The sequence below is a fragment of the Psittacula echo genome, assembly GCF_963264785.1.
Source record: "Psittacula echo genome assembly, chromosome: 13".
Classification (NCBI taxonomy): Eukaryota; Metazoa; Chordata; class Aves; order Psittaciformes; family Psittacidae; genus Psittacula; species Psittacula echo.
The window spans coordinates 14,000,977-14,140,849 of NC_137749.1; the positions used below are offsets into that span (position 1 = coordinate 14,000,977).

Here is a 139,873-nt window from a genome sequence, read left to right on the forward strand (position 1 = left end):
CCCAGGTGCTCCCAAAATAACAGTTTCTCTAATGCTGTCACTGTGTTTTCCTTGCAGAGAGAAAATCCTGGGAAGAGTCTGTGACAGCAGCAGCAGAGGGACCTCGATGATCTTTGACTGTCACCTCATGTACGAGATGTAGTGCCCTTGTTAGACTTCCAAACACTCAGCTCACACGTCGGCAGCTTCAAAGACCTCTCAACTCACTGGAGCCATGGCAACAGAGGATCCAGATGTGTTCCCATCTCAGGATATGAAGCAAAGCACCAAGCCCTTGGTGAAGGGCATGGCATCTCCAAAGAAGGCAAAGATCACATTCAATGCCATGAAGATGTTAGACCCTCGTCAGCTGAAACCTGACAGCATGGAGACAGAAAGAATCATGAATGTTTTGGATGAGACAGCTGCCAAGCTGGAGATGAGCAGTTTGATCCCACGTGTGATTGACTCTCTCGATAGGTTCGCTGCTATGCTGGGTCCGGAGATCACAAAGAACCTGCTGGAGCTGCAAAAGCTTTACATGGAAATGGAGTGCCTGCTTGCCAGCTCTGGGGAAGAGACCACCACGAGAGCTGAGGAACAACAGGATCGTCTCTGCTTTCTAGAGCAGCGTCTGAAATGTTCCATTAGAAATGTGCTGAGACTCTTCCTGGCCAACCCTTCACTTGCTCAGACTCTGAAACCCAAAGCCAGGGTGGCAGACTCACCAGCTGAAGTGTTTGTCAGAGCCTTCGGGGTGTTCAGGAATTTCATGCTGGAGAGACTCCTGACTAGTCCTGCGGAAGAGAAAGGAAAGATCCAGTTTGTGGCAGACATCTCCCTCCAGATTAAGGAGCACACTGAAGCAATCACAGCCCTGCAGGCAAAGCTGGCAGCAGCAATTCAGACTCGAGATGATGAGGTATGATATTGGAGGAGTATGTTTTCCAACACAGTGTAACTGAAGCCAAACTTGGTAAGCTAAAACCTCATCCCTTGCTTGCAATTCCTAAAAGAAGAAGTTCCAGAAGTGATTTCTAACCCAGATCCTAAATAGAAAATATACTATTTTCATGGAAAATATAATGAAAAATGTTTATTGCATGTTGGATTACTTTAAAACTGGAATGTGGCATGTTTGGAACCTGCTCTCACCATCCAACTTTGAGTGACACAAGTCAGTGTGTTTCAAAGGACAGGCACAAATTGCTGTGGTGGTGTTTGTAGCTGCCAGCACCAGCCTCCCTTCACTGCTGCTGAAAGGAGGAAAAGTCATTCCAGGGAGAGATTGCTCTAATTAAAATCCATCTTTAATGTCTGCTCTATCTTCATTCTGCTTAACCCCCCATTGCTGTGAGCTCCAGTGTGGTGACACCAGCTGCCTCAGAGCGCTGGCGGTTCATGTGTGGTTAGAGGAGCCCTTCGTTTGTTGAGGGCAGGCAGCTGAGGCACAGAGAAGTGAATGGGCATTTCCCCGGCTCCTGCTGCGAGCCCTGTGGCACAGCCAAGCCTGAGCTCCTGACAAGCACCGCTTTGTTTCCTACGTGTGCTTTTCTCTCTCCTTCCTGCCAGAGGGGACAGAGGGGAAGGTTTTGTCATGTGCTCGCTGCACTGAATGGTGCTAATGGAGGCCAGGACCTGTTTTCCCCATTCCCTCTGCTCTTTGGGGATCTGTGGATCCAGACATTTGAGATCTTGTTGTGCAGCTTGGCAGCTTGGCCAGGGCATCATGAATAAATGTGTTCCACTGCTCCCAGCTCAGGATTTCTCTTGCACAGCACACTGAGCTGTGTCCCCCAGGCACTCACTCTGTGCTAACCCAAAGCTCGAGGGAGCCACGGGGCTCACTCCACTGGCTCTGATTTTGGCTGTTCCTCGGACAACAGTGCTGGTGGGTCTCACTATGGTTTGATCATTCTCTGCCTTTATTAACAGGACCCCAGATGAGCAGAAGGGGGAGGTTTTCAGAGCACCTCATGTAAACCTACCTCTGTTCCCTCAGCCAGCAGTGGCAGATACCTCTTGCTACCACATCAGCAGGGTGGTTCCTTAGATCTCCTGCACCTTCACAAGGGTTCCATACTCCTCCTGCCAGCCTTATACCTCACCAGCATTCCTCAATGGTATTTCTTTCCCTTGTTTCTGGGTCTAGATTAGCAAGAAGGACAATATGATCGAAGACCTCAAAACCAGAATTCAAGACCTGGCCAAAGACTCCAAGATCAGCTTGCAGAGGATCAAGGAGGAAGGAGAAAACCAGCAGAAGGTGGAGCTGCAAGCCTCCCAGAGCAAGTGTGCTGGGCTGCAGCAGGACGTTGAGCAGCTGCAGAGACAACTCACTGCACTTGTGGTGGAGCACCGAGCATCTGAGCTGGCGCTCAGGAAGGTACTTGGGAGGGGGGCTCTAGAACAGGAGATGGAGAACTTGGAGTGTTGCTGTCAGATCTGGCTGCTGTAAGCAGTGGCTCAGCTCCTGCTGGCTGCTGGCAGGATGCACATGCTCTTTGTCAGAGCTTACCTGCTCTATCCTCACGCTCTGCTGGTTCTGGTGGCAAGCAACCCTGCAGTGACAGCAGGGGAGCAGCTCCCTCACCTCCTCCTGCTGCTGCCTCAGCTCTGAAAACACCTTCATACAGCATGGAGTGAGCCTGGGCTCAGGGCAGGGTGCAGAGCAGCAGGGCTAGAGGTGAAAGAAACGAGGGTTTGGTGCAGGGTAAGCAGGACAGACATAATATTGGCTTTAATAAAGCCATCTTCAGAGGTGATGTAGTGTTCAAGGTTGAGCACAGCTGATTCTGAGAGCTGAACAGCTCCTGAGCTGCCTGGCTCTTGGCTGAAGACACAAGCCAAGGATGGGGTTGAGTCGAATGAGGGGGAAATGTAATTTATCCCAGTGCCGAGCAGATGCAGGAGGAGGAAACAGGAGTAGTGGGCAGGACATGCTGGTGACACAGAGAATCCAGAGCTGGAAAAGGGGCGTTATTCCCCCTCAGTTTGCTCCTAGTGAGTATTTACTCCAAACAAGTGCAGGGTAGCACTTATATGCAACGGAATTCTCTTTCACTCTTGCTTTGAACCATGCAGGGTGGCAGTGGGGCTGGGTGCTGACAAAGTACAATCCCCAAAGCTCCGCATTTTCACCTCCTTTAGTAGAGTGGTTTTACCAGGCAGCTGCTTCCAAGGCTGCTGGGCACCACAGTGTTTGTTGGGGAGTTGCTCGGCTCATTCCAATGCTCGTGCAGGCACATTTCCTGACCCCAGAAGGCTCTTTTCCCCCTCCTTAGAACATCCTCTAGCCCAAGACTGCACTTGTGGTTTAAATAGCTGAGGTGTGACCTCATGATGGCCTGGGAGCCTGTGAGACACCCTGGGTCATTGCCATATGGGAAGCACTTGTGCTGGGCTCTAGCTGACCTTTCCAATGATGGTTCCGTGGAGCACAGGGGTAAACTGGTGTATCTGGTAACTGCAGTACAGCCTCCAGTGTTTCACAGCGAGAATTACCTCTTCGTTTTAAAAAGCACCATTTTCTGAGTTCTTTCTGTCTCACTTCCATGTTTAGCAGTTCTCTATTGCTCTGATTTGAGGGTGGTTGCCTCAGTTTGTCGATGACTTGCCACATTCCATCAGGCATGTTCATCCCCTGCTGCAGAATGCACCTTGCAGATGTGTTTCAATCCCTGGCTCCACGCTGTAAACCAAATAAGGCCCTTTTGGCCTCAGGGAATATCCCATGAGAATCCTAAACGAGGGCGCACAGTGTGTGTGTTAGCTGGAGGAAGCTTGCCACAAGGAGGAGGTGTATACGCTCCCATGTGGTGGTGCTGGGGCTCAAAGCTACCCTGTTCTCTAGCGCAGGCTACTTTTTCCCAGGGTTCAGGCCCCTGCAAGGAACTTGTCTTTTGTTTCAGAGGAAGTGCAGATTGGAGATGGAAATTTGGAACTGGGTCCAGAAATACGACACAGACATGGCAGAAAAACAGGTATCTGCTTTCGGTGCTGTGCTCTCCCAGGAGGTGACGCCTTCAGGTGGATTCCTGTCCACATGGACACGTGGCTTTTACACGGGTGGCTGTGGAAGTGAGGGGCAGTTCTCCATCCAGAAGCAGCACGGGCTTTACGTTTGTCCTGCCTGTGTGTTCAGGAGGTCTCTGCTGCTTTGACTTTCAGTTACACCCGCTGCTAAATCCCACTGTATTTGGAGCCAAAAGGTTGCCCACGTTCTGTCACACACATCCACCTGCTGCCAGGGGATAGTCTGGCTTCAACCCTCAGTCCTGCCTAGTGTCCAAATCACACTCCTGGTTCTGCTGGCACCCCAGAGAGATGTGCTGAGACACCGAACAGGCTCCGTAGCACTGGTCCCAGCTGAACCACAGCAGGCTAAGGGGCACCCCGGCACCCCCGACCTCAGCTCTGAGAAGGCCCTGCTTGTTTTCCTGTTCTCACCCTCCTTATGGAGATGGAGAAAAGCTGCTGGATTCCTGACAAAGCCAAATGTGGGGAGGGGCCTAAAAGCTGGCTGCTAACCGCAGGAGATGGTCCCTCTTGTCAGGGGTTTAACAATGTGGTTGTTTGCTGCTGGGCGGCACCATGTCACAGCATGTTAGAGGCAGAACTCACTAAGGCACCACGCATCCACTCTGCTGGTTCCCCTGATCTTCCACCTCCCTGTGGCTTCCTCAAGACCATTAGGAAAGGCATAAACTGCAGCTGAGCTTGGGAGGGCAGCGCTGCCATGGAAACTGCCTTTCCCAGGCTGCCATGGCCTGGCTTTTCACGTGCTCTCAGCAGCAAACAGCAGATGAGCTGCTCATTTAAACACCACCTCAGCAGAGCTGGTGGCTCAGGCTCAGCCTTACCCACAGTGATACATGGCTCTGCAGAGAGCATCTGCAGGAGGGGCTCTGGCCTGCTCAGGTCCCAGCTGAGGGTGGGTGCAACACAGGGAGAATGATGAGAGTGCCGTGAGGACCTGGTGTCCCAGGAGATTCCCTGGGTACTGGGCACCTTTTTGTGTCCCTTTGGAAGGACTCAGCTCCGCTCCCACACGTGGCTCTGCTTGTGTTTGGGATGGGTTTAGGAACCCTTACCTAGGGATGTACAGGGAGGAGCTGCTGAAGGCTCTCACAATTGCGGTACCTGGTATGTGCTCTCTTGCTAGGCTGAGTATGAGGAGATTGATGCTGCCTATGCCGAGGAGAAGGCCCAGCTGTCCCTGCTGACAGAGAAACACGCTCTGCTTCTCCAGGAGTACACCCAGATCGAGGAGGAACGCAAGATGCTCCAGGAGAAGGAGGAGGAGGCTTTGAAGGAGCTGAACACCAAGAACCGTGCTGCTGCCCGCATCCAGGCCCTCTGGAAAGGCTACTTGGTCCGGTGCCTCTACAAGCCAAAAGGGAAGAAGGGCAAGGGCAAGAAGGGCAAGAAATAAAGCACAAAATCTGTTCTCCTTCCTCCTGGCAAAGCTGCTGACTCTGCTGGGACTGAGCACCTCCAGGCAAAGCAATAGGTTTGAGAGAGCAGGTGCATTGAGGGCTCTAGGGCTGGGGCTGCCCCTCATAGCTTGAGCGTATTGGAGCAGTGGCATGAAGACAGGTCTGGCTTTGCTGCCTCTGCAGGGAGCAGGATGTCTCCTGATGGAGTGACTGGGCCAGGAGGGCAGGTTCCTGCTTTGTCGCCTTCGCTTCAGTCTCTCATTCCTTGTGTTCTTACTGAAGGTGGCAATGAAGCTGTTCTTGGGGGCAGGATGAGACCCTTCCCCTGGCAGGGTTTCTGCTGTGTGGCTTTGAGAGGCCGTGCCCCTTTGTGCAGGAGGAAGCTGCAGGACGTGGCTCAGCGGTGCAGAAGTGCCACAAGTGCTGACTGGGCAGTTTGCAGCTGCGGGCAGCCCAAGGGGGGACGTGGCACAGCCCAGCTCGTGTCCTGCTCCCTGCCCAAGTCTGCCCCGCGGCCGGGCAGCAGACGGTGCCTGTTGGGTGCAGATCCCTGCTCTGCAGCGGGGGATGCCTCAAGCACGCTGCAGCCTGTGCCTTCCGCAGGGCACGGCTCAAGTGCTTTCCTCCCTTCCTCTCCCACCTCTGCAGCACCTTCACCGTGCAGAGCTCTGCACTCCTCTGCTCTCCAGGGCTGAGCCGGGCAGGGTGCATGCAGAGCTGTGCCCTGTGCGTGTCCTTCCCTCGGGAAGCTGGGCTCCCCGGCCTTACCCCACAGGCACCTCACTATTTAAGCAGGCTGGCTCCGGGCGTTTCTTCCCTCCTGATTCCATGGCCCTTCCTTGCAGCCTCTCTGCCCAGGACAGGGCAGTGCCACTGGAGCTGCCAGGCCCTGCTCCTTGCCTGCCCCTCTGCCTCTGCTCTGCCTGCAGCAGAAGGGCTGAGGTGCTTTTTACCACCCAATGCAAACTGAAGCCTCAAGGAGCTTTACCAGGGGGTTTCAATGTGGTATTAGAGAGCGGTGCTGGAGCAATGGCACAACCAGGGCAGGCTGTGGAGCACCATCCGGGGCCGTGGGTCTCCCCGTCCCACTGCCCGGGCGCGCTTCATGAAATGGCGGCGGGGCCTTTCCCCGCCCCGCCGCCAGGGGGCGCCCGCGCCGCCTCGCCTCACGCCCCCCCCCCGCTCGCGGCGCGTCACGTGCCGGCGGCACCGCCCCCTGGCGGAGCGCGGCGGGTCTATGGGGAAGGCGGCCGCGCTGTGCGGCAGCGGCACCCGCGGGCTGGTCTCGCTGCTCAGCGCTGTGCCCTGCCTGGCCCGCCGGGACCTGCCGGCCATGAGCGCCGAGCCGGGCGGCCGCGGCACAGCGGCGGGGGCCGGGCCGCCCGCCGCGCCGGGCTCCGACACCTACAAGGGCTGGCTCTTCAAGTGGACCAACTACCTGAAGGGCTACCAGCGCCGCTGGTTCGTGCTCAGCAACGGGCTGCTCAGCTACTACAGGTACCGCGGGCCGGAGCGGGGCCTGGCGCGGCGGGCGCGGTGTCCTCCGGGCGTCCCGGCGGCCGCGGGTTGCGCCTGTGCGGGGTGAACCCCTTGGGTGTGCGGGTGCGGGTCGCGCCTTTGCTGTGATCGAATCCTTTCGGCTCGGGTTGCTCGTTCCGCGCCCCCGGCATGGGCCGCCCCGCTCAGCCCCGTCCCTCCGCCTCCCGCTGCTGCAGCGGCTGCGGCACCCCCCCCGCGGCCGGAGACACCGGCGCCAGCACAGGCACCCCCGGCGCTGCTCTCCTGGGGCTGGTCCGTGTTTGTCACCTGCTGCCGCCGCGGTGCCTGCCGCCGGCGCTGCCCCATCCCCACGGGCTCTGTGTGACCGTGTCCCGTGGGAAGGGGCCGTGGCGCTGGGGTTGGGGCCAGGAGGGAGGTTCCAGCGCTTCGTGGTGACTCCCAAGTCCTGCCCCGCTGCTGCAGGGGATGGGTTGGGGACAGGCTGCGGGGCGGTGGTGCCACAGGGACCGGGGGCTGTGGGGGTTGATCCAGAGCGGTGTTGTCGTAGTGCTTTTCCTTGTCTGTCTGCGCTCAGTCGGCCAAACGTAAACGTGTTGGTGTTGGAGGGGTTTGGGGGTGTTACCGTGTTGGCAGGATCCCGTTTATTCGTGTCACTTGGAACACAAGTGCTCTGTCACCTTCGATGCTGTGGAGTGTGTGATGGCTCTGTTCCAGGGCATGGGTGTTAATGGTGGCTAAAGCTTTATAAAATAATGCACCTTTAAAGGACCAAGCCCCCTGAGCAGGTTCAGCTCTGTAGAGGCTGCACAGAAGCTGTTTGTCCTCCAGGCACAGAGTTAATCTTCTGGTCCCCTCTGTGCTCCAGCCTGAAGCAGATCCTGGAGCTTGTTGTCAAGTGTTAATGTAAACCCCTGCAGCTCTAAAGGGACATCTGGGACCGGTGTCCTGTGCTCAGGCTGTGGTGGGCAGCAGCTCAGGAGGTCAGTGGTGTGTGTTTCTCTACTTGAAGTTGTTTAAATCCCACCCCCAAGCTCCAGCCAAACAAGAATGCCCTGTAATGCACCTGAGAATGTGGTTCCCTCGCAGCAGTTTGGCTAATTCCCTTCTAATCCCTTCTGGTATGCTGCTGCTCTTGAACTAGCCCAGGTCTGCACCAGCCGCCACTGTCTTGGGAGGGTTGGGGAAGTTCTAATGCTCTGCTTGAACCCGTGTCAGAGTATTGTTCTGTGCTGCTGCCAAGTCAGCCAGGAGCAAACAAGTGGCTTTCTTCACCAATTATTTTAGATCGGAACGACCGGGTTTATTTTAAGGCCATTTGATCTGTTTTAGGCTGAAACAACAAACACAAACACCCAAGGAAATGATTGTGAGCACCATGGGAAGGGGTTGGAGCTGCTCTGCATTGTGGAGCCTTCAGCAGCTGCTGGGGGAGAGCAGTGCTGGAGGTTCCTGTGCTGCCTTCTCAGCACTGGCTCCATGAGAGCTCAGTGACTGTGGCTGTGCGTCAGGAGCACAAAGATACAGCACGTGGTGAAAGTTTCTCATGGACGGAATAAAGCCTCTGTGATGCTCTTCAAAACCACTGCTCTTCACTGGTGGCCATGCCCGCCCGTGCCAGCTCACACTGCTCGGTGTTGTAGTTACACCTTCCAGCTAATGACAGGGGCAAGAGAGCTCCAGGTATTGGGCTGCAGCTCTTCCAATGTGTCCTCTTCCATGCGAGCAGCCATGGAGGCTGCTGCTTGTTTGACTGGAATGACTCTGTAAAGGTCTCTTGCTGCTCTATTGTCCCTTCTGCTGGGTCTTTGGGCTCAGCCCAGCTCTGAAGGTGTGTGCCAGAGGTACCTTCTTCTGCCTGTGCTGCTAAAGGCTTTGCAGGTTCAGTGCTGCCCTCGCTGTGCCTCCCTGGCTTTTAACACCTCTGTAACCTCTGTAGCTTGAGTTTGGAAGGTGATTGCCCTGGTAGACACCCCAGCTGGTTCCTCTGTTGGCTATTTGGGACTAGCTGATAGAAACCTCACTTTGCTCCTGTGCTGAGATCACCTTCATTGCATAAGCTGTGCTGTGCTGCCCGAGTGGCTCCTGGTGTGTGTTGCTGTAGTTGCAGATGAAGCTGTGGGTTTTGTTTGAGTGCTCACTGTTGAGCTTTGCTTGAGGGAACAGCCCAGCGCGTTGCCTGGTGGAGATCCCTGGTGGGTTTGGTTGTTGGGAGAGTTGAGCTCAGCCCATCGGGAGCTCCCTTCGGTGTGTGTGGGCAGCAGGAGCTGCTCACTGGGGCTCTCGCAGCCCCGTGTGATGCCTCTTTACTGCCTGCTTGGTTTCACTGGGAAGTTCTGCTGCATTAAAGCTTCCAATTGAAGTGTTTCTTTTCAAATGGAGTGTATTTTTCCGAGAGGAGCGTGAGCAACAGGACATGGAGGGGATCCTGCCCCTCTGCTGTGCTCTGGGGAGACCCCCCCCTGCAGTCCTGATCCAGCTCTGGGGCAGCAGCACAAGAGGGACGTGGAGCTGTTGGAGCGAGGGCAGAGGAGGCCATGGGGATGCTGCGAGGGCTGGAGCAGCTCTGCTCTGGAGCCAGGCTGAGAGAGCTGGGCTGGGGCAGCCTGGAGAAGAGAAGGCTCCTGAAGGGGAGACCTGAGAGCAGCTCCAGTGCCTAAAGGGGCTGCAGGAAACCTGGAGAGGGGCTTGGGACAAGGGCCTGTAGGGACAGGCCAAGAGGAATGGCTTTAACCTGCCAGAGGGGAGACTGAGATGAGCTCTTAGGCAGAAGCTCTTCCCTGTGAGGGTGCTGAGGCGCTGGCCCAGGGTGCCCAGAGAAGCTGTGGCTGCCCCATCCCTGGCAGTGTTCAAGGCCAGGTTGGACACAGGGGCTTGGAGCAAGCTGCTCCAGTGGAAGGGGTCCCTGCCCGTGGCAGGGGTTGGAGCTGGAGGAGCTTTGAGGTCCCTTCATCCCAAACCAGGCTGGGATTCTGGCATTCCGTGTATAAAGCCTCCTGTATCTTTGTAAATCTATGAAGACACCAACTCCCACTGCCAGTGAAGCTTCCCTGCAGGTCATGTGCCTCTGCTTCGTATTCCCTGCTCTGAAGCTGTGCAGAGTGATAACAGCTGAGTAATTCTTGCAGTTTTCCCCTGCAATGCCCTGCTCTGGAGTGATGCACGTGGCTTGAGGAGCTCCAGGAGTCACCCAGCCAGAGAGCTGTGGGAAGGAGAATTCTCCTCCCTGGGGTTTCCCCAGCAGGGTCTTGGACATTCGATTTGAGGTAAATACTGGAGTGGAACAGGGGTGGGAGCAGCTGGAGCTGGGAGCCTCTGGGGATGGACCCAGGACAAGGAGATCACGGGGGTTTTATACCCTGATGTTCTCTGCACCCAGCCACCACACGCTGCTCATGTGCCTCTTGGTCCAGCAGTGAAATTTGGTTTGGGGTCTCCACATCCATCCCTGGGTTCTTTCCTAGGCTCCAGGCTGGCTGTAAGTTTCCTCTTATCTTTCAGGTTGTAGCTCCTTGCTAAGAGATGCAACTCCTTCGTCTTCCAGTCTGCTCTGGTCTCAAGGCCTTTGTTCCCATAACGAAGCACAGGTTGTGGTTAAGTTTTGTGTAGGTGGGACTGAACTTCAGCTTCCTCATGCTTGGGCCCTGCTCATGCTGAGCAAACCCACCCAGTCAGCAAAGCTCAGTGGAAGGAGTTCAGTGCCAGCACTGGGACCATTGTAATGCCCTTGATTGTCCCCTTTTAGGGTGGTTTTTGACCAAGGTTTGTGGCTGACTTGGAAAGCTGCAGGGCAGAGGTGATGCCCGAGGTGATGCCTGTGCAGGGAGGCAGTTTCACATGGCACAGCCGCTCTACTTGACTTGCTCATGATCCAAACTCTTTCTGAGCTGCTCTGGCAGGCTGCCACTCACAGAGTTATCATTAGCTGTAATTAGCCTGTCCAGGAGAATCTAATCACCTTGAACAGATAAGTGTTCTCAAGGAGATTAGAGAGGATCTTGAGGTAAGTATTAATTCATCAAAGATTGACATTGGCTCTTGTGATCGATGCTCCAGGTGAGCGTTGTCTTCTCCAAGCAGCTTTCTTAGATTTCAAAGAGCTTGAGTTTCGTGTTGTGCTCTCTGTGGCTTTGGTCCTCAGCCCTTTACTCAGGGGTTGGTGTCTGAAGAGCCTTCAGCGGGGGGATGCTTTAGCTGCCTTGTCTGGGTTCTGCTGGGCTGGTGCAGGGCATGGGCAGCTCGCATCCTGGGATGAGTGCTCCCAGAGCAGCATTCTTCACTGGCGTTGGGTATCCAGTTAACCCTTGGTGAGCACTGTAAGGTCTGGAGTACAGCACAGAGGGGCTTTTCTTGCTTCTTGCCCTGAGACTCCAGCTGAAAGCTGAGGTGGTGGGATCAGGAAGGAGCTTGGAAGCGGCTGCCAATACTGGAGATGTGGAGGAGTTGAGGATGTCCAGAAGAGACCTCTGAGAGCCTCTAATCCAGGGCCCCCCAGCCAGACTGCTGAGGTTTCAGTGCCTCTGAGGGCCCCTCTGCAGTGCTGGACAGCCCTCGGGGGTAAAATGTTTCCTTCTATTTAGTTTGTACATTACAAAATGAGGAGAGAGAGGCTTTCCTAGAATGATTTCTGTAATAGCTGGTCCCTCCGCAGGTGTAGGAGCAGCTGAATATCACTGAATCCCAGTGCCTCAGCACCCTCACAGGGAAGAGCTTCTGCCTAAGAGCTCATCTCAGTCTCCCCTCTGGCAGGTTAAAGCTATTCCCCTTGTCCCGTCCCTACAAGCCCTTGCCCAAAGCCCCTCTCCAGGGTTCCTGTAGCCCCTTTAAGTATTGGGAGGATGTCCTGTCCTTCTCTGTTGGCCATCCTTGGGGTGCTGGAGCACGCAGGTTTTGAGGACAGCCCCGTAGCTGCACGGTGACTTTGAGCTCCTTGTTTTGAACAATCTCTGTGCCTTCTCACCCCATTTTCTCCTGATGCTCACTTTATCCCCAGGGCACTTTGCGGTCCATTCTTGTTCATCCTTTGCCTGTTTCTGAGGAGCCTCCACTCTGTCACTGGGGACACGGTGCTTGCCCAGCTCCAGCCAGGCCCGGCACGTCCCAGCAGCACAAGAGCTGTCAACTATCTTGATGCTTTATTTCCACCCATACAATCTTAAATGTACTGACCCAAAGGCTTCATGTGATGGAACTGTACCAAAGTAACTGGTTCGTCCTGTGCAGAGCTGAAGCTTTGAGAGGGGCAATGCCCGTGGCTCTGTGCAGAGCGACCCCAGCCTGTCTCGCTGTCTCAAGGTGATCTGCACTGTGAACTGTCACACTGCAGCTGTAGCTCCTGGAGCTGTTTGCTCCTGAAGCATGTTTGTGGGCCCAGCTGCTTGGGTGTTTATGGCGAGGAAGGTGCCTCTCACCCTTCTGGTCTCAATTGCTCCAGCTTTAGTTGCTGGAGAACCTGTTGGTGTGGTTCCACCTTTGCTGCAGCCTTTGTCCCATCCTCGGCAGGGGCAGGTCAGTGCTCAGGTCCTGTGCTGCTCCCTGTGTGCTGGTGCTGTGTCAGCTCTGCCTGCTGCAGCCCAGGGCTGTGGGGCGACTGCTGCTCCCCTCAGCCACTGCCATCAGCTTGGGGCTGTGTCCATTGGCATGGCTGGCCCAGGCACACCGAGGTGATGGCATCGCTTCCCTGTGGCTGCAGTTCCTACGCCTGTTCTTTGCCAGGGTAATAGGAATTCAGCTCTGACCCTGCTTGCTCCAGTTACAGGTTTCAGTTTGTGCTTGTCGCCCTGGTGCCACAGTGAATCACTGGTGAAGGAGCTGAGCCTGCTTGTCAGAGGTAATGTGAGAAACCTGCTGGGTTTTCCCTTGCAGTAACCCTTTAACTTACCCGAGCTCCTCCTCAAGAGGAGTTTCCAGCCAGCACAACGTGCAGGGTTCATTGCTCCTCAGCAGCCTGCACTTCCATCACCTGTAGGTTGGTTCCTATTTTGCAGCAAGTCAGACCGTTGCGTTTCCTGTATTGTTCTGTGCTTTACATGAATTGCATTGGAATGTGCTTGGGTGATTTGAGGTAACTTCGGTGTGTGGTGATAGCAGAACCCTTTGCTTCCTGTAGATCTGCTGCTCGTGGGCAGCAACTCTGTCGTCACCCTGAGATGGTGGCAGCCCCAGGCTGCTGTCAGAGGGCAGGAGCTCATCCTGCTGCAGCAGCCTGGAGGTTTCATCCCTAAATGGGATAGTGCTCCAAAAGCTGAGCTCACTGCAGGTGTTACATTTCCCTTCATGATGCTGTTCAATTCTTGCAGTCGTTCCTGTGGCAGCTCGGCAGGGATCATGCTACACTTGGTATCAGCCTTGGTTTGGTTTAGGGTGAAAAGCATGTTTAATGATGACTGATTCATGGGTCAGGTCTGAGGGCGGCAGGATGCTCAGCAGGGTTAGGGATGGAGGATAACAAAGCTGGACGTGCTGCTTGCTGTGGGGTCAGTGGCTGCTGACTCACACAGGCCAGTGCTGAGCCTTCAGGAGATGCAGGAATCAACCTCACAAGTAAAGATGCAAACTGAAAGCGTGGTACCGCAGGGCAGACACGAGTCCATTGGCAGTGGCAGCAATGGGGTAAGAGCACAACAAATGTTCTGTATCCTGGGCTGCATCCCCAGAGCATGAGCAGCAGCTCAGGGAGGGGATCCTGCCCCTCTGCTCTCATGAGACCCCACTTGCAGCACTGGGTGCAGTTCTGGTGTCCTCAACATAAGAAGATGGAGCTGTTGGAGCAAGGCCAGAGGAGGCCATGAGGATGAGCAGGGGCTGGAGCACCTCCTGTATGGAGCCAGGCTGAGAACATTGGGGCTGTTCAGCCTGGAGAAGAGAAGCTGCTGGAGACCTCAGAGCAGCTTCCAGTGTCTGAAGGGGGCTACAGGGATGCTGGAGAGGGGCTCTGCATCAGGGACTGTAGTGATAGGACAAGGGGAATGGCTTTAACCTGCCCGAGGGGAGACTGAGCTGAGCTCTTAGGCAGAAGCTCTTCCCTGTGAGGGTGCTGAGGCGCTGGCCCAGGGTGCCCAGAGAAGCTGTGGCTGCCCCATCCCTGGCAGTGTTCAAGGCCAGGTTGGACACAGGGGCTTGGAGCAAGCTGCTCCAGTGGAAGGTGTCCCTGCCCATGGCAGGGGTTGGAGCTGGAGGAGCTTTAAGATCCCTTCCAACTCAAACTATTATTTGATTCTAAATCTCCTCCTTGATCCTATTCCAGGCACTCACACAACTCACATCACCTTTGCGAGCCTGGGCTTGCTCCAGGGCTGTTTGGAAATGTGACATGTTGTTCTCTGTCTTCCCAGCCTCCTGCTGTCACCAGGTGATGTTTTCATCCCTGTGTGACGTTGCAGCACTGCTGGGTCTACTGCTGCTCGCAAGTTTCATTGTGGAGCAGACAGTGCTGCACACTGATGGAATGTTTGCAGTGTAAGAGCATCGGCTGGCTTGTGTGTGTTAGAGGGGAGTTATCACATGTGTCTGCCCTGTGTCCAGCAGTCCTGCCTTGCACAGAGTCACAAACTGGTGTGGGTGTGAGGGAGCTTAAAGCTCCCTCATAGGTTTCCTGCAGCCCCTTTAGGCACTGGAGCTGCTCTCAGGTCTCCCCTTCAGGAGCCTTCTCTTCTCCAGGCTGCCCCAGCCCAGCTCTCTCAGCCTGGCTCCAGAGCAGAGCTGCTCCAGCCCTCGCAGCATCCCCATGGCCTCCTCTGGCCTCGCTCCAACAGCTCCACGTCCCTCTTGTGCTGCTGCCCCAGAGCTGGATCAGGGCTGCAGGGGGGGTCTCCCCAGAGCACAGCAGAGGGGCAGGATCCCCTCCCTGAGCAGCTGATCTCAGTGCCCAAGATCTTTGTTCTCTGGCTGTCAATCCGTGTGGCTACGGAGCGCAGTGGCTGTGTGCTCTGCTAAAGAACAGCACGCTGCTGCTCTCCCTGGCTGCCTCTCAGGTGTGGTACCGGGGTTGCAGCAGAGCTGCCTGGGAGGGCACTGTCCCTCCTGCTGCTGGGCACACGCTCAGGTGCTGGCTCAGTGTCCTCAGGCCTGCTCCCTGCAGCGCTGGGTGATGCTGGGCTGTGTTGCAGAGCACAGTGTCGGGCTCTTCCCAGCTGACTCGGTGCTTTGTGCCAAGCACTCGTCCCAGCACAGGATTAGAGTGTTTGCACAGCACAGGATATCCATGGCAACTCCTTCGCCGGTGCTGGGAACCTGCAGGGCTTTGGACGTGTCTCTTCTTCTGTGAAGTGCACAGGGCTGGCTCCACCAACTTTTTCTTTCAGGTCTTCAGCAACTGTCAGGAGTGATGGCTCCGCTTGGAAGCGTGTGAAAAGCACCCCAGTGCCAGCCCGGAGGATGGGGTGAGTTTGGGTGTATTGGGCTGCAGAATGGACATGGGTGATGGAGATGTGCTTGTGCCAGTCAGACAGAGACATGATCCTTACCTCCACATGGATTGTGCGTGAGGGGAGGTGACGTGGTTAGAGAAGAAACTTTTTGGCTTGAAAATCATCTGGTCGTCTTCATGGCCTCCTCTGGACCTGCTTGAGTGAGTGCAGAGAAGGCCATGGAGATGCTGCGAGGGCCGGAGCAGCTCTGCTCTGGAGCCAGGCTGAGAGAGCTGGGCTGGGGCAGCCTGGAGAAGAGAAGGCTCCTGAAGGGGAGACCTGAGAGCAGCTCCAGTGCCTAAAGGGGCTGCAGGAAACCTGGAGAGGGGCTTGGGACAAGGGCCTGTAGGGACAGGCCAAGGGGAATGGCTTTAACCTGCCAGAGGGGAGACTGAGATGAGCTCTTAGGCAGAAGCTCTTCCCTGTGAGGGTGCTGAGGCGCTGGCACAGGGTGCCCAGAGAAGCTGTGGCTGCCCCATCGCTGGCAGTGTTCAAGGCCAGGTTGGACACAGGGGCTTGGAACAAGCTGCTCCAGTGGAAGGGGTCCCTGCCCATGGCAGGGGTTGGAGCTGGATGAGCTTTAAGGTCCCTTCCACCCCAAACCAGGCTGGGACTCTGGAGCTGATGAGCAGCAGGCGGGTGCCAGCTGAGCCTGCAGCTGGTTCAGTGTTAGTGAAGTGTTGAAGCCTGTGGTTTGAAGTCCTTTTTGGAGTCACTGAGAGGTGGCTGCTCAGTGGTGATGTGTCAGGGCTGTGCGCTTCACGGTCCCATGCTTCATTTCTGAAGGACTGAGACCCTCCAGCTTTGCTCTTCCCAGCGTGTGTGTTCCTGTGACTGAAGCTGGATTCTGTTTATCCGCTTTTATTACTCCCGTGTTCCCAGGAGAGGGTATGGAGCTCAAAGCACTGCCGGTTTTAGTGTGTGCTCAGGTGAAATTAAGATGTGTCTTTATTCCATTCAAGTAGGATTGTTCCTTTCCTTGCCGGTTGGGTCTGTGTTGGGAAGAGGCTGCTCCGGGCACCCCAGCTTTGAATGTCTCTTGGGTGTCATTTTTGAAGCAGGAGGGAATAGAGCACTCAACCCAGCGGTCAGTTTGTGGTGGTACAGAAGGTGACCTGCGTGCTGTGTAACCTGTGTGGAGCATGCTTGGTGTGCTGTCAGCTCACGGTACCTTCATGGGCTTGGGACGACACGTGGGACCCCCTTTGGAAGCTGCTGTGGTGCTGCTGCTCGTGGTGGCCATACCCTGCCAAGGATGGGTTAGGAATAACCAGTGTGTGGCTTCACAGCTGTTAGTGTGTAATGTCTGAGCAGAGCAGCTGAGGTTTGTTTTGGAGATGTGACACCACATTAGTCCTGGTATTTGCTTTATAATGCGTTTATTAACGGGTGAGTGCAGCACGGCCGGGCTGTGGGTGACAGCAAATGTAGCAGAGAGAAGGCACGTCTGGGTTTCAGAGGGAGCGTGGCAGGCTGGAGAAACAGGGCGATGGGTCCTTGTGATGTTCAGCAGTGGCAGATGCCAGCCCTGCCCTGGAGTAGCTGGCTTGAAGGCAGCAGAGCCCTTGGTGGGTCCACGTGGACACCAAGGGGCTGTCAGAGGCCAGCAGTGTCTCTGGCTGTGTTAGCGTGTTGAGGGAAGGGCCCATGCCCTCTGCTCAGCCCATCAGGGTCTGCTGTGGGGTCCCCTGGACAAGGCTGGAGTGGTGGAGAAGAGGAGGAGAAGGTTTGATTGCTGCCCATGGTGGGAGTGTGTGGAGAGGACATGGCTCTGCTTGTTACGGGATGAGGCAATGGGCTGGTACCAGAGCATGGAAATCCTATGTGGACACAAGGAAACATGTTTTAATTGGGAGTGGGGGCTGAGAACTGAGATAGGGGCTGGAGAGGTGAAGGAAACTCCTGGCTATGTTCAAGCTGTGGCTGGACAAGGTCCTGAGCAACCTCATCTGGTTGCTCCTGGGGAGGAGAATGGCCCTGAGGCCTCCTGAGGTGCCTCCAGCCCTGGATAAAGGGCTGTTCTGTCAGTCCCTGGTTTTGGATGCTTGAAGCTTGGTGAGCTTGCCTTCACAGTCTGGGTACTGATGGAGGATGAAGAGAAACCACGTCACGGCTGTGGCTTGCCCTGGCAGTGCCAGGAGCACTGGTGGTTCCGGGGTCGGGCACTGACTCCCCTGCTCATGCACTCTGGATTGAGGGAAGGACAGCCTGAGGCTTGGAAGCCAGTGCAAGTGCACCTCTGGAACGTACATGTTCAAGGCCAGGTTGGACACAGGGGCTTGGAGCAAGCTGCTCCAGTGGAAGGGGTCCCTGCCCGTGGCAGGGATTGGAGCTGGAGGAGCTTTAAGGTCCCTTCAACCCAAACCAGGCTGGGACTCCATGATTCTATAAATGTTTGATCTTTTAATATGTTCTGCTTTAAAGCTGTGCAGCAGAAGCCATCTCTTAGGCTGTGGGAAGGCTTCAGAAGGCAGCGTTCCTGGTGGTGCCGAGCTCTGCTGGTCAATATTTGTTCCCAAAGGTGTAACTGTCCACCTCTGACACCGCACTGGGGGGGGTGTGTGAGCACACCGGAGCTGCAGAGCCACGCAGCGAGCATCCTCCTGCTTTTCCTGCCCCTGTCCCGTGTGCTCTGCCCTGGCACGCTGCTGCTGCTGCTTCCCCTGTGATTGCGGGCTCCCTGCTTGCCCCGGCCGGTTCAGACTGTCCTGCTGACAAACAGCATCGCCTTTGTTGTGTGCCAGCAGCGGTGCTGGAGCTGCCGGAGCCGCTCGATGGCTGCTGCGGAAATGGATGTTGCTGAGCCTGAGCTCTAAAAATAAACTGTTCCTGCCCTGTGACGGGAGCTGCTGGACACGGGCGCTCGCTCAGGGGGTTCTAATGCCCTTTGTGGAGCACCAGGGCCTGGAGCTGCACTGGGGCTCTGGGACCTGCTGGTGAAATCCTGCTGCTGCCCCAGAGCCCCGGCAGAGGGGTCTGACCCGGCAAAGCGCCTGCTTGGGCAAAGGGTGGTTCTGCTCCTCAGCAGCTGCTTTGCCTTCATGGCACTTGTACAGCAGCCCCTGCACTGTGCCTGGGCTCCCCAAAGCGGCTGCTGAGCTCAGAGTCCCAGCCTGGTGTGGGTTGAAGGGACCTCAAAGCTCCTCCAGCTCCAACCCCTGCCACGGGCAGGGACCCCTTCCACTGGAGCAGCTTGCTCCAAGCCCCTGTGTCCAACCTGGCCTTGAACACTGCCAGGGATGGGGCAGCCACAGCTTCTCTGGGCACCCTGGGCCAGCGCCTCAGCACCCTCACAGGGAAGAGCTTCTGCCTAAGAGCTCATCTCAGTCTCCCCTCTGGCAGGTTCAAGCCATTCCCCTTGGCCTGTCCCTACAGGCCCTTGTCCCAAGCCCCTCTCCAGGTTTCCTGCAGCCCCTTCAGGCACTGGAGCTGCTCTCAGGTCTCCCCTTCAGGAGCCTTCTCTTGTCCAGGCTGCCCCAGCCCAGCTCTCTCAGCCTGGCTCCAGAGCAGAGCTGCTCCTCTCCTGTAAAGAACTGGCCGGCAGTGACTCTGACTGCAGTGCTAACGGTGCTCTTGTGGTGCCAGCTTTGCCTGCGTGGAGGAGAGGGATGGGATGGCAGCTTCTGGAGCAGGTGTGGAGGTGCAGTGCTGGCTGTGAGGCTGGCACTGGTGCCTGACTGTCCCCAGAGGGGCAGGTCTGGGCTGTGCTGAAGCAGTTGGGATGTGTCTGCATTGGAAAGCTCTGAGCAGCTCCTGGTGCTGCAGGGGTTGTCTTGCACCACGTGCCCTGGAATAGCACTGAGAGTCTGGTCTGAGCTGTTGGGAAACTCGCTTCAAGCTGAAACTCATCCCAGCAGGGCCCTGTGGAGGTCACTGCCTTCGCCTGCCCTCTTGGCCACACTTTTAACTCTTGCGGTCCTGGTGACGTGCGCTCAGTGTCCACAGACAGCATCTCTCCGGAGCATTCACCCCGGAGCACGCACGTGTCTTGGATCCCCAAGGGGAGTCTCTGGATGAACCTACACGTGGGGATTCCCATGTGCAGGCTCGGGGAATGGGGTGTCCCTAGTGCCAGGAGCGGTCCCACTGCGCTTCCCTTGTGCAGGTGGATGCAGACACACGGTGTCACCTCGGGCTCGCTTGGGGCTCTTTGAGTTCAGTGACAAGTTACAGGACGCGCTGTAACATTACATCTAATTGATATTGTATTACTGGTAATACATATGACATGGTACAATGGGTGTGATACAGTGTGAAGTAATTCTATCCTATATGCACATCTGTCTATATAAACCTTCGAAGTAACACCTTGTTCTAATCTTTGTAACTTTCTTCTGTGCTCCAACCCTGATTGCCTTGAACTGCCCCTGAGGAGCCGTGTTCATCCCCATGGGCTGATGGGGATGGAGATGGGAACAGTCAGGAAGAGGCCTTGAAGCACTTGTGCTAAAGTCTGGCTTTGGGCATCCGGTCCTGCAGGTGACACAGCTGAGAGCAGAGAATCACAGGGTCCCAGCCTGGTTTGGGTTGGAAGGGATCTTAAAGCTCATCCAGCTCCAACTCCTGCCCCGGGCAGGGACCCCTTCCACTGGAGCAGCTTGCTCCAAGCCCCTGTGTCCAACCTGGCCTTGAGCACTGCCAGGGATGGGGCAGCCACAGCTTCTCTGGGCACCCTGGGCCAGCGCCTCAGCACCCTCACAGGGAAGAGCTTCTGCCTAAGAGCTCAGCTCAGGCTCCCCTCTGGCAGGTTAAAGCCATTCCCCTTGGCCTGTCCCTACAGGCCCTTGTCCCAAGCCCCTCTCCAGGTTTCCTGCAGCCCCTTTAGGCACTGGAGCTGCTCTCAGGTCTCCCCTTCAGAGCCTTCTCTTCTCCAGGCTGCCCCAGCCCAGCTCTCTCAGTCTGGCTCCAGAGCAGAGCTGCTCCGGCCCTCGCAGCATCCCCATGGCCTCCTCTGGCCTCGCTCCAGCAGCTCCACGTCCCTCTTGTGCTGCTGCCCCAGAGCTGGATGCAGGATGCTGAGTGTCTCTCCAGACTGGGGATGTGTCAGGTTTGTCCAGAAGTGCTTTTCTAAGGCCCTTTGAGCACCTGCGGTGTTTGATCTGAGAGGTTTCCCAGTCTGAAGCATGGGTCACTAAGCAGTTAACTCTCAGTTTCTGTGTTATGGAAGCTCTTGGCATCTCCAGCGGCTGACAAGCTGCTGCCAAAGTTTATTTTCTGGGTTGTGTCGTAAGGAATGGGAAAGATCTTACCCTGTGTCCCCCTGCCCCATGCACTCACATTGCAGGGATGGTTTAATAGCCTGCTTGCAGTTTCCTCTCTCTGTTTCATCAGTCCTTCCTTATGGACCCAAATGCTGGTCACAGCATTGCTGACCTCTGCACTTGTCAGGAGCATGGCCATGGAGGCTGATTGATCCCTCCATAGGTAATGGAGATCCTGGAGGTACCTTCTGCACATAAGTGTTTCCGTTCTCAAGTTCACGCTCCCCTCTCTGCCCAGGCAGGGGTAGCAGTTTCATGCCCTGTAACCAGCAGCTTGATTCTGGTGTGGAAGGGAGGCAGCTGCCAAAGCTGACCTCTGAAGAAGAGGTTTGTCAGAAGCGGGATGTGCTGAGGGGAAAGCTGGACCCGTTTCTTTGCTTCTGCTGAATGAGGTTGCTCCAGGCCCCATGCATCGGGCAGTGTTGTGGTGGAGCAGGGCTGTGCGTGTGCTGTCACCCCAGCATGGAGAGCTGCTCCTGCCCTGCTCAGCGAGGAGCTGGGTCACCTTGCGGAGCACGTGAAGCTGCTCGCCCAAGGCAGCGGCCTCCAGAGCTCTGCGGGTGCCCTGTTAACAGGGCTCGTGCCCTTATCAGCCACGGCCACCTCCAGCCTCTGCAGAGGGGAGAGGAGATAGCGTGGCTGGGGGGGCAGAGGGTGCTCCCTGTAACTGTGTTTGGGGTTGGGTTTTTAACTTTGTTTTATGATTTCATTTGTTTCATAAATGACCCAACAGGAGTCCCTTTGTCAGACCTTGTCCTGCCCTGCTCTGCTGCCGCCTGATTTTCACCTTCTTACCACAGCTGAGTTTTCATAGTCCCAGCCTGGTGTGGGTTGAAGGGGCCTTAAAGCTCCTCCAGCTCCAACCCCTGCCAGGGGCAGGGACCCCTTCCACTGGAGCAGCTTGCTCCAAGCCCCTGTGTCCAACCTGGCCTTGAACACTGCCAGGGATGGGGCAGCCACAGCTTCTCTGGGCACCCTGGGCCAGCGCCTCAGCACCCTCACAGGGAAGAGCTTCTGCCTAAGAGCTCATCTCAGTCTCCCCTCGGGCAGGTTAAAGCCATTCCCCTTGGCCTGTCCCTACAGGCCCTTGTCCCAAGCCCCTCTCCAGGTTCCCTGCAGCCCCTTTAGGCACTGGAGCTGCTCTCAGGTCTCCCCTTCAGGAGCCTTCTCTTCTCCAGGCTGCCCCAGCCCAGCTCTCTCAGCCTGGCTCCAGAGCAGAGCTGCTCCAGCCCTCGCAGCATCTCCATGGCCTCCTCTGGCCTCGCTCCAACAGCTCCACGTCCCTCTTGTGCTGCTGCCCCAGAGCTGGATCAGGACTGCAGGGGGGGTCTCCCCAGAGCACAGCAGAGGGGCAGGATCCCCTCCCTGAGCTGCTGCTCACGCTCTGGGGGTGCAGCCCGGCACATGGGGGGGGTTCTGGGCTCAAGCGCACACTGTGGGTCATGAGGAGCTTCTCCTCACCCAATCCTGTATCTCTGCTTCCCAAAGAGAAAACCAAACCTCTAAGGGAGCTGAGGGAAGGTTATTTATCAGATGGACATGCTCCTCCCAGCACTGCAGTGCAGGACAAGGCTCTGTGCTCATCCCAGATGCTCTGGGCCATAAAGGTTTAATGCAACATCTCACAAGCCCATTTTGCCAGTGTCAGCACTTTGAGGTTGGAGGCATCTTCATGTACCAGTGAGTCATGGAAAAGTCACTGCTGGCAAAGCATGCAGGTGTCCGAGGTGGTCTGGTCAGGGAAGAGCTGTGAAGTCCTGATCGCTCCGCTTACCGCATCCCTGTGTTTCTAGGGTCACCCCTAAATCCTTCCTTGTGCGGCACTGTTTGAGGCTCTGCAGTGCTGGGTCCTGGGGCTGTTTAGGGTCTTATCCCAGATTCAGCTTGGGAAACTGCTGGATGGGTTGGAGGGGGCAATTCCTGTGCTGTGGGATGAGGATCACAGCCGGAATTGCAGGCTTTGTCCCAGGGACCTGAGTGTTCCTAATCTGTGCCCATCCTGACCGCAGCCAGTGCTGGATTAATCGGCCTTAAATAGCACTAAATCGGGTGTTTCTGCAGCAATCTCAGCGCAGCACTTGGCCATATGCTTGTTTGGGGTTGGTTTGTGATGTGGCAGGTTTGGTGAAGGCAAAAAGAGGAAGGAAAACAACATGATCCGAGCTCTTTGTCACGTGGAGCCTGTGGTTTGTGCGAGCTAAAGCAGCTGCTGATGTGCTGACAGGGAACGCTGCTCACTGAGCCACGCGCCCGCTTCCTCCGGGGTGTTTGTGTGCTGGCATTGAGTCAGCATCAAAATCCTTCCTCCTTGAACCAGGGGAGGTTTGATGTCTGTGCTTCCACCCCTGACTGCGGGCACGTGAGTGTTCGGCTTCAGCAGGAACCCAGATTTAAAGTGCTGTTTGGGATTGCTCGCGTCTAAAAGCGAATGCAGAGGTCACTGGCTGTGTGCTCCAGTTGTTCCGACCAAAGGATGTGCAAAACCCGGTTCACGGGACACGCGCCATGGGGTGCTCGTGCGGTTGGGTGTCTGTAACGTGTGCTGCAGGAGATGTTTCGGATGTGCATCCAGGACAGGGTGAGGATGGAGAACCAGATCTCAGCACGGAGGAGCTGCTGGGGCTCAGAGCACCCTGAGCGCCGGTGGCACAGCGCTGGAAGCTGCTGTGTGCTGGGGGGGGAGCTGCTGCCGGGGTGCTGGTGGTGGCACAACAGCCCTTTGTCACTGGGGTGAGATGGGGAGCGCGGCTCCTGTCCCTGCGCTGCGGCACCGCTGGCGTGCCTGGGGCATGGAGAGCTCCACCTCCTCTCTGGTCAGGTTGTAAATTCCCTGTGGGAACCCTTGTGCATCGTCCACAGTCAGCCTGTGCTTTGTGGAAGGCGAGCAGAGAGCAGCATCCCATGGGAAGAGCCGTGCTGCTTGGTGCCAGGGCACCAATGGCTTCTCCTGCACCACAAGGGCTTGTGGCTGCCTCATCTTCTGCGTGGTCCCAACTCCTGGTAATGGAACGGAATCCGCTGGGAGAAATCACCGTCCTCAGTTAGTTAAGAGGGGGATCAGCCTGATGACCCCTGTGCTGCCTGTTCTGCAGCATCGTAAAAGAGAGAGGTGCTGAAACCATTGCAAAGCATTGCTCTTCCACATCCAGCTGCTGTCTCCTCTTCTGTCCCCATCTACTACTGCCTTGCCCAGTTCTGCTGGTTTTATATCCCTGTGCTTTATTTCTGGCCCTGCCTCTGCATGCAGCAGCCTCTGCAGCTTCTTCTAAAGGGATTTCCCAGTCTTGCAGCTGATAGAAATATTTCTCTGTGGCTGCAGGGCCCTTCACTTAGTTCAGGAGATGATGTTTTCCAGTCTGATGGGAAAGTGGCATGAATAAGGTGGTTTCAGCTTAATCCGTGAAGATACAATAGGAAAAATAGGTGTTAATCTCCGAGTTAGGAGAGGTGGGTGGTGGAAGCAGCAGCGAGGTGTCCGCGGGGAAGCTTCCATCTTCCTCCTGTGTGCTGGGCTGATCCCCAGAGCATGAGCAGCAGCTCAGGGAGGGGATCCTGCCCCTCTGCTCTGCTCTCGTGTGACCCCACTTGCAGCACTGTGTGCAGTGCTGGTGTGTCCAGCACAAGAGGGACATGGAGCTGTTGGAGCAAGGCCAGAGGAGGCCACGAGGATGAGCAGGGGCTGGAGCACCTCCTGTATGGAGATGGGCTGAGAACATTGGGGCTGTTCAGCCTGGAGAAGAGAAGCTGCTGGAGACCTCAGAGCAGCTTCCAGTGTCTGAAGGGGGCTACATCAGGGGCTGTAGTGAAGGGGTGATGGGTTCAGACTGGAACAGGGGAAGGTCAGGTTGGATCTTAGGCAGAAGCTCTTCCCTGTGAGGGTGCTGAGGTGCTGGCCCAGGGTGCCCAGAGAAGCTGTGGCTGCCCCATCCCTGGCAGTGTTCAAGGCCAGGTTGGACACAGGGGCTTGGAGCAAGCTGCTCCAGTGGAAGGGGTCCCTGCCTGTGGCAGGGGTTGGGGCTGGATGAGCCTGAAGGCCCCTTCTAACCCAAAGCAGGCTGGGATTCCATGATCTATGATTCTGTGATTTCTTCTCTTGCACAGGGGGCAGGAGTTAAAAAATGTTTTTGGCTGAACTTCTGAATGTTTCCTGGTGTCCAAATAGCTGAGAATGTGGAGGCAGAGATGAGGTCCCAGTGAATCAGGTATGGGGTGGTAGGAGGGGTCAAACATCTACACTTTGGCTGCTAGAAAATGGCCTTCATGCTGTGTGCACGGTTAATGGGAATGCAATATCCTGTTGGACAAACCCGGGCTTGGGAACTCTGCAGGTTCCATCAGTGAATGCCTGCCTCATCTTGAGATGCTGGTAGAAACGGCAGCAGTGAGAGGCTCAACTGGGGGATGCTTTGTGCTGTTTATAGTTGGGTGTCCTCTGTTTGTGATGTAGCATTTGATCAGAACAACACCCACGTTTAAATGAGCCTTGATGTGCATTTGGGTTTTTTTCTTGTAGTTCCACCACTACATTTCACCCTTAACATCCATAGAACAGTTTGGGTTGGAAGAGATCTTCAAAGCTCATCTGGTTCCTACCCCCTGCCATGGGCAGGGACATCTTCAACTAGAGCAGGCTGCTCAGAAGCACATACAGCCTGGCCTGGAATGTTTCTAGGGATGGAGCATCCATCACCTCTCTGGGAAACCAGTGCCAGTGCCTCGTTGACCACCCTCATTGTAAAGGATTTGTTCCTCATGCGATGCAGGGTCTTGGACCACTGTGCTTTGCAGGGTGATGCTGCTCCACATTGCTCTGCAGAGGAACCCCCTGGGCTCCTGACTGGGATGTGCTCCGCTACTCCTGAGCTGCCAGTGCAGGGACTTCCCTTTCTTTCCCCATGGGATGTGCTGTTGAGAAGCTGGAGCAGCTGCAGAACCAGGGCTCCCTCTGTAACTGAGGCCGTGCCCCCTGGCTGTGCTGCTTTACAGCCCATGCGCTGCCCTGTGCATCTCTTACTGTGCTCTCTTCCGCGTAGATCGGGATGGAAACGTTTATCCTCATTGTCTCCCTGAGAGAAGTGGGGAAGGGATGCAACCGCCGGTGGTGTTCACCCGGTGGCGTGTGAGTGCTCAGCTTAAGGGGATGCTGGGCTGCCTGGATTTGGGACTGCAGCGAGGGCAGCAGGATGGGGGTGCTGGGCTGGGTGGCACAGTTGTCTTGCTGCAGCGCCCTTCAGGTCTTGGGCTCTGAGGTGTGAGTGGGGTCCTTGAGCTGCTTCGACACCAGAGGTGCACCGGCAGCTCCAGGCCAATGTGTTCATCAACCTCACCCTCCCCAGATCTCCTGGTGTGCTGGGGGGGTGCCCTGCGATGTTGGGTTTGTGCTGGAATGGTGCAGCATTTCCTTCTGGCTGTGCTGGGGTTGGGGTTTGGGTGTGATCTGCAGCCCTGCAGAAGCCTGGGTCCATAATTCTGTTGACATAGGACAGCCCAAAGCTCCTCGAGGTGTCTGTTTGCCAGCTCCCGCAATGGATCTGGGATTTGTATCCAGCTTCATGCCATAGGCGGAAGCTCTTCCCTGTGAGGGTGCTGAGGCGCTGGCCCAGGGTGCCCAGAGAAGCTGTGGCTGCCCCATCCCTGGCAGTGCTCAAGGCCAGGTTGGACACAGGGGCTGTCCCTGGGCTGTGTTGATCGTCCCACCCAAAGCAGAGGAGCTGCAGGAACTGGCTGTTGTGGTGGTGCTGGAGAGGCTGTTCCTCACCTACGCTCTGAACTGAGACGTGGGCAGGAAGCTTTGTAAGGCATCAGCTGCCTGGTGTGAGCGGTGACAGCTCAAGAGAGCACTGAGGGATGGAAACCCCTGCGAGGCTGCACGGCGGCAGCAGGTTTCCCTGTGCATGCCATTTAAACTGGAATGGTTCCTGCCTGGCAGACAGCGAGCAGGCAGCTGAGGGACAACCTGGAGGAGCCTCGCATGTCTGGCGGTGCCCGCTGCCAGGGCTGCAGTCACAGCAGATTCCTGCTCAAGCACTCGGCGCTGCTTTCCCAAGGGAAGGATGCTCGGGTGGCTGCTTGGGAACGTGCTGGCTCCGGCATCCCCGCTCTCACCAGGGTGAATTCCCCCAGATGTGTGGTCAGGGGCTTGGAGGTTCAGGTGCAGCCTCTCATGGATGTGCCCAAATGTGCTTGTGGAGCAGCCACGGTGAGCAAAAGCCCCGGGTGAAGGATGCGCAGGAACAGGGCAGGAGAACCTGTGAGCCCTTGAGTGCTGCTCACCCTGTGGTCACTGAGCCTCTCAGGGGAGGTGGGCACGGACATGGGTTTGAGCCCTGCAGTGGCCTCTTCACTGGAGAGCAAGTGGCTGGGGGAGTGCTAAGATGGGAATTTAGCATTGAAGGTGCAGGCACTGGAGCTGCTCTCAGGTCTCCCCTTCAGGAGCCTTCTCTTCTCCAGGCTGCCCCAGCCCAGCTCTCTCAGCCTGGCTCCAGCCCTTGCAGCAGCTCCGTGGCCTCCTCTGCACTCGCTCCAACAGCTCCGTCTTAGCAGAGAAATCCCAGGAGCATCCATCGTGCTCCCTTGCTGTACGTGAGCGGTGTTTGGGAGCAGGGTGTGAGCTCTGGAGCTCTCCCATTTCTTGCTGTGTTCTATTAACTTCCCACAGAGCCACACAGCTGTAATTAAAATATCCCTGTGAGCGTCGTGCCAGCATCTGCAGGTAAATGTTGGGCTGTTGTGATACAGCTGAAAGCAAAGCTGTGGAGCTGAGAGATGGAAACCAGCTTATTCTGTACTTTCCCCCTTCTTCTCTTGGCTCTGTTTATCAGTCTGTCTTCAGAGCTCTTACAAAGGAGTTTCAAGGGTTTATATATAGAAAGATGTCTTGGAGCATCTTTTGCATAGCGCTGGCGGCCTGAGCAGCCTCAGAGCTGGAAAGCAGGGCTTTACACGGTGACTTGCTGTTCTCTGATTGCACTGTGCTGTGTGGCTCATCTGTCAGGCTGCAGAGTAGGAGTTGCTAAAATTAAGACTCTGGGAGTTTTATAGCAAAAGCCTTTTTAAGTACCTGATGCTGAGGAGTTGTTTTGTCAAGCTCTGTATGTTTAGGTTTGTGGTATGAAAGCAGCTGGAGCAGCTTTTCAGCTGTGTTCAGAGCAGCATCCTCTGATCGGTGTGTGCAGGGATTGGGATCCCTGCATGCTGCCAGAGGAGATTTGGCTGCTGAAATAGGGACCTGCTGGCATTACGACAGTGCATTGATGCTTTTAGAGTTAGAAACCTTTCTGGTGATTCACAGCATCCCAGCCTGGTTTGTGTTGAAGGGACCTTAAAGCTCCTCCAGCTCCAACCCCTGCCACGGGCAGGGACCCCTTCCACTGGAGCAGCTTGCTCCAAGCCCCTGTGTCCAACCTGGCCTTGAACACTGCCAGGGATGGGGCAGCCACAGCTTCTCTGGGCACCCTGGGCCAGCGCCTCAGCACCCTCACAGGGAAGCCCCATTCCTGCCCCAGGAGGGATTTGGGGAATAATCCATGCTGTGCAGTTGATGGCCACTGAGTCCAAGCCACGTTCGCAGCAGAGCCTGTGCCTTAGCTGGTACCTCAGGACTTGCATGGAGCTGCCCTGGGGCTCTGAGCATCTCTCTGCCAGGCTCTGGGGAAGGGGTTATGTTCACCCAGGTCATTGGCTTCCCCCTTGCTGGATGTTCTTTACTGCTCCTGCTTTCTAACACCCACAGGTAAAGTTTATCGTGTGTTCCAGGAGATGCAGGGCACCTCTCGTTGTGCCGTTGGCAAGCGCTCCCTGTGAGGCGGTCCTCTTCATCCTCCCCCTGCACAGCTCTCGTTATAGATGTCTGAAGGCAAATCCATCACAGAATCATGGAATGGTTTGGATTGGAAGGGGCCTTCAGAGCTCATTTAGTCCAACCCCCTGCCATGGGCAGGGACATCTTCAACTAGATCAGGTCACCCAGAACCTCGTTCAGCCTGGGTAGGGATAGGGTTGATTGGAGTGTAGGGATAGGATGAAGGGCACTGAGTGTGCTGGGGGCACGTCTCACTGACTGGGACTGTAACCAAACAGTCAGAACAAATCTATCAGGTCTTGTGCTCAGGTCTTGGGGTGCTGCTGTGGGATCTGCCTCCCATGGTGAGCTCAGGCCATGAACACCTCCAGGCACTTTGTCCTTACCAAAAGAGGGGCTGTGGCGATAGGACAAGGAGTGATGGGTTTAAACTGAAATAGGGAAGACTGAGCTGAGCTCTTAGGCAGAAGCTCTTCCCTGTGAGGGTGCTGAGGCGCTGGCACAGGGTGCCCAGAGAAGCTGTGGCTGCCCCATCCCTGGCAGTGTTCAAGGCCAGGTTGGACACAGGGACTTGGAGCAAGCTGCTCCAGTGGAAGGGGTCCCTGCCCGTGGCAGGGGTTGGGACTGGATGAGCTTTAAGGTCCCTTCCAACACAAACCAGGCTGGGATGATTGCGATCAGCTTTGTGAGGGAACAGCAAAAAAATCCCAGATATTCCTCTGCCTCCACCTGTGTGCCCTGAGCCCAGGTTCAACCTCCCTTTGGCTCCGTTGCCGCCAGCCCAGCTCCTCTCCCATATGTGCAGCGCTGGGATTATTGCCGGAAGTGCAGGCTCAGGAGATGTGCCTGGGCTGTGTCACACAGGAGCTGAGCTGCTGCTGGTGCTGAGCACATCCACCCCATCAGCAGCGCTCCTCAAGGGCACCCCCGCCTCCTGCCTCTCCCATGCACACAGAGGAGTCGCTGGTTGCTGGCTCAGGGCTGGGTCAGGTGCTTGCCTCGTGTCGGGGTGCTGATGGATAGGGCTTGGTTTCTGTGCAGATTGGCATGGGAATGGAGCTTACAGAACAAAAACCTGGGCTGAAATGGTGTTCTGGGTGGGAGAGCAGGGCTGGGAATGTGACTGGGGCTGATTGAGTGAAGTCACCTTGGAGACCTTTGTTTTGTGTAGAGGAGAAAATCATTTTAGTAGTTCTCTGAAGGGGGAAGTAATCCCTCCTGGGAACACATCAGTGTGTGCTGCATCACAAAGAGGGTGACTTTGGAAGTGAGAATCACAGCTTGGTTTCATTTGGTGCCAGTTCACTCCCCTCCCGCAAGCTAATGTAACTGGGCTGTGCGCTGGGTTTGAACTTAACCTATGGTCCCTACAGGCCCTTGTCCCAAGCCCCTCTCCAGGTTTCCTGCAGCCCCTTTAGGCACTGGAGCTGCTCTCAGGTCTCCCCTTCAGGAGCCTTCTCTTCTCCAGGCTGGACAAGTCTGTGACTCTATGCATTTTGGCAGTATTAAAGGTGTTTAACAGCTGATTCAGGACTTGTGTTGCTTCCATTTGCCTTTCACATGGAGGTCTTTGCCTGCAGGATCTTAGCACACCAGCTCCATTGCCCTTCTCTGGCCCCAGAGGGGCCCAGAGCTGAACACAGGATTCGAGGTGCTGCAGCCCATCCCTGTTCTCTGCTGAAGAAGCCTTTCTGGCTGGGGTGGCTTTGCTGTCCTTGCCTCCTGCTGGGGTCGTGTCCATGGGTCTCTGTGGTGTGGCCGGGTGCTCTGGGGACAGGCTGGGTGCAGGGGGGCTGACGCTTCCTTTTCCCTCTGTTCCTCTGCAGGACGCAGGCAGAAATGGCCCACACGTGTCGCGGGACCATCAACCTGTCCACGGCTCACATCGACACGGAGGACTCCTGTAACATTGTGCTTTCCAACGGCGGAAGGACCTACCACTTAAAGGCCAACTCGGAAGTGGAGAGGCAGCGCTGGGTCACGGCCCTGGAGCTGGCCAAAGCCAAAGCCATCCGCATGAGGAACAACCAGTCAGGTAGAGCCCGTGACCCTGCAGCCGGGTCCTCCCTAAAACCTCCTTGTAAAGCAGCTCTTTTGTGCTTGCTAACTCGTGCAGAAAGCCTGGCAGATCCTGTGTCATACGTAATTGAACAGAGCTGATGGTGTCACCCAGACACAAAGGGTTCTAAACAGCATTGTGTGCACCAAACGTCATCTCGTCTGGTTGGGCAGCATTGGACAGGTCTGCAAAGCCCCTGGTGCTGGCTGTAAGTTGTAGACGACCAGTCAAAATGAGCTGCTGATGATGCTTGTCGAGGCAGGATGGATGTGTCTGTCTCCCGGAGACTCTGTGTTGGTCTGTGTGGATGGGGGATGCTGTGAGGGCACCACAGGGAGCACCAGTTCACAGCAGGGTGCTGGAGCCGTGCGTTCTGCATTCAGTTTAGCAGATGGATGACACACAGTGTAGCTGAGCTGTCTTTCTCCGTGCACATTCCTCCTTCTCCCTACACCACCTCACTGTGGGGTGGGGGTTATCGGTGTCCATTTGGGATGGCTGTGATCTGTAAAGCTGTCCCAGTGCCGTGCCTCTTACACAGCTCCTCCCCAGGGTGTCATTGCTGCTGCTCGTTGTGTGATGGCTCTGTTCAGTGCTGAGCAGCGTTACAGAAGTATTTCAGTGTTCATAACTCTTCTGGGACTAACAATTGGTTTTCTTCCATAAGCTAGCACTGCTTCCAGTCGCTGAAAGGGAAAGCAAACCAGGCCTTGTACAAGAGAATTGATGTCAGTTGATTCATCAGTTGTGCTTTCTGTAATGCTGTGCTTGAAATGAAAATGTAGCTTCAGAAAATGCCCTAAATATTGTAGGAAGGGGGTGGGTGAGGCTGCGACCAGATACTGTACCATGCCAGGCCCTGGAGCACAGCCTGGAGCTGCTTTGGTTCAGTGCTTATGGAGCATCTCACTGTCCTGGTGTGGGTTAGGGCTTGGGGACACTTGCAGGTGCTACTCTGTGCTATGGACTGCAGGGAATACGGATACATAAGTCAAATATTTTGCAGCTCGGCATTCCAGGGAAGGTTGGGGTTGGTTCAGTGCAGCCATGCAAGCCTGTGCTTTCCCAGGGGCACTGCTGCTGCTGGTGCCCTGAACCCGCTGCACGCCGTGGCTGTGCGGATGGAGGCTGCTCTGTAACGTGCTGGCTTAGGAAATCACACAGTCAGCATCAAACCCGTGTGACCAGGGGTTTGGAAGGCAGCGCATTCATGGTTTTGTCCATGTGCCAGTGGGATGGTCCCTTGGGATGCTGGCTGCCAGCGGCAGAGTCTGTGCTTGATGTCATGTGTTGTAGAGAGCAGCACAAAGCCGGAGCGCCAGCGGGTTGACTTGCAGGAGAGCAAACCCCTGGTCCTGGGTGATGTGGTCCGACTTGTGCCTCCTCAGCCAGCCCTCAAGGTCACGCAGATGTTGAGCACTGCATCAGCCCCTTCCCTGCTTCCCTTCGCTGTTGCAGCGTGCTGTGTTCCGGGGCACTGGTGTCTGTGGGACTCAGGACATGCAGTATGACCTCAGAGCAGCTTCCAGTATCTGAAGGGGGCCTACAAGGATGCTGGGGAGGGACTCTTCATCAGGGACTGCAGTGACAGGACAAGGGGTAACGGGTTCAAACTGAAACAGGGGAAGTTTAGATTGGATCTAAGGAAGAAATTCTTTACTGTGAGGGTGGTGAGGCACTGGAATGGGTTGCCCAGGGAAGCTGTGAATGCTCCATCCTTGGCGGTGTTCAAGGCCAGGTTGGACAGAGCCTTGGGTGCCATGGTTTAGTGTGAGGTGTCCCTGCCCATGGCAGGGAGGTTGGAACTGGATGATCTTCAGGTCCTTTCCAACCCTGACTATTCTGTGATTCTATGATTCTATTGTGAGCTCTGCTCCTCAGAGCTCCAGCTCTGGGACGTGCGGAAATATCAATGCAGAGGGCAGGTCCTGGGCAGAGTTTTGCCTGGCAGAGCATGATGTCGTGCCAGGTCACAGCTGGGATGGCTGTCAGTCCCGGGAATGCCACTTATCCCACGACGGGAAGCGCGTCCTAAGCTGGATGGGTGTTTGGAAAAGGATCTTGTCTGTGGGCGAGGTTGGTGTGGGCTTCACCTTCCCCTTGCTGGGGGATGCTGGGGCAGCTGCAGGACGGCGGCGGTGCTCCTGGAGCCAGGCACCGGCAGTGTGCGTTGTGTCTTTGTGCATAAACAGCAGGCACAGAGACTTCCTGTCCTAAGGCTCGGACTTCCCAACTGCGGGCAGCTCGGGCCGTGCTTCCCGGGAAGGGTGGTGCGGCCGCCGCGCTCGCTCCGGCGCTGCCCCACGGTTGTGCTGACTCAGCTGTCTGCAGTGATGCAGGCCAGGCAGCGGATGGGACACACAGACCAACCGAACTCTTGTTTTTCCAGGCTTTTCTGAGCTGCTCCGAGGGGGTAACACTGTAAACAGGCACCGAGTCCTTGTGCCGTGCAGTTAGAGCTGGGGGCGGCCGTGGGTTACTTTACACGTCGATGTGCACCAGGCTGATGGTGTTTTGTCCCAGTTAGAGGTCTCTCAGTTAACGTAAAGCAGGAATGTGTTAGGTTTGCTTGAGTCCAAATCAAATTCCCTGTGCAAGGAGGGGGCATTGATGGCTCCGGGCGGCCAGAAGACTGGGAGAGCAGTGCAGGGGATAGGTGAGGAGGGCAGTGAAGCAGGTTTTTGTCTAACGCTGCCTGCCCGGCTGGCAAGGACATGAGGAGCATCCGTAAGGATGCTCCAGGCTGGTGGAGATGGCTTGGTTCCAGTCAGCTGCTGCTGAGGTGTCTCTGCTGCTGAGCCCCGGGGCAGTCTCACATGTGGAGCAGCTTTTCAGTGTGCAAGGAGCATCCAGGAGAGGGAAGGGGGTGTCCTTTGGAGTCACAGTATCATGGAATCCCAGCCTGGTTTGGGTTGGAAGGGACCTTAAAGCTCCTCCAGTTCCAACCCCTGCCACGGGCAGGGACCTCTTCCACTGGAGCAGCTTGCTCCAAGCCCCTGTGTCCAACCTGGCCTTGAGCACTGCCAGGGATGGGGCAGCCACAGCTTCTCTGGGCACCCTGGGCCAGCACCTCAGCACCCTCCCAGGGAAGCCCAGCAGGTTAAAGTCACCCTTAAGCTCCCAAGCCCCTGCCAGGTGACCGGGGAGCCTCAACAAGCCCTCTGAGAAGCCTTGGTGTTCATCCACCCCTGCAAGGAGCCGGTACAACTCCAACCCCACGCTGAGCTCTTCCCTCTCACAGCCACGTTCATTTGCTCTGGCAGGAGCAATGTCTAAGCCAGTTTTGACACCCCAGGAGGTAGAAGCAGCCTGGCTTCTCTCCTTGCATGCAGAAGGGCCAGGGTGTTAGTGTGGAACGAGTTCATTCAAAACACAGAAAGCAAAGGCAAGTAACTTGAAATGTTCTAAGGGTGAGCCCCACTTGGGGCCCTACTGAAGATACAACGTGGTCCGGTGAGAGCTGGAGTTCTCTGGTCATCTGTGGCTCTGCAGGCACCAGGGGTTCCTCGCTGCTTTCCTCTCGGGATTGGTGGGGTGTAGGACTGGCACATGGTGTTAACTGCAGATAGCCTGACTGGAGGAGACTGTTTTGGGGTAGATGTAGAGGCTTTTCCCCCTGTGGTTCTCTTGCAGTGAGCAGGCAGGAAAGCGCTGGTGCCTGCACTGCTGGCTGGTGCCCTGTGCTCGGAGGAGCTGCTTCCACAGCCCTGGGTTTCATTTCTGTTTCTAAGAAACATCAAACCCCGCACAAGATGGGAGACTTTGCTGTTCCCTCCTCCTGCAACTCAAGGAGCTCTGGTTTCCCCTGTACCCGCTGCGTAGCCAGGACTATTTTGGTCAGGAGCTGTGAGCAGGGACACAGGGACGTGCTGATGGGTGTCGCTGGAGGAAGATCATGTCCTCATCCTGCTTCACTAGTGAGAAACCGGCCTGGTGATACTGGGGATTAGTGGCAGAAAGTGAGAGTAGAGGCGAGCTGCTGTGAAGCTCTCTCCTCTGCTCCCACGTGGTGGGTAATTCCTCCGGGATAACTGTACAGTGTAAGCCAGGACAGAAGGGGCCGGGTGGGCAGCTCACCTCCAGCCTCTGCTCAGCCCTGCCTGCCGTTCCTCCTCCTCCTCGTTGGACTTAGAACGTGCTGGTGAAGTTGGAGGAAACTTGATTTGCCCACAGGGTTCCCAGCTCTGTCACCCCGTGGAGAGTCAGATTCCTGTAGCCACCCTGTGTTCCCATTGCCGTGAGCTCCTGGGGTAATCCCAGCCTTCCCACTCCCCACACTGCACCCACATCAGCCCTCGGATCTTTGTCAGCTCGTGCATCAGCCTCTGGACAGCGTTGAGTTTGGGGAGTGGGGGCAAAGAAACACTTCTGTCTGCTCCTTGTGCTCGCTCTTCTCTGCTGCTGTGCTCCGGAGAAGGTGAACTTAAAAGTATTTGCTGACTGTGGTTAGTATTCCTTTTACATGGCAGTAAAAATATCCTTAGGACAGTGACATGCTAGCAGCTCCCAGTGCCTGAAGGGGCTACAGGAAACCTGCAGAGGGGCTTTGGACAAGGGCCTGTAGGGACAAGACAAAGGGAATGGCTTTAACCTGCCAGAGGGGAGACTGAGATGAGCTCTTAGGAATATTCTGGCTCCTGGGCATCCCATGAGGAATGGAAAGGCTCTGCCAGGCAAGGGAAGAGTTTTGGGGCTGGGATGTGCAGGAGGTGGCTGTGGCCCTCCACTTCTGCTGCAGCTGAATGCTTGGGGTGTCGCAGGCAATGGGACCATCAACAACTGCCCTAAACATGGGGGGTTATGAGGCACTGAGTTCCTTTTAAGTCCAGGGGTTGAAGTGGTCTGAACACGTACGTGGTGTGTTCTGGGGAAGTCAAGTGACAGGAAGAACAAGAAGTGGTTTCCCATTGTTGCTGCTTTTAGAGTGTGCCTGACCAGCCTGGGAATGCTTCCCAACCCGAGAACATTGTAGGCCTTGGCATGGAAGCCCAGGGTGGTGAGTCCTTGAGCAGGCAGTGTGAGTGCCGGAGCTGGTGAGATCCTCATGGGTGGGCATTCAGCAGAGATGGGCTATAGACAGTCCGAGGTCTGCACAGCCTCCCATTGCTTTTGGCAGTGCAGACATGGGGGGAGGGAGGGAATCTTTAGGATCTTCCTGTATTTCACGAGCCAGGAAATACCTGGTTGGGATTCTCTTGCCACTGTTTTGCACTTGCACGTGGGGATGGAGTTACCCAGGCCATGCGCGTACCTCCTGGGGTGGGTGCTGCTCTGGCCCTTGTTTCCCAGGTGCAGCACTCTGTTCGCTGTGGTTCTGTTGCAGGTGGAATCTGTGGTGATGGTTTAGAGCGAAGGAACACCGAAAATGTGGCTTATGTAACAGCACAGATTCAGCATTCCAGCAGGAGCTCAGCGGGGACTGTGGAATTGAGGCCACCTCCGCTGCAGCGAGCAAAGGAGCTGGTGTGCAGGGATGGGAGAGGGTTTGTGTGTGACAGCAGCAGCGAAAGGCAACGGAAACACTGGCAGAATCATGGAATCCTAGGATCCCAGCCTGTTTGGGTTGGAAGGACCTTAAAGCTCAACCCCTGCCACGGGCAGGGACCCCTTCCACTGGAGCAGCTTGCTCCAAGCCCCTGTGTCCAACCTGGCCTTGAACACTGCCAGGGATGGGGCAGCCACAGCTTCTCTGGGCACCCTGGGCCAGCGCCTCAGCACCCTCACAGGGAAGAGCTTCTGCCTAAGAGCTCATCTCAGTCTCCCCTCTGGCAGGTTCAAGCCATTCCCCTTGGCCTGTCCCTACAGGCCCTTGTCCAAAGCCCCTCTCCAGGTTGCTTGTAGCCCCTTTAGGCACTGGAGCTGCTCTAAGGTCTCCCGTGGAAAAAAAGCCCACTGTTGTGTGTGGAATGGTACTGGGGCAGCAGTCCATGTTAGCATTGCAGGCATGTGGTGTACGAGTGGGGTTTAGATGTGGAATGGACAGTGATGCCCCAGCTCCACCGCATCTGCACGACGTGCTCATGCTCCTGCCCTATGGCACTGGTACATCCCCGCCACCCCATTGTCCTGGGGGCGCAGGAGGCAGGGGGAACCCTGCGCTTGAGTGCTCTTGGCAGGTTGTGCTTCAATTCCTGACACGCTTCAGGGCTCCTGATCTACAGCTGCTGGAGCAGGCTGTGAGCTGAGCTCTGCCTGGGGCAGTGACTGACCCTGCCTGGGGCCCCGGAGCTGCTCATGGAGCAGTTTGGGCTCTGGGGCGCTCAGTGCTACAGGTGAGGCTGCCTTCATAAACCCCCTAAAAATAACCCCTGAGCGTGACAGCGCAGAGGAGGGAAGGGAAGGGGTGAGGAGCTGCAGCGGCAGCGTGGGGAGGAGCCAGTGCCCCCACGCTGGGGCTCGGGAAGATGCTCCTGCAGCAGGAGGCGGATGGAATGTGCAGCATGAGGATGTTGGCTGACAAGGGAGCCCTGAGGTGCTGGGTGAGCACACGGGGGTCTGCGGGGTGTCGCTGGCACTGGGGTGTGTACAGCATCCTGGGTGAAGAGCTGGTTTCACAGGGATCTCAAAGGAAAACTTTGACACTGACTGGAGGGACATGGAGCTGTTGGAGCGAGTGCAGAGGAGGCCATGGGGATGCTGCGAGGGCTGGAGCAGCTCTGCTCTGGAGCCAGGCTGAGAGAGCTGGGCTGGGGCAGCCTGGAGAAGAGAAGGCTCCTGAAGGGGAGACCTGAGAGCAGCTCCAGTGCCTCAAGGGGCTGCAGGAAACCTGGAGAGGGGCTTGGGACAAGGGCCTGTAGGGACAGGCCAAGGGAGAATGGCAGTTCATGTCTTTGCTGGCCTCAGTGAACCATCCTGGTGCTCATCCCACCGTTTGCCTTGTCCTTTGGAGAGCAGGTGCACTTGAACATTCCCAGCTTGTCACCAAGGAATTGTCTCCGTGGCTTTCTCCAGGCCTGCAGCTTGTATTCCCTGAGATCTTAAAAATCCCTCTTCCTGCGTTGGTGGTGGAAGTGGGAAGGATGATCCGTGCCATTCCTTCTCTGCTGCGCTGGCTAATATTAGCTTGATTTGTCATTTTGGTATCCTTATAACCAGAGTTGGGATGAAAGTCAGTGCAGATGGTCCCTTCTCTTGACCACCAGTGCTGCGGTGCTGATTCTAATGCTCTGCCTGGGTTGAAGTTTAACTTGCTGCTGTGCTTGTAGCTCTGCTCGCACACCCCGGCTCTCGCTGCCTCTCATGCCTTGAGCTCTTGGCAAGCACTGAGGATGGATGTTTGTTACTTACATGTTGAAGCCAGGCACGTTTCACCTGCAGGGAGTTTTTAATGCAGTTTTTAGAATCACAGCATCCCCGCCTGGTTTGTGTTGAAAGGACCTTAAAGCTCCTCCAGCTCCAACCCCTGCCATGGGCAGGGACCCCTTCCACTGGAGCAGCTTGCTCCAAGCCCCTGTGTCCAACCTGGCCTTGAACACTGCCAGGGATGGGGCAGCCACAGCTTCTCTGGGCACCCTGGGCCAGCGCCTCAGCACCCTCCCAGGGAAGAGCTTCTGCCTAAGAGCTCATCTCAGTCTCCCCTCTGGCAGGTTAAAGCCATTCCCCTTGGCCTGTCCCTACAGGCCCTTGTCCCAAGCCCCTCTCCAGGTTTCCTGCAGCCCCTTTAGGCACTGGAGCTGCTCTCAGGTCTCCCCTTCAGGAGCCTTCTCTTGTCCAGGCTGCCCCAGCCCAGCTCTCTCAGCCTGGCTCCAGAGCAGAGCTGCTCCAGCCCTCGCAGCATCCCCATGGCCTCCTCTGGCCTCGCTCCAACAGCTCCACGTCCCTCTTGTGCTGCTGCCCCAGAGCTGGATCAGGGCTGCAGGGGGGGTCTCCCCAGAGCACAGCAGAGGGGCAGGATCCCCTCCCTGAGCTGCTGCTCACGCTCTGGGGGTGCAGCCCAGCACACGGGGGGGTTCTGGGCTCAAGGGCACACTGTGGGTCATGGGGAGCTTCTCAGTAGGTTTTCTAATGAGGATTTTCATCTCTGGGAACTCCAGGGGGAGCGTTTCCTGCTCACGTCAGCACTTCCCTGGATTTCAGTGTTATTTTTAGGCCTCTGAAACTCCCAAGTGCTTCTTTTTTTCACTGGCACGGAAAAAGCCTGTTGGAGAAAACTCAGTTGTGACCTGACAATAACAACAATAGCTCCTGATTAGAAATGAGTCAGTCTGGGATGAGCCTGTGGTGAGATGAAAGCTGCTCCCTTCAGGAAGCCTGCAGCGCGTCCCTGGGGGCTGGCTGGGCAGCAGTGCAGGAGGCAGAGCTGGTCCACACCGAGCAGTGGAGGACGGGAAGGAATCCCTGCTGCAGTGTGGGTCGTGTCGCATGGAACAAGTCAGCTCCTGCTCTACAGCCCTGGGCCAGCGCCTCAGCACCCTCCCAGGGAAGAGCTTCTGCCTAAGAGCTCAGCTCAGTCTCCCCTGGGGCAGGTTAAAGCCGTTCCCCTTGGCCTGGCGCTACAGCCCCTGATGAAGAGGATGCTGAGATTCAGGATGCAGCACAGGGTTGCTGGTGGTTTGGTCCATGCTCTGTGCCAAGGTAGGGCAGCAGGAGAGGGTTTGTCCTCTCCTGGCACCCTCTTCCATGAAGCCCTGACTCTGATGAACACTCAGCAGGATTTGCCCTGAGGCTCCCCAGCTCCTGCATGGGAGATGTCCCTGCAGAGAGCACAGTGCTGAAGGTATTTGCTTGCCTGTGCTTGACGGATGACTTCCAGGAGAGGGCTTTGGCAGCCAGACCCTGCTCCCGTGCTCTGCATGGGGCAGGAGAGTAGCTCCCATGGCGGGGAGCGCTGCTGCTCCTACCCCAGCATCTCAGCCCTTTCCCCGGGCCCAGCTTGGCTCCTGGTGCTCAGAGCCCATGGAGACCCCGTTAATGGCATCAGAACAGTGCACACCGTGGACACGGCTCCTCCAGCCGGGCTGTGCTGGCATCTTGTGGTGCTTTGTGCTCCTGCAGCGCTTGGTTCCCGGCGTTGGAATGAGCTTGGCTGCTGACAGATGCTCCTGTGGGATCCAGCTTGGGAAGGGCATGATTCTTGTGTTGTTGAGGAGTGTTTCAGTTCCAATGAACATGCTGGGAAGTGAAGCTCAGCTGCAAGAGAGTAGGATGGTTCTGTCTTTGTGCTCTGCTCAGGTTTGGTTTTATTGCAAGGAAATCTTTCTTGGGTAGCAACTTGTGACCTCCTCCACTGGCTCCATTGGTGAGAGATGGGTGGATGGATGGATGGATGGAGTGCTGCTTCTGCCAGGCGGCAGTGGAGGGCTGTCTGCCGGGTTCTGGTTTGGATGGGAGGGGACCTTGAAGCTCCTGCAGCTCCAACCCCTGCCACGGGCAGGGACCCCTTCCACTGGAGCAGCTTGCTCCAAGCCCCTGTGTCCAACCTGGCCTTGAACACTGCCAGGGATGGGGCAGCCACAGCTTCTCTGGGCACCCTGGGCCAGCGCCTCAGCACCCTCACAGGGAAGAGCTTCTGCCTAAGAGCTCAGCTCAGTCTCCCCTCTGGCAGGTTAAAGCCATTCCCCTTGGCCTGGCCCTACAGGCCCTTGTCCCAAGCCCCTCTCCATGTTTCCTGCAGCCCCTTTAGGCACTGGAGCTGCTCTCAGGTCTCCCCTTCAGGAGCCTTCTCTTCTCCAGGCTGCCCCAGCCCAGCTCTCTCAGCCTGGCTCCAGAGCAGAGCTGCTCCAGCCCTCGCAGCATCCCCATGGCCTCCTCTGCACTTGCTCCAACAGCTCCACGTCCCTCTTGTGCTGCTGCCCCAGAGCTGGATCAGGGCTGCAGGAGGGGTCTCCCCAGAGCAGGGGCAGGATCACCAATCAATACTATATATATTTCTCTCTATATAATCATTTACAATGGAAATTAGTGGTGTTTTGGCTGCTTTCAGGCAGGTTTATATTCAAGACTCATCTCTCACTTGTGTAGGTAAATGCGGGTGTTATTGGGAGCATCACGCTTTAGAAAGGCAGGCATCTGGGGCGTTGTGAGGAACACCCAGCATTCCAGGAAGGGTATGAAAGTAAAATGGTAATTAAAACCTGAACAAAGGAAGCAGGTTATGGAGATGTGATGGTGCCTTCCAGCACTGGAGGTTTCTGCTAGGGGAGGGCTGGCCCTTTCTTCCATGTGTCTGCAGGGGGCAGAGATGGTCCCTTCAGTGTGGAGCAAGAAAATCACTTGGATGTTGGGAATAACCAACTCCCTGCCTGCAAATGAGTCCTAGAGCAGGGGCACGTGGAAGCAGCATTTTCAGGGCAGGGGTTGAGAGCTCTGTGTCAGGATAACTCTGTTATACCATGGTAGTTATTCTAATGAGTGTCTTGTCCAGGATCCCACTGCGTGCAGAAGCCCTCAGAGTTATTTGAAGGCGCTTTGCCATGCTGGCTCCTGTATGGTTTGAAGTGAGGACTTGGAATGTGGTGAGGAGCCTGCCCCTGTGTTGCTGTTGTTGCTGTCTAACGCCACAGGAGAGGTCTCCTTGCTCTTCCAAACCCAACCAGCTGGAATGTCCAAAGTTCCTGTTTCCTCTGAGCCCGTTCCATGCCTGCCGTGCGCTGGGGCAGTGCAGGATACAGAGAGGAGGTGGAGGGAAAGGAGGAGGAGGAAGAGGAGAAGGAGGAGGAAGAGGAGAAGGAGGAGGCATCTCCCAGCCCCGAGTGCTGGGGAATGAGATCTGCAGAGAGGAGAGGGAACGGGAAGGGAAGCAATGAGGAGATGGAGCCTGCAGAGAGCATCCCAGGGGAGCCATCGCCTCTGGTCGGAGCCCTGCAGTTGTGATCTCCCAGCACACGTCCCCTCGTCGTGGAGCCGCAGCCTCCCGAGCCCTGGATGAGGAGGAGGTGCTGTGGGAAGCGCAGTACGTAATCCCAGAGCTACAGCCTCTAACGGGGCAGGAGAGGGCTGGGCTCTGGAATGCTGGTGCTGGCTGAGTGCTGGGGCTTGCAGCTTGTGGGGCTGTGCTGCTTTCTGGTGTGCAGGGGGGGTGGAAGTGTTTGAGGGAGACCTTGAAGTTGGTTGGATGCTGAAATTAATGTGTAAGTTCATAAAGTGCTGACTCTCCCCATGTGTGAGTGGTCTTCAGGGCTTGCAGAGGCAGAGCAAGTCCTTGCATGGGGCAGCCCAGGTTTCCCACTGCACCCAGCGCTGCTTTCTGCACCTAAACCAGGGGAAGGTGTTTCAACTGCTACAAATCAAGTGTTTCTGATGTATTTTTAATGGATGGGCTTGAATTTGAGTTGTTCCAGTGCCCCAGTCCCCCTGGAGCTCTGAGATCTTAAATTCACCCCTTGTTTCATGGGTTGGCTTGGGAGATGGGTGTATATAAAGAGGTTCCAAACTTAAGGGCTATGGATGCTTTCAGAATGAGTTGATTGAGAATGATGAGGAAAGGAAATGTCACACTAAAGAGCAGAGACCTTGGAGCTGTGGTGGGGCTGTGTGGAAGTGGTCACGCTTGGGAACAGGAAGCCAGAAACCAGTTGAAATGCAAAGGCAAAGTGGAAAAACACTGTGGTTTTGCATTTGGACAAAGGAGTCAGACTAAACCCAAACTACATCATCATCCCAGCAACATTCCTGCCTGATTTGCTTCCACACCAGGTGTTTGGAAGGTGGAAGCATCAAGGGACAGGGTGTTTTTTGCTATCTGATACAGTTGTCTGCAAACAGAATGGTTTGATTTTGCCACTGGAGCCTGAGGGTAGAGCTGGTGGTCTGGGAGGCAGCGCGTGTCCCTCGGGATGCTGCATGTGCCGCAGGGAGGTGGAATTGCCTCCTCTGGCTCCTCTCATCCATCATTCCTCTCCTGGTGATTTCCTGCTCCCCTGGGCCACCCCTGGGTGACCAAACCCTTTCCCACCTCTGACTCATGTACTGACTTGCCTCTCGCTCAGCAAGAAGCAACATCACGATTTGAGTATTTCCTGTAGGAAGCAGAAGACATTTCATCCTGACCCTTGGAGGGGGGCTTGGGACAAGGGCCTGCAGGGCCAGGCCAAGGGGAATGGCTTTAACCTGCCAGAGGGGAGACTGAGATGAGCTCTTAGGCACAAGCTCTTCCCTGTGAGGGTGCTGAGGCACTGGCACAGGGTGCCCAGAGAAGCTGTGGCTGCCCCATCCCTGGCAGTGCTCAAGGCCAGCTTGGACACAGGGACTTGGAGCAAGCTGCTCCAGTGGAAGGGGTCCCTGCCCGTGGCAGGGGTTGGAGCTGGAGGAGCTTTAAGGTCCCTTCCAACCCAAACCAAGGTGGGATTCTGTGTGTATGAGAGATGTGTATCCGCGTGTGTGTGCATGTGTGTGTCTGCCTCTCTTGGGGTGTACGTGTACACACGCTGATACAGACACATAGAGATGTATTGGCTCTGATGTTAGTGTCAGACACAGATCGTGGCTCCGTCTGGTTCTAGGAGCTGATAACAGAAGTGGAAGTGCTGCTGTTGGCCTAAGCCCCACCAAGGCCTCTCCCTCCAGTTAACGCTTGCTGTTCTTGTGGTGGTTGTGGCTTTTTCCTCTTGAAAAGCGGCTGGTTCTTCCCTAAAGCATGAACACGTCTGCAGACAAGGGAATAAATGTTTTTGCATGCATGTGCCTTGCTAGCCTGGGGTTTCCCTGCCTCCAAGGCATAGTGTGGCAATAGCTTGTTTTTTCCAGGATTTGTCCCTTTTCCACTCAGAATCCTGCAGAGTTCCTGCCTCTTTTTTAAGGTACGGATACCAGGAGAGCAATCACAGTTTAGAAGATGGACTGTGAGCCTTGCCCTCCTTGCTGTAAGGTTCTTGCAGTACAGCTAAAGGGAGAGAACTACAAGTATGAGCTCTTACTATGTGCTGGTGCTTGCCAGCGGGTGGTCTCCAGCATCCCATGCTGTGGCTGTGTGTGCTCCTGCCCAGCACATTGAATTTCCCTTTACAACTGCCTGAGAGGAGGATGGAGCCAGGAGGGGCTGGGCTCTGCTCCCAAGGAACAAGGGATGGGACAAGAGGAACCGGCCTCAAGCTGCACCAGGGCAGGTTTAGATGGAGCTGAGGAACAATTCCTGCCCCAGAGGGTGCTCAGGCATTGGAACAGGCTGCCCAGGGCAGGGCTGCAGGCACCGTCCCTGCAAGGGTTCACACCCCGTGGAGACGAGGCCTCAGTGCCATGGGTTAGGGGTGGCCTTGGCAGTGCAGGGGAACGGTTGGACTGGATGAGCTGAAAGGGCTTTTCCAACCTGGTTGGTTCTGTGATTCTATGTACTGTGACTTATGCCACATTTCCCCCTCAATGTGCTCAAATCCCCCAGACCTGTAAAATGGGAAAGGTTGGGAAAATCCAATCATCCCACGGCGGAGGGGTGAGAAAATGGAGCTCAGGAACCACGTGGCTGTGAAACCTCAGAGGTTTCGTTCTTGAGCTGCTGGGGATGGAAGCAGCAGCGGGAGGAAAATGTATAATGAAGTTTCAGCTACAAATAAAGAAATTCTGATGTATATTTTAAGCAAAGGGCCTAAAAATAACCTCCAGGAGCATTTAAAGAGACAAGCCCCCAAATACCTTCTTCCCTCCCAAAAGAGCATCCTTTTGGTTTTCAGGGTGAATATCCAACAGCATTGCTCCAGAGGCATCCCCAGCGACACCTCCCCTGGGCAGGACTCCTGCGCTCCTGGTTTGCCTTTTCCCCCCCTTTTTTTTGGGCAGGATGCTGCCTGTTTCTGGCAGGGAGGGAGTTAAGCCTGGCTCCGTGGTGCATGCTGGTAAGAGGGTGGTTTGATGGTTGCTGTGCTCTGCTGACAGCATGTGGCAAGCATTGGTGATGGGCAGCGTGGAGCAGTAAGTGCGGCGCTGCGGCCGCCGCGCTGCTGCTGGAGAAGGACATTGGGACGCTTTCATTTCTGCTTGCTTTCTCTTTCCCTTCTTCTGCATCCTAAAGCCACGAGCCATGTCGCACACAGCCTCTGCGAGAGCGGTCCCGCTGTGGGGATGAAGGGTAGGGGCTGCTGGGAGACGGGATCCATCCGCGCCTTCTGCAACGCCGCCTGCCTCAATAAATTTCACCAGGGTTAGTGGCATTCCCGGCATCCTCCCGCTGTGCCGCAGGGATCCGGCCCGGCCTGGCCTCCTCGGGAGTGATGGAGGGGCTGCGCCAGCGGGCGAGCTGCATTCCCGGGGTGATGGGGGGTGTTTAACCCCATACAGGAGCCCCGGGATGCAGGGAGGTACAGACCGTGCTCCGCGCGGGTCTATTGCTGGCATTCACGTGGCAGCAGGGATGGGACTCTGGGGAATCACGTGTAATGTCCTTCGGGGTTTGGTTTGAGGTTTGTAACGTGTGTGGCAACTTGCTCTTTCTGCTTGATCAGGTGTTAGAATCACCCCTGGTTCAGATTTACTGTGTTCTCCTGCTAAGGGAGCTACATTTGATGGTAGATTGTTCTTGTGACGTGTCTGCAATATCACAGAGAGGAATTGGTTGTTGTATCATGGGGAAAGTGGTTCCTGCTGCAGCCTGGTCAGACCTGCTCGTGGTTCCAGTAAATCACATGGATTTGTTCGGTTAAAAGCCAAAGGACTTTGCAGTTGAGGTGAAATGGGAGAGTTTCTTTCCTGTGAGGCTGCTGAGGCACTTGGAGAGGGGCTTTGGGCAAGGGCCTGTAGGGACAGGCCAAGGGGAATGGCTTGAACCTGCCCGAGGGGAGACTGAGATGAGCTCTTAGGCAGAAGCTCTTCCCTGTGAGGGTGCTGAGGCGCTGGCCCAGGGTGCCCAGAGAAGCTGTGGCTGCCCCATCCCTGGCAGTGTTCAAGGCCAGGTTGGACACAGGGGCTTGGAGCAAGCTGCTCCAGTGGAAGGGGTCCCTGCCCGTGGCAGGGGTTGGGGCTGGAGGAGCTTTAAGGTCCCTTCAACCCAAGCCGTTGTGGGATGATTCTGTGGTGATGATGGTGTTTGCACTGTAATCCAGCCTGCCCATGCTGTAGTCTGATGTCCCAGGAGGGGCAGAGATGTTCTCCAGCAGCACCTGAGTGATGGTGAGCTGTAATTTCAGGCTGTGCACTCTAATCTCCCATCTGTTACTGCTCCTGAGTTTATTCCAGCCATGTCCATTGCCAGTCCCAGGAGAGCTCAGCTCTGTCTTTTCTGGAGCAAGTGATGCTCTGTCCAGATCAGGGCTGCTTTGGGGCAGAAATCCCTGTTCTGGCCGTGCTGCTGAACACTTTGGGTGTGTTTTTCCTGGATTGGATGCTGCGATGCAGAACAGCTCTGCGGGGTTGGCTCCTGCTTTCCTATTTGGACCACTTCTGTGTTGCTTCCTTGGTGGAGTGGCCAAGCAAGCCCAGGCTGCTCACAGCAAAGGAGAAGGGGTGATGGGGAGAAACGAGGGTTTGCAGACTGCTCTTGACCTTCTCTGCTCTAAGGCACTGACAGCTCAGTCCTTCCTGTGTTGTGTTGAGTTGCTGTGGTGCCTAGAGGTGCCTGCTGCACCGGTGGCACTGGGTGATGCACTCCTGGGCTTCCTCGGTGCTCACATCTCATAGTTACTCCTTTCCTGTAGTTTGGGACTATTAATAGGTTTAAGGAAGGAAGAGGGGCAAATGGGACAAAAACATTCTTTAGGAATCAAGTCAGTATCTCCTCCTACAGAAATCCATTAGGAATCATGTCCCTTTGTCCTGCGTGGGTTTCATCTTGCCTCACACTAGGTGAGCTCGTGTTATCTCCAATGTAAAAGCTTGACCCAGTGCTGTCCTTGTTGTCAGTACAGAGCCAGCACCCCCAAGAGCTGCTTCCTTCCTCCCAAAATAGGTCACCTCTGACCCTGAGGGAAGTGTGGGCATGGATCTGCTCAGATTTGGCCATTCCCTTTCTGGCTGCCCGAAGGTGGGTGAGATCATGGAATAGCTATGGTGGGAAGGAACCCTACAGTTGGTGTAATCCAACCGCCTGCAGTGAGCAGGGACATCTTCAGCTGGGGATGAGTTACCCCATCCTCTTTAGACACAAGTGTTAAGGTCACCACCACCCGTTTGCTTTTGCTCAGTGTGTGGTGAGTGAGCATGAGCCGCCGCTTGAGCCGGTCCCTGCGCGGTGGCCGCGCATCCCCATCCTTCTCTCGAGCATCACTTCACAAGAACTTATTGTAGCTAAATGTGATTTCCTTCCCCGGGAAAGGCAAAGGCAGGAGAAAGGCAAAGAGGTCAAACCAAAACTCAAGAGATGGGGGGTTTACAGCAGGCTTCAGATGACAGGAAGAATAGAAAAGCTTTTCTGTCAAATCCCGGTCGTTCCTTTGGTTCTCTGCTCAAGCCCTTTCTCTCGCTGGGTGATGTAAGGACACGTGTGGAACAGGAGATGCGCTCACGCAGGCGCAGCACTTTACGTAACCAGGCTTCAGAGCAGGATAAAATGCCCCAAACCAGAATTATTCTCACAAAAAGCTGAAACCAGGCTGGCTGCTGTTGTGTGGAAATGGAGGGGAAGGGGGGCAGAGGTGAAACGGGGCTGGGGCTTCAGGGAGACCTCGGGAACTACAGGGAGCGAACCCAGGGAGATGTGTCCCAAGGGTGGCTGAGGTCGGGTTATTTCTGGTTTGGGACTGGGAAGGCATTAGGTGGCCTTGACATCCCTGCAGCAGTGAGTGGCACAGAGCACTGCGTGCTTTGTTCTGTTCCTCCTCCCTCCCCCCGCAATTTAACAACTTTCTAATTCAGATGTTCTCAGGGTTTTCCATAGTTCACAAAATCCCAGCCTGGTTTGGGTTGGGAGGGACCTCAAAGCTCCTCCAGCTCCAACCCCTGCCACGGACAGGGACCCCTTCCACTGGAGCAGCTTGCTCCAAGCCCCTGTGTCCAACCTGGCCTTGAACACTGCCAGGGATGGGGCAGCCACAGCTTCTTTGGGCACCCTGGGCCAGCGCCTCAGCACCCTCACAGGGAAGAGCTTCTGCCTAAGAGCTCATCTCAGTCTCCCCTCGGGCAGGTTAAAGCCATTCCCCTTGGCCTGTCCCTGCAGGCCCTTGTCCCAAGCCCCTCTCCAGGTTCCCTGCAGCCCCTTTAGGCACTGGAGCTGCTCTAAGGTCTCCCCTTCAGGAGCCTTCTCTTCTCCAGGCTGCCCCAGCCCAGCTCTCTCAGCCTGGCTCCAGAGCAGAGCTGCTCCAGCCCTCGCAGCATCTCCATGGCCTCCTCTGCACTCGCTCCAACAGCACCACGTCCCTCTTGTGCTGCTGCCCCAGAGCTGGATCAGGGCTGCAGGAGGGGTCTCCCCAAAGCAAGGGCAGGATCACCAATCAATACTATATATATTTCTCTATATATAATCATTTACAATGGAAATTAGTGGTGTTTTGGCTGCTTTCAGGCAGGTTTATATTCAAGACTCATCTCTCACTTGTGTAGGTAAATGCGGGTGTTACTGGGAGCATCACGCTTTAGAAAGGCAGGCATCTGGGGCGTTGTGAGGAACACCCAGCATTCCAGGAAGGGTATGAAAGTAAAATGGTAATTAAAACCTGAACAAAGGAAGCAGGTTATGGAGATGTGATGGTGCCTGTGGCCTCCTCTGCACTCACTCGAGCAGGTCCGTGCTGAAATGAACAGTCTCTGCCCTGTCTCACTGCCTGTGGGACTGATGCCCTCTCTGCCCCTTTCCCCTTCGTTTCTAGGGATCAGGGAAATGGTTCCTGCTTGGTGGGAGTAGGATGCGCCCCAAGGACATGCAGGTGCTGGTGAGTTTGGATGCACTGCCAGTGCTGGCAGTGCAGGATGGGTGCCAGAGCAGTTTGGCGTGAGGCAGGAGATGTTCTCCTCGGAGCTCATGGGCAGCAATCACTAATAATAATCTGGGTTTATTAGCTATGGCTTAAATACAAAGCAGAGTAATTAGGGAGGAAGTGGTCGCCCTGCCAGGCTGAGGGTGTGATTAGAGACCAGAAATGCACTTACAGAATTGGAGGAGTTGAGCTCCCAGCTCCATGTGAATGGCTCTGCCAAGAGGGGCCCTGTGCACAGCAGGAATGGAATTCTTTAGTTGGTTCCTCTTGTACTGACAGGGCTGCACTGAGCCAGCACAGCACGAGAAGATGCTGCATCGCAGGGGCTGACCTTCTCCGGTCCTTGCTCTTCCCCAGGCAAACCTGGACTGAGAGCTGCGGACAGGGGAGCGAATCCAGGGGTAAACTCCTGCTTCAGAGGACCTTTCTGCAGTAAATCATCCATAATAGTGCTGTGTCAAGAGCAGTGTGTGGCCAGCCCCAGCAAGCTGCTGCCATCCTGCTTTGTGCTCCTACAGAGCTTGTTGAAGCTCCCTGGTCACCTGGCAGGGGCTTGGGAGCTTGAGGTGACCTTAACCTGCTGGGCTTCCCTGGGAGGGTGCTGAGGCGCTGGCCCAGGGTGCCCAGAGAAGCTGTGGCTGCCCCATCCCTGGCAGTGTTCAAGGCCAGGTTGGACACAGGGGCTTGGAGCAAGCTGCTCCAGTGGAAGGGGTCCCTGCCCGTGGCAGGGGTTGGAGCTGGAGGAGCTTTAAGGTCCCTTCAAGCCAAACCAGGCTGGGATTCTGTGGTTCTGTGAGCTCTGAATGTGTGACAGGGCCCTGGCTTGAGTCTGTCACTGAGTGGAACTGCTGAAGTCACCTTGCCCTCTGTAGGAACTGTGTTGCTGGGGCTGTGTGCCCATTACTGATCGCTCTTGTGTCCCCTTCGAGCAGAACACGGCTTTGTGCACTGCCTGCTCTGGCCTCTTTGGAAGGGCTGGCTGCCCAGCGAGTGGATGGCAGGGGGGGAAGGAGCAGGGAAGGGCTTTAGACCTGTCACCACATGTGTCTGTGAGGCTCCAGCCCATGGTGGGGTCCCAGCGCTGAGCCCTGCCTGCGTTCCCCAGTCCCATTGCAGGTTTGCTGTACACCCCATTGGGGTCTCTGACTTTTAGGTTGGATTCTGCATTTCCCTATAGCTTCCCCTTGCTCTCTGCTGGAAAATCTTCCCTACGAAGAGGCTAACTGAGGGTTTGTCTTTCCCTCCAGTTCAATCCCTTTATCGAGGCTGTCCCGGTGCTCAGTGCAGGCTGGTGCAGGTGTGTGCTCTGGGGCTTTGCCTGCCTGCAAGGACCAGAGGAGCAGCATTGAAATCCAAAGGAAACACAGTGGGAAGGGGGTGTCAGATGCCTTTTGGGGGGCTGCTTATGACCCTCTTCCCCCTCCCCATGCTTGGAGCTCTCAGTTATGTACTGGGCAGCAGAGCAAAGGGGGCGGAAGACTTCCAGGTCCTGCAGCATCACTCCCTTGGCGCTGGTGTGTCCTGACCTTTGGGAGTTGGAGGAAGGTGGGTAACTTAAACCTGCCCTGATCCTCTTACACACCAGTAAGGTGAGCATGGGTGGATTTAGATGCACATAAGGGCATGCTTTAATGGAGGAGTGGTTTAAACCCAGCTGGCAACTCAGCACCAGCAGCCGCTCGCTCAGCCCCGAGCACAATGGAGAGAGAATCGGAAGGATGTAAACTCCATGGCTCGAGATACGAACGGTTTAATAAGTAGAGTACAATATACTACTACTAGTGATAATGGTAAGGGAAAACCAGGCAGTGATCTGGGGTGATTTTTATCTTCAGCCCCTGCTGTGTGTCTTCCCTTTGTCCAGGGCTATGGAGATCAGGTGGGCATCTTTGTTCACAGGTTGAGGGAGGGGATCCTGCCCCTCTGCTGTGCTCTGCGGAGACCCCCCCTGCAGTCCTGATCCAGCTCTGGGGCAGCAGCACAAGAGGGACGTGGAGCTGCTGGAGCGAGGCCAGAGGAGGCCATGGAGATGCTGCGAGGGCTGGAGCAGCTCTGCTCTGGAGCCAGGCTGAGAGAGCTGGGCTGGGGCAGCCTGGAGAAGAGAAGGCTCCTGAAGGGGAGACCTGAGAGCAGCTCCAGTGCCTAAAGGGGCTGCAGGAAACCTGGAGAGGGGCTTGGGACAAGGGCCCGTAGGGACAGGCCAAGGGGAATGGCTTGAACCTGCCAGAGGGGAGACTGAGCTGAGCTCTTAGGCAGAAGCTCTTCCCTGTGAGGGTGCTGAGGCGCTGGCCCAGGGTGCCCAGAGAAGCTGTGGCTGCCCCATCCCTGGCAGTGTTCAAGGCCAGGTTGGACACAGGGGCTTGGAGCAAGCTGCTCCAGTGGAAGGGGTCCCTGCCCGTGGGAGAGGTCTGGAGCTGGATGAGGTCGCTCCCAACACGAACCAGGCTGGGACTCTGATTCTATGAATCCCCTGGGAGCGCTCCTGCTTGCAGCAAGGGTGACGTTCTCCTGTGACGGGAGGCAGTGTGTGCTGGCTGATGTGCCTGGCTGATGCGGTCGGTTCCCAGCTCCCATCAGCGCTGCCCTGTGTCTCTGGTGGATGTCAGGAGAGGCCTCGCGCTGCTGAAATCGTAGCTAGACCTGAGGGTGGAAAATGTTTAAGCATCATTAAAAATGGATGCTCAGTGACGCACCTGGGAGGGCATCCAAGACCTCCGGTGGTTTTCCGTAGCTGTGTGCCAAGGCGCTGCTGCTGCTGCTGTCTGTGCAAGAAGAGAGCATCTCCCCATGGCTGCGGCGGTCACGTCTGTGGGTGTCTGCTCTGAAGACAGCTCATGGCCTCCCAGATACCAGGACATTTCAGTGTTGTGCCATTGCTGCTGCTGTGCTTTGGGCTGTGCAAGCTGCTCCTGCCTGCAGCCCGTGCAGAGACACGGGGACATCTTCCCACACTTGTGGTGCCACCAAACTGCAGCATCTCCTCCATTTCAGCACAGGGGAGCTGTGTACATCCATAGTAATCATTGGATCCTAAAGGATTAAGTGACTTAATGGACAGACACAATTAAATGCCACAGTTTGTACATTTCTTCATGTGCTTTTGTTCATCTGTCAGTCAGGAGCAAATGACTTGGTTGTTTAGGGCAGATCTGGTGTCTGTGGGGTCAGTGTCTACTGGTCTGGTGGAGCTGGTCCTGAAGCCAGAGGCAGTGTGGGTCTCCCTGCAGGGCTGTCATGGGGAACGTGCTGGCTGGGGACTCGGAGCCTGGTTCTGTGTGCAGCTCTGGTGTCCCAAACGCAAGGACATGGAGCTGCTGGAGCAAGTCCAGAGGAGGCCACGAGGATGAGCAGGGGCTGGAGCACCTCCTGTATGGAGCCAGGCTGAGAACATTGGGGCTGTTCAGCCTGGAGAAGAGAAGCTGCTGGAGACCTCAGAGCAGCTTCCAGTGTCTGAAGGGGCTGCAAGGATGCCAGAGAGGGCCTGTAGTGATAGAACTGTGGGGACAGGCCAAGGGGCATGGCTTTAACCTGCCAGAGGGGAGACTGAGATGAGCTCTTAGGCAGAAGCTCTTCCCTGTGAGGGTGCTGAGGCGCTGGCACAGGGTGCCCAGAGAAGCTGTGGCTGCCCCATCCCTGGCAGTGTTCAAGGCCAGGTTGGACACAGGGGCTTGGAGCAAGCTGCTCCAGTGGAAGGGGTCCCTGCCCGTGGCAGGGGATTGGAATCAGTGGACCTTTAAGTTCCCTTCTGCACAAACCAGGCTGGGATTCCATGGTCGCTGGCTCCTTTCCCACTAACCTGTCTGTTGGGTTGGATTGCCCTACACCCTGTCTCCCATCCTATTCTGGGTTTAAACGCTGCTGTTTGGCATGCCCAGCCCCCTGTATGTCTTTGTAGCCTCACCTACCAGCTACTGGAGTTGTTCAGGGGACTGGGTGATGAGAAGATCCTGTATGTGCTGGGAGGAGAATGGGCACAGTCCAGATGAGGTGCAGTGTTTGCTGCTGAGCCTCATTGACTGGTACCATCATGAGGTTGCAGATGTTCAGTAGCTGGACTGGCAATGCTGCAGTAATTGTAATAGGAATAGGTTGTGCTTTCCCACTGCTTTGCTTTGCAGGAAACATGGCCTGGCATGTCTGCTCCACAGTCAGGGTCGTGTTTTAGTAGATACTTCCTAGGAAAGGAAGCTGGCAGCACAAGGCAGGTCAGGATTCATCCCTGCTGTAGCTTCGCTGGCTCCAAGACCCTTACCGCAAGGGTAGCTCGTGGCCCTGTGCTATAACGGGACAAGTATTGTTTGCTCTGGATTTGTTCTGTGGAGCCCCATCGCTGGGTTGGGGTCCTCCTGCATGGCCCATGATCAGCTTCCACTGAATGTGACTTCAGGAGATGTCCCCGCTTGCCACAAGCCCCCCCTATTTGCTGTTTTTAAGCCTCCATGTGCTTGAACAGCTTTCCATTTGCATCAGCAGGGCTGGTGATAGCTGGGAAGTGATCACCCGAGTTTGGAATGATTTATGGGTGATTATTTGCTGTGCTATTTTGGTGCTTCATTTCCAGCCTCATTCTTTGTAACCACAAAAGAACCTCCTGTGCCTGCAGCTGGAGGTGCTGCAAAACCCATCTATCTTCTGGCAGCCAGGCTGGACTATTAAATATAGATACCCATTTCCATTTAATATTCATCGCTATTAAAAGGGATGAAAGCAGATGTGTCTTCTAGAGCCAACGTGGAAATTGCTCTGGTTGAGCAACGATGGGCGATCAGCGCTTCCAAGAGATCTGGATAATCCCAGGCAGGAAGGGCTGGCGTTTCGGAATCCCTCCCCTGGTGTCAGCAGGGACTCTGGTTGATGTTGGAATAAACAGGGAATCTCCTAAGGAGGTGGGATTGGTTTCTGTGGTATTTACTTGTGGAAACATCTGTGAGGAGCAAGGGCTCGAAGGTTTGTCTGGGATTGCCACAGCAGAGGTTGGCTTGGTGCTTGCTGCTCTCATGGACCTCCTCCGCTCTGCTCTGGGGGGAGAAAAGGCTTTTGCCATATAAGTGTGGCTTTAGATACAAAACTCCAGGACAGATGTAGGGAAAGGCAGGAGAAGGTGCACGGGTGGGGAGCTGGGAGAAAGGAGGTAGAGGGTGAAAAAATGCTGTTTTCCTATAGTATTTTGTAGTTGGGTTGTGTCCTATCCATCCCGTCCTTGTCCTACACTGTTGCTTTATCCTCTCCAGACCCAGCAAATGTGCCATGATTCCAGTGCCTAAAGGGGCTGCAGGAAACCTGGAGAGGGGGTTGGGACAAGGGCCTGTAGGGACAGGCCAAGGGGAATGGCTTTAACCTGCCCGAGGGGAGACTGAGCTGAGCTCTTAGGCAGAAGCTCTTCCCTGTGAGGGTGCTGAGGCACTGGCCCAGGGTGCCCAGAGAAGCTGTGGCTGCCCCATCCCTGGCAGTGCTCAAGGCCAGGTTGGACACAGGGGCTTGGAGCAAGCTGCTCCAGTGGAAGGGGTCCCTGCCCGTGGCAGGGGTTGGAGCTGGAGGAGCTTTAAGGCCCCTTCAACCCAAACCAGGCTGGGATTCTGTGGTTCTATGGTTCCCAGGCACTGGCTCTGGCTGGCACTGGGGGGGATGCTGAGGCACAGTCTGTGATGCTCCTCAAGTGGCTCAACAAGGTGATGGTTTTGGGGTGGGTGCAATGGGGATGTTCTGGGGCTGCTCCTGGTTGCAGAAGTGAATCCTCTGTCTTGTTCCCAGGCACATCTTGTCACGCTGCATCCCCCGAGCATCCCGCGCACCTTCCCTGTGCCCTGGTGGTGTTTCCCCAGGCAATGGCCAGGCTCCATCTACTGCCGGATGTGATGTGGATGGAGCTTTCTCCTTCCTCTGGGCAAGGGGGCAGGACTTCAGCAGAGGTTCATTGCCCCTGGATCAGTCAGCTGGAGCTGGATCCCTGCTCCAGACACATGGGGCTGCCTTTGTCATCATCAAGGGCTGGGGGATGGCTCTGGGGATCAGAGCCCCAAAACCAGGTGACAGAGATGTGTAGGCATTAAGTGAATGCTCCTTTGAAAGTGGTGGAAGGAAATAGGGGTGCTAAGTGTTCCCAGTGGCCTGAGGTGGTGATAAACACTGACCTGAGGGCTGAGCCTGGAGGGGCTCTTGGCAAAGGTAGAGCTCTGCTTTTTTTGTAGGAAGCTTTATTGTCTCTGACAGCAGCCTCATGCTGCTGCTCTAAACATGCTGCCTGCTGGGTCTGTGAGTGCAGCAGCGACGGGGCTGGGCTCTCCTGCTTTGAGAACAGCGACCCCTTCCACTGGAGCAGCTTGCTCCAAGCCCCTGTGTCCAACCTGGCCTTGAGCACTGCCAGGGATGGGGCAGCCACAGCTTCTCTGGGCACCCTGTGCCAGCGCCTCAGCACCCTCACGGGGAAGAGCTTCTGCCTAAGAGCTCAGCTCAGTCTCCCCTCTGGCAGGTTAAAGCCATTCCCCTTGGCCTGTCCCTACAGGCCCTTGTCCCAAGCCCCTCTCCAGGTTTCCTGCAGCCCCTTTAGGCACTGGAGCTGCTCTCAGGTCTCTCCTTAAGGAGCCTTCTTGCTGCTGATAGAGGAAAAGGCAGCTGCCGAGATGCTCCATGCTCAGTGCAGGGGTGGTTGGTGGCTGTGGGGATACCCAGGAACACTGTTTCAATGAAAGCCCTCACTGCTCCTTCCGTTCCCTGCTGGTTTTACCTTTGGACAGCCCTTGACCGTCTCTTTTCCCAGCAGGTGACTGGCACTGGTTGGGTGCAGAGGGCATTTGCAGTGCACTGTTTGCTGTCGGGTTTTCCTGTCTCCTCGGTGGGTTCCTGGCGCTGCAGAGCCGTGGTGCAGGAGCCAGTCTCTTGGCTTGGCTCCTGCAGCACCGATCCTGCACTTCCAGCTCCCTCCTCTGCTCATTCCCTTCCCTGCCAGCAGCAAGGCAGGTTCCATTCCTTGGGCAGGGCAGCCCTGCCTTTGGGAGGCTCCAGTGAGTGAGTGGCTCAGGGAGAAGGTGATGCAGGAAGAATGAGGACTTTCTCTGAAAGCGAGGATACTCGGGAAGGTTTCTGCTCACAGAGTGGAGAAGGAAGGCGCAGGATGTAGGTGCTGGACCTGGAAAGGGAGGTAAGCAGGGCCTCACTGGTGCGGTGCTGTGTAGAGGTGGTGCTTTGGGCTGGGGGTGTCAGAGCCAGGCTCTGGATGCAGTTTGGGAATTTTGGAATGATGGGTCTAACACTGGGCCCTTCAGTCCTTTTCCTGCTCCTGCTTATCCCATGGAAAGGCTCTGCCTGGCTCAAGCACTGAGCAGGCTGGGTGGGAGCATGGTGCTGCCTCTGGCAGGCTCTGTGTCACTGCCTTCCCCCTGGGTGGTGATGCAGGCAGGAGCATTCCCAGCGCAGGGAAGTCCCCACCAGCTCCAGGGAAATTGTAAGCGATGGGAAGGATTTGGCTGAGGGGTATTTTAGAGCTGGAAAACGGGCTATAAAGAGAGCTCCTGCCTTAATGGCCTCCTGGTGAGGAGCTGCTCTGGCACTGAGGGCTTGTGTTGCTCTCCAGGCTGAGGAGCAAGCGCAGGAAAGCTTAGGGATGGTGGCTGCCCGTCCATGTTACATGGATTAAATAGCATCACAGAGCCAAAAATAATCTTCCTGGTTTATGGTGATGCTGCTGTTCCCATGGCAACCGCTCACGGAATGCCCTACAAACAACAGGCACAACATTGCCTGGAAGTCACAACAGAGTGCGAGATGGGGAGGAAGGGGCTCAGCTTGAAGGGTGCCTGCTTCAGAGTGCGTGGTGTGGGCAGAATGTGAGCGTGTTCCTGGGCCCTCAGCACCAGAGGGACGTGGAGCTGTTGGAGCGAGTGCAGAGGAGGCCACGGAGATGCTGCGAGGGCTGGAGCAGCTCTGCTCTGGAGCCAGGCTGAGAGAGCTGGGCTGGGGCAGCCTGGAGAAGAGAAGGCTCCTGAAGGGGAGACCTGAGAGCAGCTCCAGTGCCTAAAGGGGCTGCAGGAAACCTGGAGAGGGGCTTGGGACAAGGGCCTGTAGGGACAGGCCAAGGGGAATGGCTTGAACCTGCCAGAGGGGAGACTGAGCTGAGCTCTTAGGCAGAAGCTCTTCCCTGTGAGGGTGCTGAGGCGCTGGCCCAGGGTGCCCAGAGAAGCTGTGGCTGCCCCATCCCTGGCAGTGCTCAAGGCCAGGTTGGACACAGGGGCTTGGAGCAAGCTGCTCCAGTGGAAGGGGTCCCTGCCCGTGGCAGGGGTTGGAGCTGGAGGAGCTTTAAGGTCTCTTCCCAGGGACCTTGAACTGGGACCAGGCTGAGCTGTATAAAGTCCACCACCTCCCCTTTCCCATGTATGCTCGTCCAAGCATCGTTTGGATCCGTGCCTGCGGGTGGAACTTGTGTTGCTGCGCAGTAGATCCGCTGAAAGCTCATGCTGTATTTGTGTGGAGGCTATGGAAGGTGATGGATTCCAGCCTGTATCCCAGATTGCCCTGGAAAACCCCAGGGAGGTGGCTCAGAGCAGCACGAGGTCCCTGTCCCAGCGAGCATCCATATGCTGCAGGGTGCACTCTTCTCCGTGCTTCCCATGCACGAGCTCAGGGCAGGTACAGCCAATGCTCAGTGCGCAGGGAGATGGGTACGTGCTGCCAGGGACCAGCCTGCCTTTGTGTGCCCCGGAATGAAAGGCACCGTGGGAGTACTGGAAACATTTGGAACACAAAGTGAGCCGCGGGGAGGTTTTGGTTATTTCCTTACTGGTGGAAAAGTGGCTTAAATTTTCCTGCTGGATCTCATGGAGTTGGCACGTACAGAATGCTGTGGTGTAAGCTCATGCCCATCACCGTGGTGCCTCTGTGCACCCTCCTGGGATGGAGTCCTTCAAATCCTGCCTGTTCCCATTCCCTTTCCCCTGCCTGCCTCCTCCACCTATGCTGGAGACTTCCCTGACACTGTGTGTGCTCCCATCCCTAAGAGTGGGGCTGTTCCACCAGCTCCATGGCACCCCAGCACTCTCCCGGCTGCTCTCCTTCCCTGGGAAGTTCTCAGGGAGCTTCCGTGGGGACTGGGAATGCTGGCTCTGGTAATCCTTTGTCCTCAGTGGCCCCAAGCTGCTTCACCTCCCTGGCTTTAACCACTGCTCCTTGCAGTTGTCGTGTGAGGATGCTCAGGGCTGGGTTGCAGATGGACCAAGTGGCTGCTTCGGGAGATGCTGCCCTGATTCTGTGTTGCTTTGTGCCTTGTTTCCCAGCAGGGCTCTGAATTCTTCTCCCATGTCCTTCTTTGTCCCATCGTGTCCTTTTTAGGTAGCTTCAGAGACGTGAGCCTTGGTGCAGCACCGTGTGCGCTCTGCTGCTGCTTCAACCCTGAGTCCTTTGCTGTTGTCCAGGTTGCGCTGGCTCTTGCCTTGGGAGCAGCCTTGGTGCTGTTCCATGAGGGCAGCTCTGTCTCTCATTGCCCTTAGCTGGCCCAAGAGCAGTGCAGTGGATACGAGCGATGGCTGAACATCACTGACAGGATCTACAGCATTTTGGAAGATCTCATAAATGAGCCATGGATGCACCCCAACCCCTGTCAGTGGATGACGGGCTTTTCTCCTGCCCTTACAGCTCAGAAAGGGGATGATATCCGCCCCCCATCCTTGTAACTTCAGCATCCCGAGGTCCGTGATTTGTAGCATTGGGGTGTCTCAGCCTGGCTGACCTGGTCCTCATCCCACTGGGTCCCCCAGCCATAGAATCCCAGAATCCCAGCCTGCTTTGGATTGGAAGGGACCTTAAAGCTCCTCCAGCTCCAACCCCTGCCACGGGCAGGGACCCCTTCCACTGGAGCAGCTTGCTCCAAGCCCCTGTGTCCAACCTGGCCTTGAGCACTGCCAGGGATGGGGCAGCCACAGCTTCTCTGGGCACCCTGGGCCAGCGCCTCAGCACCCTCACAGGGAAGAGCTTCTGCCTAAGAGCTCAGCTCAGTCTCCCCTCTGGCAGGTTCAAGCCATTCCCCTTGGCCTGTCCCTACAGGCCCTTGTCCCAAGCCCCTCTCCAGGTTTCCTGCAGCCCCTTTAGGCACTGGAGCTGCTCTCAGGTCTCCCCTTCAGGAGCCTTCTCTTCTCCAAGCTGAACAAGTTTTGAAGCAGTGTTGCTGGTCCCCACCTCTTTCTAAACCAGAAAGAGCTGCTGGAGGGAGGGGAGATGAAGGGGCTGCTCCCTGCTCTGCTGCCTCAGAGGGTTTTGGGTGCACCTGAGGAAACCTTGCCTCGAGTTTGGCCGCAAGGATGTGCTGCAGACCCAGCACAGGACCTGCTCTGCTCTGGCTTTTCATATCTGCTTTGGGCAGTGCCTCCTCTTGCACCCCTCACCTGAGGAGTGGTGGGACAACCTGAAGAGATGCTGCATTATACTCACGGCTCTGTTTTAAGTTGGTTTTCTGGGTTTAAGTCACCCCAGTGCTCTGGAGTTGCTGGAATAACCAATTGTGCTGTATCTGAGTCCTGGATTTTCTGCCCTCTGAGGATGTAATTATGGTTTTGGGTAAAGGCTGCTCTGTGCCTTTTTGCCGTTTCCCTTGGGTGAAATAGTTCATCCTGCCCAAAGCAGAGTGTGCAGAGCCCTCAGGAGCTTCACACTGCACCGGGCTCCCCTGGTATTTGCCACCTATTGCTCAGCCCTGCCCCAAGTCTCAGTGACAGCGATGGGAGCCCTTTGGTCACCTCCTCGGCGCTCCGAGTGACTCCTGCTTTGCTCCAACGCTCCATGCTCTGCTCCTGGGGGACACGGTGGCCACAGCCCCATCCCTGGCAGAGCTGCCTGCACACAGGGGGAGGCAGGAGGTCCCCTGCCCGCGCCACGTCCGGGGGTAACCATGGAAACTGATTCTCCTCCATCCCTCCCTTTGCAGATGACTCGGGCGATGAGGAGCCTGCCTCGCAGTCAGACAAGAGCGAGCTGCACGGCACGTTGAAAACCCTCTCGAGTAAGCTGGAGGATCTGAGCACTTGCAATGACCTGATCGCCAAGCACGGCGCGGCCCTGCAGCGCTCGCTCAGCGAGCTGGAGAACCTCAAGCTGCCGGCCGAGAGCGGCGAGAAGATCAAGGCGGTGAATGAACGGGCCACGCTCTTCCGCATCACCTCCAATGCTATGATCAACGTAAGTTGCTGGGGTTTCCTCCTCCTCCTCCTCCCTCCATCGTCCTTCTTCCCCCTGGCACGGCCCCGTGTTGTCCCCATGCACCGGCTTCCCGCTGGAGCTGTGTTCTGGATTGTGTCTGCTCAGGGCTTGGGCACGGCTGGGGGCTTGGTGCCAGCTCAGTGCCACGGCGAGGGGATGGGAAGTCGGGAACAGGCAGCGCGGGAAGCAGGAATGGATGGTCTGCTGCATCCTCATGGCATGCTTTCTGGGGAGGCTGCTCCAAACTGGCACCCTGGGGATGTTAAAAGCCGGGTGGAGGTGTGGAATGCAAAGGGGCTTTCTGCCGTTCCGGATGGAAGGCTTTCTGACTGACACAGAACTGGGGGCTGGTTCCTGCTGCGCGTTCAGACCCACCCGTCAGTCACATCCTCGCTGAGCTCCATGAAGCTGCCCTTGTTTCACGCGAGTGGGGATTTAACCCCCTTGGGGTCTGGTTGTGCTTCCCAGCCGGGTTGGCTGGAGTCGGGAAGCCTGTGCTGGCTCCAGCGCTGCTCGCTGCCGTGTGCTCTCGGCTTCTGTTTTGGACAGTGTCTGTTTGGGGTGCGGATCTGCCTCTGTCACAGCCAAAGGCCCTGCTGAGGAGCCTCGTGTTCCCTGGGGAGCTCTGGGGAAGGGAAGAGAGAGCAAAACTGAGGGGAAAACCCAACAAACCCAACCCCAAAGCCTCACAGACCTGGAAGAATGCATTGGAGTAGAGCTCGAGGACTTGTGAATGGAACGGTGCTGCCGCTGTGCTGTGCTCGCCCTGAGCTAAAGGAGGCTGTGTCTTGTTTAAGTGGGCTTTGAATATAGCATTAATAATAGTAATCCCCAGCAGGAGCTGGGAGCACTTGGGAGCCTGTCCCCGCTTGCAGAAGGTTGTAGCTGTTGGGGAAAAGGCTTCCTGAGGTGGTGCCTTGCTTCGGGGGTGAACGTGCGGCGCTTTCCCTGGGGAGACTTCGTGGAAGTTCCTGGAGCGGGGCTGGCAGCACGGTGGGAGGTGACAGCGGAGCCCTTGGTGCTGCCGAGGTGGTTCAGAGGCAGAGCAGCACTGGGATGTGTGCAGGGAATGGCTGGGGAGAGACAGGTTTTGTAGCAGCCTTTTGGGAAGAGACAAGCAAAGCAACCCCTGCCTCGTCCAGCCCCGAGAGGAGGAGGTCGTGGTGGCTGCAGTGTGATAAAGGCTTGAGTGAAACCATCTGGACAGTGGGAACAGCACAAAAACTGGGCAGAGGAACAGCAGAAACGGGGTTTGACCGAACACTGAGGAGGTGAGAGGGGCTGGGGAGGGAGCGGGGCTTCAGATGCGTGTTAGAGATCAGCTTTGAACAGCAGCATCCTCTGATAGCTCAGGAGCAGCTCCGCATGTCCGAAGGGGAAAGGTTGTGCCATGGAAGCAGCAGGGTGGAAGCAGGGCAGCAGCTCCTGGGGTGGTTGTGGCTCTCCCAGCCTGTCTCTGGGGGGTGGGGGTGACAGACACTGACCCCGGGAAGCAGTGGTGCTTTGCAGGGGGATGGATTAGGAAGGCAGGAGGAGGGCGAGCAGGGCAGGGTTGTAGGGGATGAGAGGGAGGGGGACCAAGAGACTCCCAGCTATGTGGTCACCTTGTCCTGCATGAGTCCCTTTTTGTGCCTTGTGTTAGCATGGGGTGATGTTGCTGCACGGAGCCTGCCCAGGAAGACTCTGCTGGGGTGTGTGGGGGCTCTGTGCAAGGCAAAGGTCCCTAAACCTTCTGTACTGAAACATGAAGCATCGCTGCAGGGAAGTGCAGGGAGCCCAAGCCGTCTCCTGACAGTAGGTGAAAATACACCCTGCTCCTGCCACAGGCTTCGCAGGGACACGCATCCCATGGGAGCCCGGGATGCTTGGGTGGGTGGGTAGTTCCTTGCGGGAAAAAGAGGAGCTCTTAGGCAGAAGCTCTTCCCTGTGAGGGTGCTGAGGCGCTGGCCCAGGGTGCCCAGAGAAGCTGTGGCTGCCCCATCCCTGGCAGTGTTCAAGGCCAGGTTGGACACAGGGGCTTGGAGCAAGCTGCTCCAGTGGAAGGGGTCCCTGCCCGTGGCAGGGGTTGGAGCTGGATGAGCTTTGAGGTCCCTTCTGCACAAACCAGGCTGGGACCCTGTGATTCTCTGCTCTCAGCTGTGTCACCTGCAGGACCGGATGCCCAAAGCCAGACTTTAGCACAAGTGCTTCAAGGCCTCTTCCTGACCGTTCCCATCTCCATCCCCATCAGCCCATGGGGATGAACACGGCTCCTCAGGGGCAGTTCAAGGCAATCAAGGCTGAAGCACAGAAATCAGTCACTCCTGGTTGGAACACGTGAGCAGCCCTGGGCCCAGCTCTGTGCACGGGCAGGGCAGGGGCAGGCTGTGCTGTGCTGCCCGCAGCGGGAAGGGACGGATGCTCCGGGGCTGGTCCTTGTGTTTTCCGTCAGCCGCCTGTGATCCGATTATGTAAATATCCCGGGAGCTGCAGGGAGCGAGTGCAGGGAAGTGAATCTGTGCAGATGACAAGAGCCTCACTGCAAAGGTGACCTCGCTGCGTGCTCCCCATCCTGCCTCTGCTGGCTCCCGGTGCTGCTCCTCCCAGGATCCAGAGGGGAAGGCGGCTTCAGCTGCCCCTCGGATGCTCGGGATGGTGGAGGAAGGTTTGGGCAGAGGTGGAGAGGGATGTGCTGGACCTTTGTGTTACAGGTGAGGGTCTGATCCATGCAGAGACAGACTGTTGTAGGGCTTCAGTTCAGACTCATAGAACAGTTTGGGCTGGAAGGGACCTTCAGAGCTCATCTGGTCCAACCCCTGCAATGAGCAGGGACGTCTTCAACAAGACCAGGTTGTTCAGAACCATATCCAGCCTGGCCTGGAGTGGCTCCAGGGATGGGACAGCCACCACCAATCTGGGCAACCTGTGCCAGTGCCTCAGCATCCTCACGGTAACAAATTCCTTCCTCACATCCAGCATGAATCTCCCCTCTTTTAGTTTCAAACCATCACTCCTTGTCCTATTACAACAGGCTCTGCTAAAGAGTCTCTCCCCATCTTACAGCCACCTTTCAGGTACTGGAAGGCTGCAATAGGGTCTGCCTGGGGTCTTCTCCAGAGCTGGATCAGGACTGCAGGGGGGATCTAAGCAGAGCAGAGGGGCAGAATCCCCTCCCTTGACCTCCTGCTCACAGCCCTTTGCTCCCATCTGCACTTGGGAGTCTCCATCATGCCCCATGGGGGATGCTCGTGGTGGATCAAAGGGGTCAGAGTGTCCCTGTGTCACACAGGGAGGGGATGCAGGGAAGCGAGTTGCAATCTGCTGCAGGGGAGGAGGGGGAGGCATGCAAAAATAAGCAGCAACAAATGAAAGGGCTCATTAGAGGCGCAGGGCTGAGGAGCACAGCGCTGGAGTGCTTAGACTTGTTCAAGGAGCAGCGAGAGCTTCCGACTCATCATTCAGCAGCAGGGACACACTGAGGAAGCGGTTTTGGCATCGGGAAGAGCTCCCAGGGCTGTGGGTGGTGCTGGAAATAGGGTTTTAATGGGAATGGGGCTTGTGGCGTTGTGCAGGAGCTGCGCTCTGCCTTTGGCTTGCCTTATGCTTCCTTAAGGGATGTGAGCATGGAGACCAGCGAGTCTTGGGGTTGGCTGTGTCACTCCTGCATTATCCCTCGGGCTTCCTGAGGAGCAGAGGTGGAGGAAGGGTCTGTGGGGCTGGTGCAGCCCAGGCAGATAGGGCTGAGAGCCTGTTGGGGCGGGGAGATGCTGAGTGGGCAGCTCCTGTGGGGCTGGAGCGGAACCAGTGGTCCCAGGGACCACAGCACCCCATAGGATACTGCCCTTAGGAGACACACTGTGCCGGTGGCCACAAGCCCATCACATGGAAGGAACCACTTTGAGGCAGACTGAGCTTTCCCACCCGGGTTTTCCTTTCCTGCAGGAGTAGAATCATAGAACCCAGCCTGGTTTGGGGTGGAAGGGACCTTAAAGCTCCTCCAGTTCCAGCCCCCTGCCACGGGCAGGGACACCTTCCACTAGAACAGGCTGCTCATGGACCTGTCTGCAGCTCCGGCACCCAAAGGCATCAGCAAAGAGCATCCTTCAGGGCTCTGAACCTGCAGGGAGGGGTTTTAAGTGTGTGAAACTCCGGGCTTGAACCAGACGTGAGATCCATAACAACACATCCTGCTGCTCGCCCGGGACGGGCGGCCGGGGGCTGTTGGTTTAAGCCTCTGTGGGATTCCAGCAGCACTTGGAGACCTCCCGGGTGCCTGTGCTGGAGTGAGCTGCTTCCCTAAGAGCTGCTCCTCTGCCTTCCCGTGTCCCAGCCTCCCTGCTGCGTTCACTTCCCGTGGGATGCTGCTGTGATTGATTCCTACTCCTAAAACTGCTTCCATATAAACCTGACTGATGTCAAGTGCATGCGTTGGGTTCCCCGGAGCAGCCTCCAGCCTGGTGGGTAATTTCTCAGGGTTTATTATACTGTCTGTGTCTGTGCTTGCGAAGCTGCTTCAGGCTGGTGGGAAGCAGAATTCCCAGGGTTTCCTCCCTGAGGTGTTGCATGGCTGGGATGATGCTGCCGGAGCGGACCTGGCTGGGTCCCGGTGTGCTGAGTGTGCGGTGCCGTCCCTTGGGATCCCCAAACCCATCCTGACACAGGATGATGGAACCCACCTCCTGCTCCAGGCAACTGGGGCAGAGATGCTGAGCAGGGAGGGAACAGCTGCCTGCTGGGTGCTCCCAGTTCACCCCAGCACAGCCAGTGGGGCAGGAGGAGCTCTCCATCGCATGCATCCATGTACTACAGGGATTGATTCAAGCAGGCTCCAGCTTCATCGTCTGCATTTGCTTCCTTAGCAGCAGGAATTGTCCCCATGTGCCCTCGATGGCCTCAGCGGGTGCTCTGCTGCCTGAAATCAGAGCAAACCCCAGCAGTGGGGCAGGGCTTCTCCTTCCTCCCTGTGACTTCCAGTGGTGATCACACAGGAGGAGCTGGGTCTGGCATGTCCCACTGCCTGTGATAATGATCCGTGCTGTGCTCATGACACACACACACTGATCAGCCCATTGGAAACCATGTCACCGACCCAGAAAACCCCCGGCTTTGGGATTAAATCCCTCACTCCACCCCTAATCCTCGCTGGATGAGAGGCTGCAGCGAGGGCTCCGTGTGTGCGGGGTGGTTTGGCTGCGGATGCGCCGTGCTGATGAATAACCAGTGGGTGCTTTGCTGTTCTCTGGGGTGCAGGGTGGAGGGGGGTGGGTGCCACCCTGGGGTCTATCACTGCTCATGGGGCTGGGGTCCAGGATGTGGGGAAGTGGAGCCTGGCCCCGTGCTCGGAGCTGCTGCAGCTTTCTCTGGAGCCTTCTTATTGGTGTTTTGATGTAGAGGGTGTCTCTGGTCAGATCTGCCCAGACAGGCACTGCCTTCCTTGTAATCATCATCATTCCCTGTGGATGCTGAGTCTTCCCAGCCCAGTTCTGTCCCAGGGGTGTGTGCTCAGACCTTGCACACGAGACCTCCGTGCCACCGGGGCTTTCGGTGCTGCTCCTGCTTCAACCTCACTGTGCCTTAGAGCTTCTCAGTCTCTTCTCCTCTTCCTCCTCACTGGGTTCATCTGACCCCCAGGAGGCTTCAGGCTCTGTCCTGGGCTTCCCCACAGAGCCTCATGTGAGAACGCGAAGGACACGTTGTCACCAGTACCTGAGGACGTCTCTCACAGCTCAGCCCTCCTGGGTTTTGGCTAAAAGCGGTAACTTTTGTGTTCTGTGCAGCTTCAGAGCTGCGTTTGGAGCATTCCTGGCTGTGGGATCAGCAGGGCTGTGTGTCAGTGGCCTTAGCATGTCCGACACGGGGATTGCACCGTCAGCAGTGCCTGGTGTGGGTCAGCAGAGCTGAACCGTGAGACAGCCCTGCCAGGCGCTGCCTCCGCTGCCACCGCAGTGCTGTGACCGGGTGAGCCCTGTCCCTACCTCCTGGGACCCCCCGTACCCAGTGGTTGTTGGCACCCTGAGGACATGGGGAGGGCAGATAGCGAAGTGTTGCTGGGTTAATCCCTCTGGGGTTCTGCCCCTGCTATCACCAGGGTTGTGTTCACCTCTGGCACCCGGGATGCTTCTCTCAGTTCCTTCCTCCCATGCCTGCAATGGCAGCACTGGGTCTCCCATGGCTTTACCCAGGAAGGAGTCACAGCACTGGGAGACGAGTGGGCTCGAGGAGCTGCTGCTCCTGCAGCCCCTCTGAGCAGCAGGACTGTTGGCAAAGGCATTGCATGAGGCTGAAGCCGCGGTCCCGGTGGCAGCAGCTTCCTGCAGCTCATGGGGCCGGGGCTGCCCGCGGGCAGTGCCAGCTGCTCACTGCCACCGTGGCGCTGGGACAGATGCTCTTCCAGCCTGGAGGTTGCTCCGTCAGGCAGAAGAGGAGAGAAGCTGCCAGCAAGAGCCTCATTAAATCTGTTTGTGAGAGCCCTTTGCAGGCCAGAGCGCTCAGAGCACGTCAGAGCCAGGGTCTGGCCCCTGCGTGCACTCCAGGTGGGGACTGGCCCCTCTCATGGCGTTGGCTCTTCTGCTTTATGTATTCCTGTGAGGGTCCAGGAGATCCCAGCACAAAGTCTCTGCTCCTTGTGCATCTTCTGTGCTGGTCCCAGCATGTCCTCGCCATGCTGTAGTGCCCTGAAGGACCACCCAGCAGGGCCTGGCTGGCATCATGTTGGTCTGGAACCCTTGGCCAGTGTTGGCTTATTCCACTTCTTAGAGCCAGGATGGGAATTTCCTTTCATTGTGCCAAACAGGAGGTGGTTGAGGCCCTCAGTGCCATGGGTTAGTGGTGGCCTTGGCAGTGCTGGGGTAAAGGTTGGACTGGATGAGCTTCAAGTTCTTTTCCAACCCAGTTGATTTGATGATTTGTGAATACAGACTGGGCAGCCTATGGAAGGGCTGCGTGGGTTCAGGGCTGGAGCCTGTTAATGCAGCTGGGCTGGTGGATTTGCCACTGTCTGACCCTAATCCTCTCCATATCTCCTGGGGTCACATGTCTGTCATGGTGCAGGCAGGGACAGCGCAGGACTGCCCGGGGTGAGGTCCTCTTTGAGGAGCTCCACCATGGGCAAGGTGTGCTTGGTGGGTTATGCAGTGCTGAGCCTGCCTTATGGGGGAGCACTGTGTCTTCATGGCATCCCTGGCAGTGTTCAAGGCCAGGTTGGACACAGGGGCTTGGAGCAAGCTGCTCCAGTGGAAGGGGTCCCTGCCCGTGGCAGGGGTTGGAGCTGGAGGAGCTTTAAGGTCCCCTCCAGCCCAAACCAGGCTGTGATGCTGGGATTCTATAAAAGAAAAGCAATAGGGAGTGAGATGATTTTTGGCATCAAACTCAGGTTTTTAACTGAGCCTGGCAGGCTGAGCCCAGCACTTTCTTTCAGGCTCTCCTCTTGCCACCAGCCCTGCTCCAGGGAGAAGCTGCTCCTGGTATGCCTGCATCCTCCTGCTCCAGCCAGGGGGGATGCTCGTGAGCTGACTGAGGTCACTCCAAGGATGTGGGACAGATCTGCTGTTATTGAAGCAGCCTGTGTTGATGTGGATGTTTCCTGGTGCTGTCCAGCCACTGGCACAGCTGTGGGGACCATCGCTGCCGCAGCAGATGGCTACACCCAAAACCACGTCCCAGTGTGATGTGATTTGGGATTCAGGCTGCCTCTATCCTTACGTTTCCCTTTTCCTTCCTGCTCAGAGTCTTGTGGTGGGGGAAAGGACAAATGAACCCTCTCCCGGTGCGGACGCTCGTGTTTCTGCCGTGTGTGCCAGGAGCACTGATGTGGTGGGAATGTGTTCAGAGCTAATGCGGATCAAGAACCGCCCTGCCCTTGGGGCTGTTCTGCAGCAAGCAGATGTGTCCCAGGGTTTTGATGACTCCAGGAAGGAAGGGAGCACTTATCTGGAGCTGATGAAGTGACAACTCCTGCTGTATAATTCACCACTGAAAGAGAGATGATTGAACACATCTGGCGGTTGCCTTCTCTCTGACACTCCTGGGTGATGAAGTGGTCCTTGTCCCATGCAGGCGAAGGAAGGGTCTGCTTGAGGAGCAGGAGGTGTTGCTCCTGGAACAGTAGGCACGTCCCTGGAAGGTTTTCTGTTCCCTAAAGGTTAGATTGACAGGGCTGTTCCTCCAGGATGCTCGGGGAAAGTGGGACTGTGGGTTTGAGCGCATTCCCATCAGCAATGCGTTGGAGGTGATGAAACCTTGCTAGGACTTCCTGAGAGGTTGTCACTTCTTGTGGTTCAGACCCTGGGCAGAAATCTGGTGTATCTCAATTGGATCGTTTACTCTTTTGAGCTAACGAACCTCATCTCTCTGTTCCTTGTCCCCCGTTTTAACGGAAGAACCACCACCACAGGGTAGGATGTGGATGACCTCGGGATGATCCTTTCCAGCTGCATAAGTAACCCGTGGGCTGTTGATGATGTTCCCATTAGCCTATGACAAGCTGTGAAATGTGCTCCATTTGCCATGACAAATGTGTGAATGGTGCTAAATTCACCCACTGCTGTTGGGCATGGGGACAGATGGCGGTGGTGGCACCAGGGCTCACCTCCAGCTCCGCAGCAGGGTCTTGGTGCCACCTTGCTTCTTTGTCCATGGCAATTTGCAGGAGCCTCAGTGGTGTTTTCCCACGAACACACACTCTTTTGGCCACTTTGGCTGTGCTTCCTTGTCTTGAGGGTGATTTACACTCCACCATCCAATGCTGGATTAGGCCCTGCTGCAATTTGGAGAGGACGAGAAGCCACCTCCATCCTTCCTGCCACCTGCCTGCAGGTACCGCTGGGCTGCCCTGAGGCTTGTGCCCATACTGCAGATGAATGGAGCGTGCTGTTGTCTTTAGCAAGCTTGTTTGAAACAGGCTCCCAACACAAGAGGGATGTGGAGCTGCTGAAGTGAGTCCAGAGGAGGCCATGGAGATGCTGCGAGGGCTGGGGCAGCTCTGCTCTGGAGCCAGGCTGAGAGAGCTGGGCTGGGGCAGCCTGGAGAAGAGAAGGCTCCTGAAGGGGAGACCTGAGAGCAGCTCCAGTGCCTGAAGGGGCTGCAGGAAACCTGGAGAGGGGCTTGGGACAAGGGCCTGTAGGGACAGGCCAAGGGGAATGGCTTTAACCTGCCAGAGGAGCAGTGGTTGGAACTTGGTGAGCTTTAAGGTTCTGTTCCATTCCAAGCCATTCCATGATTCCATGAAACTGCAGCAGCTGTGCTGTGGCAGTGATAGCGTGGAGGGGACATGGGCATATGGGGTGTGACTTGGTCTTCCTTGTGCTACTGGGAAGCTGTGGGGTGGCTAATGTGCTCTGCAAGTGATGCAGTGTCTGTGCAAAGGCTGCATCTTCAGATGCCCATAGCCTTGCCTCCCAGCCACACAGCTCACTGAGGACTCGTTCACCTTCTGCTTCCCTCCTGCAAACCAGGCCCTGCGCCCTCCTTGCGCCAGGTTCCTCTGGCCTTTGTGAGGAATGGTCAGCGTCCCTGCCACAGCAGCATGGATTTGGGGCTGTGTCTCACAACCCGGATCAGGCTCAGCTCTGACTAAATTTAGCTGCTGCTCCATAAGGGTTCTCTGAGCTGGATTTGAGGTGTGCAGTTGGTTGCACCTTTGGAGCCGGGGAGATGAATGAAGTGAAGGAGCCATGACCTGGGATGCTGGAGTTCTGGCTGGGTTCGTGTCTCCTGTCCTCACCTTAATCTGCACCACGGCTGGTCCAGGGTGCCACGTGCATCCCTCCAGTGTCACCGGCTGGGGCCATCACCCTTGGCTCCTTGGCCACCTGCAGAGGGATGGTTCCTGCTGCTGGAAACAGCTCCCAACCTTGATCCCAAGGGATTTGCAACGGGATCTGCTGCTGCTGGGGATGACACCACACAATCCCAATGGAGGTGGGAAGCAGGGATGCCTGTGAGTGGTGAAGCAGAAGGTCCAGGCTCCTCCCAGGTGCTGTTTGAGGTAAAGTGGGTGCTGGGGTGACAGCTCCTGACCTCCCTGGCTCCTCCTGAAACAGAGGGCATGGGGGCAATGGGGTGAGCTGTGTGTGGCTGCTTTCAGCCTTGGTCCTGAGCGCTGGCTGAGCTGTTGTGGCAGGGTCAGTGGCACAGGAGGGGAGCGGAGCTGAGTTCATCCCAACGCGGTGCAGAGCAGCTGAACCCATCCGAAATCAGAACGTGGCTGAGAAGGGGCATGAAGGGATTTGTCTCCTTATCTTGGACCTTGTCACAGCATCCCTTGCTGCACCCAGTCCTCCTTGGTTGCCCCAGTGGGTCGAGGTGCAGCACCATCACTCTTGGTACTGCTTTGGGCATGGCTGGAGCATGGCTGGGGATCCCAGGGCACTGCTGGTGTGGTTGGGGTGGTCAGGGCAGGGAGAGCTGCGTGTCCCTGGGCCAGCATCATAGAACCATAGAATCACAGAAGGGTTGGAAGGGACCTTAAATCTCATCCAGTTCCAGCACAGAAGCTGTGGCTGCCCCGTCCCTGGCAGTGTTCAAGGCCAGGTTGGACACAGGGGCTTGGAGCAAGCTGCTCCAGTGGAAGGGGTCCCTGCCCGTGGCAGGGGTTGGAACTGGAGGAGCTCTCATGTACCTTCCAACCCAGACCAGGCTGGGGTTCTGCTGCAGCTCTGCGGAAGGCAAGTGGAGAGCATCCCACTGTCATGCCGCCTCCTGCTCCAGCTCTTTCACTCCATGAATGTTGCTCTTCTTCCCTCCCAACCCCACACCTGGCAACACGTTCCCTCTTTCCAATGCTGTCTCCCAATTGCCTTCCCTTCCCTCTCCTCCAGGACCCTTTTCCCAGCCACATTTTCTTGCTCTCCATCGGCACCAACCAGCCCTGGGAGCCGGTGGTGCTCACTCAGCTGGAAAGAGCATCTGGGTGATGAATGTCACTGGGAGCAGTGGTGAAGCCATTCCAGCCCGGAGCAGAGGACCTGGCTGATGGGTCCTGGAAGAGCCCCAGGAACATTTTCCTTCTGGATTTGTTTCCCTGGGGAGCAGCAGGCTCCCTTCCTCACGCAGCAGCAGTGCCATGCTGCTGCCGGCTCTGGTGAGGAGCATCTGAGGGCTCCATCCTGCATCTCAAGGTTTGTCTTTGGATGGAGCCAAGACGTGGCTGAGGTGTCTCAGGCTCCTTGTGGGCTACGTCAGCAGCCGAGGGGCTGGGGAAACCAGACAGCAGAGCCCAAGCTGGGGGCTGGGACTCATTTCCCTTCAGTATTGACCTCCCTGGGGTCAGTACTGAAAGAGAGGGGAGATGCTCATGTCTGAACTACTCACTGCCAGCTCTCTGCAGCCCCGGGGTGCTCATGGTGCTGCCCCTGCTCCATGTTGGGGTCTGGGGCACATTTTACCTGAGGAATGGTGATAAAATACAGCCTGAGGCCCCCCAGTGCTGCTGCCCCACTGGTGAGCATCCCTGTGAACCTCTGCACTGTCTGGCTGCAGGAGGTGTAACACCACTGAATAACTTCAATTGGCTTGGCTGCTGCAGGAGCTGGGGACCTGGGCTTGGGGGGTTTTGCTTGCAGGATGTTCTCTTTGCCATCCTCAGCATCACTTGCCCGGGTTGATCTTCCCAAAACCTCCCCGTGCCCCATGAAGCGACTTCTCCACCACTTGGATTATTATGAATGAAGCCTGTGGGTGCACTTTTCCCTTTGGGATACAGCAGGGATCCTCTGTGGAGCTCGGCATCCTCGGGCTGAGAGGATCCCAGGTTTAATCTGCTGTTTTCCCTTTGACTGATGGAGCCGTTTCTCCTCCACGTCCCCCAGCTCCAGCTGCCTGGTGATGCTCTGGAGAGCCTCCTGCCTCCTCTCCTTACCTCTTCCTTGAGTTTACCATTGCACCTTCCAGCCCATGGTGAGCCGCAGGAGGGCAAGAGGTGATCTACAGCATCGCTTTAAAGCGCTCTGAGCTGGGGACAGCCAGAACTTTCCATGCCCCGTGCCAGCGAGCTGTGCCAGCAGGGATAATTCTGTGCCTGCAGGGAGGGACCTTGGGCGCAGATAATGAGCTTGGCTGGGCTGGGAAGGGCACGGCCATGATCTTGTTACTTGCCCTTGTGGTTTCATCCTCTTAAATGCAATGCATCAGCGTAATGAAAGAAGCCAGCTCAGGGCTGGGATTGTTTTAACTGGGGGGAGGCTTCAGCTTGCAGGTGGGGATGAAGCCATCAAGGCAGGGTCTGCCGCTGGGCTTTGTGGCCATGGGTGGCTGCTGATGGGACTTTTTGGGTTGGGAAGAGGAGTGGAATTGTTTCCAGAGAGCAGTGTGGTGCTCGCAGGGAGGATTTGTAGAGCCAGGCAGGTAGAATCACTGGTCTGGGTTGTGTTGGAAGGGGCCTTAAAGCTCCTCCAGCTCCAACCCCTGCCATGGGCAGGGACCCCTTCCACTGGAGCAGCTTGCTCCAAGCCCCTGTGTCCAACCTGGCCTTGAACACTGCCAGGGATGGGGCAGCCACAGCTTCTCTGGGCACCCTGGGCCAGCGCCTCAGCACCCTCACAGGGAAGAGCTTCTGCCTTATCTCCAACCTGAACTCCCCCTGTTTCAGTCTGAACCCATCACCCCTTGTCCTATTGCTCCAGTCCCTGATGAAGAGTCCCTCTCCAGCACCCTTGTAGCCCCCTTCAGACCCTGGAAGCTGCTCTGAGGTCTCCAGCAGCTTCTCTTCTCCAGGCTGAACAGCCCCAATGTTCTCAGCCTGGCTCCATACAGGAGGTGCTGCAGCCCCTGATCATCCTCATGGCCTCCTCTGGCCTTGCTCCTACAGCTCCATGTCCTTCATATGTTGGGGACACCAGAGCTGCACCCAGTGCTGCAAGTGGGGACTCCCCAGAGCAGAGCAGAGGGGCAGGATCCCCTCCCTGAGCTGCTGCTCACGCTCTGTTGGTGCAGCCCAGCACACGGGGGAGGTTCTGGGTATCCCCCTCCGTGTGACAGCACCACTGCAGTCTCTGATGGTCACAGATGGAAAGCAGGAGGCTCAGTAGCCGATGCTCCAGGACAAACCCACGTTGTGGAGCTTGCACAGGCTTTTTGGCTGAATCATTCCTGCCTGGCAAGGCTGCACCTGCTGATGTCTCATTAGGGAGCCTTAATGGTGCTGCAGAGTGATGTGTGTTGGATGCTCCACATACCTGTCCATCCTGGAAAAACCAGCAGGTTTGCAGCAGGGCTGTGCGTTTAAAGCCACCCAGGTGCTTTGATGTGGGAATGATCCAGGCCCATGGGCTGGGGGACAGGGAGAACCATGGAATGGTGAGAGCAGGCAGGAGCAATGAGGGATGGAGGTGACACAGATGCAGGGTCAGGTCCTTCTGGGCTGTATTGGGAAGCAGAAGGGTGCAGAGATGAGGACAAAGCAAAACAGCTTTTAAACAGGATGGGTGACACTGATGGAGTTTTCTTGTGCAAAGGACAGACCCAGACTCATTGTGTTTGTCCTTCATTGATCTGATCTTCTGGCACTGGAGGGCTCCTGGTTTGGTGAAGAATTGGTGAATTGGTGCCTTTCGTGGACAAATCCTGGTAAAATCAGGCCAGGTCATGGAGGCTGAAGCCCTGAACTGGTTGCTTGACCAGGAGATACCTTGATATTCAGGTGCCACTTGCACCCCAAATATAGAGTAACCTGCCAAGAAGAGCTGAATAAATCACACGTGAAACCCAAGTAGATGGAAACAGAAAGGCACTGAGTCCTGGGCATGGTTGAAGTCTGTCAAACATGCAGGGCTCTCTGGGTTTAGGCCTTTTGAATGGTTTTGGGTTGTTTATCCCAAGAGGACTTCCAAGGCATTGCTTGGTGCATCCCTTGAGCCCTCCTTCCCTTGTGCCCAGTGTGTCTGCGTGTGTCCCTCTGGTTGCTGGGTCCCAAGGGCCCATTGTGGAGAGGAGAGGGCTTTTGGCCACGGTGAACGTGTTATGAGGGCCAGGTAAGGCCCTTTACTGTGTGCTGGGCTGCGTGGCTCTGGGAGGAGCTGGGCATCCTCCCCCTCTGCCTCCTGGGAGCAGAGGGCTGGTTCCCAGTGAGAGCATTCTCTGCTGTTTGTGGTGTTCACCCTGGAGCCATTGTCCTGTTCACCTTTGCCTCAGCTGCAGGACTGGCATGGATGTGGCTTTGAGGTTTCAGGGCATCCGCGTTTCAGGGCTGAGGTTTGTGTGAGCCCAGCCTGGGCTATGGGGGACCAGGGATGGGGCTGGGGACAGGAACAGGCTGAGGGGCTGGGCATGGCTGCGGGAGCGGGGACATCACTGAGGCTTCATGGACTGCGGGCACTGTTCGTGGTGCAGCTCCTTGGACACCACTGATGTTTGGATGGTCAGAGTTGCAGCGGCCTTCGCCCCATAGGTATGGGTGACTGTGCAGAGCTCTGGGATGGCGTTTGGGAAGACCGGGGTCCTGGGAGGTGAGGTGACGGGGAGCCAGTTCTGGAGTCACCACGTGCCAGCGCTGGCTCCACGGCGAGCTCCCAGGCTCGAGGGCTGTGCCGGGGCTGATCCATCCCTTCCTCCCCTCCAGGCTTGCCGTGATTTCCTGGATTTAGCCGAAACTCACAGCCGGAAATGGCAGCGGGCGCTGCAGTATGAGCGGGAGCAGCGCATCCGGCTGGAGGAGACCATCGAGCAGTTAGCCAAGCAGCACAACAGCTTGGAGCGAGCCTGCCGCGGAGCCCCCGGCCTCTCCTCCAGCACCACGGGCATCACCAGCACCACCAAGGGTGAGTGCCGGGGCAGAGCCCTGCGGGAAGCGTGGGATGGATGGGGGGGGGGTTCTGCTCGGTTGGTCCCAGCAAGTTGTCATGGATGCGAAGGATGCAAAGAGCAGTGCCCTGCATGCTCATGGTGATAGCTGTTAGCGGATCCCATTACTTCCAATACCGCCCAATCCATCACCTTCCAGAGACCTTGTATTTTCCAGTGCATTAAGGGAGCTACAAGAAACCTGGAGAGGGGCTTTGGACAAGGGCCTGTAGGGACAGGCCAAGGGGAATGGCTTGAACCTGCCCGAGGGGAGACTGAGCTGAGCTCTTAGGCAGAAGCTCTTCCCTGTGAGGGTGCTGGGTGCTGGCCCAGGGTGCCCAGGGGAGCTGTGGCTGCCCCATCCCTGGCAGTGTTCAAGGCCAGGTTGGACACAGGGGCTTGGAGCAAGCTGCTCCAGTGGAAGGGGTCCCTGCCCGTGGCAGGGGTTGGAACTGAAGGAGCTTTAAGGTCCCTTCCAACCCAAACCAGGCTGGGATTCCATGATTACACCTTAATTATTTCTAACTATCCTGCTGCTCCTTGCTTGGGTATGTCCCCAAGATATGGATGCAGGAGAGGGCTCACCCCAGCCTGTTTTGGTAGCCAGAACCCTTACCTGTGGGCACCCGTCTGGCTGCTGGAGGTGCCTGGAGGAATCCTGGGGTTCCCGGCTGTGAGGAGTGCCGGTGGCTCCACTGGGACTTGTTTGCTGCTCACAGGAGTTACTGGGCAATAAAATCAAACAGCTTTTGTATTCCTGCCAAATCTCCTTCCCTGTGGGAAGCACTAGTGCCAAATCCTGCAAACCGTGCCGTGTCTCATTGTAAAGGATAGATAGACTCAAGGGGGAGGGTGATGGCAGTGCCAGGTGCTGCCCTTGTTCTTGTATGGCCTCAAGGAAACAGCTTCAAGTTGTGCCAGGAGAGGTTCAGATTGGATATTGGGAACAATTTCTTCATCACAAGGGCTGTCAAGCACCAGAACGGGCTGCCCAGGGATGCGGTGGAGTCACCGTGTAGATGTGGCTTAAGGACATGGGTTAGTGGTGACCTTGGCAGCGCTGGGGAATGGTTGGACTGGATGAGCTTAAAGGGCTTCTCCAACCCAAATGGCTCTGTGGCAGTGGGGAGAGCAGGGGAACACTGCTGCAGGGACAGGCACAAATCCAGCCCAACCCTATCACAAGGGGTAACCCTGCTCCTTCAGAGGAGTCTGGGAATGATGCAGGGAAGGTGGTTGCTGAGCCCTGCTGGGAAGCTGAGCCAAGTGCTGAGCCCAATGGGCTGCTGTGATGGGGTGGCTGGAGCTGGGTGGCTGCTTTGGTCCCAAATGCTCTGGGTGGCATTTGGAGGTTTTCCCAAGCACAGCAGGGAGCCCTTCCGTGCCAGCATTGGGAGCAGGAGACGTGCTGCCAGGGCACATCCTTGCTTTTAGGAGCTGGAAATCGATATGGCATCTTCTTCTTGTGGAGTGGGGTGGAGAGGAGGGGGCAAGCTGTAGATGGAGCCAGTGTTGGAGGGGAAATGGCTGGTGGAGGGTGGGCGCCGGGGACAGACTTGTGCTCAACTGGTTCTAAAGGGATGCAGCAGCACCTGAGTGTCTCAAACCCTTTGTGCCAACAGGGAGCGTGCAGTCTGCGAAAGGCGAGGCCAGTGATGAAGATGAAGAGACAGAGTATTTTGATGCCATGGAGGATGCACCAGCTTTTATCACTGTAACCGCAGACCCCAAGCACCACAGGTACGAGCCCCTGCCTCAGGGCCCCATGTTGCAGAGTGTGAAGGACAGAAGCCAGAGAGTTGTGGTCAATGGGGCGGAGTCCAGTTGGAGGCCTGTATCTAGTGGAGTGCCTCAGGGGTCAGTACTGGGACCAGTATTATTTAATATATTCATCAATGATTTAGATGAGGGAATTGAGTGTACTGTCAGCAAGTTTGCTGATGACACTAAGCTGGGAGGAGTGGCTGACACGCCAGAAGGCTGTGCTGCCATCCAGCGGGACCTGGACAGGCTGGAGAGTTGGGCAGGGAGAAACTTGATGAAATTCAACAAGGGAAAGTGCAGAGTCCTGCATCTGGGCAGGAACAACCCCAGGTTCCAGTATAGGTTGGGGAATAACCTATTAGAGAGCAGTGAAGGGGAAAGGGACCTGGGGGTCCTGGTTGATAGGAGGATGACCATGAGCCAGCAATGTGCCCTTGTGGCCAAGAAGGCCAATGGCATCCTGGGGTGTATTAGAAGGGGGGTGGTCAGTAGGTCGAGAGAGGTCCTCCTTCCCCTCTACTCTGCCCTGGTGAGACCGCATCTGGAATATTGTGTCCAGTTCTGGGCCCCTCAGTTCAAGAAGGACAGGGAACTGCTGGAGAGAGTCCAGCGCAGGGCAACTCAGATGATGAAGGGAGTGGAGCATCTCCCTTATGAGGAAAGGCTGAGGGAGCTGGGTCTCTATAGTTTGGAGAAGAGGAGACTGAGGGGGGACCTTATTAGTGTATATAAATATATAAAGGGGGAGTGTCACGAGGATGGAGCCAGGCTCTTCTCAGTGACAACCAATGGTAAGATGAGGGGTAATGGGTACAAACTGGAACACAAGAGGTTCCACTTAAACTTGAGAAGAAACTTCTTCTCAGTGAGGGTGACGGAACACTGGAACAGGCTGCCCAGGGAGGTTGTGGAGTCTCCTTCTCTGGAGACATTCAAAACCCGCCTGGACACATTCCTGCGTAACCTCATCTGGGTGTTCCTGCTCTGGCAGGGGGATTGGACTAGATGATCTTTTGAGGTCCCTTCCAATTCCTAATGTTCTGTGTGATTCTGTGACCTGCTGTGAGCACAGGAAGAGCAGGGAGGAGTGGTCTGCTGAGCCTTGTGCTTGGGTTTGAGGGCAGCATCCCCTTCCATGGGGTTGCTTTGTGTGCAGAGCTCTTGTGCCTCCCTGGACGTCTGTTTGGGCCGGAGGTACTGGTGGTGTGAACCATGGTGGCATCGCTGGGCTTGCTGCCCACAGGCTGGGTCATACCGTGCTGAGCATCCCCTCCCAGCGCCTGTGCATGGCCCCTATCACCTCGCTGCCTTTCCTGCAGCACCCTGGGGTGGTGCAGGGCGATGCTGTGGGTGATGTTGGCTGTGCTGCACCAGCCTCGGCTCTTCTCTCCCCTTCTCTGACTTGTACTTCCTTCCCCACAGGCGTTCGGGCAGTAACCTGAGTGGGGCCAGCGAGGGCCACCCCGAGGACTGGACCCTGGAGGACAGTGTGAGTTGGCCAGGCAGGGCGGGAGGGATGGTCCTTGGGATGGAACCAGGGAGAGGAGCAGGAGAGGAGGGGGGTGTTGAAGGAACTCTCTGTGCCTCCAGGAAGGAGCAGTTGGCTGCTCTGTGAGCCACAGATGTCAGCACTCTTAGAGCAGCACCCAAACCCCCCACCAAGGGAAGCAGGAGAGTGTTTGGGACACTGGTATTTCCCTGATGCCCTGGAGAACAGGCTCCAGTGCTGCTCCCCAGCACAAGTACCCCCAGTATCTCCTGACCTGTGGTTGCTGCTCCCAGGAGGTGCTGGCTTTGGCGGGGTCATTTGGGGCAAGTCCAGCTTAGATCCGTGTTTCTTCTGTTGCTCCTGCAGGTCTTTGAAAGCTCAAATCAAAGCAGCTACAATGAGTCCACTTGCAAAGATCTCCTGCCAAAGAAAAGGAGACGGAGCCGCATCCCCGACAAACCCAACTACAGCCTTAACCTCTGGAGCATCATGAAAAACTGCATCGGCAAAGAGCTCTCCAAGATCCCCATGCCCGTAAGTGAGCGTGTCCCAGCACCAAGGGCAGGGGGAGGAGGTGCTGCTGTGGTGCTGGTGCTGAGGGTTTGGTGTGAGCATGGCTCCTGCCTGTGCAGAGGCTTTGGGTGATGGCTCTGGCTGGTCCTGCTCTGTCCCATGGCAGCAGAGCAGCCCCGAGTGGGACAGGAGCCAACCCCATCCTGGGTCTGGCTTTTGCACTGCGCAAAGCCCTCTGGAACCACCTCGCTCTCCTCCCCAGCCCTGCTCTGCAGCATCAGCGTGTCCTCACTGCTCTGTGCTGCTGAATCCAAGCCCTGGGGTTTTCACTGCAATTTGTTTGCCCCTTGGAATCATTCTTCTGCTGCTGGAGAGCCAGGAAGCTCAACCTGCCCCAGCAGCATGGGGATGGAGTGCCAGTTGCTTTGTGGTGAAGGGCTCTGACATCGTGGCTGTTACGTAGGATTATAGAACAGTTAAGGTTGGAAAGGACCTTAAGATCATCCAGTTCCAACCCCCTGCCATGGGCAGGGACACCTCACACTAAACCATGGCACCCAAGGCCTCATCCAACCTGGCCTTGAACACCGCTAAGGATGGAGCATTCACAACCTCCCTGGGCAACCCATTCCAGTGCCTCAGCACCCTCTCAGTAAAGAATTTCTTCCTTAGATCCAATCTAAACTTCCCCTGTTTCAGTTTGAACCCGTTACCCCTTGTCCTGTCACTACAGTCCCTGATGAAGAGTCCCTCCCCAGCATCCTTGTAGGCCCCCTTCAGACACTGGAAGCTGCTCTGAGGTCTCCACGCAGCTTCTCTTCTCCAGGCTGAACAGCCCCAACTTTCTCAGCCTGTCTCCATACAGGAGCTGCTCCACTCCCCTGATCATCCTCGTGGCCTCCTCTGGACTTGTTCCAACAGTTCCATGTCCTTTTTATGTCGAGGACACCAGAACTGCACACAATGCTCCAAGTGAGGTCTCACAAGAGCAGAGTAGAGGGGCAGGATCACCTCCTTCAACCTGCTGGTCACGCTCCTCTTGATGCAGCCCAGGATACGGTTGGCTTTCTGGGCTGCGAGCGCACACTGCAGCCGGCTCATGTTCATTTTCTCATCGACCAACACCCCCAAGTCCTTCTCTGCAGGGCTGCTCTGAATCTCTTCTCTGCCCAACCTGTAGCTGTGCCTGGGATTGCTCCGACCCAGGTGTAGGACCTTGCACTTGGCATGGTTCAACTTCATCAGGTTGGCATCAGCCCACCTCACAAGCGTGTCGAGGTCCCTCTGGATGGCATCCCTTCCCTCCGGCGTATCAACCGAACCACACAGCTTGGTGTCATCGGCAAACTTGCTGAGGGCGCACTCAATCCCACTGTCCATGTCAGCGACAAAGATGTTGAACAAGACCGGTCCCAACACCGATCCCTGAGGGACACCACTCGTTCCTGGTCTCCAGCCGGACATGGAGCCATTGACCACAACTCTTTGCGTGCGGCCATCCAGCCAGTTCTTTATCCACCGAGTGGTCCACCCATCAAATTGATGTCTCTCCAATTTAGAGACAAGGATGTCGTGTGGGACAGTGTTGAATGCTTTGCACAAGTCCAGGTAGATGACATCAACTGCTCTGTCCCTGTCCATCAGTTCCGTAGCCCCATCATAGAAGGCCACCAAATTGGTCAGGCAGGATTTCCCCTTAGTGAAGCCATGCTGGCTGTCACCAACCACCTCCTTGTTGTTTTTCATGTGCCTTAGCATGCCTTCCAGGAGAATCTGCTCCAAGATTTTGCCAGGCACAGAGGTGAGACTGACTGCTCTGTAATTCCCCGGGTCATCCATTTTCCCCTTCTTGAAGATGAGGGTTATATTTCCCTTTTTCCAGTCATTGGGAACTTCACCTGACTGCCAGGATTTTTCAAATACGATGGCCAGTGGCTCAGCAACTTCATTTGCCAGCTCCTTCAGGACCCGCGGATGGATTTCATCAAGTCCCATGGACTTGTGTACATTTAGGTTTTTAAGATGGTCTCGAACCAGATCCTCTCCTACAGTGGGCCTAAGGTCTTCATTCTCACAGTCCCTGCGTCTGCCTTCCAAGACTTGGGTGGTGCGATCAGAGACTTTGCCAGTGAAGACTGAGGCAAAGAAGTCATTAAGAACCTCAGCCTTCTCCAAATCCAGGTAGCCAGTTCTCCTGATAGCTTCTGGAGAGGGCCTACATTGCCCCTAGTCTGTCTTTTATTCGCTACGTACCTATAGAATCCCTTCCTGCTATCCTTCACATCCCTAGCCAAGTTTTAATTCTAACTGGGCCTTAGCTTTCCTAACCTGGTCCCTAGCTTCCCGGACAACATCCGTGTATTCTTCCCAGGTCGCCTGTCCTTGCTTCCATGTTTTATAAGCCTCTTTTTTCCCTCGAAAAGCCTTATGAGCCATGAGCCTTATCTGCGGTCCTTCCTTTGCTGGGTAAAGCAGGAGCGTGTTACAGGGGCCTGGATGCTGAGTTGTTGGTGTTTTCTCTCTTCTTAAAACAGTAGCTGATGTTCTCCAAGTGAGAGTGCTGGGTTCTCTCTGCCTGTGCTATTTCCAGCCGAGATACCCAGCCCAGCACTGCCTGTTGGCATTTCTGCAGCAGCATCAGTGTCAGATAGAGGCGTGATGGGAACAGAAATAAGCTCAGGATGTGAAATACCAGCAGCCGCTGGTTCCTGGAGAGAGGAAATCAATACCTTCCTTATCAATCCAATCACGCCAGGAGCTGCTAAAACAAGCCCAAACCTCAGCGCAGTATGTTCTGCTGGCACAGCAGCCCCTGGCTCAGGGGATGTAATTCCTCCATCCCTCCCTGGGGTGAGTGGATCTGGTTTCCCAGCACTGCTTGTGAAGAAGGGGCTCAGCCACTCACTGTCAGCTCCTCTCTGCATATGTGTACAGGTAGAGGCAGGGAGATGCTTTGCCTCCACAAGCTCAGCCACATGTGGCATTTCGTTGGCAGATTCACCTCAAGAACAAGCAGCCCATGGTGAGGCAATGTGAGGACAATTTCATCTCCTTCCAACAGCCATTTATATTCTCTCCCTGTGGAAAGGTTTAGCTTTGCTGATGCTAGTGGGGAGGATGCAGCTGCTGCTTTGTTCTCTCTCTGCGTCTTTCCCGAGCATTACCTCAAGCCAGCAGTGATTTGCTTTATCATGTGAATGTGATGCTGCCTGTCTGCCTGTTGCTCCTTCTCAGATGCTGTAAGAGCCCTGCTGCTTACAGGCTAAATCCACGAGTGGAACAAGCTGGAGTTTGTTTTCTCTAGGATGAAATATGGAGGTTGGCTTATAGAAGTGGTGCTCCCATCCTTCAACCATCTGCTCCTTCTAAAAGACGTTTCTTTGTTCTGAACTGGTAGTGAAAATTGAATCTTTACTACCAGGAATTATAACATTAGTATCAGTATTATGCAGGGACACCCTCAAATGGGGCTTTTCAAGGTTTTCTGAGCAGCGGGGCTGCAGCTGGTATGAGAATGGCTGTGCCAGGAGGTGATGGAGGAGATGGAGGGCAGCCGGGGAGGAATGTGTCCCTGCCTTGCACTGCCTCTTGCTTGTGCCTGATTGTCGTGGTTTAAGCCCAGGCTGTAAATCAGAACCACGAAGTCCACTTCCCCCCCCACCTTTCTTCCCTCCGCTCCTGGAGGAACGGGGAGGAGAATCAAAAGAATGCAGCTCCCACAGGTTGAGATAAGAACAGTTTAATAACTAAGGTATAACACAAATCACTACTGCTACCACCAATAGTAATAATGATAAAGGAAATAACAAGGAAGAGAGTACAACCGCTCACCAATCGGTACCTCACCCCCACCCTGCCATGATCCAGCCCTTCCGGGGACTCTCCATTCTACATCCTGGGCATGATGTGCTGTGGTATGGAATACCTCTTTGGCTAGTTTGGGTCAGGTGTCCTGTCCCTGCTTCCTCCTGGCTTCTCCTCCTCCCTGGCAGAGCATCAGACTCACAAAGTCCTTGGTCAGGGTAAACATTCTGACCCACAACTGAAAACATCGGCTTTATCAGTATTATTCCCAGGTCGAAAGTCAAAACACAGCACTGCACCAGTAGAAAAAATGACTGCTACTGCTAAACCAGGACAGTATCCACCCCTTATTCCATACCATTCATGTCATGCTCAGATCCCACATTTTCAATATACCATCACTTGTAACAGTCTTTCAGAGCAGGAGAGGCCCATTGCAAAGTCCACCCCTCGATCATGAGTCCATCTCTATGTTGCATCTCTGCCCTGATGGCCTGAAGTGTCATGGGCCCATCAGGCTCAAAATAATTCACCCTCCCCTGCAGCAGTCTCTGCAACTTGTCGTCGGGGACTCCACACAGCTGCCTTCCATCTCCGACGCTTCCAAAGCACTGGAGGGGCCCAGTGGATTAGATACTCGCCCATACTGTCCCACACACCGTGACACTCATGGCTGTCCAGCCTTGGGGAAAACCTCTCGGTCCCCCTGTATTGTCTAAACCCAGACAAGACCCAAACCTGACTCTGCTTAACTCTCGGGATCAGACAAAATGGTCGTGGGTAGAACACACTCTGTGTATGTGCCAACATGGTGATCCCCATCACAATCAGCAGGCAGGTCCCAAGGGTACCCAAAGGCCATTCAAAACCTTCAAAACTCTCAAATGCTGCTGCTGTGCTTGAAGGCTTTCTCACCACCAGCTTCGCTTTTTCTGAGTCCAGATCTTCCTCCTCTGCCTTGCTGGAAAGTGCTGCGGGGTCTCCTGCATCCTCCTGCGGCTCAGGCTCACGGGGCTCGGCAGACGGCTGCTGGGGAATGCTCTCGGCCGCCGCGGGGCTGGGCTCGGCCGTGGGGCTCGGCTCCTCCGCAGCCTCCTCCCGCTGCTCGGCAGCCGCCTCCTTCCCCTCCTCGGCAGCCGCCTCCTTCCCGGCCTCCGGCCCCGCTCCCGCTGCCGCTTGGTCCCCGGGGCCGCTCTCCCGGGCCGCTTCGGCTGCCGCCGGCTCCCGGGGCCGCTCCCCCTCAGCTCCCCGCAGCCTCACAAAGACGGACGCGAGGATGAGGGCCAGGACGGTGAAGAGCAGCGGGACGGGCAGGTACAAGTCCACGGCCACGTCCATCCCGCCCTGCTGCCGGAGCCCCCCCGTATTGCAAACCATTACCATAAAATACAATGAAACAAGAACCTTAGCCCAAGGCCCACACTTGATAAACACTAACACAGCAAATACCGGCTCTAAGTAAGCAACGACATACAGAAACTGTGATATCAAAAAGAACAACTTTGAGAGCCAATAAATCAGCATTGTGCCTTGGTCAGATCTGTTGTTATCTCAACCCTTCATGCCCCACATTGGGCGCCAAAAAGAACTGTCGTGGTTTAAGCCCAGGCTGTAAATCAGAACCACGCAGTCCACTTCCCCCCCCACCTTTCTTCCCTCCGCTCCTGGAGGAACGGGGAGGAGAATCAAAAGAATGCAGCTCCCACAGGTTGAGATAAGAACAGTTTAATAACTAAGGTATAACACAAATCACTACTGCTACCACCAATAATAATAATGATAAAGGAAATAACAAGGAAGAGAATACAACCGCTCACCGACCGGTACCTCACCCCCACCCTGCTATGATCCAGCCCTTCCGGGGACTCTCCATTCTACATCCTGGGCATGACGTGCTGTGGTATGGAATACCTCTTTGGCTAGTTTGGGTCAGGTGTCCTGTCCCTGCTTCCTCCTGGCTTCTCCTCCTCCCTGGCAGAGCATCAGACTCACAAAGTCCTTGGTCAGGGTAAACATTCTGACCCACAACTGAAAACATCGGCTTTATCAGTATTATTCCCAGGTCGAAAGTCAAAACACAGCACTGCACCAGTAGAAAAAATGACTGCTACTGCTAAACCAGGACACTGATGGATACTGGCAGGGAGGCAGGAGGGAGCTGGTCCTGCTGCTATGGCTTGTTTTGGGGGTGACGGGTGCTCCATCACCAGAGCAAGGTGATACCTGAGACTGGATGTGGCTGCCCCATCATTGACAGTGTTCAAGGCCTGGTTGGACACCGGGGCTTGGAGCAAGCTGCTCTAGTGGAAGGGGTCCCTGCCCGTGGCAGGGGTTGGGGCTGGAGGAGCTTTAAGGTCCCTTCAGTGCAAACCAGGCTGGGATTCCATGATTCTGTATCTGGTTGGCTCATGGGGCTCCCAGCTCTTGTGGTACAGTTCAGGGAGCAGAGCATGGATTTCTGACCTTTAATGTCTCTGTGATGCTGCAGAGGCAGGGAGCAGGCAGCGATCAGACAGGGTGCAGGCAGTGTGCAGGTAGGGAGCAGGCAGTGAGCAAGCAGTGTGCAGGCAGAGTGCAAGCAGGGTGCCTTGGCTCATCCAGCCGCACACGCTGGGGGCTGCTGCTTCCATTCAGCCCTTCCCATCCTCCCCATCCTCCCTGGATCCGGCCTCCTGGAGCACATTGCTCCATGCTCAGAGAGCCACACATGTGGGATGCTGGTGGCAGCAGGGCCCGGTGCTGGGGGGAAGAGGCAGGGGGTGCAGTGCCCGGCTTGGCACCTCTCCTGCTTTGCTGAGTGTTCCCTGTGCCCCTCCAGGTGAACTTCAACGAGCCGCTCTCCATGCTGCAGAGGCTGACAGAGGACCTGGAGTACCACGAGCTGCTGGACAAGGCGGCCAAGTGCGAGAGCTCCACGGAGCAGATGTGCTTCGTGGCTGCCTTCTCCGTGTCTTCCTACTCCACAACCGTCCACCGCACCGCGAAGCCCTTCAACCCACTGCTGGGGGAGACCTATGAGCTGGACCGGCTGGAGGAGCTGGGCTTCCGCTCCCTCTGCGAGCAGGTGAGCCCGGGGCTGTGGAGGGGCTCAGTGTGCCTGTGTCCAGCCAGAACACCAGCATCTCCTCACTGAGCATCCTCCTGGCTGGGGCAGCCTGCAGGTTGCTGTTGGTGTTGGCGGCAGCAGCAGCAGGCACAGCCCAAGCCATTTTTCAGCAGCAGAGTGTCCATCCCAGTGTTGTAGAGCAGCAAAGGTGGGACAGACAGACGGATGCTCTTCCAGCTGCTCTGAACCTCCCTTGGATGCTGCATGTGCTGCTCAGCCCAATGCACTGAGCAAAGCATTGATAATCTTGTGCCTGAAATCCTGTTATCCAAATAGGATTGTCTCCTGCTGGTGACAGTGGGATTTAACAGGGAGCTCTTTGCTGTGCTCCTGTGTGTAATCCAGCGGCTTGGGGCGCTCAGCACCCTGGCATGGGAATGGCTTGAACCTGCCAGAGGGGAGACTGAGCTGAGCTCTTAGGCAGAAGCTCTTCCCTGTGAGGGTGCTGAGGCGCTGGCCCAGGGTGCCCAGAGAAGCTGTGGCTGCCCCATCCCTGGCAGTGTTCAAGGCCAGGTTGGACACAGGGGCTTGGAGCAAGCTGCTCCAGTGGAAGGGGTCCCTGCCCGTGGCAGGGGTTGGGGCTGGAGGAGCTTTAAGGTCCCTTCCAGCACAAACCAGGCTGTGGTTCTAAGATAACGTTTTGCTAAGAAGCCTCAGCAGATCCTGACAGGAGCTTGGTTCACCTCCTTTTGCTGCTGGGGAACCTCACAGGAGGTCACCCCAATGCCCAGGAGAAGTTCAGGTCAGTGCAGTGAAGCATCCTTAGGGCCGAAGCTGGTGTGGAGCTATTGCCTGTCCCAGGAGCCACACTGCAAGCACTCACCAGGGCTCTCTGGTGCTGGTTGCTGTCCCTCATGGGCTGTTTCTCCTCTCCCCAGGTGAGCCACCATCCCCCTGCAGCCGCCCATCACGTCTTCTCCACCCGAGGGTGGACGTTGTGGCAGGAAATCACCATCGCCAGCAAGTTCAGGGGCAAATACCTCTCCATCATGCCACTGGGTAGGTGACACGCGGAGGTTTGGGGCTTGCTTTTATCCCTGCACTGCTCATGCAATACCTAAAGGTTAAAGCAGCTTGGCGGTGCCTTGGGCTCACCCAGGGCTCAGTGAATTCCACCCTGGGAGCAAGGATTGGTGCTCCTGATGACAAAGAGCCTGGTGCTAACTCATCTGCCCTGGAAATTAATGTATCAGCTGCAAAGGGGCTGCGTTGCTTGCTGCTGGTGCCATAGCAGAGGTGCTTTGGAAATGCCCTGCTTGCCCAGGTTGTCTTGCTGCCTGCTTTAACCCCCTCCCTGGCAGCCAGATGCGATAAGCTGCCTCCTTCCAGTGTTCTGTTTGTCTTCTGCCTGTCCCTGGGCTGAGTAGAAGTGGTTTTGACACTGCGAGTCAACCAGGCAGCACCTTTCTGACCTGCTTTTGAAATGAGTGGTTTTGGGGTGTTGGGAAGAGGGCAGAGGCTGTGCAGGTCCCTGCCTGCAGCAGAGCATGGAGCATGCAGCAATGGGAGGGATGAATGATGGGAGATGCAGGTAGAGGGGCTGGGTTGACTCTGAGGACCAGCATGGTGCTGGGGGGGTGCCCACAGCCCTGCCCTCTCTCTGCAGGTGCCATCCACCTCGAGTTCCACTCCAGTGGGAATCACTATGTCTGGAGGAAAGTCACCTCCACTGTTCACAACATCATCGTGGGCAAGCTCTGGATTGACCAGGTTGGTGCCTATGGGTCCGAGGTGATGGCTCCTGCCTGGCCTCACCTGGCTGTGGCTCTGGGCAGGGGAGATGGAGAGGCATTGCCTTCCTGGGGTGGATGCTGGTGTCCCCACCTTACTCCTACCACAATAGGAAGCTGTGCTTCCGTGCAGGGATGGGGCGAAGCTTCCCAGAGCTCCTCATGGTTCTTCCCAAGGCCAGCAGCTCCATGGGGCAGGGTGGGTGATGGGTTTGACCCCATGGGGCTGCCTGGGGTGGCTGGGTGGTGGCTGCAGCTGGTGTTGATCTGTACCTGCACTACAACTAATGCCTGATTTGTCTCCTTGCCAAGCCTCTCACGTGCTCTGGTTCTGTGTTTTTTATCTAGTCTGGTGAAATAGAGATTGTTAACCATAAGTCAAAAGATAAATGCCAGCTGAAATTTACCCCCTACAGCTACTTCTCCAGAGATGTTCCCCGAAAGGTATGTATCCAGCAATCTCCCTGCTCCTTCTGCCTGTCCTGGCTGGGATGAGACCTGACGCTTGCCTCTAAGCTGGGCTCAGAGGGCCACAATCCTGACCATGCTGGCCCCTCTGCCATGGGTCACCAGGGAGGGCGGGCAGCACCTCCAAGCAGAGCCCATGTTGGGTTCTCAATGTGCTGGAGCTGCAGCGCTGAGACCTGGGAAGGGTTTGATGGGCTGGAGACCCCCCTTCATGGTCAGAAGGGGCACACACTCCCCCTGTCCTGGGCTCTGGCTGGGGACCTGGAGGGTGTTGTCCCCCCTGCACCTCTCCCTGTCCTCTGGGCCTTTCCAAAGTCACCAGAGCCATCTCCTCCTGCCAGGTGACAGGGGTGGTGAGCGACGCCGATGGCAAAGCGCACTACGTCATGTCTGGCACGTGGGATGAGAAGATGGAGTGCTCCAAGATCGTGCAGAGCAGCCACGGCAGCACCAGCATGGAGGGGAAGCAGAAAACCGTCTACCAGACGCTGTCTCCAAAGGTCCTGTGGAAGAAGTACCCCCTCCCGTGAGTCCCTCCTGTCACCCTGAGCCCCACGGGGTGAACTCGTGTGCCCAGAGCAGAGGACGTGGGAAGGGGAGCAGGGCTGGTGTGGCTGCACACAGCAGGTCCCTGCAAGGGGAGGGTGGCTTTGGGGGATGTTTGGGGCAGTTGGAGGTACTGGTTTTTGGGCTGCTGGTGATGGCAGGAAATGTGTCGGCTGCATTGGCTTCCCTGGCCATCCTGTTCCACCAGCTGCTTTAGCCCTGTGGAGGTCCTCTTGACTCTCCAGCCCGCAGCAGGGATGCTCTGAAGTCGGTGGAAGGTGCCCCTGCCCGTGGCAGGAGGTTGGAACTGGATGATCTGAAGGTCCTTTCCAACCTAAACCAGGCTGGAATTCTCTGTGATTCTGTGATCCAGCAGCTTTTGGGTGAAGCCATTCTGTGTCTTGGCTGTGCAATCGGAGGTCATAGGCTTGGCTTTTAGCCTGCCCTTATGGAGGCAGCCAAGGAGGGATCTGCTCCCCTCCAAGACACCCATCAAAGCATCACTGGCATCTCCATTTTGCAGGTGGGAGGAAGAGCTCCCCAAATCCCAACCTGGTTTGGGTTGAAGGGACCTCAAAGCTCCTCCAGCTCCAACCCCTGCCGCGGGCAGGGACCCCTTCCACTAGAGCAGCTTGCTCCAAGCCCCTGTGTCCAACCTGGCCTTGAACACTGCCAGGGATGGGGCAGCCACAGCTTCTCTGGGCACCCTGTAAAAAACCTCTGGTTTGGGGTAGCAGGAGAAGCATCAGTGGGGCTGGGATGGGACGGGAGGGCACGAGGGGCTGGGGAGCTCTGCTCGCGGTGGCACCACCTCCACCGCGCTGACCGGGGCTCTGTGGCCGCAGGGAGAACGCTGAGAACATGTATTTCTTCTCGGACCTGGCCCTCACACTGAACGAGCCCGAGGAGCGCGTGGCCCCCACCGACAGCCGCCTGCGCCCCGACCAGCGCCTCATGGAGAGCGGCCGCTGGGACGAGGCCAACGTGGAGAAGCAGCGGCTGGAGGAGAAGCAGCGAGCCGTGCGCCGCAGGAGGGAGGCTGAGGCCGTGGAGGCGCTGGAGGAAGGTGAGATCCTTTGGGATGCTGACGGGGCAGGGACCACCCTGGGAGGGGGGGATGCGGCGTTGAAACCCCCCGCTGGGTGTGGGGGATGAAGGAAGGACCCTGTGGCTCTTAGCGTGGGATTCACCAGCTTTCGGCTGGGAAAAGCATCCCTTATCCCATGTTTAGGGGGTCTATAGGAATGCTGTGGAGGGACTCTTCATTAGGGACTGCAGTGACAGGACAAGGGGTAACGGGTTCAAACTGAAACAGGGGAAGTTTAGACTGGATATAAGAAAGAAGTTCGTTACTGTAAGGGTGCTGAGGCACTGGAATGGGTTGCCCAGGGAGGTTGTGAATGCTCCATCCTTGGCGGTGTTCAAGGCCAGGTTGGATGAGGCCTTGGGTGCCATGGTTTAGTGTGAGGTGTCCCTGCCCATGGCAGGGGGGTTGGAACTGGATGATCTCAAGGTCCTTTCCAACCCTGACTATTCTGTGATTCCCCCTGGCAGGCAAGGACTACGAGGGCTACATCCCACTGTGGTTTGAGCGCAAGGTGGACGCCGTGACGGGGGAGCTCATCTGTGTCTACAAAGGTGGCTACTGGGAGGCCAAGGACAAGCAGGACTGGAGCACGTGCCCTGACATCTTCTGAGCCGCCCCGGGGTGGCCTCTGCTCACCGGGACAGACAGAGGGACAGCGAGGCCACACTGGCAGCATCCCGCTGGTGCTTGACAGGGCAAATACACCCCCCCCCCGAGTCAGCCCCTGCGGGAATGTGAGAAGCAAACGTACCCAGGGACTCCAAACCTATTTTTGTACGCACTAATAAATGGACGGCGGGGTTCACTGATGGGTTTGCAGCAGCTGCCGAGGCGGGAGGACCCCCGAGGCTGGCTCCGTCCTACCCGAGCGTGTTTGCTGCTGTCAGGAGCTGCTGCCTCTCTCTTGCAGCATCTCTGCTGTGCTGGCTGAGACGTCGACTTCCAAAGATGCTCACGCTGTGGGGATGCGGCGCACTCGTGTGAGCTCTTCCCTTTGACGTGGTTTTCTCTTCTTCCCCCGTTTCTGTGTGGACTTGATGGAATTACTTTATTTTTTTACATCGGCTCCTGGTTCAGGTTCCCTCAAAGACGGACACGAACAACGCGGTGTCCTGCTGGGAAAACTGTCCCCAGGGGCTGTGATGCTTGATCCTGGAGGCTTTTGGTGGGTCCCACACTGCCCAGTGGTCCCAGTAGCACCAATTTGGATATTTCAGCTGTGACTTTGGGGTTTTTTTGCCCTTTTTCTTTACTTTAAGAAGCGCTGGAGCAGATTCCCTGCAGTCTGCTGTGCTTAGCCAAGGTTTGGGACTGTCTTTAACATGATGCTTTGTTAGAATGATTTGAGTGAGGTTTGGGTTGGTTTGGTTTTCCTGCAACCACATGCAAAGGAGAAACAGCCTTGCTGATGCTGGGAATGCTTGGCAGACCCAGGGCAAAGAGGTTTGTCCCCAGTGATGCTCTGGGGTCCACATTCTGGCCCTCTCCTGCTCCGTACCACTGCAGCCAAGGGGCTGAACCTCGGTGCTGGCTCTGCAGGCAGCATCTTCCTGCTGAGCTCTGCCAGACACCGGGAGGGAAGAGGCTGTGGTGCCAATGGGATGGAGCCTCCCTGAGGCACAGTCTTGGTCCTGGGTCTCCCATCCCTGTATCTTCCCCATCAAGCCATGCAGCTCTGGTCTATGGTCCCCTGGCATGGTGGGGCTGAGCCTGGAGGGCACTCAGAGCCCAGCTCCCTTCGTCCTCCTCTCTTGTGGCTGCTCTGTCCCAGGAGCAGTTTCAGGTCATCACTAAAGCAGCCTGAGCACGGGGCTGGGGGAGCCCCATGTCCCTCCTGGCCCCTCCTGCAGCCCTGGACCTGCCGGGAGGAGCGGAGCAATCCCTGCTGATGATCAGCGAGGACCGGGAGCGAGCGGTGCTGGGGCATGGAGCAGGAGGATGGAGGTGGCAGGTCCCGAAGGTGGGATCCGCTGGGCCAGAGAGTGTCAGGGACCTGGATGTTTGCCCCATTGGATCTCATTTTGATGTCTTCACCATATCACCCACTGCTGCCTCCCAGGGGTCAGAGCCCGCCCCTCGCCGGACTGTCACATCCACATTGGAAGATAATTAGCAATAATGAACTTTGAGGCAATGGTAACTGGAATCCCCAGGCTGCACATGGGACACGTATGCAATCAGGTTCTTCACCCGTCAGTCTCCTCCTGGTTGGCTTCTCTTCCAGCACCTTCCATACCTGTTCTTCGCAGCACACCTACGTGTACAGTATATATAGACCTTGTACGGCATAACAGTAGTGAGTTGGCTCTTGGAGTGGCAACACCCACTGATTCCCATGTACCCTTTAATCTTATTTATTTGCTTCTAATTTATACATATATATATAAATATATATAAAATTATTTTGCTTAAATTTCTATGGTACACAATAGATGAAAAATAATGAAGACAGAAGTGTCTGTCTGAGTTTTTGTAGCACCATTTCCCTGCGCTCATCCCAGAGGTAGGATGTAGGGCTGATGGCAGCCAAGTAACTCCCAAAGTGGAGAAGCAACACATTGCTCCAGAGCTGGATGCGGGAGCGTTCAGGTGGTGTTACACAGGCATCCCCTTCTGGAAACGATGCGTGTGGGGTTTGAAGGGAGGTGCTCGGTGTCCCCCCGCTTGCTCCAGGCCACTTCCCGGCTCCGTGGGCATTGCAGCGTGGTTTGTGGTGGCAACCAAAGTTGCCCAGGGTGGGGCTTACTGTGAAAGGGGCTGGAAATGGAGCTCTTCAGATGCCTCATGTGCCCTGTCTGCTCTGTCAGTGCAGCTGGAGAGGTGAGGAGCTCCTGCCCCCGCTGTTCCCCATCCAGGATCCGAGCGTTCCCGCCGCGGAGGAGAGCTCAGTAAGTGCCGGCACCGAGGGTCCTGCTGGGCTCTGGGAGCCCGGGACGTCCTCTCTGCTGTACCCCCGTTGCTGCTGCTGTTCTGAATGCCCATCCCAGACCCTGCTCAGCCCCGCGGGGCAGCGCCAGGAGCACCCCAAGGCAGAATTCCCCCTTTTTTAGGCTGATTTTAAGAATTCCTCTCTTCCAGAGACCTCCTAATGGCAGCACTTACCCACAGCACATCCCCTGCTCTTTCTGTTGCCCCTCCCCGAGGATTTTAATGTCATTCCACTGTAAATGCTGTCGAATGTATTTCTTTTGGAACAATATATTGTGAGTGATCCCTCTTCTCCTACACGGAAATAAAACTTGGATTCGGGAGTTTTAAAAGCCGCAGTGCTGAGATGGTCGCTCGCTCCCCGAGGATGCAGGTGGGGGGCCTGGAGGAGCCCCGAGGTGGGTGAGCTCCATGAGGGATGGTAGGGGGGGTGGCCAGGGAGAGGGTCCGGAGGGGGAATGGGCCAGGGAAGGAGGGACAGGGGAGGAGATGGCCCAGGGAAAGGAGGTTGCCCAAGGGGTGAGGGCTTTAAGGGGTGGCCCAGAGGACAAGGGGCGTCGATGGAAGGAGAAGGATCAGGTTGCCCAGAGAGGAGATGGTGCAGGGAAGGTGATGTGGGGAGAGGGAGGGGAGGTCAGGGGAGGAATTGGCTCAGCAGGGGCTGTCCAAGGCTGGAGATGTCCAAGGGGAGGTTGTGCAGAGAGGAGGTCCAGGAAAGCAGGAACATGAGACGAGGCCCAGGGGCAGGGACCCATGGAAGGAGGTTGTTCAGGAGAGAGCTTAGAGGAGAAGGGGCTGCCCAGAGAAGGGAGAGGGCCAGGGGAGGAGAGCACCCAGGAGGAGATGTCCCAGTGCAGGTTGGCCAAGGGAGAAGGTGGTTGCCCAAGAGAGAGGAGAAGTGGCCCAAAGGCAGGTGCCCAGGGCAGGAGGTGGCCCAGGGGAGCTGCAGGAGGGTGGGGGAAGCCCAGGCAGGCTCAGACTGGCCGGAGGCTGCAGCGTTGCCAGGAGACAGGGACACACAGCGCTGCCCTGTCCCGCTGTCCCGTCCTGCTGCCCTGTCCCTCTGTCCTGTCCTGTCCCGCTGTCCTGCCCCCCCCAGCCCAGTCACATCAGGTAAGCGCAGGTTGGGGATGGGGATCCTGGTACGGGACCCGCTGTGTCCATGCAGGCACCGGCGCTGGGGAGGAGCATCCCTGCCCTGGGTGCAGGCAGCGGCACATTGGGCACATGGCCCCGGGGGAGGGTCTGGCAGCTCCAGCGTGCCGGAATCTTGGCTTCAATGGGAGGCAAAGCTGTGTCCCACAGCATCTGCAGAGCCCTCGGCACCGCGGCGCTGGAGCTGAGGGGCTGTGTTCACTCTGAAGCCTACTGAGTGCACGGGGGCTTCTAGCGTGTTACCCTCCCCTTGTGTTGCAGGGCTGGGGGCAGGCATGGAGCTGAAGGAGGCTGTCTCCAAAGGCCAGACACGCAGTAAGGCTGCACCCAGGGGGATGTCTGTCTCTCCCCATGCCTTTGGTCCTGTACTGCCAGGGACACGCTTGTCCCATCCACTCCACAGTGGAGCAGTTTGGAAGCCCAGGGTGCAAGAGGGCAGGGCTGCTGCTGCTGCTCTCGCTGCCTGCTCCCCACTCCCCAGCACAGGGGGGTTTTGCTCCCCCAGGGCTTTGAGAGCTGCTGCTCTGTCCTGACCCACAGCACCGAATTCCTCCTCTCTTCAGAGCTGGGCCCAGGGAAGCTGCTGGGATTTGCAGGATCCTGGGCAAGGGAATGCCAGGACCGAGGGCTGGACCCTGCTGATGCCCAGCACAGCCAGGTGTGGGGCAGGGGGTCACACTGTGGGGGTGCAGAGGGACAGCCCCGGGGTGCACTGATGGAGGGTGCGCAGTTGCTGGCAGTGCCCCGTGTCCTGGTGTCCCCTCTGCAGCAGCACAGCCTGGGCACGAGCAGCAGCAGGGACGGTGCCGTGGCTCCTGACACCTTCCTCGATGGCTCCTGGGTGGCTGGTGAGTGGGGACAGGGCACTTGGGTGCTCTCCCAGCTCTGCTTTGCCCCCTGTCCCGCAGTGCTGCCTGGTGGGGACCCGCAGATGGCAGAGCAGCAGAGACTGAAGCAGCAAGGGCTGGGAGAGCAAACCTGGTGCTGGGAGATGTCAGAGGGGCTCCTGCAGAGGTGCCAAGGGGTGGTTTGGGACCAGGGCTCTCCCGTCAGGCAGTGGCTTCCCATAGTTTGTGCTCGAAGGGCTAAGAGCATCCTCCCCCGTGCCCTGCTTGCCCCGGCAAGGCTTTGTGCTGCACCCACCGAGCTGAGCTGCTGCAGCAGCACCTGGGAGCGTCCATCCGAGGAAACATCACCTGGGTCAGAAACCCAGGAGGGGATGCTGGAACTTTTGAATCCCAGAATCCCAGCCTGGTTTGGGTTGAAGGGACCTTAAAGCTCCTCCAGCTCCAACCCCTGCCACGGGCAGGGACCCCTTCCACTGGAGCAGCTTGCTCCAAGCCCCTGTGTCCAACCTGGCCTTGAACACTGCCAGGGATGGGGCAGCCACAGCTTCTCTGGGCACCCTGGGCCAGCGCCTCAGCACCCTCACAGGGAAGAGCTTCTGCCTAAGAGCTCAGCTCAGTCTCCCCTCGGGCAGGTTCAAGCCATTCCCCTTGGCCTGGCCCTACAGGCCCTTGTCCCAAGCCCCTCTCCAGGTCTCTGTTAGGGAAGGAGCAGTTGAAGTCGGGGTCTGGCTGGGGAGCGTGGGAAGCGTCCAGGGTTCGGAGAGCACCAAACGCTCCCCGGTGGGAACAGGCGGAGCCGGTGCCTCGGAGCTGGGTCCCACGCGGGTGAACGGGAGCGGTGCAGGGGGCTCAGGTCTCTGCTCTCCCACACAGCCCTGCAGGGCCCCGGTGCCCGGTGTCCCCGCGGCGCTGCCAGCGCTGTCCCACGGGAGGAGCGCTGCTGGGGGCTGGCTCCGCTCCTCGGCTCCCGGCCCATCCCGAGGCATCAGAGCGGCTCCAGCTCCGCCCGCACCGAGGACGTCGCTGACAGGTTCCGGGCGGGCGCGGGGCGGCCCCTGCTGTCCTCGGAGGAGGAGGAGCCCGCAGCGGGCGGTGACCCCGGGCAGGATGAGCCCCTGCTGCCCACAGGGAGAAGCCCGGGTATCCGGCCGCGCTCGGTGCGGCCGCGCAGGGGTCCTGTGCAGGGCAGGTCCCCACCTCTGGCGAGGAGCGGGAGCCTGGAGTCCCTGGGAGGGAGGATCTGCAGACTGAGCCGGAGCGGAGCTTTGGGGGTGAGCGGAGGGGGGGTCCGGCCAGGCCCCTCCACGCACCCATCCCTGGCCCTGGTGGGCTCTCCCCATGGGGAAGACCAATTGGGCATCACCTGGCGTGGGGAAGGGAAAGACCCGGCTGCCGGGTGTCCCCGGAGAGCCCCGGGCACCGCCGCGGGCAGCAGCAGCGGCTCTGCTGGGGGCCCTTTGCCAGGGACCAGCCACGCCAGCAGCAGAGGGCACGGCACCAGCGAGGCCCTGGTCCCGCTGCAGCGGGAGCCACCCCAGGCACAGCACGGAGGGAGCGGTGCCCGCGCTGTGCACGGCAATGCGAGGGGAGGAGCAGGCAGCAGATGGGTCCGAGCTCCCTGCGCCCCTCACCGTGAGTCTGGGCGGGCTGCAGGGTGCTGGAGAACCAGGACCACGCATGGGGAAGGGACATGGCCGGGCCAGGCACCCTCTGGGCACGGCAGCAGTCGCTCACTGGGATGTGTTCGGGGTGTGTGGGCTCCCCCAAGCCCAGATGCCGTTTCTCTCACAGGTCCCACAGCATCAGGACCCCCTGGGCGATGTGGGGCCGGGGCGGATGGGTCACCCTGCCCCGCACGAGCGGCCCGCTGGCAGCGTGGGAAGCAGGAGGCTGTGCTGCCCTGCGAGGTACGGCCCCAAATACAGCCCCCAAGGGCTGGCTGTGCCCTGCTATGGGGTACCGAGGGGTGGGCGCTTCTGCTGCCCAGGAAACAGCCTCGGCTGTGTCGGGATGCACGGGGTGGGAATGGCCCCTGGAGACCAGACCTGGTCCCGATCCTTGTGTCCCATGTGGTGGCTGTGGGAATGCTCTGGGAAAGGACAACGGCTTTGTCACCAGTGTGCAGCGGGGCAGCCGGTGTCGCTGCGTTGGTCCCTGCAGGGGAGCCAGGAGGGGACATGGGACACAGGAGCTGCTGCAAACGGGGCTCGGAGCGAACTGGACAGAGCCAGGTACCGGGGGTCCAGGGATGATGGATCCTGTGCTGAGGCTGGAGACGCAGCTTGGGGGTGCCCACGGGTGCCAGTGCCTGGGAGCAGAACGTGGCACTGGGAGCCCAAGGAGGGTTCTGGACCGCTGGTGCTGAGTGGGCATCCTGTGGGGCCGCTGTCAGCAGTGGCATCGATGGGGATGTGGGTGATGGTGTCCCCGCTGCAGGGCTGGGCTGGACGAGTGCTGCTGGGACCCGATGGGCCTGGAGAGGACGGTGAGATGCCTCCAGCTGGGCAAAGTGGGGTGGCCGGGGACAGCCCCGGTGGCAGGGACAGGCCGGGGGACAGGGGACTGCAGGGGCTGGGCTTTGGGAGGGAAGAGCACTGCGGCTCCTGAGCACCACAAGAGGGTCAGAGCTGGCTCCTGGAAGAGACAAGGACGTGGGAGGTGGAAAAGGGGGATTTTCCAGTCTCAGCAGGGGCAAAGAGCCCGTGAGCGCTGCCAGGAGGGGCTGGAGATGGAGAGGAGGAAAACAATGGCTTTGCAAGAAGAGAGACTGGAGCTACAGAAGGTCAGTGGCCTCCTGGCTTCCCAGTGCGGCCGGGATCACACTGGAGGTTCCCTGGGAAGGAGCACATCACATTCCCCACTGGAGGCTAAGCCCCTGAGCCAGGCATGCACGTGTCCTACGGGAAGTGTCCAGCGCTGCCCAAATTCCTAAGGAGCCAAACTAAATTTACCCGTGGGAAGGTTTTACTGAGGGGCTGGAGCTTCGGGGAGAAGGATTTGTTGGGAAACGACTCTTCCGGCTCTGCTCAGGCTTGGCCGTTGCTCTGGAGAGTCCCAGCAGAGGCACCGTGGGTGCAGGCAGGGCTTGATGCCGGGTGGTGATTCCAGTGCTGGTAACACTTCCCCACCAAACCCCGGCTCTTGCCCGAGTGTCACCGGCCCCTGTGCCTGGCTGAGGGGGGGCTCGGGGTGTCCTGCACAGTGACTGCCCTTGGGAAGAGCGAGGAGGAGGGCGCGGGCTGCCACAGGGGTGACGTGAGCCCAGCTTCTCCTGCAGAGGCTCCGGGAGCTGGAGCATCGCTCCCGCTCCCTGCTGCGGCAGAGGCAGGAGGTGCTGCGCCGGCTCCATGTGCTGCTCCTGCGGGAGAAGGTGGACGCCCTTCGGCAGCTCCAGGAGGCTCTGGAGCAGGTGGAGAAGGGCGAAGGGAATGGGGGGGGTATGGGATGACTCCAGGGTGCTGGAGCTGAACACAGGCAGGGTCCATCTGCCAGTGCACTCCATGGCCCGTTGTGTTCAACCACAGCCAAACCACCCGCTCCGGGGCCTACGGCTCATGCAGGGATGGGAGAAGCACTTTGGAGCACATCAGCCCAGATGTGCTGCTCCCCAGAGTGACCCTGGACTGCTGGGTGCAGCAGGCAGCAAGCTCAGCAGCTTGCACTTTGGCAGGGCTGGGGATGCTCAGGGAGCAGAGGAGATGCCCCCGTGGGTGCCTCCATGCCTGCTCATACCAAACCCTTCCTGCTCAGCCCTACGTGTACAGGGTGGCTCCGGGGCTTTCCCAGGAGCTCTGACCTGGCTGCAAGGCCAACAGTTTCTATATGAGAGGCTGAACGGAGCTGGGGGCAGACCTGGGGGTGCGGGTTCTGCTCTGATCCATGTCTCTCCCAGCAACTGCTCCTCAAGGAAGGGGCTGTTGGGACCACACGGCTGCAGCACCGCCTGAGCCGCCCATGGGAGCAGGCTGGGAGCTGCCCGGCCATGGGGACCAGCTCAGTGTGCCCGGGCCAACACAACCCGCACCCCAGCAGAGCCATGGGGCAGGGCCCGGTGCCGGCAGCAGTCGGGTGAGTCCCATGGCTGCTGGGTGCTCAAACACAGGGTGGGTGATGTGGGCTCCTGCAGCACCCCAGCCCCAGGGGCATCCTCTGTGAAGGAGCCATGGGTGCTCCTGGGCTGGCTGTGGGCTGTGTCCTGCAGCTCCTCTCCTCTCCTCTCCCCCAGCCATGCGCTCCATGTCCTGTGTGGCCTCCGGGAGCAAATCCAGCAGCACATCAGGGAGCTGCAGAGGAAGCCCAGGGATGCACCAGCTGAAGCAAGGAGGTGATCTGGGGATGGGGATGGGTCTCTGCCTTTGCAGCCATTGAGCCAGGGAGGGCTTCAACTGATGGTGTTTGACCCAGGGAGCAGCCCTCGCTGTGCCCTCTGCCTGCACCATGCAGCCAGGGACTGGGGGTTTGGTGATGCTTTTATAGAACCCCAGCCTGGTTTGGGTTGTAGGGACCTTGAAGCTCCTCCAGCTCCAACCCCTGCCACGGGCAGGGACCCCTTCCACTGGAGCAGCTTGCTCCAAGCCCCTTCCCTTCCAAACTCGGGTGACCTTTTCCTTTGTCGCGCACAGAGATGGAGCGAACACCCGTGCCCCTGTCCCACCTCTTCCGTGTCCCTGAGCACCGCGCCTGCCCTCCCACAGCATGGCCATGGGTCCCTGGGGCTCCTGCACCACCTCCGGGAGCTGCAGCCTGGGTAACCTGACAGTGCTGGGAGGAGAACCGGGCACCACAGCAGGAGAGGAGGCACAGGACAGCCTGGGGCAAGGGACCTGCCATCAGCCACAGCCTCACCCAAAGACTAAGCCAAAGCAAGCAAGAGGTGCAGAGTCCACCACCTGCTTTTCCCTCTCTACACATCTCACTGGAGAGGACGCCGGCTTTCATTCACAGGAGTGAGTCCAGGGAGAGTTTCTCCATGTGCAAGGGGGGAAATGCCAGTTCCCTGCAGTATTTTATTCCTACGCCTCCTTCCAGGGGAAGGGAGGGATGGGATTGCAATAGCCGTGTGCTGACTTTCAGATTACATCAAAAGGGCTTTTCACGGCGGTTTTCTGCAGCGTTGGGTTGGGGAGCTTTCTGGAATGATTTGTAATTCCCAGTCGTTCCCTTGCTGAAGTTATTGCATGACCTGAAGTTTCACAAAGAGGTTTGTGGTGCAGACTCGGTGTATTTTGTTGTTCTGAAGAACTTTGAATGAAGCCCCAAACGCTTGCAAAAGTCCATGGACATCTTTGCAAAGAGTAGGATGAGGTTGCTGGCCATATGGATAATACCAGGGAGGACAACTCTGACTTTTTACTGGAAGACTGAGGCAGAAATGCCCCCCATATCTCTGAATGATCACAGCAACGTTTTCATCACTGGGAATTTCACCTCTTCCCTGTTGGAATCTCAGTCGTTACAAACGTTTTGGTTCTGGAGGTGGCTGAAGACTTCATAAGTGGAAGATTAAGGTGGTTAACTTTGCTTTAGTGATGGGCTTTCATAGCAGAACTTGCTGGTTCTTCTGCTCTTCGTGGAAACGGTGGGGTTTGCTTCTCCAGCAAGGGCTGATGAATGAAAATGGTCAAGGAGGCTTTGAGCTTGCATGGTAGGAACTGTTGGAAAGGGGCTACGAATGCTCAGGATGCTCAGGGGAGATTCAGGTCTTGGATATTCTTTTGTTGTTCTTGTTGGAGGACCTGTTGGTGTAAAGAAACAGCTCTGGACAATGGAAATTCAATTATCCCATGTCCAAAGCCAGCCGCTGCTCTGTTTCATGCACAGCAACGTTGATCCCAGGAGCAGGGGCAAACCGTCCTGTGATTCTGTGATTCTACCGCGTCTGCTAAAGTGCCTGAAGTGCAACAGTTCTGTCCTCTAATCAGGCCCTTATCTTGCATTTACATGTCCAAGGTGCTTTGCATGTTCATGTAAGGTCTTTGGTTTTGCTCTGGAGTTGCTCTTTGTTCCAGCAAGTCAGGGGATGAAATGAGGAACAGCAGCATCCTCTGCAGGAGGATTATAGGATCACAGCCTGGTCCTTGGAAAGGACATTAAGATCGTTTAGTCCCGATCCCTATCACAGGCAGGGACCCCTTCCACTGGAGCAGCTTGCTCCAAGCCCCTGTGTCCAACCTGGCCTTGAACACTGCCAGGGATGGGGCAGCCACAGCTTCTCTGGGCACCCTGGGCCAGCGCCTCAGCACCCTCACAGGGAAGAGCTTCTGCCTTATCTCCAACCTGAACTCCCCCTGTTTCAGTCTGAACCCATCACCACTTGTCTGTGGATGATTTTCTGGCAAAGAACGGCCATGTGCCCAGATCAGCAAGTGCCTGCGTGGAGCTCGACATGAACCAAGGAACAACAAAAGGTGAAGGAGGATGGGAGCGAGGCGCTGGGAGTGAGAATCCCAGCAAGATAAGAAGGAGCTGCAATTTACTGAGTTGCTAAATTGAGGACTGTTGGAAAGCTTCAAAGGTCAGGTTCTCACACCTGTGCTTAACCAATTCTGTGTTAGTTGTTAAGGGCCTCACAGATACGTATCCAATCACAATGGGCCAAGTTAGTGCAAGCAACTTTAAGAAATAGTATACAAAGAGTTAGTTTCCTATAATAAATGGCTTTGTGTGATCACATTGATCTCCGACTGAGTCCATTCTGCGACACTTGTCCTATCGCTACAGCCCATGAGACAACTCTCGAGCATTTTCTGTCCTGTGGGCAGAAAGCAAAGGGCCTGGGAGGAGGGACCAGGCAGATCCTCAGGGCAAGGGCTCCAGTAACCCCCTGAAGAGGAGCAGGGAGCCTGTGAGGGTTCAGGGGTAGTCTTGGCTGTGAGGGTGGGAAATGCCTTCTCTGCAGTGCCCCACAGAGAAGCTCCAGGAGCACAGCGGCTGTGGGAAGGGGATGAGGAAAACATTCCCTCTGCCCTGCACTGGTGAATGCCCAGAGGAGCCCTGTGCGGGAGAACTGGCAGGCAGGAGGCAGCAGGAGACGCGTGTCTGGAACCTGCTCCCGTAACCTTCACGTGGTGTAAAACTGGGGGTCCCTGTGATGTCCCATTGCTGCTTTCAGCCCCTGTGCAGTGGGGTGAAGTCTCCTGCCAGTGAAGTTGCAAAATGGCCTTAAAACTAACTGGTAAAGAGGGAGTCTCTGGATTTAGGGAATGGTGCTTCCATTGGATGCACCAATGCATTGGTGCTTCCCTGGCTCCTTCACAAGGTTCTGGGGCTTGGCCAAGTCCTGCAGACCACTGCCAGCTTTGTGGCTGCTGAAGATCTCACTAACCACAAGCAGGCTCGTGCCTTGTTGCCTCCAGACGGTGGCTGGGTAGGCAAAATGAGGTGTAGGCACTGGGGCTGAGGCCGGAGCGAGCGTGTTGCTGTACAGCTACAAGGCACCGGCCTCCTGCTGGGGGCTGGCTTTGGTCCGTTTGTCTCCAGCATCATCAGTGTCGAGTTTACTCTGCAGGAAAAACACAGGTTACAAAAGGGGGAAAAATTAAAGTCTAAGCCAACACCTACGATGTGCAGGGAAAGGGTGAATCTCCTTCAAACGCTGTGTGGTTCCCTTCACTCCTGCACTGGGAGTCACAGTCCAGCCGTTTGTTACCGGGGCTGTTCAGGCTGCCGGAGGGTAACTACCGCAGAGAATCGACCCTGCCGAGGGGTGTCCCATGGGCCTGCTGGGATATGTTTTCACTGCAGAGATGAGGCTCTGACAGGACAGACCTGCAGCATCCTGCCCCTCTCTGCCCCATGTTATTGCACAAGAATCCCATGAGAGGATACTGGAACTTTTTCTTTTGAATCCCAGAATCCCAGCCTGGTTTGGATTGAAGGGACCTTAAAGCTCCTCCAGCTCCAACCCCTGCCACGAGCAGGGACCCCTTCCACTGGAGCAGCTTGCTCCAAGCCCCTGTGTCCAACCTGGCCTTGAACACTGCCAGGGATGGGGCAGCCACAGCTTCTCTGGGCACCCTGGGCCAGTGTTCCGGTGGTTCAAAGGGTTCCAGCAGATCAATGGTTGCTCACTTTCTCAGCTGCCTTTCCTGGGGTGCAGGGGATGTGCAGCCCTCCTGAGCTGGAGGGAGCTGCTAGAAGCAGAGCTGAAGCGCCCCAGCCTGAGCTCCCACTTGGCAGGAACCACAAGGCTCTTTCCCTGGCTCTTGGGGCTAAATCCATTAATGAGGACGAGATGTGCTTGTTGCAGAGGGGCAGTGCAAGAACAGGGATCCAGCTGCGCCTGCATGCTTGGCTCTGTGAGTGCTGTGGTTGACACGTACATGTTGACATCCATGTAATGCAGGAGGTGTAATGAGATTGCAAATGGAATCCTAGTGAGGCAGAGGCACAGCGTGATGCCATCACAGAGTCTTGCAATGAGAGGCAAAAGAGGGTGTGCTATTAAAGTGGAGACATGGCATGAGGTGCAGAAACCAAGGTTCTGGTTGAAATGCAGAGTGAGAACAATACAAAAGGATTTGGTTGGGAAATGCACAAACTGGTGAGAAGGAAAAATGCCGAGGAGACAGACATGAAGGAAGAGACAGATCCGTGCGGGATACGCTGCACGGTGCATGGGAGCCTAGGAGGGACAGGCCAGATGGCTTCAACCCGTGTCATTAGAAACCACACAGCTTGATGCTTCTGCCTTGCCTTGTGCTTGGAAGGTCTCTCAGGCAGCGCAGCTTCAGGACCCCAGTGCAACCTTGGCAGCGTCTGGTACAAGATGTGTACCTGTTGAAGGCAATGCAGGAACGTGAGAGCAGCTGTTAATGTTAATTTAGTGTAATCCAAGCCTGGCTGAAAGCTGGGTGGAATACCTGGAGCCACCACTGCACCCGAAGGGATGCACTGTTGTGTAGGGAAAAGAATGACAGCAGGAGGTGCTTAGAAAGAATCTGGAAAGTTCAGCTGAAGCAATGTGTAATTCGGGATGCTATGGAAAAGGTGCTACCTGACAATGGCTGTTTGATAGCGTTTTGTGCACCTGCAACAAGGGGTGGACTAAGGAGGATTTAAGAGATCTCAATCAAGGATTAAACAACTCGAGCACCGTGGGGCTGCGTGGTTAAAGCCGGGATTCCAGCCCTGTTGGACCCTTCACTGCCTGGGCTTGGCTGACATTTCCGATAACATCTTTCTAGTTAAAGGCTTCCAAAGCTGCCCCATGCTGAAACCTGCTCAGTGCAAAGAGCACGAGCTGGGAGGGCCTCGCTGCCAGCGCCGGCATTGAATCCTTATCGGGGTGAGAAGAGGTCTGGGTTGTGGCGAAGGGGTAAGGAGGAGCTTTCAGAAATGAAATGCTCTGGGTAACAAAAAGCCTTTTCTTCAGGAGGAGAAGTTTAACAGGAATTGCTGGAGAAAAGCTGCTAGGAATGAAAACCCTCTATTGAAAACCTCCTGTGTGAAAGCTGCCCATCACTCACTGCTGGCACCGCCACACAATCGCATCAGATCCTCTCTTTTTTTGTGGCATAACTCATTTTAATCAGGTTGGAGACCTGAACTGCTCGTTTCTTTTGTGCTCTTTATGTTGGCAGTCTTCTAATGGGGCTGCAAGGAGGGGTTGGGGCTGCCTCTCCCTGGTACCTGGTTTCCTCATGGCTTCTGGTGAGGTGAAAATTTAGACCTCGCTGAAGGATGGAAGGGGTCATAGATGAAAACACGCACCACGAGCATTCACCTCTGCCGTCTGAAGAGAGGAAATCAAAGCATAGGGGAGAGGCCCTGTAGTGAAAGGCAAACCCCAAGGAAAGCTGGTTTTGTAATCAGGGAAGCTAATTCCAGCAGTTCTCCTCTGTCACCATTTCCACTGTGATAACGGTGACCATGGCTGTGTGGATCCAGCTTTTCCCCTTGCCAGGGATGCTTGGGACTCCTCCTTATGTATTACTCAATATTCCTCTATTCAAAAACCCCAAAGCTTCCAGCTCTCAGATGGAAAAACCTGAGCTAAGCAAAGCCTCGCAGTGTTTTGAGGCTTGCTTTTTGATTTGCTTGTAAAGATAGGATGTTTAAAAAGAAAACCCTTCTACATTTGCATATATCCAGGTAGAGATGTGACCTCTTTAAACTCATGCTGCTGTTGTGATTTTGGGGCCAGCTCCTCTCCTGGTTGAGGGTTTGTCACATCAGAAGATGGCTCAGTTCGGGTGCTGGTTCAGCCCAGGTTAACCAGCCGCTGTGCCAGCAGCGTGTTTCTCTGCTTCAAACCTGTCCAGGACAGGATGGCTCTTACTGCTACAGACCTTGAACAGGCAGCAGCAATCCTATAGCTATATCTGCATGTACTGCATGACAGCTTCTAACTGAGCTCCACATCTTCCTTCCTCTTCTGCAGCCCTGCAGTGTTGGGGTCTGGCTGTCTCTGATTGCAGGGGTTCTGAAGCATGCTTTGCCAAGGAAAGGAGAAGGAACTATCCTAACTCAGATGGTGAAAAGCCTTGGGACCTTCGCTGTCCAACTGTTCCTGGGGCTCCAAGGAGGTGAAGCTGAAGATGCTCCCTCATGCTTGGATGGAATGAATAGAGGCCACATTGATATTTTCCACTGTTGACAGACTCCCACCCACAGCACTGCTGCTGAGCTGGAAGATCACTTCCTGCCTTGTGGAGTAATTCTGTATGTTCTTATGAAGAGTGCTCATGCATTAGAGATATTTATTTATGGAGAGCATCTCCTCATGCCTGGGGATTGCAGATACTCATGGTTCATGGCTGATAGACTTGCTTTGCGCTGATTAAATACCCCCTTTGAGAAATGCAGAGTAACTGGTGGCATCCTCGTTTCATGTGAGTAGTTCTCATCTTTTCCAAAAGGGAGATGGAAGGCAGAGGAGTTACCTTGGGGTAATCACATCCCAGCCATGTTAGAGACTTCTGCGTAGCTGGTGGTGGTTGGCAGAAGGAAAACGGCAGGAATTCCTTCTGCAGGAATTGCAGGTGAGGGTAATTAGCTGGAATTACTAATTGTGGGAAATTGCCCACCTCTGAGTGCCTGCATCCCCAGCCAGAGCTCTGTGCTGTCTCCTGGTGCTCAATAGATGCCACTTGGATCTCCTTGCGTAGCTGTGAGCAGGTATGTGTTAACACACACACAGCTGGGCCACAGGTACCATCACTGAGCAGAAACATTAAGGTTACAAGCCAAAGCGTGTGCTAAGGACAGTGTGGAGATCCCAAGGCAACATGGAAAGGGTTTACTACAACCTAGAAAAAGATGCTGTGGAAACTGAATAGGAGCAGGTTGCAAATATGGGCAGCCTGACCCAGGGAGCAAGAGGCTGAAGTTGTTCTCAGCCAAGGCTGGAGCTGGACCAGCACCACTGGCTGCCTGGAGGTGCTGGGCCTGGCTGGTGTTGGTCTGAGGGCTGGCCAGAGGTGGAAGAAGAGGTAGGAGGCTTTGAGTGGGGTGGACAAAACCATTTGCAAGGCTGGTTTCCTTGGAGGCTGGAGAGACAGTGTTGGGAATGAGTCTGACTGCCTGGGATAGGGGCTCCCAGGTGAGCAAGCTGCTGTCATGGACCAGCATTAATGCATCTCGGTCTCATCCAGCATCCCTCAGCAGAAGCTTTATTCTCAAAGAGTCAGAGCATCCGTGCAGACTGGGCAGGAGACTGGGAGGAAGGGGCTCAGCTGGGCTGCAGTCACCTCCTGGGCACGTGGACTGAGAAAAGGAGCACAGCAGGAGCACCAGCCCTCCCAGGGGATAGAGAATAAGGGTGCTTATTTGTGTATATTGCATGCATTTGCCTCCTGCTCATTCATTATCTTTATTCTTAGGCCAGGCTGGTTAATCAGAGCCATTTGGGGATGTGGTAAAGACTCGCATCATTTGTATGAATTACAGGTGGTGGCTAATTGAAGGTATATTTACTTTATGCTGATACAGTCTGATGCTCTTGCTGTATTCAGGGATTGCACTTAATCTTAGTCACATTTGATTGTAGCAGCTTCCTGGGAAGTGCCAGGTAAGCAGGCAGTTTCTGCTTATGATGGGAAGTACCCACATCTCCAAGTCAGCCTGGACTCACTGCAAATGGACCTGCCTTATGTTAATCAACCAATTCCCACTGTTCCCAGGCAATCCTGGTTAATCAGCTATATTCCTTTGATTATCATGACTAACCCCAGCCAATCAATAGGGAGTGTGGAGCACTCATTTTATGGAAGTGCATTTACCATCTGCTGAGTAATTTCTGCTATTCTGAGGCAGGATCAGCCTGGAAAAGACTGTTTTCTTGTCTCCTGGTTAGTTATTAGTGTCACACAGCCATGTAGGGTGCAGTAGTGCTGAACTAAAGGCATATTTGCTGTCTACTATCTAATTCCAATAATTTCTGTAGGACACTACTTAATCAGCAGCATTTTTTTGCCTATGCTGTCTCCTGCTATTTCTAGGGTGTTTGTGATGATCAAGATGAGCTGTTCACTTGTTTAAACACATTTAGTTGCTAAACACCTCTGAAAGTCGAAGTACCAAAGAGTATTTTGCCCACAGAGACTAACTCCTTTTGGAAGGAGGCTTTTCGGGGTGTGAAGAGGGGGTTTTGGGGGTGAAGAAACCCGCTTGTCCTGTGACAAAAGCTCCCATCTGATGCTGAGAAACCTACTTGCTCTTGTTTGTGTTTCTTTCTATTCCCCTGGCTGCCATGACCCCGGAGAGCGCTGCTTCATCAGGTACATATTTGGTTGCGAAAGCATAATTTGATCATTTGCATGGAGTGGCTGGTATTGTTAAACAGGGCAAGGCTTGTCTTATGCTGATTAATTCTAAGGAATTAGATTTATTAAGTGTTTGTACTTACACCAAACAGCTCCCATTACTATTTATGGCTGGGGCAGTGGCAGTCAATTGTTTCAAGCTCCTTCCTTCCCATTCTCCATGGACCACGTCAGCTAATTGGAGAGGGTTTGTGCTACATGGTACGTGTACCTGTGTACGTGGTGAGTAATTCCCCCCCCCTTTCCCTGGGGACATGGCTGATCAGGTGCAGATTTGTCATCAGCCGGTTAATCCCCAGTATTCCTGGGAATTCCGGCCAATATACCTGGTTCCCAGCAGTCATAAGGGAATGGTTGTGTTGGAAACCAGTTTTGTGATGTGCTGATTGACTGCCATGAAGACAAAGTGTGCTGGAGGGACCAGCAACTGTCTGAAAGCATGAATTACTCTGAGACAGCTGCATGCAGTGGGAATACATATAATTTATGGTGATAAATGCCATCATCTATAGGGGTCAGGATATCTGTTTTCACTCTGGATAAGACCCTTTTCCTGGCAATTTTGAGCAATGAGGGTGATGATGAGCCGTGCTTACCTTGTAACAGCAATTTCTGAGCTTTCTAATGAATTTCGTTGTGAGTAGCAGTGGCTGAGCAGAGGCTTTAACAAGAGGATTTAACATTTTTCCCATCAGTTCTAGGTAATGGGGATTAATCAAAGGTGTTTTCCTAATAATTCCCAGCATCACTGAGGAAGTGACCATAATTAACTGAACACATTTGATTTATGCTGGAGAACACCCGCCAACAAGATCTTTTCTGTTCCTGTTTCTGTCCCCACTTCTTGCAGCAACATGGTCATACAGCACTGAATGGTCTCCTAGATAGCAATTCCCACACAAAGCTGGTTAATCCAAAGGGATTTTGCTGACCAGACTCCGTTATCCTTAGGAAAGTTCAGGTGATGATGGACAGAGACCACAGTGCAAACCAGCTTGGAGTAGAGAGGCCGAAGTGCACCCAGGGATCCCATCACCATGAAGCAGCCCTGGATCCTCAATCCCGTCCCACAGGAAGGCTGTCATGGGGGGAAATAGAGATGGATCAGGCCACAAAAAACATGTACAGGGCACTGGTTTAGAAAGGCAAACCCTGGGATCTCCTACCCTCCTCTGCTTGTAGGCTTTCTTCCCCATGCCCAAGAAGGACAGAAGGACAGGCACCTTTCACTCTTGCAACCCGTCACTGCTTGGGTATTCATAGTGCTAATTCTCTGATTCCTCTTAATCCTGCTTGAAACAGGTTCACATTTAATGGTTTCACATCTGAAAGACCATCAAACAGGAGGTTCTTGGCCATAAAAGCTCTTTAGGGCTCAGGAGAATGAGAATAATGGTTGCCATCAAATGAAGAGCCTACCACTTCATATTCCAACACATTAACTGTTTTCCCCATTTGTTCAGCAACTTTAATAGAAATGTTTAAATGATTTTCAAGAGTTGTTTTTACAATAGGCAAAAGCCAGTAAGAACCTGGCACCCGAACTATTTCATCCTTGCAGGGTGAGGAATACTTTTACCTTGCTCGGCATCGCACTTCAAACTTACCTGTACATTTTATGGAGCTCATGACCCCTGAGTTTGCAGATAAGAACCAGCAACTCCTGACTTGTGTGTTACTGTTAAGGAACTCTCACACTGCTCCTTGGGTGATAAAGTCCTGCTCTTGCTGCAGCACCCATGGCACTTCTGTAACCAAAACTCACCACGGTTGCTCCATAGGACCAGGGATCGGAAGAGGGAGCTGAGCTCAGAGGATGCCTTCACTCTTCCTGGAGGATTTCTGATGCTTGCGGTACCAAAGGACTGTGAATGGTAGCATCTGCCGCATCCTCTCAAAACCGGGCATAGTCAACAGAAGACAGAGCTGTGAAACAACCACCACTTCCTGGCGTTACAGCCTAAGCACGTCTGTGGGAGTGTAATGGAGAGGCCTCACTATAATGCTGTTTGCTGCCAATCTGTAGAAGCTGCCCGAGAAGCCTGCATTGGAGCTCCACTTGGAGCCACAGAGCTCAAAAGGGAGCCACAGACAGAGAATAAATCCCCAGGACAGTGTCCTGTCACCTTTCACTATCTGTGGCCGTGCACACAGGATGTGTCTTGCCTAATACTGGTGGGTTAAAAGCAAGCTTGGAGTAAGAACCGGGCATCCAGTCTCTTTGCAATTAGCTGTAGAGCAGCTGGAGCACACGCTATGGGAAGGTGCTCTTCTCACCCCGAAGGCTGAGTTAAGTGAGAGCTCTGCCGTTTAGAAGATACCATTAGAGAGAAATCCCACTCTTACTGTGGCAGGCAGAGATGCTCTCACCCACTAGATGGCAAGTTTGCTCCGCGCAACGCGAGGCCCCTGCCCAGCACTGCTCATCTGCAGAGCACTTGGAAAGCTGCATAATGAAAAAGCAGGAGGTCCTCTTTCTCCAGGGACTGAGAGCATTTTTTCTCCTGCAGAAGCAAGCAGGATATAGAGCGGCATCAAGGCTGTGAGCCAAAGTGCCAAATCTAGGTGCAGCTTTGGTTTAGATTGGATGCATCATGCTGCAGGTTAGCAAGAAGGGATGTAGCTCTTCATTCTGGGACAACTGACTGTACAGCCCAATAGGAAGCCATGGCTGGGTGCATCTCGAGGGTACTGGCTTTTCTTTGTCTTAGAAGACTGCTGTTCCCAAAGCACTGTTGTCGTGGTTTAAGCCCAGGCCATAAATCAGAACCACGCAGTCTACTTCCCCCCCCACCTTTCTTCCCCCAACTCCTGGAGGGACGGGGAGGAGAATCGAAAGAATGCAACTCCCACGGGTTGAGATAAGAACAGTTTAATAACTAAGGTATAACACAAATCACTGCTGCTACCACTAATAGTAATAATGATAAATAACAAGGAAGAGAATACAACCGCTCACCAACCGGTACCTCGCCCCCACCCCGCAGTGATCCAGCCCTTCCGGGCACTCTCAGTTCTACATCCTGGGCATGACGTGCTGTGGTATGGAATACCTCTTTGGCTAGTTTGGGTCAGGTGTCCTGTCCCTGCTTCCTCCTGGCTTCTCCTCCTCCCTGGCAGAGCATGAGACTCACAAAGTCCTTGGTCAGTCTAAACATCGGTGTTATCAGCTCTGTTCCCAGGCCGAAAGTCAAAAACACAGCGCTACAACAGCTACTAAGAAGGAGAAAAACTGACTGCTACTGCTGAACCTAAGACAACAGTCTTTTGGGTTTTATTGTCACCTGACCTCTTCAAGAGCAGGATGTGACATGGAGAAATGGCATCTGTCAAGCACCACATCCTGCAGGACTTACAGTTTATGTGCCATCTCTGATATCCAAACTTTGGACCTAGCATCCTAAAGCCAACCCCTGTTGCTTGGGCTGTAACCCCAGAAAAGAGGGATAAGAAAGAGTTACCCCTCTTCATTAATATTTGCTGTCTTTCCCTATGCAGATCTCTGCCAAGTTGCATTCGGCACGTCATTCACCATTTGCAAGCTGAGAAGCTTTGGCTGAGATCAGAGCCAGCTCTCGAAGCACATCGACCTCCCTGGTGAAACTTCACATGGACCCACAAAGCCAAAGCAAGGGCAAGAAAAAGTTCCGTCTATAAACCAGCATTTTTACACATCCAGCCTCACCGGAGCCAAAGGAGTTTTAGAGCAGAACGTGTTCTCCTTCATGTTCATATTGTCTCTTTGTTGGCACCCTACCCCTCTTGGACAAAGCCACTAAGGCCAGCTAATGATTTAGAGGCAAAAGCACTGAATCTTAAAATCACAGAATGGTTTGGATTAGAAAGGACCTTAAAGCTCCTCCAGCTCCAACCCCTGCCACGGGCAGGGACCCCTTCCACTGGAGCAGCTTGCTCCAAGCCCCTGTGTCCAACCTGGCCTTGAACACTGCCAGGGATGGGGCAGCCACAGCTTCTTTGGGCACCCTGGGCCAGCGCCTCAGCACCCTCATAGGGAAGAGCTTCTTCCGTATATCCAGCCTAAATCTCCCCTGTTTCAGTCTGAACCCATCACCCCTTGTCCTGCCACTACAGTCCCTGATGGAGAGTCCCTCTCCAGCACCCTTGTAGCCCCCTTCAGACACTGGAAGCTGCTCTGAGGTCTCCAGCAGCTTCTCTTCTCCAGGCTGAACAGCCCCAATGTTCTCAGCCTGGCTCCATACAGGAGGTGCTCCAGCCCCTGCTCATCCTCGTGGCCTCCTCTGGCCTTGCTCCAACAGCTCCATGTCCTTCATGTCAGCCTAAGCTGAGGACACCAGAACTGCGCATAGCGCTGCAAGTGGGGTCTCACAAGAGCAGAGGGGCAGGATCCCCTCCCTCGACCTGCTGCTCACATTCCTTTTGCTGCAGCCCAGGATGCGGATGGAATGAAGTGGATAAGCCCGCAGCAGGGAAGCTCAGCAACTGTTTTCTGTCCGTGTGGAGGAGTCCCCAGCCTGGAACCGTTTCTGTGGGGGACGAGTCAGAAGATGTGTCTCCAAGTGATGTTTCAGTAGATGAAGTTATAAACCAACTTGACAAAATAAACGGTAACAGTTCGGTAGTGCCGGATATTATTCAGTCAAGAGCTCTAAAGGAATTCAAGGATGAAATAGCCAAACTATTAACTGTATTAAACCTACTGTGAAAGCTCTCACTTTAAATGTTCTCAGTATCAGAGGGAAAGCAAGCACTGAGACCTTCATTTTCAAAAGTGCTTCTGAGCAGATCCAGGAAGAGCGGGTTATTAAAACTGATGTCCAAAGGAGGTGAAACTGCAGGATGGGGGGGAATTAGGGAGCATGTAAGTGAGACATGACTTATGGGAAAATCCAGCAAGGCTTTTGTGAATGGAAACCCTACCTTAGGAGCTCCTAGGAGTTTCTGAAGGAGTCAGCTAGGGCAGGGAATCAAGTGGCCCAGGGATCCAGCTGATGTAATCTGCTCGTCTTTGAGAAAGAAAATACCACTGGCCGGAAACGGGAGCCTGCTGACTGCCTGGATCCATGTGCTGGTGCTCATACATCCCTGATCTCTCCACTCCTCTGCTTTGTCATGAGCTGGCCGTATGCATCATCCCAACAGAGTCCTGTCCGGCATCTGCTCACCTGGAGCAGCAAGGAAAGCAGAGGTCAGTGCTCAGGGGAGCTTTTGAAAGCAGCATCAGGCCATAGAGATGTGATTTCCTCGGCCCCAACAGCCTGTGCCTCAGGGACTCCTTTTTACTTCTCTTTAATAGCTCTTGATCAAATAACTTCTGTTTTTTTCTTCCTTATCACTCTTTTTTGGTGTATCCTCCAGCTTTGCCATGTGCCCTTTGAAGCTGGGATGGGGACAGGGAAGACCACAGCTTTGTGCTTGCAGGTGAACCTCAGTGTTTCGCAAGCGTGGGTTTTGTCTCTTTCTGTTTGTTCTCAACATTCCATTTTGTGACTTTCTGAGCACTGCAGAGAGCTGACATTTCCACAGAACTATTTCCATTATCAACCCAGCTCTTGTTCCTGGAGCTCTTTTTCAGAGCCCATTATGGTATGCCTGAAGTTAGGAGCTGGTTTTCAGGTGTGCATCACTTTACATTTGTCTACATTTGATTTCATCTGCCGCTTTGTCATCCACTCTCTCAATATTATGAGCTCCTCCTGAAACTCTCTGCTGTCAGCCCTTGCCCTTATTACCTTCAGTAACTCAGTTCAGCAAATTGGGTTATGTTTCCATCCATTTCCTTCACAGATCACGCATAAGTGTCCTGTCTTCAGGAGGGATCCCTTCAAAAAGCCACCTCCAGAAACTGAGCACATACTCCAGTCCTTTGCTTCCTGCTTTTTAGACAGACATTTGTCTATGAAGATCTTCTCTTTTGGTATCTTAGATGACCTGCAAGCTTTTGGTGGGACCGTTTTCTTGCTCCGGAGGCACCTTGCAGATTCCTGAGGAGCAGTGAGGGGTTTGGTGAATCTCTCCCCCAAATCCTTTCCACTGTTCCTTTCACCTTATGCAAGGTTTTAGCATTTGCAATCTTCCTGGGCAAGGAGGCCAGCAAATCTATTACCTGTTGGATGAAGAGTAAGCTCTCTTTTTGCTTGCTTTAAGCTTCATTCCCTCTAGTTTTATTTTATATTCCTTGTCCTTCTGTAGGAAGAGAAAGGAAAAGCTGAGCCCCACACATCCTCTCAGGGCTCCTATGATTTTGACTTCTTTCAAATGCCCATTATGGCAATCTCTTCTCTGCTGAAGAGTCTTGTCCTCCAGTTTTTCTCATACAAAAGCCATTCCAGACCTTTGATCACCCTGTTGTTTGGGTCACCTCGTCTGAAGTTTTCCTGGCTCTAGTATGTATCTGAGAAGCCAAGGTATGGCTGAACCGTAGATTTATGTAGCAGTGAAACTGCATTTCCTCTTGATCATCCAATTCCCCATTTTCTACTAGGTTTTCAAAGAGGCATCAATGATGTGTTACCAACATAGGTGACCCATTTGACATTTGAGATGCTTTCTTACAAATGAGCTTCCTCCACCTGCAGTTACTTTTGGTGTCCTCTTGTCACAAAGATTCACAAACGTGCTCTTCTCCTGGGTTTGCTTGGTGATTACATCCCTGTGATTTACAGGTCTTCTTTTGCTGTTCTTACCTGACATCCCAAGAGCTATACACTGTCTTCCTCTCCTTGCCTTGTTATTTTACAGCATTTGGGCTCACATTCCTCTCCCTAAGCCCATCAGCAGGATTGTCCACTACGTTGTTTTGCTCCCTGTTTGGGAGGCAAGCTGGTTTAATTACTAATATAGCCACTTTTCAAAGTGAGAGTGAGTGTGAAATACTAAATCACATTTGCGGTTGCAATAGGGAAGACTGATTTGCACAACTTGTGTGCTGGCTTAGGTCATCTTTCACAGGGCTCTATCACACAGATCCCACTTGATCAGGCTGTGTTTGGTGCCTGGTGGGTGTCCACAGCCTCTTTAGAACATTTCAGTGGTCATTTGCTCTAGAATATGGTCAAAGGAGATGACTGCTGAGCACTTGGCTCTGAAGGGAAGCAGGCAGCTGGCTCAATGGGGGGAGTGCTGGCAATGCGGTTGGGAGTAAAGGTCTAATCCGTAATGCAAGAAGTAAAAGGAACTCTGTTTGGACTGAACACTGTCGCCCTTTAGAAAGTGGATGTCTGAGTGACCTCTGGTTTTCTTTCCCATTGAGATATTAATGTAATCATTGAACTGGATGTTTCTTTGCCAAGTGACAAATTGCCTGTAAAAGACCTTGCTGAAAGCTTCTTCCGGAGTCACAGAACTGATTTCCAGATATCTCAGCACTTTTTTCATCTTCTGAAAGACAGAAGTTCTCCAGACTCCTTGATCTTTGAGATATTCCAGGTACCCAGTAACAAGGGAGAACATCTTGTCCATGAGGATGGGCAGCAATGTAAGCGAAGCATGGAGGTTGGCTGATGTTATTCTGTTAATCTCATGCACTCAGGACCAGGGTTATTCACTGCTGACAACCTTTTTGCTATGATGAATTACACCGCAATGGCCCAGCAATCAAAAGCTGTGGAGATACGTGAGCCAGTAGGGAGAGAGCTCTTCATGTTATCTGTGTAGCTAACTCCTTGTCCATGATTAAAACATATTTGAAAGGAACCCGTGGAACAAAATGTGTCCACTGTTCAAAGAGCTGTCTGAAGCACTCATCTAGGTGATGTATTGATGACATGCACAAAACACGTGCAGTGAGCAGTGCTAAAGGGTCCCTAAGGAACAGAGGCAATATATGTATGTAAATGCAGCCTCCTGCTTTTGAAACTCAAAAAATACTTTCAAAGTCCTCTGGCTCTGAACTGCCTTCACGACTGCTTGATTTATGGTGCCACGTGTGAGCTTCTGACTATTCACAGCTTCAGCTGACCACACGCTCCCTGTCTGTGAGATGTGATCAAGAATCCACATTTGAACCTGTGCAACCATCCAGCTCGTCATTAATGACCGCCACAGGCGGAGACCCGAGGGTGACTTTGGGCTGAAGTTTTCCTCCTTGCAAATCAAGCATCTAAACTGCCTGATGCTGACACAGCTCAGCGCTGTCGCTTTCTTGTTCGCTTTCGTCCTTGGAAAGTCGTACGTAAAGAGGGAGCGTTGGGTTCTGACCACAGCACGTTTGCAGCTGTACACATTCCAACTCAGTCCCTGGCCCCATCCAGGCACAGGATTGTCATATTGTGGGAGCTGCTCAGAGAAACCTCCCCTGTCTCTGTACCCACAGGCACCCCCCTCCCCTCTTCTCCCCCAAACCCTTTTCTAGTGACCATTTTCTCCTGTTCTCTTCCTGAGAGAAGAAGCCTGAGGTGCAGTGTATCTCTGGAGCCTTATCACAGAACACAATAGAATCCTCCTGCTCTTTCCCTGTATGTGAGGGTAGCCCACGAACCAGGAGACACCGGAGAACTGCATGTTCAGGCTGTAAATTGTCACCCACTGGTGTCTCATTGCCCTTCCCTGGCAGCTGGAGCCGCCCCTTTTCAGAGCTCACTATTGTCAGAGCTAACTTTAGGGACCAGCATCACTTTCTTTAATCCTTGCAAGAAAAGTGGGAAGGCACTTCAGCTATTTTTGAAGGCTCTGTGGAACCTTGTCTCTTTCTGAGGATATAAATACTTCTACTGGCATCTCACATCCAAGTAGTGGGTAAGAGGTGATGGTAGAGGAAAACGACATTTCCCCTTCATTGGAAAAGAGAATACTTTTGAGAAAAACTTTGCAAAACTTGGAAATGAAACAGAAAATCTCTGGGAATTCACACACACACACAAAGGAAACCCACAGATTCCTAAGGGTTTACAGTACATCTTCTTTTCCTTCCTCCACCTTTCAGCCTCACCTGTGAATGATGTTCTGAATTTGTCCCTTGCTCCCTGCTAAGGCTTCTTCTGCCAGCGCTCCTGCACTGTGTGAGATGCACTTGATCTCACTGGAGCCACACAGTGGGGCTGTTACCCCACCTGATGAAAGCTGGGCTCTTCCCGCAGCTGCATTTCATGGCAGACACATCCCTAAGCTGCAGCTCTTTTTGACCCCCTCGAGGTGCGTTCAGCACTGCAGTGCCTCAGGCTTTTCCCATCTGCAGAGTCGGGGACCCCTCTGGACACCAGCCAGTTGCATCTCTGCTACCCATTTGGGTGCTACTGGTGGTTGAGTTTGCCCTGATGACCATCCCTGCCTGCGAAGGGGGCAGCTGAGCCGTTCATTATTTAGAGGGGAGGGTCTGGTTTTAGAAGCTGGCTTCCGCAAGGAGCATCTTCAAAGTGCCTTGGGATAACCCCTGGCACACCCGATTTGAGCTTGGAGAAGCCCAGCTCCCTGTGGCTGCATCCTCTTTGATGGGATGGTGCCTGTGCACTGGCCTTCTCTGGACTTAGCTTTCAGAAAGCTGGGATCTAAATTTTGGTGTAATGCAGGTGCTTTCATTACCTAGAGCTTTCTTCTGCTTCTTGTCCCTCTGCTTCCCTTTCTGCATGTGAGCCTGTGCAGGAGGAAGTGTCACCAGCCCCGTGTTGTGTGTGTCCCACCGCCCCGTGCTGCATGCTGTGGTCAGTGCTTTGACCTGATTCCTTGCCTGGCACAGGTAGCTGAGGGGGGACAGCACTGTTTGTTTACCGAGAGTTAACTCGCCCTTTGGTGCAAGACACACTGAGAAGTTTGCAAGAACAGTACCTATGCCATATGCCGAGGATTTAGCTTTATAATCATCTTGGCTTTAGCGGCAAAGCTGGAAAGAGAAGCATTTTTGTGTTTATTATACATAAGAAGATCTGAGTGGTTAAGAATAGACAGAGCTGAAAATGGAAGAAAAAAACCCTCTTTGATAAGCCTTAAAGATTTAAGAGATGGAATCTACATCTGTGTTACCAAAAATACCTCTGTTAAACCTGGCTGCATGTGAGCCCTGACACCCCCACTGCGGTGCATTGCCCAGCACTACCATGAGTCAAGCAGATGTCAAACCTCCACTGTTACTTTCCAGCAGCATCAATCCATTCAGCCTGCAGTATCACCTTCAAGTGGAATCTAAACCCTGTGTGTTTGTTTTAACTTGCTGTTTTCTTCTCTAAACGAATCCTTATATTTTTTTGTGGGAGAATCCCCTGAGGAAGCACACAGGTTGTCAGCGCGCACACAGCAGCTTCTCCACGTCGAGGAAATGAAAAGGGTAGTCGAGTTTTATGATGCCCTGTGTGGTCGCACAGCCCCTCCAGCTCCTGCTCTCACAGGGCTGGGCTAATGCATCTTGTGCCTGAGCATGGCACCGTGCGATGCTGCAGGGCGCAAACCCACTTTGCCCATAGGAAAACAACCCAGGACAGATGCTCCCTTTGCAGTGAGACCCGGACCCGTGCCTGGAAGCTCCAGGGTCCTCCTCCACCTCAGACTGGAGAGCTGTGGTGGCTGTGGTGTGCCCAGAGCTGTGCTTCCAGGGACATCAATCAGAGGTGCAAATGGGAATAAACTGCCCCGTGCTGTGGCTATTGCTGGCAGGGGCACTTTTATGGCTGTGCTTGAAGAACGGCCCCCCTTGTCCATGGGATGCTCAGGGCAGCCGGGGGGAACAAGTCTTCTAATGTGGCCTGGCTCCAACAATGCGTCTCATTTTTCTTTTCCACCCTTGCTCCTCTGCCAGCAGATTTGTCTTCTAAAAATCCATTCAGGCCTTAGCTGTGGCCTCATGCCAAGGCTGTTACAAGTTGCCGGGTGCTCTGGCTGTTTTAATAACTCAGACAGGATTAGAGTTCAAGGGTAAGGGTTCAGCACTTTCTGGAAATCCGCTCTGCCTTCACTTGGCCACCCAAAAAGCAGCGGTATGTGAAATTGAAAAGAAATGAGCAAAGCCCTTGTGTTGAGTTCCTCTGCGAGGACATAGTGGTGAAAGAGCAAACCAAGCAAGAGAAAGCAATTCTACCCTTTAGCCCCTTGCCTATTCCCTTCAGGGTGTCATGCTGCCAAGGGTAATTTTTTACAACATAAGCTTTGTTATAGGCCTGTTCCTCCCAGTTTTTCACTGTCCTGATGTTTCTCACTGTGGTCTGGGGCATTGCTCATGGCTGGGGGATGCACCAGACAGAGGGAAACAGTTTTGCTTTCACTCTGTGGTTCTTCTTAAAAACGTTGGTGTGTATTTACAGCCTTCAGGCAATTTATGCCCTTGAGCTTTATGGAAAGACGCACATTTATGCTTTGCAAACCTCCAAGGATCGCTCTGGAGTGCTTTGATGGTGGTCCGTCAGGAGAACCTGGCTGTGCCGTAGGTCCCTAGAGCCACCCAAGCCCCTTTGGTCACAGTTTGGTTGTGCCAGTTGGTCTCCCTCAGCAGCCTCAGTCACCCCCATCTACTATAGGTGTTGTGGGACAGGGAGCTGGTGGAAGATGGGCTGTGGATGTGCTGTTCACAGAGATAGGTTATATTTCAGGCGTAAAGGAACTTTTAATGCATATTGTATGCCCAAGCCTAAATAAACATCTGGGAACAGGACTTCCCTGTTACATTTTTCAGCCTTATGTCTTCAGTTAAGAGACAAGAATGTTTAAAATGCTCATTGGTGCTAGCTTCCCCTCCTCTCTTCCCAGTCCTCAGCAAAGTCGTAGGTCCAGAGCTATGACGTGTGAACTGGCTGCGCATCCCAGTTGTAACTGAATCCATTTTAGCTAGTTTGGGACTGGGCTCAGCCTACTCCCGCATATTTTGCTGGGAGATCAATAGCTGAACAATCGCTGCTTTCACTATCTCGTCCTAGGGTGGAACTGCCCTGATGAATTTGCCACTCCTCCGCTTTCTGTGCTTGCAACAAGCCAGGCTGAGTTGCTATCAGGAGGAACTGAGCTGATTCTGTTATCTTTCTCAGTCACCCTGATTAAAGACAGTTGGTCAAAGATGACTGTACCTCCTCTCTGTGTGCTAAAATCCACCCCCAATAACTCGCCCAGGCATCACATCAAAGTTGCTAAGGAAATCTGCCGCTGAGAGATGCCAAAATGCAAACAAAGCCCCAGCGTTTCATCCTTCACAGCAAGCCAGTGCAGGGGATTTTTCGCTGCCTAAAATCTTGCTCATGACATTCAAATGCAGGACATTGAAAATCTGCCCAAGAGGGGAAGGCAGGGAAAGTGTGCAAGACTAGCGACGACCCTCTGATGGGTTTTTCTTCTTGACAGTGTCATGGGAACCCTCACTGATGATGCTGCCACATCAGCACCAGCAAAGAGATGTCATGTTTGGCAAGAAATTCTTTTGCCTTCTCCTTGGGAACCACAACCCTTCCTCCTCCTTCAGCTGGAGGAATGCAAGCATGAGGCTGGCCAAGAAGACTGACTCTGAACACTTTCAGTACCTGCAGCCTATGGCTCTTCCTCGCCCTGTGGCCGTCCCTGTGGACCTTGCAGCAGGGAGCACATCCATACAACCATGGCTCCAGCTTCTCTTCCCATGCAAAACATGACCCCTTGGCTTCCTTGAGCAGCGTTGGCAATGCTTAGTGGCTTTCTTTGCCTTGAACTGAGAGAAGATGACCCACTGCGTGAGTCACTTGCTGCTGGTCATGGTGGTCATGTCGTCCAGCAAGGATGGAAAGATATTTTTCATCTTAACCTCAGAAGCATCTGGCTTTTCTGCCACTCTCCTTTTACTTCCACCAGCAGGTTATCAGTGTAGTTGGCTAGAAATGTCCTTTTTGGGGTTGGTCTATCAGATGCAATGGAGCAAAGTATGTGCTAGAAACGCTCTTCTGTTTTCTTTCTGTGGGGATGTAGCCAGAACTCAGCTGTGCTGGCATCCAGGAACAGGGAGAGAGGAAGGTGGAGGGGAGGAAGGCTCTTCCAAGTAGCCTAGGATGAGCAAGTCCTTCATGGGCACTGGTCTCTGTAAGCTTTCCATGATGCCATTTATTTACAGCTGACCTGTTGTCCCTGTCTCTGAGCCCTGGGGTCAGGCAGTTACCTCTGCTGGGTCCTGCTATAGGAAGAGTGCACAGGGAATACTCATCACTCACCTGGGCTGGCAGCATCTCCTTCCTCTACACGCAAACCTATGGATGTGCCCATACGGACAGCGCGATGGAGTAGGCTGATTCCAGAGTGGGATTGGATAGTTGCTTCTGAGATAGGCTGGGCATCTGTGTTGTGTTCTAAAGCGAAACTTCTGAACCAAAAAATTAAATCTTTCAATTTCACATTTATTATCGTCTCCTTTATTTTTTACATAAGTTCCATATTCTGGTCAAGCTCCAATTCTCCGTGTTAGCTCCATTGCATCGCTCTCCATTTATCATCTTGTACAGTATACATTTTCAGTGGCATTCTTCTGACACATTTCTGTGAGGACTGAGTCACACTGGGGATGGTTTCTCTACCATTTTGGATCCCTCATTCGTAGCGGGCTGAAGTGACAGAAGTAATTTTCATAGCCAAGTTGAGTACGCCTTTCCCAAATTGCGTATGGCTTCTGTTTTTGCTTGACTTGATATATAGTCCTTTGGTGTCTTCGAGTCCCCTCACTAAAATAGTTTGCTGGGGATATAATGTCCCCCAAAGGTCATAAACTTCTGCAAAGTTGGTCTGAGCTCCTGGGGGGGTGCTGTGAAAGTCTTAATCCTTGTCAATGATCCAGAGCCAAGCATCTCTTAAATCATGCCATGAATTTTGCAGGTGACACAAACTGGTGCACGGGGACAAGCCAGTTTTTACTGAATTACTTGACAATAGGAGCTGCAGTGAACGTGCATTTTAATAGTGTTCAGCGAAAGGTTGGATTTCTAGAAAGAAATAGCTCGTACCTGACAAGTGAGGGGTGAGGGGCTGCACCCTGCAGGGAGCAGAACCTGCCATGGGGGTGAGGGTGCTGGTGAGAACCAAGGGAATGTACAATGCAGCGACTGCAGAGCCCGTGTGGGCCATAAAGACAGAGGCTGGTAATAAGCAGTTACAGTGAGATACAGGGAAACAAAGCCAATGGTCTCATACAGAATGTTTTACAGCTATTTTAATTTATTTGACAACAACATCTTAGTCCACTCAACCAGTAAAAGAAAGAGAAATAAATTGCTGAAGAGTGTTTGGAAAATCACTCTGGAGATTTCCATTGCTGCTTTTTATTTATTTATTCTTCACAGTGACATCTCTGACATATTTCGCCTTCCTTTCCTTTTCTAACACATATTTGTGAATGGTGATTTATTGCCTTTAAATGAGTTTTCTTCACTTCCTTTCCTCCCAGAAGAACCCTTTTCTTCCTTCCAAAGAAGCGACAAAACTGGAATTTCCCATCAACCTTTGACTGCTGGAGGTGTTGCTGCAGGTAAGACGCATCTGAAAGCCAAAATGTTTCTGTTGCCCGTTTCCTTGGGGAAAGGCTGCAGCAGCTTCAAGGTCTGTGCACAGACACATCTCTGAGAAGCTCATTAACCCCTCATGGAACTGAGGGCACCTCCATGGTTCTCCTGAGCATCTGCTTGGGCTGCTGTTGCGTTCAGACCTGCCTTGCATCCAGATTGCACAGACACAAGCTCAGCTGTGTCTTCATATAGGGGCTCCCAGCACATGGAGGGAAGAGAGGGCTCATGCAGGAGTGAACTCATTTCACAGCAGCGTGGCTCACTGCCGTAGCATTGTCCATTTCCTTCCTTGTGACACCAGAGGGAAGCAGTACCCTTCATGGCTTCTTTGTGGTATGCTGGGTGCTCATGGAGCAGTGGAAGGTGCCACAGCTCAGCTGCAGATGTCCTCCAGACAGCACCCACAGTCACAGGGCACACCAGGGAGAAGCTTGCTCCTTTGTCTGACCACCCGAACTTGGTCCAGGCAGAGGAATAGCTTTAGACTGACAGAAGGGAGGTTGTGGCTGCCCCATCCCTGGCAGTGTTCAAGGCCAGGTTGGACACAGGGGCTTGGAGCAAGCTGCTCCAGTGGAAGGGGTCCCTGCCCGTGGCAGGGGTTGGAGCTGGAGGAGCTTTAAGGTCCCTTCAACCCAAATCAGTCTCAGATTTTCTGATGCTACTGCTGCCTTTGTACTTCTGTCTTCAATACAGCTGCATCCGTGTTTGCATCTCCAAGCTTCTTTGCATGTTCGTGTAAGGTCTTCGTTTTTGCTCTTGATTTGCAGTCCCTTCCAATCCAAACCATTCTGTGATCTCTAAAACAGTCATCAGTCATCTTCTGCCTGGCTGCTGCATGCTTTCTTCTCCTCCTGACACACTATGCCCATCCCTCCCTATCCGTTCCTCCCTTCCCCCTGTGCTGCTATAATATTCATTTCCCAAAGATCCCTATCTACGCTGAGTGGGGAAAAAAAGAGTCGAAAATTTGCACATCAAAAGAAGGCCACGTCTGCTATCAGAGAAATTAATAAGAATTAGGACCCTTTCAAAGCTGTGCAGCCCAACTTCTGAAATGGAACCAATTAAAAATGGTCTTGAGCTAGAAATGCTCCTGTGCTCAATCCAGGCTGAACAGGCCCCTTTGGTGATGAAAGAAGCTCTTTCCCCAGCTCAGACAACCAGGAGAACATCACACCCCTAGTTTCTTAGGGAAGAACAGACATAAATTTCTGATGGGGAAAACCCTTCCTATGAGCTGCAGGGAATCATCTGGTCAGAGAATAATGCAAACAGAACTGCAGGCACCGGCATTTGACAAATGAAGAACACGATTTGTTTCTAGGGGGAAAGAATAAGAAGAGAAGCCTTTGTGCTATGGCTTCAGTCTCTGAGAATGGGAGCTTTGTTTAAAACAAAAAGAATGTTCTGGAAATGCTGCACTCCAGGTTGGTGTTGTTATTATTTATCTGCTTAGAGGAACTGAGCTGTTCACAGAACCTGCATTTCATGGTCTCTGCCCTGTTCCTGGCAGGGCAGCACGTACAGCAGAGGAACCAGTGTGGGCTGAACCTGGGGAAAGCCAAGCCCAAGGGATGCCAGCAGCACTGGCACCCCTGGCTTCAGGTCTTAAAACACGGACTTCTTATGATCATCCCACAGCAGGTCTGAGCTGAGGGTTTGGTGTTGAATCATTTAAAATGGGACTTGGCTCCAAGAGTACAAAAAGAAATGAGAAAGGATGTGCTGAGCCCGTCCCAGGCCATGCTCATGGCCTCCGTTATCTCCAGGAGAAACTGTTCTGTGCATGGATGAAGATGCCCATGTTGGAGACACCCTCTGTAGCCAAATTAAACTGCATATTTTGGACTCCTGTACTGCCCTTTGCTGCACCATAAAGCACCAGCCCAGCATGAAGCCATGCTGCTAGGTGAGATGCTTCCTCATGCATTTAAGGAAACCATGGGAAGATGTGCTGCATGTCTGTCTTGTGCTCTGCTTTGACCTCCAACAGGTAGGCATTGCCTTCTTATTTCTCCTCAACATGTGGGCTTGTAGGTGCAGAACTGGCTCCAGATCTCATCGCCCCTCCCTATCCCTTGCTGTTCCCTCTGTTTGCTCTGATATTCAATCTAAACCTCCCCTGGTGCAGCTTGAGGCTGTTTCCTCTTGTCCTGTCACTTGTTACCTGGGAGAAGAGACCAGCCATGTGCTGGCTCCATCCTCCTTTTAGGTGGTTGTAGAGTGCGTTACGTTCACTGTTGAGCTTTCTTTTCAAATAGATGTAGAATAGAACAGAACAGATATTTTTCACAATAGAAAAGGATCCATTTTTTCCTCTCCTGATGTGCAGCTGCTAAAATTGCACAAGGCACCCAAGAAAAGGGAAAGGGTGGAGAATGCTAAAGCTACACCCTTGGTCATCCTGACGCTATTCAGCACAAAGATGGGGCTGTAATGGCACAGAAGGCTATTACCCATGAATTCATTCTGGTCACACAAAGAATGTAAAAATGTCACATTTCTCCCTGAGAGCATTGCCTTCATGTTGAATGAAATGTCTATCTCTTTCTAAACCTCTGTGACTGGCAGTACTCTTGGTGCTGGGATGGGCTGTGGGACCAGTGCTCCCATCCACTTGTAGAAGTGCACATAGATCAGAAAGCGCAGTGAGCTTTTAATAATGTGTCTACACAGAGCCTGTCTCGGTGACTCTTTACACTTTCTGTTGTTCCAGGAAGATAGCACTTCACAGCAGCTATAAAAGACACATCATTTCTCAGTGACACTTTGGGACAATACAGGATAAAATTCAATTAAATGCAAAATCCAAAAGAAGTCTGACGGAGTTTCAGGTGCTTTTCAATTCGTCACTTTTCAATATTGCTTGAAATTCCCCAGCACCAAATATCCAGAGGTCATTTCAAAAGCTACCATGAAGAATGTGCCACAGGAGTTCTCATCAGGGACCTTGGCTTGCCTTATGATAGAAAACTCTCTCCATAAGCCTGAAATTCAGGACCAGCGGAAATGCTTCACTGGGTAATTACAGCCGCCTGTATCTTCATCACTTACTTTGATTTTGCTGGGGCTGGTATTGAATCTGAACCAACATGCGTTCTGGTGCCAGGCAGGTTTATTGCAGGTTTGCCATTCTCCCCATCTCCTGTTGTTTTGTGATGAAATCCTTTCTGTACCCAGGGAAAACCTCCACACAACTGTGACGACAAACACTTTGTTTTCAGAAAGCATGGAGCGGTAACTTAAGCTCTCTCACTTCATATGCGCTGATGAAATCCATTTACTTTTTCCTTTGTATTTGGAATACTATATAGTAGGAAACTCTGTGTGCTTTTCTCCAAGGTAAAGACCTAAACTCATCACAGGGAATCCTATGTTTTATATTTAAATGCTTTTCAGGAAAGGGCTACTTGTTTTATAGACTATCCCGAAGACTATAGTGGGTTCTGGATGATGTATTACAGTACCAAAGAACTCCCAGCTACCACCACAATACCTATTACAGTACCTGAAAACAAACCTGTTATGGCTGCAGTATTGATTGTCTTCAATATTAATTGCTTTAGTTTACTGAAGACACATTTACAGTGAAGAAGGGCAAGTTGTTCAAGTGTTGTAAACCTGTGACTACCATGGAGAGTAAATACTGAGCAAAGGCAGATCCAGCGCCCAATCCTCCTGACTTTGTAACCTGAAAGTTTGGTGTCGAAGAAACAGATAAGATTGTAGGGCAGGAAAATACCAGCTCATTTGCTAAGGGGTGTAGGAGAGGGATTTTGTGAATGCAGGAGGTTCAAATTCAGCCCCAGAAAGGCTGGTAGACTGATAATGCAAAACATCTCCCTTGAAAACCACTGGCTGACTTTTGTTTATGGTCATTTCCCTCTTGGCCCCTGCCAGCCTGGTGAGTTGTTGGCCTCTTCTGTCCCGTGCTGAGACTCACTTTTATTCTGAAAGTAAGAAAAAAGAAATAGATCTTGGAAGCCAAATATTCCTACTTGGAGCTCTTCTTATTTCATTGAGCTATGAGCTCCTTCATCCTCTCCCCAAGCCCAGCCATTTGCAGGGGACCTCGCTGCAATCCTGGGCGCTCGCTCCCTCTGCAATGGCTTTCTGCTTCCCACTGGCAGCCACTGCTTTGGCCTCAGAGCTTTCAGTAGATGGGAGAGTTCATCATTAATTTGCTGTGCAGCCAAATGAAACTGTTATTCCTGTTTCAGTGCCCCAGGAGAGCGGCAGTAAGTTTTCTGTCTGCTTATGGTTTCCAGCATCCCACTCTTGCTGTGTTGTCCAGAGGCAACATGTTGAAGGAGGAGGTTGTTTATGATGCCCATGTGTCTACTTATCAACTCACCCGCTTTCTCCTTTGACACAGGGTTTTTCCCAGCTGCTACTTTGACTGAGTGCTTTAATGCTGTGATCTCCTAACACAGCTCCAGGAACTCTCTGCTAGGACAATGAGACAGAAATTTGAAGGCCAGGCCCTTGATCATAGGAACAAAAAGAATTTCTCAGCCAAAGATAGATTAAAACCTGTGGGGATGTGATGCAGTCTTGAACCCGAGAGAGCCCTGTAGCCGATCTGCTTGGACCTTCTCTTACAGAGAACTCTGCAAAGAAAAGGTTTTTACATCCAAATCCCAAGGCTTTCCAGAACAAAGCCTATAATATTTAATTTATAAATAAAGGCAACCCCAAGGAGCTAGAGAAAAAAGATGAATATAAATAGGTTTTTGTGTGTATCTTCATCTTTCCTGTGGGTGGTTGCCTGTGCCCAGGCTTAGCCTCACGTAACGCTGGGGCTTTGCTGCTAGTTGTGAATTCTACACAGCTCAGTCTGTCTCTAAGAGGGCTTTTTCTACTGCTTCTCAGCTTTATTCTCTGCTCCTCGATCTTGTCAGAGGTTGCTCAGTCTCACCTGGAGCTGCAGGCTCCCCACTCCCTGCTGTGCCTCTTGTCCTCCTGCCTGGTGCCCCCAAAACCTGAGCCTTCTCATTCCTGCTGCTCTGCTGCTCCTGGGGCAGGAGCATCTTTCCCTTCATCCCTCCCTCTGAGAGCCGCCAGCCCTGCTCAGACTCCCTCAGGAAAGGGAACCCACAGCGGGATATGTGGAGTTCAGAGAGGATCCTCAAGAGAAGGGACAATTTAAAGCATGAAAAGCCAGACAAGCTGCAACCGCCTTTGTTCAAACATAAGCTAAGACTCTGGATCATCACATTTGCTGCATCCTTGAATTCACTACTAAAACCTGCAGGAATGGTGCTGCAGCCTGTACTGGAGCTCTCTTCTGGCACCTGGTGATTATAATATTTCTGGGGAAAGGCAGATTCATTCCTCAATGGGTAGGTGACACGTATTTATCTTCTGAAAAAGTAGTTCAGTCTTACTTGTGCAGATGTTTACATCAGTTCTCCAATTGCTCACTGGTAACTTACTTTAAAGATCATTCTCTAATGATTAATGACTGGTAATATTAGAAAGACAACTGGATGCTGAGATGTGTGCATTAAATCTGACGATTTGTTTTAATTAGTGTAAGAACCATTATTGGGTAGTTCATCTATTCTATCTCATGTGCAGGCCTTTCTGAACCACAGCGTTGGGCAGACACAAGGCAGGAGGAGGAGAGCGGCATTTGGGAGAAGGTATAATTCACACACATCAATTTCCCCTCCAAAAAGTGTGTACGCTGAGCATTTGATTTTTGTGTTCTAGTGCTGCACAGTGAGACAGCTTGATTTGTCAGAAGCCCATATAGGGGCTTTGGGAAAGATAAAGCCCACAGACTTCACAGTAGCTGGAGCTAGCTGTACTGCTCTATGTGCTGTAGCATTACAGCCCGGTGTGTCAGTCAGGCTGAATTGGAGCAGCAGGGATGCAAAAGAGCCCTGACAGAGCAGAGAAGCCAGGAAAGGTTCTCCATTTCTTCTAACACTTGCTCAGTCGTGCCACTGCTGTCTCAGGTTTTAAACCATGATTTAAACCTCAACGAAAGGTGAAGCATTCAATTCTGCTGGAACGGCTTCAGCTGGGCCTTTCCCATCTATTGGGGAACTGCCCTACCAGTTGGCTTACAATCTATGTCTGTGGCGGTAATGGAGATGCTCTCAAGCCCTATTTCATCCATTGCACAAAGCAGAACTCTGCCTTTCCTAGGCCAGGGCACAGGCAGGTGGTTCCTCACAGCAAGGATCTGAGAGCATCTAAATTCTAGTGCTGCTCTGGAGTGTACAAGAGCAGGAGGACCAATCCATCATCGCTGGGACAGGTTAATCTGATTTATCAAGTCTCAGCTAACAGACCGAAGAGTGATTTCTGCTCACTGAAAACGTAGAGGAGTCACGTGTGCTTAAACATCCAGACAGGATCTCACTTCATCACTTAAGAAGCCATTAAGCAGTTGAGCAGCTGGGTTCAGCCTCATACACAGAAAGTGAGGGTGCTGGCTGCAGGACAGCCATTAGGGCAGGGGGCAAACACCAGTGCAACCACCTTCACAGGGCCAATATTGTCTCCCCTGTGCATTTGCCCCGCTTCTCCAGGGATGGGCATAGGTGTCCCACCCAAGGAAGGTCTACCATGGGGAAAGGCTGCTCTGTAAGAGCCTGACTTCCGTGTGAAAGTCCCAGATGGGTTTGAACTGAAGGCCAGCAGGAGACAGCTCCCTCCCAGTGCTGTGGATCTCTTGCCCCTCTTTCCTTCACAGGCACAGCAGGTACAGTCAATCACAGAGGTGTGTAAAGCAAGTACGGCAACCATGGCCAAAAGAGAGAGGATATGCTGACAAAGGTCTGAAGCTCCTTATCTCCTCCCAACTTCAGGGCCATACCTCCAATTCTTTCCACCTCAGCATCTGTGCCTATTTTAAAAAGCACTGTCCTATTTTACTGACACTTCTGCAGTGGCTTTGCTGCCTTGGCTAGCAAGAGCTGCAGTAAACTTAGCAGCAATATACTGCTTGCTCATCTGAAAGCAAGGCAGCAAGCAGAGCAAGAGGAGGGTGAAGAAAGAGCCAGAATTACAAGAAATGCTGGAGAAAGACTGTGCAAACATAGAAATCAGTAATAAATATGAGTTAATTCAGTCCATGTGGTGGGTCCTTGTGCTATGTCTAATTTTACTTCTAAATTTTCACTGCTTCCAATGCCATAATTAGTAATCACATGCATCAATATTAATGATATTTGCAGTTGATTTTATATGTGAGGGGAGGGTGTGTTGGTGGCCTGTCGGTCTGGTGGTCACTTGGCCTCGTCGCCCCTTGCCAGGATGTAAGGGTTTTTCGTCTCTGCTTACCTTCCTTCCAGAAGGGAGCAGCACAAGGGAGGTCCTTTCCTTTCTTCCTCATGTCCCTCTCCCCTATGGCACACCTCTGTGTAGGTGCCAAACCACCACTTGCCATTCTGGGTCTGGACTGGGTGAGCACAAGCAGTTGGGTCAAGGGAGCTGTGCCAGCAGCATCCTTTCACTGGCTGCGCGTTACAGTTCCTGCGCTCTGTTTCAGCTGCTTTCTCCACACCAAACCCCACAGTGATTTATGACCAGCGAGGATTGTTGCTGTCTTCTATTTCTTCTTCTGTCATCTATTGCTGTGTGTGACTGTGTTCCAGCTCCAGGCTCATTGCCGTGACCCTGGGGAGCTTTGCTGGCTCCTCTGTGGTCCCCACACTCCCCCCTTGCCCCGGTGATGCGCTCTGATGGTCTCTGGTGGTCTGAGGGTGGCTCAGTGAGGGCTGACAAATCTCTCCCACAGGAAAATATTAAGTCCTAAGGAAATGCATTGACAGATGTGAATTGTTCGTTCTGCTGGCAACGTTCACATCGAGAAGACCGTTTTCCTCCTAAAGCCAATCTGGCCATGCTGAACACATCGGCTCTTCTCACACAGCTCAGTAAAGTCTGCAAGATACTTCCTGGCTCTCCAGGAAGTTTTTGAAATGCATTCTGTTCTCCAGGATACCTTGGGTCTGAGTGCTGATACATAGCTCGGTAGCACACGGGACCCAGCAGTGACTTGGCCAGCACACTGACTTGGGCTGGAGTTGTGTATGGCAGGAGCAGTGATCCAGAGAGGTGCGTGCAAGCAGCCCTCGAGTTCATTCTTCAGACAACTCACTAAACATAATCTGTGGTTGGTAAGTGACACAGTATAAAGAGTTGTGAGAGTTCCATTCAGTCGTGGAGAGCTGCTGGGCTGGCACACAGTTTTAACCCAGTCCTCCAAGATCCTCTCGTGACTAAATGGGACACTGGCACTCTGCATTGTTGCTGCAGTGTGTTGCTATCCAAGGGGGGTGACTAGCTCCAGTGACAACACAGGTTAAATGTACAAGCTTTCACTAACTGTAAGGTAAGATATGTTTATCTCAGCAGCGGAATTGAGGAGATCACATTGCCTAACGGGGGGGAAGAATTCAGCTTTAAATTCTAGCCCAGATAAAACATACATTTTCAGTCACAGAAGGCTTATGTAGGTATTCTGGCATTTCCCAGTCACATATTTCTGTAACTGCCTCACCAACGACACTAACAGCACACAGCGATTCTATCTTTCATGCTTTATGAATGCATCTTTGCAGTGGAATAGCTCCTTGCAGCAAGCACGGCAGTTTACTAATCTATCACTTCAGCCTGGGGTCTGTACCATTCCTAAATGCTGCTGTTCCAGCTCTGTCTGCCCCAAACCTGTCTGTTCCACAGGAAGACCATTCCTATGGGGTCTTCCTGAAAGAGACCTTCTGCCATGTTACTGCTTCACTATCTGCAGAAGGTTGCATCACTTTGGCACTTCCAAAGCTCTATTAGTAGGCACTGTAATTTCAAAACCGTGATCAACCTAGCCTGAATTCAATGTTCACCCTGTTTTAAGCAGCAGGTTGAGAGACCTGGTGAGCTCCTTTTTAATGTGAATTGTTCCTGATTTTATGTTCCTCTTGCTCCAGACTGTGTGATATATCTCAGAAAGCCCTCCTCTACCTGCAGTGCCTGTGCATCACACGGAACCAGGCACTGTTCCTGCTTCCCAGCTCTAAATCAGGCCTGTAATAGCCGCATGACTCAACGCTGGCCATAGCTGCCGTATCACTGTGTTGCTGCTGTTGTGCTCGTTTTTGTCTGCAATGTGAGCTGTGTGGTGCCGTGTCATTGTTTAGCTCTGAAGTGATTCCTCTCGCCATGGTTCCCAATCTGTGGGTACCCGGCAGCTCCCATGAAGCAGGATGGTGTCGTGCCCACAAACCGCCTGCTCCTTTTTCTCAGCACAAGTGAAGTTCTGCAGCGTGCAGCTGCCACGCTCATTAGACACAGACCTTTAACATCACAGGCAGGAGCGCCAGCTGAGATTTGTCTTCCCAGTGGCAAGCACGGAGCGTGCATGGCCTTCTGCTCCCAGGCCCTGCCGACACAGCCAACACTTTCAAACCTGGAGGAGCCCTTTGTCATAAACGCTGGCACATTGCTTTCAAACACTGGCATCAAAGCATTAAAGGAGTGACAGAGACAGGGCTCTGATCTCCTTTGAGAAGTACCTCTTCTGCCCTCAGGTTTGGTCCCTGTGGCACCAAATCCTATCTGCTTTTACCTTGATTTTTGGACTTTGGGTTGCAAAGATAGAAGACGACTCTGGTGAGATGCTGCAGGACAGTCCCTCACCAAGCGCAGGTATCTTCTCTGCAGAGGGGGGCAGGAGAGACCTGCAGCATTGCTCTGCTGTGGGGTAACAGTGGTACCCATCCAGTGCTCTGGGGAGGGAGGGCATTTCTCTGGTTCTATTCTGGAAATGAAAAAGAATGATGATGGATAATCGCTGTCTGAACAGGGATTATTTTACAGGGGTTGTTTAACGGTGATTGCCAAATGCAGTTGGGTTAAAATCGGTGTATCCAGATAATTGCATCAAAGGCTTTAAAAAGATCAGGCTGAGGAATTCTCTGAAACACTAATGGAGGTTTCCAGTAAATGTGAAGTAAAGGGGAAGCTCCAGAGAGCTGGAAGAAAGGCTAAATGACTGTTACAGGTAACTCCAGCCGTGGGGAAAACCACAATAAGCATCAGGGCAGCTGAGTAATGAAGAGTTAAAGGAAGACTAAAAATAATTGGGGATTGACGCTGGTTTCTTGAAATTTGGTTGTGACCGAGTTTTGTTTTTTCATGGACAAATGCTATTGTTTTGATACAATGCTCTCCTGGACAGTACTTGACTTGCTATTGGAAAACATTGTCTTGCAGTAGAAAGGCAAGTGGGATCCACCAGGATAACTATTTGGGATAGAGATTTCTATATTGCTATGCAGAAAATTGCAGCTGTGGATACTGTCAAATGCATCTGCTGGACAAGCTCAGGGCTGCAGAGCTGCCCAACAGTCTGAACATCTCCATGGTGCGGAAATGCCACAGGGAAAACATTTTCCCTCCTTAGATCCAGTGACTAAGTGCTAACACCCTGAATGTGAACAGAAGTCCCTTGAGGGATCCAGTTTCCCAGAAATGCCCATCGCATACTGGCAATGGGATAGAGGACATCAGCAATCATTGAACTGACAAAGAAAATCAGAGCTGGGGATAACAGCACCTACTTCTTGCTTTCTGGGCTGATGGATAGCAGTCCCACATCCCTGAAGGGGAAGCAAGTAAGCAAGAAGGAAATAAGCAGTGGCATGTGGAAATAGGTAATATTCCCTATAGGAAATAGGGATGTGGCCAGGAAAGGGTAGAAGGGACAAAGAGATGGTGGGTTGGAGGGGGCTTCACAGGAACCTCAGCCTGAATCCCCAGGGGCCCCTTGGTTGCTGCTCTCCCACTTGCAAGGGTGAGGAGTGAGCAAGTGGCTCTTGTTGAGGCAGGGCTTTGGAGGTTCTCTACCCTTTATGGGGCAGTGTGGCTGGATCTGAGCCTCAGAGAAAGAGGCAGCAGGGTTGGAAATGACCCTGAGAGGAGAGCTGATTTGTTGGATGGCGTGGAAAACTATTTGCACCCCAGTGACATGATATTCAACAGAGATTGAATGTGTTTCACAGATGATGGTGATCTGATAGCACACGGGTTCACTCTCATCATCATTTTGACGTACATGGCAGGGGTTTGGATCAGTGCAGAGGTGCCTCACACAACGCAGAGATACTGAAGAGAAAGTGCTGAGGTAAAGCAGGGGTAATTCATCACCACAATAGATTACCAGAGGCTGGTTTGGGCTCACTGAGATTGTACATTTTTTAATTTAGCTTTTGGTCTTTTTCTAAAAGAACTGGTCTAATTTTGCTGCAGATAGTAGGCTTGAAGAGGAACAAACACAGATGAGAAAATGAACATGAGCCGGCTGCAGTGTGCGCTCGCAGCCCAGAAAGCAACCTGCATCAAGAGGAGTGTGACCACCAGGTCCAAGGAGGTGATCCTGCCCCTCTGCTCTGCTCTCCTGAGACCTCACTTGGAGCATTGTGTGCAGTTCTGGTGTCCTCAACATAAAAAGGACATGGAACTGTTGGAACAAGTCCAGAGGAGGCCACGAGGATGATCAGGGGCTGGAGCACCTCCCCTATGGAGCCAGGCTGAGAAAGTTGGGGCTGTTCAGCCTGGAGAAGAGAAGCTGCGTGGAGACCTCAGAGCAGCTTCCAGTGTCTGAAGGGGGCCTACAAGGGTGCTGAGGATGGACTCTTCATCAGGGACTGCAGTGACAGGACAAGGGGTAACAGGTTCAAACTGAAACAGGGGAAGTTCAGGTTGGATCTAAGGAAGAAATTCTTTACTGAGAGGGTGGTGAGGCACTGGAATGGGTTGCCCAGGGAGGTTGTGAATGCTCCATCCTTGGCGGTGTTCAAGGCCAGGTTGGACGGAGCCTTGGGTGCCATGGTTTAGTGTGAGGTGTCCCTGCCCATGGCAGGGGGTTGGAACTGGATGATCTTTAGGTCCTTTCCAACTCTAACTGTTCTATGATTCTATTCTATGATTCTATAATACCCTGGAAGAGCATTTATAGGTGACCAGCTAGTCTTCCTGGTCTTATTACCTGTGGGGTTCCTTTCACTTCAAGTTACACATGCTGTTCTGCTGACAGACTGAGTACACCACAAAACAAGCACACACTAGCTGTATAACACGCTCAGTTTATTAAACAAGCACTCTAAAGCCAATAAGCACACGAATGTGAGTCAGGTAAGTGTCTCCCTCTATATAGTAAATAAGCACAATAAAGAGCATTGGCCAGGTGCCCCAGTGAGGCCAAGTATGAAGGTCTTAGAGCAGCTGCACCCTTGTGTTTTCCTGTCTCTTTCCAACTAACAGACATGATAAATGTAAACATATATACTCCATCAAATACACTGTGGCAAACAACATCCTTTGTTATGTCCCTCAGTCATGAGAGGGAATCAACTCTCAGTCAAGTTCCCATCCATCCCACATGCTGCCTGTGCCACAGCGGGTGAGGAATGAAGGCAGCCCCTCTTGTAATGGCTTTTAAAGTCCAATTCTGAAACAGAAATTTGAGAAAACTTAGAGGAAGTCAATGTGTGAAATCCCGTTTGCAAATGTCATCCCGAGTGATTGGTGGGTTCGCTGGGAAGGCTTGATCTTATGAGTTTATCATGAGGCCTGAAGAGGAAAGAGAACGCATTTATTTGTGAATGGCTTACATGAGACAACTGATAAGAAGAGCTGGATGATCTTTAAGGTCTCTTCCAGCCCAAACCAGTCTGTGATTGTATGATTCTGTGCTTCTATGGTTCTGTGATGACACTGGTTCCTAGAGCTTGGTGTCAGACAGAGGTGATCACACACAGACTCAAATGCCGTGCATTTGGGACAGTCACTGTGAGGTTCACAGCTTTCCAAACAACCTTTTCATGCTCTCTGTTGGAAATGGATCTGGACTCCACCACAGGTTGACAACACAGCTGTAAACCATGACATACACTGAGTAAGTTGCTTACATCGAACGGTAGCAGATTCTCCTGAAGGCCCTAACCTGGACAGGTACTAGAACATCAGCATTGCCATTTCCTATAGTTTCAATACACAGCGATGAGATGGCAGCAGAAACACAGGCTTCTGGAAAGAAGGGTGGAGGACCTGGGTGCAGTACCAGCACAGGTCTGTGGTGTTAGTCTGGGCTTTAACAGAATCAGAGGGAACAATGCATGATGCTGGATTTACTGCTGCTACTGAAATAACATTGACTGGCAAACATGACTCTTCGTAGCCTTTCCCAGGGCTAAGTTTTCCCTTTAGTGACAGGCATATGCTGATAAAATAGCAAAGGGTAATGAAGGTTGCATGGTACTGTGAAATATTGCACTGTAAGAAAAACGGTACCTCCATAATGCCAACAGGTCTTCATTTTTCTTTCTGTGTGGATAAACGTGCTCTTTTCTTTTTGCTACAAGGCAGCTGGAGTCTTATTTGACCCTTTCCAGTGTATTCAACTGCCTTGTAGCAGCAGTTGTTGAAATCTCAAAGGTCCCAGTGCGATGTCGGTGCTTTCTGTCTCCTGCCCAGGGTGAAGATCTCAGCCTGCTCCGAAAATGCAGGAATCAAAAGATGCGGATTTGATTTGATCCACAAACAAAAGTAGAGACCGTAAAGAGCTGACTGAGTCAGCTGGCCTTGGCCGTAACTTCTCTACCTTCCATATGCAGGGAGTATCCAGAGAGAGGAAGGGACAACCAACCGACTGCTATTTTACAGTGTGAATGGTACAAATACCAGGTTTTGAACATTATTGGAACTGTGCCATGTATATTTTTAACACAGGCTTTCTAACATGGCCAAATGAGGCAAAGAAGTTATTGCATGAAGGAAATGGATGTCTGATCTGGCTGTTAGAAAAACTGAGAGGACACCCATGGTCTGTTAGAAACAAATAACAGTCTTTTGAAGGTGCCACAATTTACATTGTGCCCATTCAGGTATATTTAGGCTTATTATTAAATATTAACTATGCATTCATCAGGATTCCTTTCACTGTAGACATTCTTAACTACCTAGTTTTGAACTAACTGCCTTAAAAAGTTGCCAGGTTTCTAGGTCTCCAGCAGAAGCCCAGTTAAAGAGATATAGTTTGGTTTCCACCTTGGGTACAATGGTTTATAGTGATACGGGAAGGGGTAGAAAGCTGAAGTGAAATGCTGATTTACATCCAAGTAGCACCCCTTTGTTCCTGATATATGGCAGAACATCAGGACAGTGGTAGAGGAAGGACTAAAACTCTGAGCAGCACTTTCATGGTGAGGGTCTGTTTTAGGTTATGCACAAGGATGGCTGTAGGATACAGGATGGGGACATCTCACTCTGGTTTAAAATTGACCTGCTTGACAAGAAGTCCTCTCCCAAAGAGGTACACAAGTCCCTGTGTGCAAGAGGAGAACCGCCACTCTGTAATCTGCCCCATGATCTGCCTTGAGGAACTGTTTCAGGTGAGATACAGCTCTGCCGCCTTCAGCCCAGTGTAGACGTCCAAGGATGGGAACAGGAGACAAAGCACAGAAGCTCCTGGGACTGCAAGCTTCAGTGGTTCCTCTGAATATTCTGAATATGGCCAGAGCATAGCCTGAAAGATTTCCTCGGAATTTAACTGGGCCAATTCCAAAGTCAACAAAACTTAATGAAAGCAATTTGATAAAACCCCGAGCATGGAGTGCACCAAGAAAGGTCTCTCCTTAATGACCAAGTAGTAGGGTCTTTGCTCTCTTGAGTCACAGACATCTTAGCTCTCTTAAGTGCATTCCCCACTGTTCTCTACAGCAAACTGCAGCACCGAGGTCAGGAGAGGCTTGGAATGAAGGGCACCAATCAGGAGTCAGTCACACGGCTCCTGAGAACTTCGTGTTTCCTATCACTTTCCTGACCCCACAAACGGAAGGCTCAACGGTTCTATTCTGCCTATTAGCAGGCATTTAATAGCTATTAGTAATTACTGAATGGTATAAATTTTAATAATAATTATTATAATTCTTAATGCAGCCATTAATCAATTAATTATTATTGAGATAATAATTACTCAAAGATTTATAACTCCAGTTAATGCTTTTTAATTAACTTAATTTGGTGAGGTGAGGAAGTGAAACAAACCCATCCTGCCTCATTGGCATTTCTCAGTGGGACTTCCCTGCTTTTGTTCTGGGGGTAGGCACAACTCGTGTTCTTCCCCACATTGCTGGACATGTCCCACACTTGCAAATGCCCCCTTGAGAGGCAAGGCACTGCTGCTGTTCTAGCTTGTTCTGGGATACCACAGCATGGTTATGGAGCTGAGCATCACTTTTTAGCCCTCTGCAAAGGAGCTGTTATCCTGGAGCTGCCAGTCCTGTGCATGGGACACTGGTGCCTCGAACTGGGCATGGGAGAGAGGGCACTCTGGATGGGAACAGTCCTGATCTGCCTACCAGGAGACTCTGAGGCAGAGACTGGTCTTGACTGCTCTCTGTGGTTTAGGCACCATGTTCAGACTGGCAGGAGGAGGGAGATTCATGGCCTGGAAACCTTGAGTGGGATCATGGCTTTCAGATAAAGCTGTATTAACGCCTAAGGAAGACTGCTGTGAATGGGATGAGTGTTTAGTTTCAGGATAGGAAAAACCTCTTCCCTGATTCCTGGTCATGGGAGATTGTAGGGATTGGTGCATGGACGGGAGGTTGCCAGGAGGGACAGGAACCAGCTGACCCTGGGGAGGTGCTTAGGCGGCAGATATAAGGAATTCTAGCTGCGCAATAAATCGTTGATGACCCGCATTCCGTGAATGCTCTATGTCTCAGCCCTAGTTTGGAGGGAACTAGTGCTTCCGTCCCTCACCACACGAGTAGCGAGAAACTACAGGAGATTCCTTCCCTATAACCAAGGAGGAAGACTCAAATCCTGGTTGTTTTGGTTGGGATGTTCCTTTCCATGGAAACTGGGCTACTTTGCATGAAATAAAAGATCCAGGCACCAGGAAAACACAGGACTGCTCCTATCACCGTCCTCACTGTACTGTGTCACCATCACAGAACTGTACTTCCCTACAGCGTTCAGAAATGGAAACATTCAGATGTTTCCTGCAATTCCATGGATGCTACTAAAGGACACATCCCAGCATCCCCCACGATGCATTTATTCATCCAGCTACAAGTATCTGAAAGCTCAAGTCAAACGTACTGATTCTGGAGCCAAGTTGTTTAACTTTCAGCACCCAAGTTAGGAGAGTTTAATTACATTTGTACTATCGGCCATCATCAGGCAAGGGAATAAAGCACTGGTAAGATACCCTTGCAGGACAAGGGAGGAGGGGTGCTTGGAGCACTCATTTGGTACAAGTTGGAAAGAGCCGTTTGACATCTGGAATAGCAGATACGCAGGAGCCGAGGTTCAGCGCACCAGGGGCTGTTACAGGATGCTGGCCAAAGAGGCATTACAGGTGGTAGAGTGGAGATCACAACTGAGGACAGCCCACAAAGGCCTTGGAGATGATGAATGTGGGAGTTGACCCTGGCCAGCAGCTAAGGTTTCACTGACGACCAACCCTCTCTTGTGGCATTTCCCTTGCTCAGGTCAAATAAGTTTTCGTTATAGCATCTATATTCTTCCTCCTGAGCATTTAATCTTTAGGGATTACTTCAAAGAGTCTCTCTATTGCTTCGCTGATGAATGGAGCCTTTCTAAGTAGTCCCCCAGGTCAGAAACCGTTTCAATTAATTTTACTTCTCTCCTATATGGATAACCCTCCTGGTCCTCTCATGGAGCATAAAATGTAATGTGTCAGGTTCTTAGTTTCAAATTGACTTTTACCTGGGATTTCAAAATGAATTAAGATCTGATGCGAGTTCCATTTTCTCAGGAGAAGATTTGGTACTGGATCTGTAAGTTATGAGAGACATCCATGCCTCCTCCCTCCATGAGGCATCATCCCTGGGAGGGGGCTTCCAGTCTGGTTCTTTGGGAAGGGATCCTAACAGGGTTTTCATTTTGCTCCTCCAGACAAAGTTCTTTGCTAGAGTAACACAGGAACACAAAATATCTGCATTCAAACACAACAATCTACATGCTTGGCATTACACATTCCAATGAGCTGGAGTTAAACTGTGTCTTTGTCTGCAAATGGCACAGTTTCCCATCTGCTTTTGTTTGGGGTCTTATGACAATAGGTACAAAAGAGCATTCTTCTTCCTGTATGACTGTAAGGTTATTCCCAGCTTCACCTCTCCACAGTTAAAGCCACCACCAAAAGAACTAATGCAAATAAAAGTAAAGGGTGTTCTTATGGATTTCTCACCCCAAAATACTCCCAAGCCACACTCTGCAATGGTCTCTGAGGAATGGGTTTCCAACAAAGAGGACAGGGCTTGTCAAGAATGGGGACTGGGAATAAACTAACGATCCCATTATTCTTCACGCTCACTGTGGTGTGGACACAGTTTCCCTTGGGACTCCTAAGACAGCCTGGAGAGGCTCTCATGCTTGCTGAGCAGAAGTAGGAGAGTGCTGTGATGTAAGTGAGCACATGGACATCCAATACATGAGCGGTTCATTGCTGTTAGGAACAGAGAAGATAATTCTTTATTCTTTGGCATTGATATTCCCCTTCTGTAACTCTCCTGTCCCACAGGAGGCTCAGACTCCTTTGCAAGGATTTATCTTGATGTTAAACTTGTATCCCAACTAAACCTGTTTACCTGCAAAGGGGCAATTCCCTCTCCGGGAAGCTTGAGGCTGTTGTTTAAAGACAACCTGTAGCCATCAGGGGAGCATGTTCTGGCATACATCTGTGGGACAGGCACACAGCTTTAGGGGATGGAGAATACTTCCAGCCTTTCCAGTCTGTATTTACTATGATCTCCTTGACTTCATGGCTTCTTCTTGTCTTTTCTCACCCATCTGCTACCTCATGATTTCTTCCGATGATGTTTGCAGCAGGAAGACTGTGCCACTGCAGGGAGATGCTGCTCGGCTCCGCTTGCTCAGCCTGTCCCAGTTGTGTAGGAGTCTAACATCTTATATCCTCTTTTGTCCCTGTGATTTTGGGTCATGTAACCCTTCTGGGACTCTCGAGTTATTTAAATACCCTCTGTGCTGAGGAGAACAACCTTTGTTCTCTTGCTTTTTTTTGGAACTAACTTACTCATTTAGTATTTGCTCTGGGCTTGAGTTTCAAAGGAAAATCTTTGAGTGTTTTGCTGTTCACTTTGGTTGCGCTTACTCTATTCATGGCAATTGCACAGAGACTGACTTTTAATTAGCTCCAAAGCTGTGTGATATCTCTGGGAGCAGTCAATACAGCTTCTTTTATTTGTGGAAAAGATGTGAAAATAGAACCACGTAGTTTCCCTCCAGAAGGGAGCCAAAGAAATGGTCCAATTTCAGGTAGTGGCAAGTTTTCTGCAAGTTTGTTTTTGCAAGAAAAAAGAAGGAGAAAAAGAAGCACAAAGGAAAGATGAGGAAAAAAGAAGCATTTATTACTCTATAATGAGGTAAAACTGAGCTCACATACCAATGGGGGAGCTGACAATAATATATGGCTTTAATTAGCAATCAGGATTTGAGGAACAGCTTATTATGCTAATAGTTTCAAAGCTTCCCAGTAAAAAAGTGCCTATGGAGAGATGTGCTAATGACAAGGAGATCTCCATTTTGTAATACAATCATGTAATTCTCTAGACAATAATTACACATTTCCTTGCATGTTTGTTATGAAACTCTGGACTTCACGTTCCATGCTGTGTGCTCCCAGTGGACCGAGAAAAACAAGATATAATGACCCAAAACTTCTGTTCTAGAAGTCAGGGAAGTTTGTTGTTTTCCTGTCCTAAAGGAAATCTGCCATGCCATGGATTTGAATGGAAAAAGCATCGAAGTCTGATCCTGAGCTCAGTTAACTGGAAATGAAGCAGGACCCAACTGCTGAAGTCAGTGGGATGTGGCCATGTTGAAGCTGGAGTAAGTTCATGGTCAGATGAGTAGTTTCGAGGGTGAGCAGTGGCTGGGGGGGGATTTACAAACCAGGTGTTGGTTAACTAAACTCACAGCTGCAGGATTGAGGGCCCAGTGAAAGTCACTGTGTGATCCACGGAAAGGTGTTTAAGAATAAATGCTTCCAGGGATAACACACTTTCTGCAGGCTGGAGTCAAATGTGCTCCTAAGGTGCAAGGA

At 54.2% G+C, this 139,873-nt stretch overlaps 2 protein-coding genes across 3 annotated transcripts; both read left to right on the plus strand.

Moving 5' to 3' along the window:
* Positions 1-214: 214 nt before the first annotated feature.
* On the plus strand, positions 215-5,413 carry DRC10 (dynein regulatory complex subunit 10; the record flags this gene model as incomplete). Its single annotated transcript, XM_080628371.1, has 4 exons — positions 215-901; positions 2,132-2,365; positions 3,891-3,962; positions 5,144-5,413. 4 exons carry the CDS (start codon positions 215-217, stop codon positions 5,411-5,413), a joined length of 1,263 nt encoding a protein of 420 aa, XP_080484497.1.
* A 1,239-nt stretch (positions 5,414-6,652) lies between these two features.
* Positions 6,653-89,998, plus strand: OSBP2 (oxysterol binding protein 2). Of its 2 annotated transcripts, XM_080629048.1 has the most exons (15): positions 6,653-6,914; positions 15,218-15,295; positions 30,211-30,419; positions 59,127-59,377; positions 73,932-74,130; positions 75,775-75,892; positions 77,339-77,405; positions 77,772-77,939; positions 84,541-84,786; positions 85,707-85,827; positions 86,435-86,538; positions 86,907-87,002; positions 87,368-87,552; positions 88,418-88,638; positions 89,127-89,998. In XM_080629048.1, the coding sequence occupies exons 1-15, from the start codon at positions 6,655-6,657 to the stop codon at positions 89,267-89,269; spliced, it is 2,466 nt and encodes an 821-aa protein (XP_080485174.1). In that variant the 5' UTR covers positions 6,653-6,654; the 3' UTR covers positions 89,270-89,998. The 2 variants fall into 2 exon arrangements, with proteins under 2 accessions (XP_080485174.1, XP_080485175.1); XM_080629049.1 differs by lacking the exon at positions 15,218-15,295.
* The last annotated feature ends 49,875 nt before the right edge of the window (positions 89,999-139,873 follow it).

Bases quoted from the DNA above. Each gene is read 5' to 3' on its own strand.
- OSBP2 (XM_080629048.1), top strand. From the start codon at position 6,655: ATGGGGAAGGCGGCCGCGCTGTGCGGCAGCGGCACCCGCGGGCTGGTC. The intron at 84,787-85,706 runs GTGAGCCCGGGG...TCCTCTCCCCAG, and splicing joins TCCGCTCCCTCTGCGAGCAG to GTGAGCCACCATCCCCCTGC. The intron at 88,639-89,126 runs GTGAGATCCTTT...TCCCCCTGGCAG, and splicing joins CGTGGAGGCGCTGGAGGAAG to GCAAGGACTACGAGGGCTAC.